Source organism: Gracilinanus agilis, chromosome 4 (genome assembly GCF_016433145.1).
Source record: "Gracilinanus agilis isolate LMUSP501 chromosome 4, AgileGrace, whole genome shotgun sequence".
NCBI lineage: Eukaryota > Metazoa > Chordata > Mammalia > Didelphimorphia > Didelphidae > Gracilinanus > Gracilinanus agilis.
Genome location: NC_058133.1, coordinates 413,201,737 through 413,328,062, shown reverse-complemented (window position 1 = coordinate 413,328,062; position 126,326 = coordinate 413,201,737). Strand labels below are relative to the sequence as shown.

At 36.5% G+C, this 126,326-nt stretch overlaps 2 protein-coding genes across 6 annotated transcripts; one reads left to right on the top strand and one right to left on the bottom strand.

Moving 5' to 3' along the window:
- Positions 1–46,815: 46,815 nt before the first annotated feature.
- On the bottom strand, positions 46,816–62,563 carry LOC123243663 (damage-control phosphatase ARMT1-like). Of its 2 annotated transcripts, XM_044671696.1 has the most exons (6): positions 62,522–62,563; positions 62,259–62,368; positions 55,884–55,989; positions 54,510–54,739; positions 50,797–50,962; positions 46,816–48,557 (listed from the first exon to the last, which is right to left on the bottom strand). In XM_044671696.1, the coding sequence occupies exons 2-6, from the start codon at positions 62,297–62,299 to the stop codon at positions 47,793–47,795; spliced, it is 1,308 nt and encodes a 435-aa protein (XP_044527631.1). In that variant the 5' UTR covers positions 62,300–62,368; positions 62,522–62,563; the 3' UTR covers positions 46,816–47,792. The 2 variants fall into 2 exon arrangements, with proteins under 2 accessions (XP_044527631.1, XP_044527630.1); XM_044671695.1 differs by lacking the exon at positions 62,522–62,563 and having other exon boundaries at positions 62,259–62,461.
- Positions 62,484–114,344, top strand: RMND1 (required for meiotic nuclear division 1 homolog). 4 transcript variants are annotated; one of them, XM_044671691.1, is made up of 13 exons: positions 62,690–63,071; positions 64,547–64,684; positions 73,562–74,076; positions 88,523–88,631; positions 90,413–90,488; positions 91,711–91,750; positions 92,727–92,827; positions 99,932–100,038; positions 103,356–103,420; positions 104,222–104,298; positions 106,044–106,164; positions 111,602–111,718; positions 114,126–114,344. In XM_044671691.1, the coding sequence occupies exons 3-13, from the start codon at positions 73,576–73,578 to the stop codon at positions 114,156–114,158; spliced, it is 1,347 nt and encodes a 448-aa protein (XP_044527626.1). In that variant the 5' UTR covers positions 62,690–63,071; positions 64,547–64,684; positions 73,562–73,575; the 3' UTR covers positions 114,159–114,344. The 4 variants fall into 4 exon arrangements, with proteins under 4 accessions (XP_044527627.1, XP_044527626.1, XP_044527625.1 ...); XM_044671692.1 differs by lacking the exons at positions 62,690–63,071; positions 64,547–64,684 and adding an exon at positions 62,484–62,529; XM_044671690.1 differs by lacking the exon at positions 64,547–64,684.
- The last annotated feature ends 11,982 nt before the right edge of the window (positions 114,345–126,326 follow it).

Here is a 126,326-nt window from a genome sequence, read left to right as displayed (position 1 = left end):
TACCCACTCTTTTTTAAAGACTCTCTTTGGGATATACAGATCTAGGAGTGGTATTTCTGGATCAAAGGATATGCACAGACCTTTGGGCATAGTTTCAAATTGCTCTTCTGAATGGCTAGAGCAGTTCTCAACTCCACCGACAGGTGCAACAGTTCCGAGTTTCCCCACATTCCTTCCAACATTTGTCATTTTCCTTTTCTGTCATATTAGCCAATCTCAGAGTTATTTTAATTTGTATTTCTCAAATTAATAGTTATTTGGAGTGTGTGAATTAAATATTTAGGGGACCCCCCCCCAACCCAATCCCAGAAGACTTAACATCAGGTATCTAAATTTGTCAGTGTGGTGGGTGAGATTTCTGACTAGCAGTAGTCAAGGTATCTGACATGTAGGGAGTGAAGTGAAACCCTGGCCAATTAGAACATCCAAGGGGAAGAGTTTAGACTGAGCTTAAAAAGCCAATGAATGAAGCCAGCTCTCCCATTTTCTGGCCTGTAAAAGGAGCTCTATCACAGGGGATCACTGCAGGAACTCTGTCTCTTGGATTCCTGTTCCTTCCTGAACTCAAGTCTGCTAGCCTTAATTTGTCTGGCCTGTCCATGAGGTTTTAAATTTTTCATTATATACTTACTAACCACCACCACCACCAAAAAACATTCAATTAAATTAATGCTTAAAAAAGATTATGTGCAAAACCACAAACTCTGCATTTTTTAAATTTGTTTAAAGATATGTAAATTACATATCTATACATATGTATTTTAAAACCATTCTCTTTTGATTTGTTTTACTTGGATACTTTTTTCTCTTGATTTTATTTTTTAAGGGTAATCATATTTATTATTCTTATTTGCTTTTTCTTTTTATCTCTTCACATATTCCCCTTATTTTCTTAATATTTTTAATATTTGTCATTTCTAATAATTGCATTATAATGCATTATAATCCATCATATTCAAATGTCAAAATCTATTCAGCCATTTCTCCCATTCACTGTATGTGTTATTTCCAATTAGTTTGTCATTATTCAGCTTCTATGAAGATTTTGATATATATACAGCTTTTTATCTTCTCAAGAATGCCATTAAGACCTAATCCTAGTAATGGGATCCCTAGGTCAATGAGTATGAGCAGTTTTACAACTCTTAATGTATATTTCCATCTTGTTTTCTAAATAAAAAATAATTCAGAGCTGCTCTAGCAATGTAATATTGGGCCTGTTTCTCCATGTTTCTATCAGCATTTAATTTGATCACTTTAACCCATCTGGTTCTCAGTTAACCAGGACAATATTTTGCTCAATTGGACCTTAGGCAGTGGACATAATCTGTTGCTAGGGCCATACTCTTTCCAAAACAAGTCTTTCCATCTTGGTCATACCCGATGGAACTTTTGTCCCAGTACCACAACCCCTTAGGCATGCAGGATTGCCTTCGTAGTATGATGGATGTTAATGTAAGACTTTTGCAGAATATTTGTGCTCTCTAAGCCATTGTTGTCACACTAGACACACACACACATTTGGATTGTGTATATGCTCAGGCTTAGAGCTACTACTAACCTCATGAAAATGTGCAAGGGTTCTCCAGATATCTATCTTATTTAACTTATCTAAAATTCTGTTCTGCACATTGGCTATGGAGGGGGAGGGAGGAAGGTCTGGGGTGAAGGGGAAAGTAAGAACATGAATCATGTAACCATGGAAAAATTTTTCTAAAAAATAAAATATTTAAAATTCTATCCATTTCCCTAATTTCTTTCTTATTTATTTTTTGGTTAGATTTATCTAGTTGTGAGAGGGAAAAAGTTAAATACACCACTATTATTATTTTATTTTCTATTTCCATCTGTATCTCATTTAGTTTTTTCTTTAAAAATCTAGGTGCTATAATACTTTTATACATATTCAATATTGATAATGACTCATTATCCATTGTAAATCCTCAAACCAACATAATATAATTACCCTGTTCATCCCAACCAGTTATATCCATTTTAGCCCCAACTCTGTCAGAGATCATGACTGTTGCCTTCTCTGGATCAGCTGTGCTCCAACCCCTCACCTTCTCCCAATGTTTGTCTTTTATTTTCAATGTATCTCTTGTAAACAGAACATTGCCTGGTCTTAGTTTTTTATCCTTTCTCCTATCCATTTTCTTCCCACATGTGAATTCATCCCATTACACTCAATGACATAGTTACTAGTTTTGTATTTCCATCTCCATTCCTCCTCACTATTTGTCCCCTTCTTTCTTTCTGTCATATCTCTCCTCAGATGTCCAATTTCCTTCAATCAATACCTCTCCATCCCTTCTCAAAGATTCTCCCTTATCCCCAGTTGTGGGCCAGCCAGATCTCCAGAGTTGGAGCTGAGGCAGCAGGGTTCTCTGCAGATTCAGATTCCAGCATTATCCTCAGGGATGAAATCTATCCTGGTTCATCAAACAAGAGAAGGTTGTTAATCCTGCTTTCATAGGGCTGCTTTGTAGAGTTCCTCTGTTTGCTCCCTAGTTATCCTTAACTATTCAGCTTCACTCCAGATTTCCATCAGTTTTTTCCATTTTTAATGTTGATTTTATAGTTATTATTTTTGTTGTTTGGGGGGATTAGGAAGGCAAGAAAGTTTTAAAACCTACTCTTCCATCTTCCTACAATCTATTAGAGATTTTCTTTAAATGCTGTACAGTAGAAATAAGAACTCACTTCTAACAAATAGAGCTGAAATAACTGGAAAATAATCTGGCAGAAAGTAGGTAAAGACCAACATCTGGCACCATATACCAGCAAATCTATGATATGTGTGCCAAAGATGCCACATAAAGTGTTCTCTGTGGGCATGTATGCTACCCTCTCCACCCATCCACCCCATTCATTACTAGAAATACAGAGGGACTCAGGTAGAGCTGCTCCCTTCCCCCTCTCCACTGCACAGGACAACATTTTTTTCATATCACCCGTCTCTCTGCCCAGCAGCCCAATGAGAACACACAAGGAGTAAGATGGTGTGTAAAGGGAACCCCTTTTTCTGTTTGTCCAAGTCAGTCCTAGGAGCATAACCCTGAGCATAGGGTTATAAGTCTGGGTCAAAGAGACTTTGATTGGTTCCTGAGATGTGCTAGACCAGCCCACAATGAAAGGAGTTGATGTGGAGGAGGACTATAAAAATGAGATTGTAGAGGAAGCTGGGTCTTTCCTCTGGAGATTTTTGGTTGGAAACTTGTCTGTCATCCAGTGTTGGTGGCTTGGGCTGAAGACACTCACGTGGGCTGGTAAGATTAGGGTGGCAGGCTAGGAAATATTTTTCTATTGCCTTCCCTCCTTATTTCTTTCTTATCTATTAAAACTAAATTGTTAAAAGCTACTATCATCCTCATGACTTGAGGGTTAATTATTTTGTAAATGGCAACCACACCAATTTTTTTTACTAATATTATATTTCCAAACCAATTTCTAAATATTACATTTAGCATATCACATTTGGTATATTATTACTTTTTAATACTACATTTGGGAGACCACAAAGGTTTTGACTATTACCTTCAATCTTCTCTAATTTTATTCACTTTTTACTCTCCTTAACTCAATTTGTTAACTAATTCTGGAGCTTGGTGTGTTTACTCTGAGACAAAAAGAAAGATTAGCTTCAAGGCCATAGCCACTGGTCTAATACTATGAAGTTTTAGGAGCCCACCCCCTCCTGCCACTTCCCACAACTTTTGCCATCTGAACTGCTTTTATCTGCTCCCTCCCACCCACTTAATTGCCTGCTTGAGAGCGCTTAGAGGGGTGAGATCTAAATCCCGTTTCCTCCTCTTAAACTGAAAACAGCTGGATAGCCATTGCTTGCTGTGGCCTGGTAAGCCAGGTATGTGTGTATGGTATCTTTTTTTAGCAACAATTAGCCTCCTAAGGGCTTTTACCCACCTGACTCCTTACACTTGGGGGAAGCAACTCTGTCCCCACAAGCTACCATCTTGCAGCCCAGAATCCCAGAGTGTTGGAGGAAGTTAAAAATTTCAGCTCAGTCTTTTTTGTTATTAGAAGGTGTTAATTATTGAGCTAAATGAAAAAAGTTTAGCCTTATCTTATGCTCCTATAAGTTTGCTCTTTCTTGAAGGCCTTTCCTGAACTCCCATGTGTCTCTAGCATTAGCTTAAATAGGAGATGGAACACTAGAGAGAGCACTGCTCCCTGAAGTTTTTACCCCTATGGGGAGGGGAAGGAAGAAAACTCTTTCAAACCTCTTAGCTAAACTCAATACATTGGCTGTACTCTGAGGGCTTTTTACCTTCAAGAAGGTGTGTTTTGTTGTGCCTAAAATAAAAAGTTTTGGCTTTTTCTTGCCTTCCCTCCAAAACTTAGCCCTTCATTCTAAAGCTAGGTAAGTAGGGCGTGTCTGAGTATGCTGTTGAAAGGCATGGCCCAAATTCTGAAAGAATAGTTTCCTGTCTATCTGAAACAGCTCCTGTTTCTGGAGAAATTTACTGAATTCAAACAGCTCACAGTTTTAGAATATCTTTGTTTAGCACTGTTACTCGGTGTACTTATACTAACAGGACACCTTGCAAGTTATCTATTTCTCCTCGAGAAAAAAAAAAAGAAAATTAGCTTGATTGGGGGCAATTGGATAGCTCAGTGGATTGAGAGTCAAGCCTAGAGATGGGAGGTCCTAAGTTCAAGTCTGGCCTCAGACACTTCCCAGCTGTGTGACCCTGAGCAAGTCACTTGACCCCCATTGCCCACCCTTACTACTCTTCCACCTAGGAGCCAATACACACAAGTTAAGGTTTTTAAAAAAAGTTAGCTTGATTGATCTCAAGACTCAGATAGAAAACCTTGAGAAAAGTTTGAATTATCTCAAGATTCAGAATGAAGATTCATCTCCCTACATCACATTACCATCTAAGTCTACTGAGCCTCTCCCTCACCCTGACCAACTTCTCTCTCCCCTTGCTCAACTTTTAACCAGTCACAGCCTGACTACCCTTTTCTTCCCTTGCTCCACTTTTCCCTCTGTCTCCCCTGCCCCCTCCCCTTTTCCTGCCACCCCTTCCTCTCCCTATTCTCCTTTCCATCTCTACTCCTAGTTGATCTCCCTTCCTCTGCCTCTTCTTCTTCCTCCCCTGCCAAATCCCCTCCCTCCCCTACCAAACCCACCCCACACACTCACTCCTACCTCTCATCCCTCCCCTTCCCTGCCCACCTCCCTCGCCCCAGCTCCCCACCCAAACCCCAACCCTGATCATCTCTGCCCTGCCCCCAACCCCAGACAAACCCCTCCCTCTCAGTTCATCTATTCCTCCTCCTCCCCTTACCTACTTCATCACAACCCAAACACTGAGCCAAGCAACAGAAATAAAAAATAATTCCTTTAAAGACCTATTTCCCTTAAGGGAAGTACTTACTTACAACAAAACTGGAGATTTAGGGGGCAGCTGGGTAGCTCAGTGGAGTGAGAGTTAGGCCTAGAGACAGGAGGTCCTAGGTTCAAACCTGGCCTCAGCCACTTCCCAGCTGTGTGACCCTGGGCAAGTCACTTGACCCCCATTGCCCACCCTTACCAATCTTCCACCTATGAGACAATACACCGATGTACAAGGGTTTAAAAAAAAAGTGAGTAAAAAAAAAAAAACCGGAGATTTAGTGACCCTTAGGCAACATACACCTTTCACTCCACAAGATAGTGAGAGATTCAAGGAAAATACTCCTTTCTTTGGAGATGATCCCATTGTGGTTATAAAAAAGCTAAAAAGTATTTATCGCACTTATGATACCATATGGATTGATGTGGAAATTTTGCTCCAAGCCTTTTTAATGGAAAGAGAAAAAAATAAAATTGTATCTCTTGTTAATCAGGCCCAGGGAAAGAGAGCATCATTGGCCCCATGGGGACCCACAATGGCACTCGAATAAAGAAGATTATTTAAAATTATGCTAGGCTAGAGAAGCAATGAGAGATTGGTCTGATAGGCCTGGTACATGGACAAAGATCAAAATTTTAAAGCAAAAAAATGAGGAAAATCCCTCCCAGTTTATGGATAGACTTATTGAGCCAGGAGGTAGATATATAGACCTGAATCTTTCCAGAGAAAGGGATGTTAGATAAATAAGGAGACAGTCTGTAAAAAACTGTTATAAAGTGATCAAAGACTATTTTAAGACTAAGTGTCCAAACTGAGTATTATCCAAATGATAAACCCAAATTGGGTTTATCATACACTATCTTGCTGAGTTCATTTACCCCAAGTCTATTCCACTGATCCTCCCTTCTGTCTCTTAACCAGTACCCTATTGTTTCGATGACCACTGCTTTATAATATAGTTTAATATCTGGTACTGCTAGGCCACTTTCCTTCACATTTTTTTTCATTATTTCCCTTGCTGTTCTTGATCTTTTGTTCTTCCAAATGAACTTTGTTATAGTTTTTTCTAATTCAGTAAAAAAAGTTTCTTGGTAGTTTGATAGGTATTGTAAAGGTGAAAATTAATGGTTGGACAATAATTTTATGATATTATGTGGTCACCAATATTTATTATATCTCAAGTCAGAAATTTATTTACAAAATAGAGAGGAAACAATAAAGTAGAGAAATGTGAAAGAGGTTAGAGAAAATACTTCTACTTGTCCTCAGCCAGGAGGGCTGGTGGTGAGTAACCACTGTGGTCTCCTCCAAGATAGAAACTAGTCTCTCCAGAAACTAGGAAAGCAGTCAGCCTTTTTCACTCACCCAACAAAGTACTCCAGCAGTCAGAGTCTAAGTTGAAGTCGAGCTCCAAGCCCAAGATCCAAGCCACAGTCTCTAGGGAAGCTCCCTCTAAGGCACTCGATCCAGTCAGGAGACTAACTGCACCAGACTGACTCAAGTTGCAGGATTCATGGCTTATTAAGGTGATCTCTCGTCTTTGCCCCTCTTCACAGAGACCAGTCAGTTTCCAAATTGTCTAGCATGGCCCAAGGGGAAATGTTTGAGGGATCCACTTCTAACCTTCTGAAGCTTAAAATTTCACCTTCTAAAAGTTAAATTCTCATCTAAGAATTCTCTAAAATTCACCTTCTGGAGAGTTGAATACTCATCCTGGCTAATTGAGTTTCTGAGGGTGTGAATTCACTAAGTGGTTTTTGAGCTCCTCCACCTAGTTCAAGCTCCTGTTGATTCAATCAAAAGGTAGACAAAAGAGAGTTAATCCTGTCTTCACAATCTAGTGAGGTACTTAAGTTAGTGTTAACTCAGGATAGATAACAGAGTAAAAAATTCTCTTTCATAATATGGCACTGACTAAGTAAATTAATTTGGGTAGGATTGTCATTTTTATTATGTTGGCTTATCCTATATAGAGCAATTAATGTTTTTCCAATTGTTTAGATCTAGTTTTAATTGTGTGGAAAGTGTTTTATAGTTATATTCATATACGTCCTGTGTTTCTCTTGGCAAATAGATTCCCAAGTATTTTATATTGTCTAAGGTGATTTTAAATGGAATTTCTCTTTCTAACTCTTGCTGCTAGAATGTGTTGGAAATATATAGAAATATATAGAAATGCTGATGATTTATGTAGGCTTATATTTTATCCTACAACTTTGCTAAAGTTGTTGATTATTTCTACTAGCTTTTTAGTTGAAATTCCCTAGGATTTTTTAAGTAGAAAATCATATCATCTGCAAAGAATGATAGCTTGGTCTCCTCATTGCCTATCTTAATAACTTCAATTTCTTTATCTTCTCTAATTGCTACTGCTAGTGTTTCTAGTACAATGTTAAATAATAGAGGTGATAATGGGCATCCTTGTTTCACTTCTGATCTTATTGGGAATGCTTCTAATTTATCCCTATTGCAATATGATGCTTGCTGATGGTTTTTAATATATACTGTTTATTATTTTTAGAAAAAGGCCTATTCCTTTACTTTCTAGTGTTTTCAATAGGAATAAGTATTGCATTTTGTCAAAGGCTTTTTCAGCATCTATTGAGATAATTATGTGGCTTTTGTTGGTTTCCTTGTTAATATGGTCAATTATATGGATGATTTTCCTAATGTTGAACCATCCTTGCATTCCTGGTATAAATTCCATCTGATCATGATGAATAACTTTCATGATCACTTGCTGGAGTCTTTTTGCTAGTATTCTGTTTAAGATTTTTGCATCTATGGTCATGAAAGAGATTGGTCTGTAGCAGGGGTTGACATTTATGGCCATGAGAGCCATAAATGCCACATTTTTTAAAATATAATTTTGTGAGAGCCATACAGTGCTCACAGTGCGTGCTCCTGTAACAGTGCACACTCCTGTAACAATGCCTGAAAAAAATTGACTTTATGGCTCCTGCAGAAAGAGCCATACGTTACCTACCCCTGATATAAGGGGAAACCAGAAGGCCCTGGCATTCAGGTCTGGAGGTCCATAGTGCTGGGTGCTTTCAAGCCTCCATGGCTACAGTAAAGATAGTCCCAGGGTGACTAGAGATGTTTTTCATTAAGTTTTATTGATATTTTATACCTCTTGTGTCCCCACATTTTGATTTCCTCTCCTAGTCCTGCCCTTTCTTCTTTCCCTAGTTCCTTCTACCCCAGTGGTTTGATTTTAATCAGTCCCCCTAATCCCCACATTTATTTTATTTCCCTTCCCACCCCCTCCCTTTTTATTCCCTTGTAAAAATTAAAATGAATGTATAGTAACTTCAAATATTATATTTTTATAAGATTTATTAATAATCACTAGAAATAAAGGAATAATAAGATAATAAATCTGTGGTGTTCTCAACTAGCTCCCAAGAACCTAGAGATTGCCCCACAATCACTCTGATTCTGGCAAGCTGACTCTGACTCTGGTGTCCAAGGTGGAGTTGGGGTTGGGGGGGGCCCAATCAGCTCTGCTTTGGTCAGAGTTATTTAACCCCCTTCTAGCATGGAAATTAATAGATCCTGCCTATCTTCAAGGCTATATCCTACTGTGGAGCCCCTTTGCTAATCTGATTTTGTTTTTTTGTCCTTTTGAGGCACTTTATATCAGTCAGTGGTGAGGAGAGGAAGATCCTTGGTTCTACACTGTAGAAATCTTAACCCGGAAGTCTAAATAATTGTTAAGAATGGCTTTTCATTGCATTAGAAAAATATGTGATCTATCACATAGTGTGAAAGGGATATGATTTCGGGTTTGATGTTAAAGGATCGCCCTACTGCGGATATGGATAACACAGAAACAGGTTTTGAACAATGATACATGTGTAACTCAGTGGAACTGATTGTCTGATTTGGGCTGGGGGGGGCGGGGTGGGTAGGGAAGAGGAAGAAAGAGGGGAGGATCATGAATCATGTAACCATGGAAAAATATTAAAAATTTTAAAAGGAGAAAAAAAGAATGGATTTTCATGAAATTGAGAAAAATAAAAGATCACATTTAAGAAAATTTTGTGAATGAAAAATAAACAATAGCTTTTTTATCACAGTTCCCCAAATTACTGAAATTTGGTATGCTATTTTGCAAAGGCTTCGTCTTTAATCAATACTACTCCCAAGAAAGAGGAGGGGCTCTCCATTTCAGAAATTTCTTGGATTTAGCTTTCAGGAGAACATACCTGAAAAAAGATAAGACTATTGCTGGGTATCATTTTAGTTGATTATTTCTAGCTTTTCCTTATTACATCTATTTTGACTGATGAATCGGGGAATACTGAAGGATAAGTATATGTAAATTTTAAAATTAATATTCAATGCCTCCAAAGTATGATATTTATAAGGATTTGTTAAAACGCAGGGAAAGAGTCCCAACTCACCCTACACCATGCCCCCTCTGGTGCAAAAGCCCTGTGACTATGCCAAAAACCCATTTCAATACAGCCGGTGAAAACCAACAACCAATAGGAAAAGGCTTAAGGAATTATGGGTATGGTGAAAGGGAGTTTGGGTAATGTAGTTTAAAGGGGGGTACAAGGTCTTTTCAACTTTACATATAGTAATACAAGGTAAATCCCAGTGCCACTTTAGATACCAGGATGAGTTCATAGACAGGCTATGAACTCTTAGCTATTTTAATTTTACTGATTCAGACCTATTGTAGGGACCAGAGGCAGCATCAAAAGTATCATCATCTGATTTGTGGTTGTGGATGTTTCTGGTCATCACAAATGTTTCATCTGTAGAAGACATCAGTCCCCTGACTTTTGAGAAGACTTAAAAAAAAAAAAACATATTTTCTGCTGCTCTAGTGCAGGGTTGTTTTAAGAATATTTTAGTAGTAGAAGTTCAACTTGGAAATTTTAGGGACCTTACCTTTTAGGGGTTAGGATAAGGTAAGAGCAACATCTGTTTGGGGTAGATGAAGGGAATCATCTCTTCCTGGGCTGTTCCTTTAAAGGGGTATTGATGCCGTTTTCCTTCCTTGCCCTCTGATATATGAGGCCCAGTGCATAAAAAGTTGAAGTCAGATGCTTCACCCTTCCTCTCTTGCTGCCCTTGAGGGAAATGCTTTCCAACAATTGTTTCCCACGTTGATTATTCAGAAGGGATAAAATAATGTCCACTTCTCTTATATCCTTCTTTAATTGTTAAGTTTTTATGTGTACCTTTTAAAAAAACTGGTTTTTATTGTGTTTTATGCTCCATAAATGTTTATTGCATTTTAAGCCTGGAACCTTATTGAGGCTTGACCTTCACTGTAAAGAACAGGTAGAATATAAAGTCTTAAGGGCAGAAACTGTTTTATTTTTGTTCTTGTATCCTCTGTTCCTAACACAGTTTCTGGTGCATAGTTGGTATTTAATAAACATTTGTTGCTTGATAATCAAACACTTAAAGTAACCAATTTGAGCTCATAGACAAATCTTTTGGATTCCACTTAAGTACTCTGTTATGTCTTCAAAATTTTACACATCTATAAAAAAGAACATTTCCTTTAGAGCTTTTTACACTGTATATGTCTTATATGTGCCTAGATACATTGTCTCCCATGCTAGAATGAATTTCTTAAGCCTATGAAGAGTGTAAATTTTTGTCTATTAATAAATGCTTGTGGATTATCTATTTTTTATGTTACACTCTAAAATTTCTTTTTACACTCTAAAATTTCTTTTATTTAGTTCTGAGTGCTGTGATGCAAATTAAATTGCTCTAAGATCTGACCAAATGTTCCTGCATTTTAGCTAAAATATGCCAGTACCAAAGTTTCCCTAGAGTTCTACATCCAGCACTAAAAAGCACTAAAGGAATTTGAAAAGACAACATGCACAACCCTAACAACAAATTGAAACTGGGTCTTAGGCTTTTTTGAAACAGCAGCCAGTGGTTTGAATAGTTCATTTCCTGGACACATCAACTGAAAAATGATAGCTGAAAGCAATAATATCTCATTGTCTTATTGGCTGGACTGTAAAATCAAGAGACTCATATATATCAAGGAACAAACAGCCATCTAGGGCTAACCTTTCTTTCCCTTTCATCTGTAAATGAGGTAAATTTCATGTTATTGCTGAATTCTCTGTCTAATAATAATTATGCATTCTAAACAGCAATGAATGTAACACAGTGTCTATACGCTAGTATTAGAGAATCAACAAATTAAACTGACTTAACTAGTTTTCATTGTTAAAACCTTTGACATGTGTAAAAGAAATCAAATACTAATATTTTAACTGTTCTTAATCATGCAGATAAAATGCAATATAAGTATACATTAAAAAATTTCTTAAATATTGGCCATGGTATACTTCAAGGCTTGAAACATACTGACAGAATCCTTAATTGATGGCCTTTAAAATGCTTTCAGTTCTTAACCTATAGTTCTTTAAGCCTTTGATCCTGGTGTCAGTGTATTCCGTGTCCCCAGAGATATAAAGGGCAGTGTTCAAAGAAATTCTGAAAGAACAAAGGAGAAATTAAGATAATTTATCTATTACATTGATAATATAATATTTTATATTTATGTATTCCTATTTAATATTTTGGAGATAAAATATTACAATAACACCAAAATATTATCATAAAACCCCTTTCTGATCAGGTAGAACATGAGGATTTCGTGTAACATGGTTTGGGAGAATGTTGTATTAAACTTGTCAATACATTATCCTTTTAAAGAGAATCCTGGCATTTATATAAAAAATGCAGTCTGCCAGTAAGCCTATAGAAACATCTTATCTGAATTTGGATTTCACTGTCAAAATGTGTATTTTGTATTTTAGCATTATCCATGCATATAGGTAATTTCTCCTGTATGTATCTATAGGAAGTAAGAGGGAAATCTGGCAGTACATAAGCTGGGAAAGTAATAGGTAGGCTTCTGCTATTCATTTCTTGAAATATAATATTCAGGTTTCTCATTTCATTATGTTTTTCTGGAAGGCCAATAAATGATTCTCAGATCGTCTCTAAGCTCTTTTTTCTAGAGCAGTTGATTTTTATTGCACATTTTTCATGTATTCTAATTTTGCTGGATTTTTTTAATTATTGGTTGTATCACTGAATTATTGAGCTTTCTTCCTTCATCTTTTTTTTTTCAGGGTATCTACTATTTGCTAAGGTTTTCCAAGTTCTTAATGCTCCTTTGGAATTTTTCATTTACTGATCTATTTTAATTTTTTATCTTTTCAATTTTTAGGCCTTCCAATCCTTGGGAGTTCCTAGAGCCATTCCATTTTTTTTTCTGGGGATCTAGTGATAGTTATTACTAAATTATTCTTTTTTTCTTCGTTTTACTCTGAGATAAGCAGCACAGAAACAAATTGTTGTTGTTTTGTTTTAATATCAGTGACTTATGTAATCAGAGGAAAAAATTATGCATAGTATTGCTTATGTGGAATTCTGTATTAATAACTTTAAATTGCATATTGATATATGGTTTAAAGACATTGTCCCATACATTTAATATCAGATTTTTATAGACTTGTGAGGTTGGTGGGACAGGGATTATCTTTATTTTATAGGTAAAAAAACAAAGGGAGGTTGTGACTTACTCAAGTCTGTTACATTTCAGATTTGCATCCTAGCCCATAGGACACATGATTAATGTTCCTTTATTACTCCACACTAATGGTTTAGAATTCTATATATAATGTTTCCCAACTTCCAGTCCACACTTTTTATTGGTCTGCAAAATTTTGACCAGTATTGATGTAAAATTTGGATGCCTCAGTTTACCCCTGCCTTTTGAGAAACCCCAGTACCAGGCACACCTGTTTTGGTTTGAACTAAAGACCTAAAACTGTTTGGGAACCCTATCCTAGGTTGGTTTTGTGGAAATAGTACCGACATTGAGTGTCTTTTATTTGTTTTAGAAGCTTCCCTTGTTATCTTAAAATCCCCTCTCTGGAAGCCTAGTTCTTAGTTTGACCCCTGCCTTTGATTTGTTATAGCTGACAGTTGGTTGATACCCCTGGGGCCCATTTGTAGTTTGTCTATGTACCTAATTCCCCAGAAGGCATAAAGGGAACCCCAGGTTCTGTTTCTCTAGGGAGCTGGCACTTAGCACAGTGTTTTCTCCCAGGGTGGAGTTGGCATCGGAGCTAGCATTTAGTGGGGTGCCTTCTCCCAGGGATACGGGTCCCAGAGTGCCAGGGTGCGGGCCCTGTGTGATATTTTGGTGCTGGGCTCTGTGTGGTGGCCAATATTGGACCTTATCCCTAGTCCTGATTAAAGACTAGATTTTTCTGACTACTTTAGTAGTTCTATTATTTTCAAGCTAACATAAGGAAATAAATAAAATAAGGAAAGTCTAGAGTTAAGAAGAGTTGGCAAAAGGATTCCTGTAAAAGATGAAATTATAGAGACTTAAAGGAAGCCAGGGAATCCATTAAGCAGAAAGGTTAGGAAGGAGAACATTCCAGGCATGGAAGATAGCCAGAAAAAATATCTGCAGTTCAGATATAGAATATTTGGTTTGTTAAGCAGCAAAGAGGCCAGCAATACACTGGACTGAAGAATACCTGGTAGTAAGTAAGGTATAAGAAGGCTTGGAAGGTAGGAGAGGTAGGTTCTCATGGGGTTTGAATACTAAATAGCGTTTTGAATTTGATCCACACACTTTAGAAAAATCACTTTGGTGGCTCTATGGCAGATGGATTAGAGTAGGAAAGCAGACTTGCTGATATGGGGATACAGAGTTCCCTGGGCACCTTGCATCCCCAGAAGAATCCCAGGTCAAAGAGTACATGAGGAATTCCCCATTCTTGCACCTCTGCAGTGCTGGCTAAAGAAAGCCAACCTTACAGAAGCAGAAACTTATGATAAAAGGATTCTCTGAGAGATTCATTTCCTTAGCCTTTCCCCTAGTTTTTTGATAAGCACAGCTGTGCACTTTCTGTTTGCAGTTTGCATCAATTCTACATTTCCTTAGCATCTCCCCCATTTTTTTTGATAAGCATCAACTATACATTTTCATAGCTGATAAACATAGACATGTACCTCAGATATCAATTCATTCCTTGAAATGTACAATTCACCCTCCTTTGTGATCAATCTATATCCCAGATATACCAAAGCACATCACAATTTTAGAACACATTCCCCTACCCCCATTTCTGGTCACGTAGCCTCTGTCCTCTGTAAGGTAGCAAACTCATGGACCCCATCTCTTCATGGAGACAGTCTTTTATCTGCACCTGCCTCTCAGCCATTCAACTCTATACATTTCTTTGTTTTTAAAAGATATTCATCAGAGCCTGTCAGTTCATTGAAAGAGCATCCTTCCTGGCCCAGGGTTCATCTCAAGCTCTCCCACAACACTGCCAGCTAGTTGTTGCATTAATTCAAGCATATGGTGATAAAGGCCTAGGCCAGGGTGGTACCAGTGTCGAGGGCTGGGGGGGGGGGGGAGGGAGGGAAGATGAGGATGTATTCAAGAGATATTGTGAATGTAAAGTGGACAGGCTTGGCAAAAGATTGGATGTGTGAGGGTAAGAGACAGTGAAGAATCAAGGAATGACTCCTAGATTGTGAGCCTGATGGACTGAGATGATTATGTTGCCTTTAGTAGTAATATGATGGGGAGAGAGTTTAAAGAGGAAGAAGAAGAAGAAGAAGAAGAAGAAGAAGAAGAAGGAGGAGGAGGAGGAGGAGGAGGAGGAGGAGGAGAAGAAACCATACAATCTTTCTATAAGATTTTGCTATTCTTTGCTATGGTAGCTTTTGTTTATATTGTATTATGTTATTGTGAAAGTGATCAGTCAATCAATAAAAATTGTAGCTATTATTTGCATAGCACTGTGCGGGGGAATTAAAAAAAAAAAAAAGACCCTGCTCTTGTATTTGTGAGGAGCTCATAAGTTAACAGGGGGAACAACATTTCAATAACTATATACAAACAAACCATATATAGGATCATTGAAAATAATCAATAGAAGGAGCACATTTGAATGAAGAGAAATTGAGGAAAACTTCCTGTTGAAAGTGGTATTTTAAGACTTCAAGGAAACCTGGAGGTGGAAAAGAAGAGGCATGGGCATTCTTTAAAAAGACTTTAAAAAGTTTTATCATCCTTTTTAACCTAAATCTCTAGCCTTTTCTCATTTCAGAATGCTATAAGATGCTAATAAAAATTGCAGTTTAATAAGTAGTAGAAGTCCAAATGAATTAAATGCTCACTTGAAAAATTTGAGTAATATATTGAGAAACTAAAGGAAAAATTCTGTTGATATTTTTATAATGTGGGAACAAAGTACATTCCATTCTATTTTCTCCAATGATAGAACACTACTTCCTAGAGTTCTATGTCTTCATTTAGGCAATGCTTCTATATAAAAAAATCTCGTGGGTTTGAAATATGCTATAAAGCTTTCCTTTTTCCATAGCTGTCTATCGCCACCTACTGGAATATGTTTTCTTTGGCCATAAAAACAAACAAAAGAAATGTATTTTCCTTTTTGCAGAAAATATTACTAATACATCTTGACTTATGCAATACCATTCCTTGATGGTTCATCACATCCATTTTGTAGCAAGATACTTATCCTTAAAAGTCATCCTTAAACCTAATCTCTGCATTCAGTTTTTAACAAAAATCAAACAATCTCCATTAAAAATTTCCAGTAAAAGTTTGCATAAAACCAGAGGTTTTATTTTTTATTTAAAAAATAGCATTTTTAAACCCTTGCCTTCTGGCTTAAAATCAATACTGTGTATCTGTTCCACGGCAGAGGAGTGGTAAGGACTATGGAATCTAGGTTAAGTGACTTGCCCAGAGTCATACCACCAAGAAGTGTCTGAGACCAGATTTGAACCCAGGACCTCTTGTCTCTAGGCCCAGCTCTCAATCCACTGGAGTCACCTAACTACCCCTGTGTAATTTAATAATTATGTATAGCATAAATTTAATGTTACAGAAAGAAAAGAAAGCTAAAAAATAAAGTCCCTACCAAAGTAGAACTAGATTTTTTAAATTATTTTTTTATTGACTAGAGATGTTTTTCATTAAGTTTTATTGATATTTTACACCTACATTTCCCAATCTATCCCTTTCTCTTCTCCCAGAGAGACATCCTTTAGACTAAAAAAGAAGGGGAGAAATTAGCAACACTAACCAATATTGAAAAATATGGCTAATATCTACAGTGTTCCATATCCACATCCACCACCCTACTCCAACACCTTCAAAAAGAGAAAAGAGGGAAGTGCCTTTTCATGAGATAAGATATTCTTAAACCTAATTTAATCATTATTATTTGAAAGAACTTATCTGGTAAGATAATAAAATCGCCATTGGAATAAATTTTCATATAAATAAAGCTGAGCTGGGAGTCAGTACTTCAAACATTCTTCACCTCTATATAATTTTTCCTTCAAAGTCAGGTAAGACCAGGGCCTTGTTGTGTACTTATTTCACACACACCTCTGTCAGTACTATCCCTGCTCCTTTTTCTTTAGATTGACAATCAAATAATTACCTTTTTTCAGACTGAGAGTGTTTAAGTCAGCAAGCATTTATATGTAGAACAGCTCAGTAGACCTTAAATTTGGTAGGCAGCCTAGTACCTCTTCTCTCCTATGCTTTCCTTTGGAGCCTCCCAAAACTGAGTTAGTTCTGGCAATGTGAGCATGAACCTTATCATCTATATGTACATCTCTAGAAAATATACTGCCAAGATAAGTGAACTTCCAAAATTTCTCCATTTGCTGCAATCAATGGTCCCACATATGGATTATGCATTGCTGACTGGCCCAGAACCTCTGTTTTCTTGGTGTTGTCAGGCCAAAATTAGCACTAGCAGTAGAGACTCAATCCATGCTCTGCTACATCTCAATCTCAGAGGCTGCACCGAGTGCACAATCATCTGCAAACAGAAAGCAGTGCATCAACTGGCCCTATACTTTAGTCTTGGCTTGTAGCCTTTTCAAGTTAAATTATTTACCATCCATTCAGTAACTGACCTTGATGCCATTTTTAGTTTTCATTTCATTTCATTTAATGCATCCAGTTAACATTGCTGAAAATATCAAGTCAAGAAATCATAGAAGCAAGAACACAGCCCTACTCCACTTCACTGGTGCCTGGCAAAGCAGAACCCCTGCAAGCATTGACTTAGAGCTGATGAAATTATCTACACCACCAATTTTGCCATGAACTTCTATAAGCCCTCATGACTAACAGTATCCTTTGATACTGTTCTGTGCTCTGATCAGATTGCAGAATATTTTGTACAGACCTCTATTCTGCTCCTGGCATTTCTCCTAGAATTGTTGGGAAGCAAATATCATATCAACTATTCCTCAGTCTTTTCTGAAGCCACACTGGCTCTTGAGTAGGTGACTGTAGGCTGCTCAGACTCCCAGGAGGCTGCCTAACCCCACTGCTGTGTTTCTAATGAAATGACCCTCTCCTCTGGGCTGCCTGTGTATAGGATTGTCACTACAGCTCCTTCTGTGTTTCCACACCCTGCTGCTTCCTCACTTGCTCATCACCTTAGGATTTTTGAGGTAGAAGTAAAATAATGGGACAGTAAAATGTACAATGATGTGGGTGATGTCTTTTCACTCAAACATAAACTGGATTTAAATAAGGCAGAGATGTGCAAAGTCATTGACATTACTGTCTCTTCTAGAGTCATTGAAGTCCAGTGGCAAGGCAAAAAAGACACCTGGTGATGGCTCAGGATGCAGTAGATGACTTTGGGTTCTTCAATGTCAAACAAGACCTAAGTGCTTTACAGAGCCTGCTTATACCACCTTCATGGCCATTGGAACAAATTGTTCTCATCCACCTTTCTGCTGGGGGAAGTCTACACATTCTTAGGATGGATACCTCCCAACTCAACAATGGGTTTGAGGTCCACTGGTAACCCTCAACTTCATTTAATCTGCCTGCCTATATGGTTTTACCATGGTGTGGACATTGTGCATGCTACAGTTTCTTGGAGCTGCAGTTGAGATTTGAGTGGCAAATGAACACCAAAGTAGGAAAACAGATGGGGGTGGGGGGGAAGGCTCAATAAGCCCTCACACTAGACATACTAGTCTTCTCTTAACACCTCTATTTTCCATATTAGTCATGTAATAAATACCCAAAAAGAATAAAAAGAAAAAGAAATAGTATGCTTTCTTTCTCTGGAGGTGGATAGCATTTTTCAACCTAAGTTCTTTGGAGTTGTCTTGGATCATTGTATTGCAGATAAGTCATTCATGGTTGATCATGACAAAATATTGCTATTACTGTGTACGATATTCTCCTGATTCTACTCACTTCACTTTGCATCAGTTTGTTTGATGCCAGGTTTTTCTGAAATCTTGCTTGTCATTTCTTATAGCACAATAATATTTCATTCTAATTATGGATCGCAACTTGTTCAGCTAATTCAGCCATTCCCTAGTTGATGGGCACCCCCTTTGTTTCCAATTCTTTGCCACTACAAAAAGAGCTTCTATAAATATTTTTGTACTAATAGGCACTTTTCCCTTTAAAAAACTCTTTAGGATACAGACCTAGTAAAGGTATTGCTGGATCAAAGGGTATAGACAATAATTCCAAATTGTTCTGTGGAATGGTTAGATCAGTTCACAACTCTACTAACAGTACATTATTGCCCTGGTTCCCAAATCCCCTCCAAAAATTGTCATTTTCTTTTTCTGTCATTTAGACAATCTGACAAGTGTGAAATGGTCCTTCACAGTTGTTTTAATTTGCATTTCTCTAACCAATAATGATTTGAAGCATTTTTATATGGCTTTAGATAGGTTTAATTTCTTCTTCCAAAAACTGCTTCTTCATATCCTTTGACCATTTATGAATTAACAAATACATTCTTATAAATTTGACTCAATTCTCTCTATATTTGAGAAATGAGGTCTTTATCATAAACATTTGCTATAAATTTTTTTATTAATACTATTTTATTTTTCTCCCAATTACACTGGGATTTAGCAATCAGGATGTCTGATTGCTAAAAATGACTATACTGCCAACTGGAGCCAGCATTCTGAAAGCAACCATGCTGTTAAAAGGGACTTAGCCTGGAAAGCCATGTAAGAAGCCATGAAACTACAAATAGAGTTGAAGGGTCCAGCAATAAATAGCAAGGAAACCACAGTGTGCAGCTGGCGAAGTCCAAGGAAACATTGCTCTTTCACCAAGATCCTTGAGATCCTATTCATGAAGTACTAGACTGTGAACTTGTAGAATGGTGCTGACAGTAGAATTCACCAAAAAGAGGATCTTTCTCTTGATTTTTCAATGCTTTTCTTTCTTTCATGCTAATGGAGAAGGCTGGGGGAAGGGGAGGAGCAGAGATGGAAGGTTAGGGCATAATTATTAAATTTGAGAGTTCTAGATCACAAAAGATGAATTGTTACAGGTGATGTGATAAAAGTATGTTCGTTCTTGAGTGACTGATCTGGGGACAATGTCAGGAACTTCAAACAAAGATAACAGCAGTATTCTTGTTCAGGTATCTAAGCCAGCAAATACCTCATTTTCTGATCTCCCAGACAAGGCTGAATTTACACTTGGTATAAGCCTGACACTTCACCCTGTCTGTTGGAGATGAACCATAATATTATTTAACTACAATTCTTAGAATGCTTTACTGTTAGGGGCAGCTAGGTAGCTCAATGGATAGAAAGCCAGGTCTAGCGGGGGGAGGTCCTGGGTGCAAATGTGACCCCAGACATTTCCTAGTTGTATGACCCTGAGCAAGTCACCTAACCTCTGTTGTCTAGCCCTTACCACTCTGTCTGCCTTGGAACCAATACTTAGTATTAATTCTAAGATGGAAGGTAAGGGTTTAAAAGAAAAAAGGAATGCTTTACTATTTATTTCAGCTATTTTATAAATGCATGATTTTTTTTTTAAACTCAGGTAATAATAATGATAGTAATGTTACCACTTTCCTCACCACAGATAATATGTCACAGTGAATAGTATACCAAACTTGAAATCCAAGAGACCAGAGAAGCCAAATCCTACCTCTGCCACTTTGTAGTTATGTGATCATGGACACTACCTTACGAGGGAAAAGGAGTAGCAAACAGGGTCTCCCATCTGACCATCTGACCCTGTGTCTTCCATCTCCTATTGAACTTGTCTCCAACACAATCTCCAGCCTGCTTTGGGAAGAGGAATGATTCCTTCTACTCAAGGACAGCCTCATATCCAGTCATACCCCATACATCCCAATGATTCTGAACTGATGTAGGTCACTATCCAAACCCTATTCCCTATCCTCTACCACCTGATTCCTTTAGCCTCTTCCCCCTTAATCTCCCACCTCAAAGTTTTAACCAAATTCCATCCTCCCATTCCACTGTGCCCCCTGGAATGCCTGTTCCATAGGCAATAAACTTACCTTAATACTAAATCTTTTCCTCTCCCAATACTTCCATCTTTTATCTATTGCAGGAACCTGACTCCCCACTGATGACACAACTTTTCTGACCATTCTTTCCAGTACTGGCTGTACCTTCACCCATTCCCCTCTGTTCACCAATCAAAGTCAAATTGGAATACTCTTTGTTCTCCATTGCTACTTGCTAGTTTGCCCCCTTCCTCTGTCATTCAGTAAACTCTCCTCCTTTGAGGTTCATACTATTTATCAATCAGAATCCTAGTAGCTATTGTCTATAGACCTCCAGGTCATTCTCCTTCCTTCCTCAATGAGTTCAGTACATGGTTTACATTCTCTCTCCTCCCAACTCCTACCCTCATAGTAGAGGACTTCAACATACACATTAATTCTCTCATGAACATTCTAACCACTTAGTTCCTCAACCTATTCACTTCTTACCTCAGTCACACACAAAGATGATCAAGATGGTCACATTCTTAATCTTGGCACAAGAAGTCTTTACCAAATCATCTTAATTCTGGTACCTCTCCTTTCTTAATTACTTCATGTTTATCCTGTATATGGCTTATTTGCACATATTAATTTACTTTTCTTACTTCGTACTATAAGATTATTGAGAGCAGGAGTTATCTTTTGTCTCTTTTTGTATCCCTAGCACTTAGCACAGTGCCTAGCACATAGTAGGCACAATGTTTATTGACAAGACTCAGTCTCTATGAATATCTATTTTCTTAGTCCTAAAATGAGTTTACAAATATTTATTGTACCCACCTCGAATGCTTAAGGGGCTTTGGGGAATGTGTGTGGACACATATTATTTATATATTTACACGCATATGTGTCTTTAGTTTTTGAAGAGGACCAATGACATCATGAGGAGATATCTTGATTTGTACATAAATTGGATTTAAGTGAGGCAGAGTTGCATAAAATAATCAGCTTCACTCTCTCTTCAGGAGTTAGTTCATTGGCAAAGCAAAAGTACAGAGAGAAAGAAACAGAGACAGAGATAGGATTCTGAAAATCTTAAAACATTATATAGATGTCAGCTGTTAATGTCAGCTACAACCTGGAATAATGGATGGAGTGTTATATCTGTGCATAGAAAGATATGAGTTCAAATCTTCCTTCTTATCCTTAGTATGTAAACAAATAATTTACCTGAGCCCATTTGTAAAATGGCAATGATATCTCTGGTACCCATTTCACAGGATTTTTGGGAAGTTCAAGTGGGATACTGCTTATTTGTTTCATAAACTTTAAAGTACTATATAAAAAAATTTAAACCAACTGTGAAATATAAAAGTTTGAATATAGTCCCCATTTTACTGGAGTTCAGAAGTTACCCAGTGTCATACAGAAAATATCAGATATAGTATCAGGGAACACCTCAAGAAGAATAGGTTTTCTTGGAAAGAAAAAACTTTTCTGAGCTCATAACTGGACTCGCTCTTAAAGGTTTATAAGGCCTTGCTTAAGGCTAGTAAGACTCCTTTTGGGGAATCAAAATCACTAGAATTATAATAACCACACTGATCTGAGGTTTCTTTGCCTGACTGAATGAGCTTCATTCCTTTCTAAGTTTCCTGTGGAGGTCCTACCATAATTCATCTGACATAATCATAACATTTTAGCATTAGACCTTAGAAGTCATCTAATCCAAACCTTCTTATGCATTCCAATGCATAAAATTGCCTCTAAAATGTAAGATTAAAATTAATATTCAATAACTCTAAGTATTATGTTTTATTTATTAATAATCATTTGTAGTAGAAAGAAAATAAACTAGAAGAAATAGAAGTTCAAACCTAATTATGTAACAAAAAGTAAACCCATATGTATAGATTCTCCTGCCTGGCATAAAGCCCACTTTCCCAGCTGCAATTAGGGGAAAAGAATGAGAGAGGGTGAAGCTACACAAAATGTATATCCTCCCTACATTAGCACGTAACATGAGAAGGAACATGGGAAACTGGGAAAGAGAGTCCTGGAATTCAAAATTTTAATTATACAGTAATTTTCCCAATGGGAAAGGGAAGAGCCAAGATGGCAGAGTGAGATGAGCATTTTTGCCAAGTTCTCCGAACACAACTTCTAAACAATTGTAAAAAGTATGTTAAGCCAAATTCTAAGCAAGAAAACCTATTTAGGTAAGGATCAGAGCCCAAACCAAAAGGGTAGTAACTTCACAGATCACATCATTTTGAAAACATAAAAAATTTAAAGTCTCCCAGACCTAACTATATAAGATGTAAGACATGAATGTCAAAAGATCAGGACAGACATCCTCTCTACCTCCAGAGATGAGCAGAGTCAAATTCTAACATAAAGTCATAACAACAAGTTGAAAACATCTACAAGCAAAGCTTCAAAGAAAAATGGAGAGTAGACACAACCACAACAAGAATTCAAAGAAGAGTTCATGAAAAAATACTTTTAAAAGAGCAAAAAAGGATTTTAAAAACCAGAATGTTACAGGAAAAGTTGAGGAAAGAAATGAAAGCAATGCAAAAAAAAGTATAGAAAGAGAATTACCAGGTTGGTTTTTCTTAAAAGGTACCAAAAAAATTGAAGTGGGAGCAGCTGGGTGGTTCAGTGGATTGACAGCCTAGAGAGATTGGAGGTCCTTGGTTCAAATCTGTCCTCAGACACTTCCCAGCTGTGTGACCCTGGGCAAGTCACTTGACCCCCATTGCCTACCCTTACCACTCTTCTGCCTTGGAGCCAAGTATTGGCTCCAAGATGGAAGGTAAGGGTTTAAAAAAAACATTGAAGAGAACAACTCCTTAAAAATCAAAATTGACCAAATAGTTTAAAAAAAAAGATACAAAACCTCAATGAAGAAAATAAATCTTTAAAAATTTGAATGTCAGTGGAAGCTAACAATTCCATGAGATATCAAAGTAAAAAAAACTGAGAAATAAAAAAAAAAACATGAAATATCTCATGGGAAAAACAACTAACCTGGAAAATAGAGTGAGTAGATTTAATTTAAGAATTACTGGGGTCATGTAGGTGGCTGAGTAGACTGAGAGGCAGGTCTACAGATAGGAGGTCCTGAGTCCAAATCTGGCCTCAACTACTTCTTAGCTGTGTGACCCTGGCAACCCATCACACAGCCCTTACTGCTCTTCTACCTTGGAACTAATACACAATAATGATTCTAAGACTGAAGGTTTTTAAAAAGAAGAAGAATTATTGGACTAACTGAAAGCCATTATTTTAAAAAGAGCCTCAATATCATATTTCAAGTAATTAGAAATAGAAAACCACCCAAATATCTTAAAATCACAAGGCAATGTAGAAATTGAAAAAATCTACTAGTTCTGGACATTGGCAATGTTCAGAAATGTATGTCTCATTCTGCATTTTGAATCATCACCTATCTGTCAGGAATTAGGTTCATCATCAGTCCTCTAGAATTATGATTGAGTATATGTTCATCAGAGTTCTTCAGTCTTTTAAAGTCATTTGTCTTTATAATAGTTTATCATATTAATGGTTCTTCTAGTTCTGCTCATTTGACTCGGTATCACTTCATACAAATCTTCTCAAGACTTTCTGAAACCATCTCTTTCATCATTTTTATAACGTAGTAGTGCTCTATTATAATCATGTACCATCATTTGTATAGCCATTCCCCAACTGATGAGCACACCCTTATTTTTAAGCTCTTTACTATTATAAGAGTTTCATTTTCTCTCTCAAAATATATGTTTGTATGTATGTATGTAGGTATACATAGGTCATTTTGATTGAAGATCTTCTTCCCTTATGGTCAAGTTCTTTACTGTCATACCTATTATCAAGCTTTCTGGAAAAACTCTTTAAGTTCTTCTTTTACATATAAATTGAAGAAAACCTTAAAACTGAGGAGAAAGCATCAATCAACATTCTTGAGAAAAGCATTGGAGAAGCTGTTTATTTTTATTTTTACCTTTGAATTACCCTGAACTTGTATTTATTTCTTTAACAAATCCAAAGAAAATGGCAGAAGGAAGAACCAGGAAAAATAAGGAAGTAAAGAATGGAACAGCCTAATTTCCCAGCAACCACAATCAAATTCAGATTTTATTTGAAAAACAGCTCTAAGAAATGAATACAGTTTCTAGGTTGTTTCATCAGTAATTGTATACCAGGTCTTGAAAGGCCAGTGCTGAAACTCCTCAAAAAACATAGGATAATTTGCCAAAACCTTTATTTGAAAAGCAAAATTTACTGTGAAGTTCAAAAAGCAATTTCTGTTTTTAAAATATGGAGGAAATCCATCCTATTTGAATACACGGACAATTTTTTTCTCAGTGTTGGGGGAGGGGAGGGCTGAGTGGAGAGTGTAGGATTTGCCTGACCCTCTTTTAAATATACTTTGGGATTCTTTTAAAAGCATGCCAACTTCCTTTCAAAAGGCAATAATAATTGTTAATAAAAAATTAAAAGAGGAGTTGAGGGCAAAGTCTTTGTTCTTCCTCTGCACTGCTCTGGCTTCTTAATATTGATTATAACATCCTGCTGAGGTTTTGTGGGGGAAAGCATTAGAACACTTTTGATGATTTTTCACATTTAGGCCAGACTAGATTTTATTACAAATTGAGGTGCATCCAACATTTTGTAAGGAATGATCTCTATCTAATTCTTCCAGCAAAATCAAAAAATAAATTAACCTATTAGTTTTTTGGAAAAGAGATGTTTAATCTTCTAGTGATTCATGAATTTAGCCTCAACAAAAATACACTATTTATAAGACTATATTAATGACCAGTTCAGTGAGTACTTCCTTCTTTCCCCTGTCTTTACAATTTTTTTTCAAATAAGGGAATAAAAAGAAGATAGAGTGACCAATAGCTCATTTTACCCTTGCCTCTCTGACGAAAACTGTGTTTCAGGATATCCTAACTGAATGTTTTGAAATGGTACAATGTATGAATAAATTAACTCCATTGATTGGTTTTATGGTTACTTGTTATGCCTAGTGCTGGTACAAAGAGAACACTAATAGGAGAATCAAAAGCTCTGAGTTCTGGTCCAAATCTTTTCACTAGCCAGTTGTATGATCTTCAACAAGTCCTTTCTCTGTGCTTCAGTTCCCTCAATTGTAAAGTGAGAAGATGAAGTACTAGATAACTTCTAAAAGTTTTTCTAAACACCATCATTCTATGAGTAAAAAGGATAGTAGGTACCACAATTCCAGAGATCTGATGAATAAATATACTATCCACCTCCTGATTAAGGAGTGATGCACTCAAAATACACAAAAAACCCACATTTTTGAACATGAAAAATTTGGGGAGAATTTTTTCTTCAAATTGTGCTTATTTGTTTAAAAAAAAAAAAGATGGTAGAAGACTTAGTCCTTGTCCTCAAGTGGCTTACAATTTATAAAAGAAAATCAGACAAATATAATTAAATATAGGAACCACAATATAAAATATACAAAATCATTTACAACAAAATTAAAATATGGCAAAAGATTACTAAGATGAACAGGATGATCAAATGGAATTAGTTACAGCAAATTTCTTAGAGGAGGTAAATCCTAAACAGAATTTTTAAGGACAGAACCTAGAGCAGTGATGGTGAACCTATGATATGCATGCCAAAAAGGGACATGCAGAGCCCTCTCTGTAGGCAGACCTGCAGCCTCCCACCAGAGTTACTAGAAAACCAGAGGAACTGGGGTGGAGCTGTTCCCCTCCATATACCTGAGGATATTTCTCACTTCATATGCCCCTCTACCCAGAAGCCCAATGGGAGCTCCTCTCTCTCCTGCCTGAGATAAGGGGGGCTTGGAGGGAGGGTTTCACATGCTATGTGAGAGTGTGGCACAAACAGCAGCCTGTTTAGTCTATGGTGAAGGTTATTCCCATGGTAGGGTTGGAGAGGAGTTAGGTTTGAAGGGAGCATAGCTCACTGTGTGATACATAGCTGGAGGGGAGCAGAGCTCACAGGCCACTCTCTTCCCCCTCTCCACACATGCCTCTCATCACCTGCCCCTCTGCCCAGCAGCCCAATGGGAGCACTTCCTCCCTCCCTGTCTGAGGTAAGGGGTGGGGGGAGTGAGGTCAGGGGCAGCACTTGATCTGGGGTGGGGGGGGTAGGCATGGCATTCAGTCTAGGGGGGGTTGAGGGCAGGGTCTGGCATTCTATCTCTAAAAGGTGCACGATCACTGACCTAGGCGATTAAAAAATAAAACTGCCATATTAGGTCAGACCTATAGTCAACCCATGCCAATATTCCGTCTTTGACAATAGAATTGAGTCATTTTATGGAAGGGCATAGCTATCCTTATTCATTCATCTATGCACTCCTCTTCATTCCTCTACATGTATGCATTCAAGACACATTTCAATGCCTAATGTCTTACTGGACAACAGTTTCAAAGTACTGGGAATATATTCCCAAACATCCTTAGTTCTCACTAATAATCTAGCATCCACAATTTGATTTAAACATATTTTCAGCTTTATTATCTTTTTGTTTCATGATTTCTAGTTTTTATCATCATCTCACTATATCTTTCCTTTTTTATTCCTACTATGACCATCCTAGGTCGAAGCTCTTATCAATTTTGTCTGAATTACTCGCTGTACTGTGAATATTTCTTGTATTTTCTCACCTCCATATCTTTGTATTTATTATTCCTTCTTCCTGCAAATGCCTTCTCCATCATGAAGTTATAGACAGGGAACATATTGACCATAAGGATTTTTGATAGGTAACTAAAGGATATACATTAAGCACTTGGAAAAAAGTAGTTAAGCAAATAATTTGTTGGATGAAATGTAATATTAGTCCTCCATTAGTACAGGAGGAAGTAATAGGAGAGAAAAAAGGAGAGCATTCCATTGGGAGTCCTGGTCTGGAAAAAAAAATTCAAATGTGAGCAGAAGTGTGCTATATCCAATTCAGGCTAGAGCCAGCTGCTAAATTCTCAATGGGAGCATTTACAACTCAGAAATCAGCAAACACTACATATTGGGGCTTAATTTAGTGTCTCATTGATTGTAAAGTCTTAAGAAAGATAAAAAAAATGTCAATCAAATGTTAATCACATCAATCAAATTTAAAAGTGTTTTGTGCATACATTTTTTTTCTTCCAGAGAGCTAGTTATTGGGCATTTATTAATCTTCTCCTAAAGACAAGGAAAAATCATTGTATTTGATAGGCCCCATTGCATTGTGCACAGAATGCAGGAGTTGGTGTTAGGAAGATCTGGGTTCAAATACCACTTCAGGCACTTACTATGTGAAGAGAGAGAGAGAGAGAGAAACAGAGAGAGAGAGAGAGAGAGAGAGAGATGGATGGGTATGTGGGTGGGTGGAAGATACACAGATAGATGGATAGATAGATGTATAGGCAGATGGACAGATGGAAGGATGGAAAGTCAGATGGATAGGTAGATGGATGGATGGAAAGTCAGAGAGAGAGAGAGAGAGAGAGAGAGAGAGAGAGAGAGAGAAGAGAGAGAGAGAACATGCACTTATTAAGCCTCGTGATGTACCACACATTGTGCTAAAAGCAAAAATAAGACAATTGCTACTCCCTAGGAACTTACATTCTAATAGGGAAAGACAAAATATAAAGAGTAGCTAGAAAGGTAGTCAAGGAGGAGGTAAGCAAGAAGGGACAGGGGGCAGCTGGGTAGCTCAGTAGATTGAGAGTCAGGCCTAGAGATAGGAGGTCCTAGGTTCAAATCTGGCCTCAGACACTGCCCAGCTGTGTGACCCTGGGCAAGTCACTTGACCCCCATTGCCTAACCCTTACCACTCTTCTGCCTTGGAGCCAATACACAGCATTGACTCCAAGATGGAAGGTAAGGGTTTAAAAAAAAAAAAAAAAAGGAAAGAAAGACAGAAAGAAAGAAGGGAACAGAGAGGGCAGGGTCAGCCAGAAGTGGAGAGTGAAAACAACATGCCTAGTGGAGGTTTCTGGAACCTATCTGTGAGGATCAAATGAGATAATGTATGTAGAGGGCTTTGTAAAACTTAAAGAGGTATATAAATGCTAGCTATTTTTTTTTTTTGGTGTTGTTTTGCAGTATTGCAAGAATAAGGGTTGTAGATTATCATGTTAGAGCTGAGATAGATCCCTAATATTAAGCTAGAGTCTACAGAGTCCCGTGGATCCCAGATAGTCCCTATATTTTGGATAGCAAAAATATTATGATAATTGAATTTCAATGTAATTGGTTTCCTTTGTAATCCTGCATATTTTATTTTATGTATTTAAAAACAGTACTCTAAGAAGGTTCATAGGCTCCAACAGACTGCCAAAGGGTCCATGACACAAAAATATAAAGAACCTTTCATTCAGTGTTGAAAAGTTTTAATGAAGGAATGCCAAGCAAACACATCAATTTCTAATAAACAAAGAAAATCCAGAAGCTTAATTATAAGGACATTTGTACAAGACAATGTACAGAAAATGTGGCATTTCAACTGCTCCAGAGATAGGAACAACACGTGGATTTTTCTCTTCATTTCAGAAAACACCTTTTGTCTGACTCCCTCCCCACAAAGCTGCCTCTTGTGGAAGTTCTTTCTTTTAAATAATATGGGGAAATCTGAAACATGGAAGTAGTGACAATTCATATCCTGACAGGGAAAAAAAAAAAAACAAATGTAAAAGTTTTCCTAATAAGAACAGTCATACTTGTGTCACTTGGAGACAGGAAGGAAGGCTCCAGCCCTCACACAGTTACTCTGTAATGGGACAGGAGGAAAAGGAGGAGGAAAGACATTGAGATTTGCTCCAAAGCACCTGATGAGTTTGCAGAAGCTGCATCCTGGCCACCGTAGAAAGTAAGGTGCAGCTTTGTACACTTTCTCATTTTTCAGAGGAGGAAACTGAAGTATGGCTAGTCTAAGACTTTCCCAAAGACATTACAAAAGCTGAACCAGAATTCTTTTCTCCTGACTTTGTTCTGTACCATATTAAATGCCTTTAGAGACAGCAAGGAGGTATCTTGATGGAAATCCTAAAAGACTATATATAAGTAGGAATCTTAATAGTACAATTTGTATTCTGCCTGAGAACTAATGATGATAGAAAACAAATGTAGGATTGATTTATCTTTTTAAATTAACAAAAAGACCAACTTTGATAGGTCAATATAACAACATTCTGCATCTAAAATGCTTTATTTCATGGCCTGACAAGCAAATTAACAGGAATACTATCAATATCCAAAATAAGATTTGAATTCTTTTGTTCCTGACAAGATTTAGGAGTTTGTCAAGACTAGACAAAAATCAGTACTACTCCCTTTGAAGCAGTACTTATGTTTCAAAGAGAATGAACTCTTCTCTTTGGAAGTCCACCAATTAATGCTCACTAAACCACTTCCCTTTTTCTCTTCCAAAGAAGTCTCTTCAAAATCCATCTGTTTCCCCAAATCATTATACTACAATGACTATCTACCTGTTGCTGCTCTGTGGCTTAGTTTTTGCTTAGTCCTATATACTAAATATTTTAGAGGATTTTTCACTTGGAACAAATGTTCAGTTACTTATAAAGATCATCCCAGGGAAAATATACCCCAAACTCCTAGGCCAACTTATGAGGACTCCAGGGTCTGATGTCTCAGTATTTAGACATGTCAAAGATGATGTGCTTTTCCCTAGATATATCTTCCCATGTGTTGATCCAGGATAGAAAGAATTTGACATTTTGGTCCCACATGAAAAACCCCAAGTAGTCTCTTGGTTCTCACCTGCCCCAATGGGGGAAGGATTATATTAGTTAAAAGGAAAGATGACTCTCTTCCTTCGGCATTCCAGGGTGGCATTATATAACCCTGTTATTTCAAATGAGGGGAAGGGAAGTACTGGCTCTTCTCCACCCTGGTATTATTTTGCCTGACTCAACTAATTCAGCAAGCTTGTACCTAGGGCCTTAGCTATCTTTTTTCTGCATTAGTATTTCTTCTTTCCTAATTTTGGATGAAAGAGTATCTATTCCGAGATAGATATGAACAGTTTGGAGTAAAATTTATGAGTTTAAAAGATCCAAAGCCAATTGCTTGCCTGCTCCAGGAGTGGGGAGGGAAGGGAAGGAGACAGTTTTTCTTAAAAATTTGGAACACTTGTGTGGAAACTTGTTATGTAATTGGTAAAATAAAATATATGTATAATAAAGAAAAAAAGTTTAAAGAAATATGGGGCCTCAAAACGTGGAATTTATCTTTGACTACACATAATTGGATAGCCTTGTAATGAAAATGAGTCAGTTTTCTAAATTTGTGTAAATGAAAATCATTTGTATAGGCTAGGTTTTTACCCTACTAGATTAATTAGTTTTCCTTGTAAACTCTATTTCATCTAATAAAATCATAAAGAATTTAATTCAAAAATAAAATAAAAGAACTGGAGGTCCTGGGTCTTTTGAAGGAACCTTTGGGCATCAAGGGAAATTTCTTCACTGGAGGTGAGCACCTAAAATTTAGACCACTTTATAAGGAAACACTGTTGAGAGATGTTTGGTGCTGAATGAAAGGGAATCCTATTAGCAATCCTTATCAGCAATCCTTAAACTCTTTTATGTTCAGTTGAGGTTTGAGTATCAGAATCTAAAAGTCTTGTTTTTTAATTTTACTTTGGTTTTGGACTTTTGTGAGTGTTCTGTATCTAGCATTCCTTTTTATGTAGGAATTAAATACTTGGTTCATATACATTAAATGCTTTTTAAATTCTCCTTTTAAGGGAAATCCTAGCCTTCAATCTAAACCTAAACTTTAAATCATTTCTCTCCAGGCTGCAGGGTTAAGTTTGAATAAGGTAGATGTCTTTATTATCCTCATTGTGCAAATGAGGAAAGAGGCAGACAAAGGTTAAATGATTCCTTCAGGGTCATACAGCTAGTATCTGAGACCATATTTGGACTCAAATTGATTCCTGATTCCAGTTCTAGTGTTCTATCCAGTGTCATCTGGGCAGAATTTTTACAAATAATTCTTATTTATCCCTCCATCAGAGGTATTTAGAGTTCTAACTCCAAGAGAAGAATTATGAGTATTTAAACCGTAAGTTCCTATGCAGCGAACCAAGAAAATTGTATCATACTGGTACTTCCTTCCTTCCTGAAATTCAAAATTCTACTAGTAGTAAGTACAACAGTGCCCCTTTTTCACTGCAGCTAATAACTTTATAACTTTAAACAACAATAACAACAACAAAACCATTTAGCTGTATTAAACCCAAGCAGGAGAGCAGAGTTTATTTGTTTGTTTTTAATGGAATAGGACCAAGAGATGAATAGGAGAAACACCAAAAAAAAAAAAAAGCAAGTTGGTTTACCTCATATTTTTGAGAGAAGTAGGTCCATTAGTCTGGAACAATAACTAGGCTTGTATCCCGAAGAGATTGAAAAAAAAAAAGCGGGGGGGGGGGGGTGAAGAACGTATATGTACAAAAATGTTTAAAGCAGATCTTTTTAGGGGGGCAATGATTTGGAAAGTGAGGTGATACCCATCAATTGGGGAATGGCTAAGTTATAGTATATAATTGTAATGGAATACTATCATGATATAAAAAATGACAAGTAGGAGGAGCTCAGAAAAACCTGGAAAGACTTACATAAACTGAAGCAGAGTGAAATAAGCAGAACCTGGAGAATATTGTACACAGTGACAGGATTGTTTTACAATGAATAACTGTGAATAGCAGCAAATCTTAGCAATACAATGATCCAAAACTATCCCAAAGAGCTCATGATGAAAAAAAAATGCCATCTTCTAGAGAAAAGAAACGAATCTGAATTCAGACCAAAGCAAACCTTTTTATTAATTTTTTTCAATTTTAGTTTCTTTCCACAAAAGGATGGAAATATGCACACATTTCCCTCATATCAACCAATTTTATCTTTGCTATTTCTATAAATTTATGAAAACGGGATGAAGAAACCCCTAATAAAACTGCCCCCTTTTCCCCCAAACATCAAAACCAAATAGAAAATCCAATGGGATTCTGGATGGCAATTTGGAACTATGCTCAAAGATGTTTAAAAGACTGTCTGCCTCTTGATGCAGCCATAACACTGCTTGGTTTATACCCCAAATAGATAATAAGGAAAAAGACTTGTACAAAAATATTTATAGTTGCACTCTTTGTAGTGGCCAAAAATTGGAAAATGAGGGGATGCCCTTTATTTGGGGAATGGCTGAACAAATTGTGGTATCTGTTGGTGATGGAATATTATTATGCTATAAGGAATAATGAACTGGAGGAATTCCATGTGAACTGAAATGATCTCCAGGAATTGATGCAGAGTGAAAGGAGCAGAACCAGGAGAACATTGTACACAGAGACTGATACACTGTGGTAAAATCAAAGTAATGGATTTCTCTACTAGCAGCAATGCAATGATCCGGGACAATTCTGAGGGACTTCTGAGAAAGAAAACTAGCCACATTCAGGGGAAGATCTGTGGAAGTAGAAACACAGAAGAAAAACAACTGCTTGATCACATGAGTCTATGGGGACATGATCAGGGATGTAGACACTACATGATCACCCTAATGCAAATATTAATAATATGGAAATAGGTCTTAATCAATGACACTTGTAAATCCCTGTGGAATTACTCATTGGCTACGGGGAGTTGTAGGAGAGGAGTGGAGAGAAAGAACATGAAACATGGAAAAATATTCTAAATCAATTAAATAAAATTTTTCAAAAAAAATACAATGGGTGATGGCCTACTTTCAGCTGAGCGTGAATGATAATCAGTAGCAATAAATTATATTTTCCTCAGAAATACATAGTAATCATAACTGTGGAAAAAATTTATAGGAAGGTTCTCTGATAAAAAACCTCATTGCTTAAGTATATAGAAAATTGAATCAAATGTATAAGAACACAAGTCATTCCCCAATTGATAAATGATCAAAGGATATGAATAGGCCATTTTCAGATGAAGTAATCGAAGGTATCTATAGTCATAAGAAAAAATGTCCCAAATCATTGTTGATTAGAGATGTATAAAGTAAATATCTAGGGGACTTCCATTTCAACTTTCATCCAATGTACCCCAGGGGATGAACATAGGAATCAGAGTCCCATGTCTGAGGCTGGTATCCCAGCACAGGCTTTGTATGATGGCATGAAGGCAGGATAGCATCATGGAAGCCAGACAGCAAGCTTCTGGCCAATGGAAGATGGGGAGAAGGAGGGAGCTTAGGTTTGAAAAGCCAGTGTGGGAAGCAAAGTTACACTCTTTGCTTCCCCTACCTGTTTCTCGGCTTGTTCTCTCTCTGAACACATCTCATCTTACAACCTCTGGCAAGTGGCAGTGTGGAGGGGGCTTGACCCTACTTAAATTAGAAAGGCTCTAAACCATATTTCTCTCTTACTCTCTCTTTACTAATACATGCTTATAAATCTAATTAATAATAAATGCTAATAAATCTAATTAATAAGCCTCCAATATTAATTTTATTTATAACAAAAATGCAAATTATGACAACTCTGAGGTACTACCTACATCTATCAGATTGGTTAATATGACAGAGAAAGAGAATGACAAATGTTGGAAGGGATGTAGGAAAATTGGAATGGTAATGCATCGATTGATGGAGTTGGGAACTGCTATTCTGGAGAGCAATTTGGAACTATGCCCATAGGACTATAAAATTGTGTATATTCTTTGATCCAGAAATACCACTACTATGTCTATATACCAAAGAGATTCTTTTAAAATGATCTATTAATCTATTAACTTAAACTCTTTTTGTTCTGGCAAGGAATTAGAAATTGAGGGGAATGCCCATCAATTAGGAAATAGCTGAACAAGCTGTGGTCTGTGGTTGGAATGGAATTTTATTGTACTATAAGAAAGGATGACCATGATGATTTTGGAATAACCCTGAAAGACTTATATGAACTGATGCAAAGTGAAGTGAGAAGAAGCAGAACATTAGACACAGTAACAGTAATACTGGACAATAATCAATTGTAAATGACTTAGCTATTCTCAACAATACAATGATCCAAGACAATTCTGAAGGATTTATGATTGGAAAATTGTGACAACCTTGTTTTATAGAACACCCAAATTTATCTTTGCCCTTTGGGAACTTGCCTTCAAGGAACTCTCAGACTGACCCTTGACTTAGACTGAACAATAAACCTTCAAGTATCCAATGATCTCATAGCTGGTATTAGTAGATATAATCAAATCTTAAGTATGCTTTTGTCTTAGGAGTTTCTCCCATTGTATTTAGGCCTCTCCCAAGTAGTCCAGCATCTGGCTAGAGTCATCCTTTCCTAACCCCTATGTAAGCCAATCAGTTGTCTTTCCTTTCCTTTATTCCCCAAAGGGTACATAAGACACCGGATTCTTCAGTTTAATGGAAATAGATAGCCATGATGAACATTCCCATTCCTGGTGCACTTTCCTGGGGACACTGTTCCCAGAGTCCCAGAGCTTGGTTCTGTGTGGTGTATGTTTATGACCCTATGTGGTGGCCATATACTATGTCTCCCTTATCCTGATCAAAGACTTGTTCTTTGTAACTGCTTTAGAGGTTCTGTGTTTATCCAGATTGTCAAATGCTATCCACCTCCAGAGAAATAACTGATAAAAATCTGAATAAAGATCAAAGAATACTTTAAAAATATTCTTTATTTTCCTTGTTTCTTTGTTTTGATCTGTTTTTCATTTACAACATAATTATATAGAATTATGTTTTGCAGGATTGCACATATATAACCTATATCAAATTGCTTGCTGTCTCAAGGAGAAGGAAGAAGAAAGGGACGATGAGAATATGGAATTCAAAATTTTTGAAAATAAATTTAAACTGTTTTTACATGTAATTGGGGAAAATAAAATATTAAAAATTTTAAAGGGTCATTCGGAAATGTTCTTTAAAATATATTACTCTCAGATCAAAGATAGCTTGAGTGTCCTAAGATATATCTCTATAAAGCATGATGTCTAAAACAATTTGGGATATAGACATTCCGCTACAAAATGGGGGACAAAATACCAGATCAAAAAGTCCTAAAAGGAGACTGAATCAATAGTGTCAGTCCTTCTCTGAGAATAGTTTCTCAACAGAACTTCAAGAAATGGTCTCGTATGAATCATTCTGATCTTGACAACCTTGTTTTATGTAACCCCAAATTTATCTTTGTTCCATGGGAACTTGCCTTCAAGAAACTCCCAGACTGACCCTTGTCTCAAAATTAATGGTAAGCCATCAAGCACCCATTGAGCAGCCTGGTTAGGAGAGGTGGATGTAGTCAAGCCTTAAGTACTTTTTGTCTTCAAAGTTTCTCTTGCACTTTGGCTTTAGCCTTGGACTACAAATTTTTCCTTAGCCCCTGTGTACCCTGTCAGTTGTTTCTCTTGGATTATACTACATAAGATATAAATATAACTCCAACTTCTTTATTTCTAAGGGAATTCCCATTCTTGATGTTTCCAGAGTCTCAGAGCTAAGTAGCTCTGTTTGGTGTGTGTTTGTATGATTCTATATGGTGGCCATAAGAGCATTGTCTATCTGGTCCTGATTAAAGATGTGTTCTTTTGTAACTGCTTTGGTGGTTCTGTGTTTTTCAGGTTAACAATTTCATGTGGCTCTTTTGAACATTTTTCTGGAAAAATATTTAGATTCAATCCAGACCAGATCAGTTTCCCTAAGCCTACTCACTTCAAATCCACATTTCTAGGGAGCCCTGTATAAATAGCTTAATATTTTCCCATCATTAAACAATTTGGAAAAATACTAGGATATTCTGATGTCTCAAAGGTAATACTGGAATGTTAAATGCTTTTCAGAACAAACCCAATTTCCTAAGAGTTTTTAAGATTAATACATGTATTTTTATTATACATTAATAAATGTAATTTTAAGATTAATCAATGTATTTCAAGTATATTAGAAATAACTTTCAGATTTCCAGGAAAATTGAAAGTGACTTACAGTCACATAGTTAATAAGAGAACTGGAATCAGAAGAAAAAAGGCAAGTGCATTAACCATGTTGCTATGCCAAATACATACATACATATGTATATATATATATATATATTTCAATAGGAATGGACTCTTGAAGGCTAGAATAATTCAGAATCCCCAAACTCAAGCTAATAAATTTTATTTATTCTCCTGCCACATTTGAAAGAGACAACCTAATATAATTGAAAATGTACTAGATTTAGAGTCAAAGAATTTGAGTACAAATGTGATTCTGCTACTTACTGTTTACTTCCTGTGTGACTGTTAACTTGTTTAGGCCTTAGTTTTCTCATTCATAAAATGAAGGTGATTAGATGACCTTGAACATCCTTTCGGGCTCTTAAACAATGAGCCTGTGTGAGATGGGACTAAGTGTGTAATTCTCAGGATAATGACATTTGGCTTATAACCCCAATATGGGGGGTGGGGGGGTTGATGGTAAAGAAGTACAGTTTAAAGGAAAGTTTTGTCTTGACTGGGAGGGGGAATGTGAAAGCTAGTTTACTAGTTTATCTAAGGGCTCCAGGAACAAGTCCAGGAAAGATGATTGATAACAAAGAACACAGAGGCAAGGACAGCTTAGCAACTTTTATCCCTGAGGATGTCAGAATGTCCTTTTGTATATTTTGTTTTATCTCACTGTTCTTCAAACCTAGCCACCTACAGGTACAGTCTGTATATTATGTGTGTGTGTGTGTGTGTGTGTGTGTGTGTGTGTGTGTGTGTGTGTGTGTGTAGTTCTTTCTCCAGCCCTACCTCACTGTCTCTCAAGACTGAGCCTGGAAGTCTGATAAGATGAATCCGACAGGATGAAGGGAGGGAAGTGAGAGATCTTTTGTGATGAAAACTCCTATAAATTGGCTCTTTGGATTCTATGAATTGGCATTCCTCAAGCATCCAAAACCGGAAAGCTGGGAAGGTCCCCTTTTCAGGAAAGGTACAATAAAGTCTGTCTGGGACTTTGACATTCTGTCTCCGGGATAATGTACTCATTTAAGTGGAGGGTCCACCATTCACGACCCCATCCCACTCCGTCGGGGCTGTCCAGGATCCTGGAATGGTAAGAAGCCCTGTTTTCCCCTTTGGGGGAGGTTTAAGACGCATTAACCGAGAATTTTCGCCTGCCTGCCAAAAAAGGGGGTTCACGAGTTTCTTGCTAGCTTTCAAACCTAGCCCGGAGTGCGGAGGCAAAACTAAGAAGACAGTGAGAAATTCAGAATTCAGCTGCAACAGGATTTGTAAGTATAAATGGGCCGATAAAGAGGGGGAGGAAAGTCCTGGCTTGAAAAGCTTCTTCGGATGTGTGTGTGAGAGACGCATTAGCACCAGCACGGAGTGAGAGAGGAGCTTCGGTATGCGTTTTCAGTGTCCCGCGAGGGGCCCGACCAGAAATGGGATTCAGCAAGTGCTGTGTGTTTTAAGAGATCCAGAGATGCAGGATGAAGCAGGAGAGCGCCTTTTTGATCAAAGAGCCCTAGGATATCTTAGATCTGTTGAAGGTTTGACAGAATTGAAAAACTCTGGCTAGATGCGAGGTCTCCCCAGACAAGGAAGCTTGGAGGGTACACATCTAGCATTCCTGGCTAGCAGGACAGCTAAGGCAGAGTAGCCAGGGCTGGACTAGGAATCCCATTCACACCAAGTGCTGGGGTTGTCAAATCCATAATAGGATCATGAGGTGGTTTGGGCTACAGCAGTGGCAACGGGTATCAGCAGAGCATTTCGGAGTTCTAGATATTCTGATACTAGAGATAGACAAAGATCAAATGTAGAGACTTGGAAGATGGGTCAGAAACACTGGTGGAAGAAATGCAGAAAGAAGGGAAAGAAGAGTTTATGTGAACTCACCCTAGTCAGTCCACTAGTGTGATCAAATTACAATCCTTGGATGGTTCCCTAAACTGAAGCAATTTGACAGGAGAATATTTGTAAAATATTATTTGTCTGAAGTGGACCGAGATGGTCCTAGATAAGGATGATGATATGTTTTGGCCTGGGTTCAGTTTCTCAGAGGAATGAATGTGCCACTTCTTAAACCTGTATGTGAATGCAAAACAACCTCGGAATGAGGAAGAGTGTACTTATGCTGCCCTCTTGTTGCCAGAGGTGGAAACATTTGTTTTAAAAAACAAACGAGAAAAAAGAGGAGTTAGAATCAGTACCTCCACCTGAGGAGAATTTGGCTTTTCCATTTGCTTTTATGAGCCCCTGTGTTGAGAACTTAGACAGTTAGTAGAAGACCAGAAGTGTCTGCCCCTGGGTGGAGTTGTGAAGCAATACCCACTGAGGAAAGTCTCACCAGATTCTTCCAAAAGCTTGCAACCTATTCCTTTTTTTTTTTTTTTTTTTTTTTTTTTTTTTTTGAGTTTTTGCATGTTTGTTTGTATTTCACCATCTCTTGTGGCTTCTGTTCTTTGCTCTTTTTCCAGTAGAAATTTTTGAAGGTCAAAAGGATTTTTTGCTGCTATTTACTCATTTTCCCAATAGTGGACTGGGAAATCTACATGTTGCTGGCCATTTCTGTCTTAGCTTCTGGTTCACAGGGTTTTACCCTGGGACTATCTTTACTGCAGCCACGGAGCCTTGAAAGCACCCAGCACTATGGACCTCCAGATCTGAATGCCAGGGCCTTCTGGTTTCCCCTTATACCAGGAATCGGCAACGTATGGCTCTTTCTGCAGGAGCCATAAAGTCAATTTTTTTTTTCAGGTGCTGTAACAGGAGCGCGCACTGTGAGCACTGTATGGCTCTCATGAAATTACATTTTTTAAAATGTGGAGTTTATGGCTCTCACGGCCAAAAAGGTTGCCGACCCCTGCCTTATATTATGGTAATCCCCTCTCTCTGCCTTTCTTTCACATTGTGTTCAGGGGGAGATTTCCCTCACTCATCCTGTTTTGATTCCTGTCCTTTTGAGGCTCCTTTTAAAGATCAGTTTGGAAGGATATTCAGAGTGATTTCAGGCTTTCACTGCTACTAAGTTGCCATCTTGATTCTGCCCCCAAGGAAGTTCCACTAGGACTGGGGATTGGATATATTAATGTTCCCCTGACTGGTTCTGAAGTGAGAACTTTCAAGACTGAGATGAAAAGTCTCCTAGGAGCAATAGAAGAACAAGGACAATCAGGCAAACTGCTATGAGAGCTTGGGATGATGAGCATCCCATAGCCCAAAGTAGACTGAAGGGTGAACAGAAATTCCCTCCTCAAGATCATAATAATCCAGCCCATTAGGAGAATATGAGAGATCTTAGAAGAATGATTATTCAGGGCATAAGAATTGCTGTGCCCCAGAATCAGGACCTGAATGAGGTATCTGAAGCCAAACAGGGGAAAAATGAAACCCCCACTGATTTTTTGATGAGCAGGTACCCTGGCCTATGTGAAGACAGAATTAATTCTCCCTTTGTCTATTTTTAGCTAATCAAATCAAGAACTTAAAGTGCCCCTACTTAGCACTGGTAGGTCACTAGGTAGGAGAGTTCACAAATCACTTACTAGCTCACATCTCCAAAGGCCACAACCACTGCCCTCCCCTGGGCAGTGCTAGGCAAATTAGGAGGCTGTGATTGGTTCCTGTGAAGAGGGGGAGAGACAGGAAGTGATGTTGAAAAAGCTGCTTTAAAAAAGCCAGTCCAGGCATTCAGGGTTGCTCTCTACATTGGTGAGTGGGGTTGGAGGAACCCTTTTTCCTGCCTTGGCTTTTGGAAAGACTCTTCCCTTAGATTCTGCATTGGAGAGGCTTGCTGGGTGAGTGACTGGAGATGAAGGGAGAGTCATTCTATGCTGGTGGAACTCTGGATAAAGATACCACCAGGACTTCTGGGTGAGGACTACCAGGAAATCTGCGTAGAGATCAGGACTTGGGGAGGCCCCTGCCAGAGCTGAGCCAGACTTCACTAGAGCAGCACTTAGGGCTGGTAGGCTAGACCAGGCTTTGTCTCCTTCCTATATTTCCCACTTTCAATATCTCTACCTTGTTGTAAATAAAAGCTGCTAACAGTCATTTTGACTTAGGGGTTAATATTTTATAATTGGCGACCACTTTTATAACTATCATATTGAGTCAAAACCTAAATTTAAATCTTATACCTAGATGTGACTCCTAATCCCTGACCAGATATTTGTAGAAAACTCCAGAAAGAAGAAGATTGGGTGAATGAGGCATTAGATGAGCTCTTAAAGAAAGCCCAAAAGGCATTTGTATAAGAGGAGCTACAGCAGGAAGGATAGACTAGAAATAGAACAATTCCCAGAAAGGATGGAACAATCAATTGGGATAACCTCTGGAGGCTACACGTGATTGTTGTGGAAAGGTAGACCACTTGGAAAAGGAGTATCCCAAACAACAGAGAGAGCAGAGGATTCGCTCTCACAGAGACTAAAGACTCAAGAGATCTGGGGCTCTTTGATGACTCCCACTCAGAGCCCTTGATAACACTGAAGGTGTTGGATTAGAAGAGGAGGTTACCTTCCTGATTGATAAGGGTGCTGCTGAGTCATTCTTTATTGTGCTGCCCCAAGGGGCTAAGCTTTGGAACAGAAAACTTGTGACTAGGGTCAAAGGAGAACATTTTCCTGTCCCCATCACCCAACCAATAGTAGTAAAATATGAGCAAGAGAAAATACCAAGGCAATTACAATTTGTAGAGAAGGAATCTCCATATACCATAAGGTGGGATTCAGAGGGAGAAGAGAAATTCTCAGAACTAAAGAGGGCTTTACAGTCCAACTGAAGGATACGAAGGTATGAAGTCTTGTTAGAAAAAGATGAACTAGTTCTGATATCAGATTCCATCTTGAACCCTGCAATGTTTTTGTGGGGAACTAGGAAGGGGGATTCTGAGGAAACAGAGCATGACCATATGGAAGTAATAGATTACCACACTAGAGTGATGGAGGATTTGCAAGTTTCCCCCACCTGGGGAAGTAAACCTATTTATAGATAGGTCCTCACAAGTCTTAGATGGAACAAGGAGAAACTGATATGTTGTAACTGAGGGAAACAAATCTGCTTTAGTGGATAAAGGCCACCCTCCAGAGAGTTGGTCAGCCCAAACCTGTGAATTATATGACTCAACCAGGCTTTGAAAATGCTAGAAGAGAGAGGCATGATTTCTAGCAAAGGGAAAGAATTAGCTCTTGTGGAGTTACTGAATCAAGCACTAACAAACTTGCTGAGGCCAGAACAGCTGTCAGGAGTCAGCCAAGTCACTACTAGAACAGTGACCAAAGTTTTACTTGAACACTTTGCACCTAGATATGGGCTTATCAAGAATATTGATTCTGATAATGGGACCCATTTTCTATCCAAGGTGTTGCAAAGATTAGCATGAGCTTTAGAAATTGATTGGGATTTTCATACCCTATGGCACCACCCTTCCTCAGGGCTTCCCTAGAAGAGAATGAATCAAGAATTTAAGAAGGCAGCTCACAAAGTTCTTCCTTGGGCCTTACTGAGGATAAAGATAAAGTTCTGGAAAGATACTAGGTTGTCCCTGAAGATGCAACTGTAAGAACTGCTGAACAAGGCTGGGCTTACTACACTTGAGTGAAAGGACCAATAGAACCTCCCATTTCCTAGCAACATTGATGAAACATGTTTCAAACTTTAACTGTTTGTTGTCTGTCTCTTGTAACTGTGTTGTGTGTACACAAGGAGGGTTGAGAAGAAACCTCTATGTGATTGATGAAGGAATTCTGTCTCTCCCCCTCCCTCCCCTCCCACATCATTCCAGAACATGGAGGGGATTTCAAAGACAGGAGAGTGAGTTAAGAGATTCAAAAAGGAGCTATGTGTGAATTTTGAGTTTCTTGAACTCTAATTTAGCTTAACTAAGTGAAAAGGGATTTTGCCCTCTGCTTTAGAAAAGACAGAGGCAGGTAAAAAGATCTGTCAGATGCTTCCCCTTTCTCCTCTGCTGGCCACAGAGAGGGAAAAGTGAAGGGACAGAAAGAGATGTTGGATCTCTCAATTGGATTTCTTAAATGGCATTTATTTCAAGGTTGGAATATATGTATGTATGGTTTTGGAAAATCACAAATGATTCTGAAATGTACTCATTAAACCTAGTGAAATGAATGTAAAGGTGATTCAGTATTGAAAACTGTCTTATCAATTTATTGAAATTATAGATGGCCTTTATTCTGTACTAATTTAATAGAGAAAGTTGTCTGTTCTCACTGAGATTTAAAGTGCAATGGTTAAATAATGTTAACTTTTGAATGTATCAAGAATGGTTGTCATATAATGTCTTTCTTAATCAATGTAATGGGTAGCCAGCCTGATTGGAAGAAGGGGCTTGCTTCAGGTAAACAGATGAGAAGCAAACTCATAATAACTGCTGGCTGCTTAATGAAGTACAATGGTTCAATAACTTATAGTACCAAAAATTTAGGATCAGATTTTTTTTTTTTAATTTGTGTTTTTTTTTAAACCCTTAATTTCGGTGTATTGTCTCATAGGTGGAAGAGTGGGCAATGGGGGTCAAGTGACTTGCCCAGGGTCACACAGCTGGGAAGTGGCTGAGGCCAGGTTTGAACCTAGGACCTCCTGTCTCTAGGCCTGACTCTCACTCCACTGAGCTACCTAGCTGCCCCTTCAGATTTTTTTTTAAAAAAACCTTTACCTTCCATCTTGGAGTCAATACCGTGTATTTGCTCCTAGGTGGAAGAGTGGTAAGGGTGGGCAATGGGGGTCAAATGACTTGCCCAGGGTCACACAGCTGGGAAGTGTCTGAAGCCAGATTTGAACCTAGGACCTCCCGTCTCTAGGCCTGGCTCTCAATCCACTGAGCTCCCCAGCTGCCCCCTAGTACCAGATTTTTAGAAGTGATGAAGTAGAAAGATTTTGTGCTCACAAATGAAAATGCAATGAACACTGGGAAAGAAGTTTTAAATCTGTAATTTGAAGTAGAAGATGTACCAATAGTTTATAATACTGTTAAATGATTGAACAATTTTCAGGGTAATGACATTTGGTTAATAACCTCAATATTCTCAGGGGGGAGGAGTAAAGAAGTACAATTTAAAGCATGGTTTTTGTCCTGACTAGGAGGGGGAACATGAAAGCTAGTTAATTTAAGGGCTCCAGGAACAAGTCCAAGAAAGATGATTGATAACAAAGAACACAGAGGCAAGGACAGCTTAGCAACTTTTATCTCTGAGGATGTCAGAATGTCCTTTTGCATATTTTGTTTTATCTCACTATTCTTCAAACCTAGCCACCTACAGGTACAGTCTGTATATCATGCATATGTATACATTTTTTCTCAAGTCCTACCTCACTGTCTTTCAAGCCAGAGACTGGAAGTCAAGAGTCTGATAAAATAAATTTGATGAAGGGAGGGGAAGAAGGCAGGAAGGGAGGGGAGTGGAAGGTCTTTTGTGATGAAAACTCCTATAAATTGGCTTTTGGGATTCTATGAATTGGCATTCCTCATTCAAAGTCAGGTATATACTATGTCAGATTGTCAAGGTATTACAAGTAGAAAGTCAAAGCTTAGTAGACCACACAGAGAGTCTGCTTTTTTAATTTGCTTGCTGCCTTTTTGTTTTCATGTTTATTTGTGCAACAGAACTGAGTGAATTTCATCCAACACACCACAGCAAAGGATTTTCTGTAGCATTCATGACTACAAGTTCACAATGGTTTTTGGGCAAATCACTAAATGCTGTATTACATTAGGAGTTTTGACAAAATAAGAGAGCATCTTTTAATAACTTGGGTTTTAATAAGAATATAGTAGAGTTGTAAATTAATATTATCACTTTAGGCCAGAGAAAACTTCTAGCAGCTTTTAACAATTAACAATTTAGGTTTATTAAAATAGAGATAGTAAAAGAGAGAAATATAGGAATGAGGTAGAGAAAGAAATTCCCTAATACCTAACTAGCTGCCCTATAACTGCCCTTAGGAGAAAGTCCAGCTAATCACCCTTCAGCTCAGCTCACCAGGCAGAATCAATATATATAATATATATATATATATATATATTTCTCACAACCAACAACCAACCAGCAACTAATCACCAACCCACACTAACCCTAACCCAATGACCAACTACCAACAACCAACCACATCTCAACCCAAAAAAGGTCAAAAAGCCCCTCTTGTCCTCGTGCTGGCCTTTTATATCCCCTTTTTACCTCACTTCCTGTCCCTCTGGTTTCTACTTCCTTTCACTGTGGGCTGGTATATCTTTTACATGTCTCCAGTTAAATTAAAGAAAGGGATTAAGAATTCCTTTTTACAATGCCATGCTTTTTTTTTCCATAGCAATACTTTTAAGATCATTAAAAATATAAAAATCCTGTGCCCACTGATTGGCTGGCTGGGAAAAAAAATCACTAGTGTTTAAATATCATTTTTAAGCTTATAAAGCAATTTACATACACGATTTTCTTTGATCCTGACAATAACTTTTGGTTTTTTTAAGTTTTTATTTTGAATATTTTCCCATAGTTACATGTTTCATGTTCTTTCCCTCTCCCCCAAACTCCCCCCTTAGCTGACATACAATTCCACTGGGTTTTACGTGTATCATTGATCAAGACCTAATTCCATATTATTGATAGTTGGACTAGAGTTATCATTTAATGTCTACATCCCCAATAATATCCCCAATCAGCCCATGTGTTCAAGCAGTTGTTTTTCTTCTGTTTCTCCTCCCACAGTTCTTCCTCTGAATGTGGCTAGTTTTCTTTCTCATAAGTCCCTCAGCCTTGCTCTGGATCCTTACATTGCTGCTAGTAGAGAAGTCCATTACATTCGATTGTACCACAGTGTATCAGTCTCTGTGTATAAGGTTCTCCTGGATCTGCTCCTTTCTCTCTGCTTCAATTCCTGGAGGTTGTTCCAGTTCACATGGCACTGTGTTAAGTGCATCATTAGAGAACTTACTAAAATCAGTCTGACATACTCCCTAGACTGATTCTTAGGGCATGTGTCTATACTTCTACTGAACTAGGTGGTGACAAATGAATTCACATCACAGGAGTCATCATGGGATCCAGGACCTTGCTCCAATAACTGTTGTACACTCTATTTGGTGAGATTCTCAGTCCTACTTCTTCAGAAGTTGCTGGTGGAGATGGTAAGCCATCCTCCAGCAGAAATCCTCGACCCATGGTAAAAGTGAGAAAACAGGGATGTAAGGAACACTTTCAAAAACTCAGCGGAGATGCCCTCCTCTTTTATACGACATATTTCTGAAGTTAGTTAACACTTGACAGTGTTTTAAAAAGAAACTTTCTGGGGGAGGCTTTTTTAAGGTATGATTGAACAATTCCAGATCCAGCTGGTTGCTTTCCTTCTATATAATCTTCAGACTGTAAGCTGGTTTTTTTCTCCAATGCCATGGGCATCTTAGGTCAGTTGTTACTACCTTGGGATGTCTGTGAATGAGGGCTAATCCAGTACAAAATCTGGGTGTTGCTCCATCCAGATGGATCTTTTCCACACTGCCATTATAGACTAAGTGAGAATATAGAAGGGGTATTGACATTGCCATTACTACTGATGGGCAACTCCGCCCAAGAACCTCAGGTTCTATGGTTCTCCTCAGGTGACAATGGTGGTCCAAGAGATTACTGTCTTAACAAGGTGTAAAGATTAACTAGGGCCACTTCTGCTGAGGCCGATTTGGATATATTTTTTGAGATCATTCAATTTAAGGAGTCCAAAAGGTGATGTGGAACTGGAGTGAAGCTCTGGAGAGACTACAGCTAGATATAGAGGTCTGGGAGTCCCATCCTCACAAAACAGTAGTTTCAATTGAATATTGGGACAAGAAAACAGATGTAAGAAGGTTTACAGGAGGAGAGGAAGTGAAAGCACTCTTAAGAAGGCCACCTCCTCATCTAAGAGAGGAGTGAATGATAAAGGAGGAAGAGTCTGAATGATGAGTTATACGACTACAATAATATGAAGGAAGATAACTTTAAAAAGACAAGAACTCAATAGAATTACAGATTGTAATTCTAGAAATATATATCTTCAAATATGGCCAAGATATGTATGTTTTTTTGTGTCGCATCATATAATGGCTGATTTTTTGTTACTAATGCATCACTCTGGGATGGAAAACAAAACCAATTAAACTTTAACACAGTTCACTTTATTAGCATTGCCCCAGAAAACATATTCCATTATTTTTTTCAAACCAAAGTAGTAAAGTAAAACAATTCTAAAATAATTTTTAAATTTTTCTAAATAATTCAGATTCAAAGGTTCATTGTGGAAAGACATTCTTCTAAATTTAAAGCATGAGAATAAATGGTTTTTTCAGTCAAGGGCATAGTCTATTATAAACCTCACATCTCGAAAGCAGTTAAAACATAAAAATTCCAAAAGGAATTTGTTCATTTCTAAAGACAAACTGATCAAAACATCTTTGAGTTCTATGGATATAATTCATAATAATGAAAAAGATATCACATTCTTTTGGTCTGTTTGTTTTTGGAGATTTTTATTTAAGTTAAACTTCTGTCAAAACAGTAAATGCATGAATAGGAATACAAAATACATATGAATTCCGGCAACTCTCATTAAGAAATTTAAATGCAAAAGGCAATTCCTCAGAACTACAAATAACATCAATTTTCTACTTCCTGGTGGCTCAAATATCACAGAAGAAATTTCTTCTCCTAAAGGTAAATCAAAATTTAAGCAACCATAAGACTTGTGTTGCAAATATTAAATCCATGTAGCCTATACTTTCAAATGGCAAAAATACAAATACAAATTTAATTAACCATAAAAGCAAAATGAACTTTTTGCATTTATCTCAGTAGTTTGTAGAAACCACTTGAAATACTGGACAGACATAAAATTTCAATGAATTAGAAATGAAATGTCTTAAGAAAATGTTTTTAAGCAACCGAACCTAAAGATGCTTAATCAGTAACCAGTACATTTGTACAATATACTGATACTGAAAGTGTAAAATCTCTATAAAATAACTAAAATTTAAAAAGTAAATCAAAAAAGAAATTAAACTAATTAAAATTTTTAAATATTTTTCCAGGGAGGAAATGTGCATGTGAAAAACTTAAAAAGGTCCCCAAGCCAAATTAAAGAGGCCCATCAAATTGAAATATACCATATTTTCCAATGATCATCCATGTAGGTTCAGAAACTGCAATACTTTCCCCTTGCCCAGGTGCCAGACCAACTTGAATTTCAGCTTTTATTGTTCTTATGCTGCAGAGAGGTGCAGGATGGAAGCCATTCAAAGCCTCATGAAATGGAACTGTAAACGTCCATTTTCTGTCTCCTAACAATTTCCTATAGTTCAAGTCACCTTTGAAAAGAATTAAATTTGACTTTTGTAGATCAGCATACAAGTCAGGAGCAACCTGAGACATAGCACTATACTCATGAGGTAGAGTCCAAAACATATGATCTCGATAATTCCATGTATGATTCTGAAAAAACTCTTCCCAGGCACTCCCACACTTGGACATGCAACTGGTGCGAGACTTTTTTAATTCATCAATTAACCAATTGAGGTCGTTTTTACCAGTATCTGAAACAAACCAGGGAATGCTTTTTCCATGAAAATAGATCTCAGAAGCCAGTTTAGCTTTTATCATGAAGTCTGCCATTACCAAATCTGTATAAAGTTCAAATCCCGAATTATCCAGGATAAAATCCACTCTAGTAGAAATTTTCTCCTGATTTTTCTTTCTCGTTATAAGTACTGACCAAACGGAATCCATATGATTCACTATAATGAAAGATTTCAATTTCTCCACAACTGACATTGGAGTAATGAACTGAGCGCTGCTACGACCACCTGAAAGTGACAGATCACACTTATTTCCCCACAAAGAAATCTGAAAGAAAGTACAAAATTACTATTCATTATCCATATACAACTGAAATACTTCAAAGACTATATTGTTAGTGGCAAAAGTAATGAGCAATTTCCATTTAAAACTGTCTGTTCTTACAATTCAAAGGTGATACTAATCTTTATATGAAAAATCATTTTCCTATACTAAAGGCAGTATTTCTGTTTGACTGATGGATTTTTTCCTTTTGAACCAGATAGAAAAACAACAGACTCAAAAGTGAAAAATTCAGCCAGTCAATGCACTGCAGTCTATGGAAAAGAAAAAATTTTACCATACTGTTAACTGAGCAGTTGTTAAGATACTGAATAGAAAGAAATCCCAGGCATGTTAAAAGACTTCAAATAGTACAACTTAACTTGAGTTAATAAAGAAAAAAGATGAACTCTATTTTCCTAATATTTGTTTAAAATGTTATTTTAAAAATATTTCTATTCATTGCTAACTGATTGACGGGTTATCTTAATTTCATAGATTCACTCACTCACATACCCAGAATTTAGTAGTTTACAAAACACAGTAACTAGAGTTTTATCATATCAAATATAGGATATGTATGAAAACAAAGGTCTGCAATATACAGAATCAAACTTTCTACCTCCAAAGCAAAACTCGCTTAGGCTACATAGGTGAAATTTTTTGTTGGAAAGAGGATTGGAAAATATACGAAGCTGAACTTCTAGTACATATATCTTTTTTTTTTTTAATTTTTTTTTTATTTTAAACCCTTAACTTCTGTGTATTGGCTCCTAGTTAGCAGAGTGGAAAGGGTAGGCAAAGGGGGTCAAGTGACTTGCCCAGGGTCACACAGCCAGAAAGTGTCTGAGGCCAGATTTGAACCTAGGACCTCCTGTCTCTAGGCCTGACTCTCAATCCATTGAGCTACCCAGCTGCCCCCTACATATATCTTTTCAAAAAACTACAACTCAAATACTACTGATTTTTATTAATAAAAGGTAAATGGCTTTTCTTCTTTTGATTATGATATAAAAACTTAAGCAAAAAGTGATAAGGATTTTAAGTTCATTAATAATGAAAGCCATGAGTGGGACAGCCAAGTAACATAGTTGAAAAGAGCTGCAGGCCTAGAGCCAGGAGGACCTGGGTGCAAATTTGGCCTTAAGACACTTTTTTTTTTTAAACTCTTATTTTCTGTCTTGGAATCAATACTGTGTATTGGTCCTGAGGCAGAAAAGTGGTAAGAGCTAGGCAATGGAGATTAAGTGACTTGCCCAGGGTCACACGGCTAGGAAGTATCTGAGGCCAGAGGACATCCCATCTGTGGGCCTGGCTCTCAATCCATTGAGCCACCCAGATGCCCCCAAGATTCATATTCTTAAATTACTATCTACATAATTCATTTAGCAATATTAGAAAGGAAGATGCTCAACAAATTTTGACTTGAAAAAAATCCTCTGCTTCATATTCATATCCTTAAGTTTTTGCCTCCTGTTGATCTGGTTCTTCTTCCAAATATTCTGTGCTTTCAATTTTTTTTGCTCCTTGGCCTCTGAAGTCCACATTCTACCCCAATGGACAAAAGCACTTCTTTCAAAAAGTTCTCAGAAGATAGTAAAAACATTAATAAGGTTTAAACGGGGCAACTAAGTGGCTCAGTGGATTGAGAGCCAGGTCTAGAGGCAAGAGGTCCTGGGTTCAAAACTGGCCTCAGACATTTCCTAGTTGTTTGACCCTAGACAAGCCATTTAACCTACATGCCTAGCCCTTACCACTCTTCTGCCTTGGAACCAATACACAGTATTGATTCTAAGGTAGAAAGTAAGGGTTGGTGGTTGTTTTTGTTTTTTAATTGTGTTTTAAGTGAGAAAAAGGTAAAAGAGGATGATAGGCAAAAAAAATTTTTTAAGGCATAGTGTTTTTCATAGGGTGAAGGAAGCATCTAATGAATTGACTGTTCAAACTTTATCTATATTTAGGAATAATTTTAAAGTATTAAAGCTATGCTATTAGCATGGATCTCTAGCTAAAAGAATAAATTTTATGTTGATCTTGAAATCTACTTCCAAGCTTTAAAATAAATTTTAATCTGTAAAAAACATTATTTTTAAGCCCATTGTAAATATATGTATGATTGGCCTTAAATGACCTGGCAAATGTGAATAAAAAATCCATGAAAGTTTTAGAAAATAATTAACCTTTTAATTTAAATTATACATACACACAAACATACATACAAACAGAAAAATACTGTAACATTTACCTGTAACAATCTTAAAAACTCCTGTTTCAGGTCATTTTCATTTAGGGTTTCAATCTTTCTTTTTAACTCTTGTAGGTAATTACATAAAATAATAACAGGTTCCTGAGATTCAAGGAAAGCTTGGCATTTTAAATCTTTAAATACATCAAAGTTACTGATTGGTGAACTAATAGGACAAAAGAAACAAGAAATTTTAAAAAATCATGATGCTATACTTTAAATAGTTGTTAATATTATCTTAGTAATTCAATAATCTATTTACAAATTATGGTAAAGGCTGAGAAGCATAAAGCTGCTACTCTAATATCAAAAACAAACACTTAAAATAGCACTTTGAGGTTTCCAAAGTACTTTAATTATATTCTCTCAATTATCCTCATGAAAACTGTGTGAAGTAGGTACTATTATTCTCATTTTGTACATGAGGAAACTGAGGCAGAAAGAGGTTAATTGCCTTGCTCAGTGTCAGAAAGCTAATAAGTCTTCTGGGGTGGGGTTCAAACTCAAGTCTTCCTGAGTCCAAATCCAGTACCTTATCTATTCAGCCACCTACCTGTCTTGACTTCATTATAAAGTCAAGTTTTGTTACCTATGTACAGATCTTTGGAAAATTTTAAATTCCAAACTGGTTTCTCCCATCTCCTCATCCCCATACTTGACATCAATTATTTTCATGGACCACCTCATTCTGTTGCCTGACCAACACATAGTAAGAGAATATGGAGAAATCAGAACGTTAACCAAAGAAAACATAGAAAGAAAACCAAAGAAAAATAGAAAGCTAAAAATGACTCATTTCTAAGTCAAATACAAAAGATTTCGGGGTTATGTTAAGTTTTGACAAGAAGTAACGATGTGATTTTTAAAAACACACCTGAATTTGTATAACCAAACGAGTGTTTTCCTCTTAAAAGTAATCAGATTAGGAGGAAATAGTCTTATTCCAGTGATGATAACATTGCTTGAAATATTTTTATACTTCCTCTTTTAGAAATGTCTTCAGGGTCTGCAGCATGATCTTTCAAATATTTTCAGAGATGGTGTATCTTCTTTTGATGGTGGATTTGACATTTGGAAATAGTCAAAATCCTTTGGAGCTAAATCTGGCAAATAAGGTGGGTTGGATCAAACTGGCAATACCAGCTTGATTCAAAAATGAGGTATGACCATAAGACAGTGAGACATTCTTTGTATGGTTCATAAGCTAGTTCTGAAAGTAATTCCAAAAGAGGAATTCCAAAATGTTTTTGGTGATGACAGTATGACTGGAATAAGCATATTAATTCCCAATGTGACTCTGAAGAAAAACATCTATTTACATGTTTAACTTTCATCCTATTTGTTTAAAAATAAGTATCATTAGTTTAGTCATACCTCATATTAAAAACAAGATGAGTTTCATTTAACAGTAATGAATAAATCAAAAAATCATTACTTCCTATGTAATTCTAAACGACATTGCTCTATTGTCACTTTGCATGGTTTGAAAAGTACACTTCTTACATTAAACTTCATAAATGACTAAAAAAAAGATCAATTCTTACCTCTGATTTACATATAAGTCACCTGTTATATAATTAATATTGGGCCATTAGGATCTGAGGAAATGTTAAAAGACAGCGAGGTCCTCCCCCCTGAATGGTAGGCCGGTGATGGGCAAACTATGGCCCTGCAGGCCAGATGAGGCCCCCTGAAATGTTCTATCCGGCAGTGACAAGATTCCTTATCTGACAAATACAATGGGTAGGGTACAATACAACGAAACTTCAAAAGAGCTGCCTTAGAAACAGACTGACAGATGAGCATTTCCTTTCCTTTGGCCTCCTCTTTAAAAAGTTTGCCCATCACTGGGGTCAAAATATAAAAAGCCTATTCTTAGACCACTGAACTCCTAACTCTTCACTAACTATTGACTCCAAAGAAATAGTCCCTTTGAAACTTAAACCCTAATCATTAGGGAAGGGTATCCTGTACCATAGGCTATGTTACAGTTTCTTTTACAGTGAATTAATAGCTTTGGTTTGATAACAGAAATGAAAGCAACTACCATGAATTCATATTCAGAATCCCTTATATTGTTCTTGTGCTCTTTCCTACAAAATTTCTGAGAATCCAAATGAGCTATTTGACTATTAATATAAAAGCTTCAATCCATTCTATCTAAGCTTTGAATCAATCACTCTAGGTTGCTTCATTTTTTTACACGTTCATCCAACATTTCATATTATCATGTCAATTATATTATGTATCTAACAAAACTAGCATTTATGTGGAAATTTGGAAAAATGTAATGTGGAAAGCTAAGGAACAAATTAATTACAGTCACAAAATTCAATAGTTAAGAAGCAAGGATAGACTTTATTCAATGTCCAAGATCTTTTAAATAGCACTCTACAACAGAAAAGCATTACATAAATGCTATATTTGTTTATTGTGGGTCTCCTATATGCTGTGGCTGTGCTATGGTTGGCAGTGGAGATACAACACAGAATTAATGTATAGTCCCTATTTTCAAAGAACTTGTATTTTAGTAAAAGGATAATACAACAGAGCTAAAACAAATGACATAACTACAGAGTTATGAACCAAGAAGTTATGTGAAGCATGAAGGTAAAGGAAATCAAAACCCAGAAGGATCAGACAGACTTTACTTGAGAAACTGGCACCTGAACTCTTCTTTACAACATGAAGAACAAGCACTGTTGAAGAAGGACATTCCAAACCATAGCAACAGCATGAGATAAAGGCCCAGAGGAGAGTACAGTGAGGTGTCCAGTTTGGCTACAGGCAGAGTACTTCTTAGAAAGTCCTTTGGGCTAAGGTTCCAAAGGAACAGGTGTTCTAGTTTACAGGAGAGCATATGGAAGCTAAGCAAAAGAATTTCATTCAGGAGGCAAAAGAAATGATCAGCCAGCCTGAAGATGAATTAGAAGGGTAAAGAGAAGAAGCAAGAGTAGGGTTTGAACCAGGATGTTAAGAATGGGGAAAATGAACAAATGTGAATGATGACATGACTTTTAATATTTCTTTTTTTGACTGGCTCAATTTTAAACAGTTCAATGAAAATGAGATGGTGATGTACTATTCTGATGTCTTCTTTTATGAAAAGAATGCTGTTATGTTATCTTTTATCTTTAGAAAGCTTACTGTTTTAAAGGTCAGATTATGTTTATACTCTTAAGTCTTACACAACATTTGGTCAAAAGCTATGAATTTGGACTTTGTGAGAAAATAAATCTGTAATATATGGCAAAACAATCAATTTAAAAAAAATTTTTAAATAGAATGCCAGGCAACTTTTTACAGAAGTATGTACACTTCAACAAAACCTAACACAACTAATAACATTTATAAAATAACTTTGAAGAAGTAAAAGTTTCTGAAATCACTTATTTTTACTGGTATAATCTAACTAGCTAGCTTTTATAACTCTTACATAATTTTAAAAGACCTGAATGAAATTCCTCTACCAGTATAGTTTCATACTTTCTCTACAACTTATAATTCTTAGAGATTTACCAAGAACACTGAGGAATTAAGTTGCCCAGGGATACACAAACAATATGTGTTAGACAGAAGATTTGAATCTGAGTCTTTCTGGCTTCAAGATCAGATCCCTTTATTCTACCCTGCTCTGACTTAGAATATAAAACAAAACGGTTTCTTAAAACACTTCTAAGCATATAAGTAATAGGATTTGACAAGATATTTACCTTAGCATTAATGCTTCATGAATTCTTCGGTACATATAACATTCTGCATATAACCAGGGAGCCCGAAACCAGCTTATATTTTCATTATTTTCATGATTTTCCAGGTATTGGTTCCATATATCAGTATCTACATAATTATCAGTCAAAGGCTTAAAGGGCTGATCACTATTTAGTTGCTCTAGTAAATCATTAAGAAGTGAGTAAGCTTTCTCTTTTGCTTTAGTGCCTTTCTGGGGAAAAAAAAGAATAAGAAATAGCTTTCACAAATTGTATTCATCATAAATTATATTTTTTAGGCATCAAAAGCTCAAAGAACAAAAATGCCTTTCAGGAGTCCTGGATTTTATAGCAACAAAAGCAGTTTGGAATGAATCATGTTCCAATCTAAAATCCTGAAGTTCCAAATTATTTCCTATGTAAGTAAATCTCATATAGGCATACATAAATATACTATACTTCAGTAAAACTCAGTACCAAATGGTAGTAATTAACATAGTGAATTCTGCCCAGTCCCCCTGCCCCATCTAAAAACAATGACATGTGACAAAATAATTAGAAAAAAATCACTAGAAGATTAACAGAAAAAATTTACAAGGAGAAAAGAGAACAAAATGCAATTAATAGAAACTATATAAAGCAATGTGAAATTATTTTAAGAAAATAAAACTACAATATTAGCAACTATAGTCTTAGAAGAATGAAATAAGGTAAAAATACCTAGGGAGATTTAGAATCACAATAACCTACATTTTATATAGGACCATAAATTCAAGAAATTAGAGGCCAAAATGCAATACTATAGTAAATAAAATTAATAGTCTTAGAGACTTTGTACTTTTTTATTTATTAGTAAAGAGAAAAAAAGAGAGAAGAAAGAAAGAGAAAGTTACCAGACTAACTACCCAAAGTCTCCAACTTTATCAGGTTCTACATTCCCATGGGCCCTAGCCCATTTCACAAGCAAGGCAAGGAGGTCTGGCTAACCACATGGTCAGGCCAGACAAATTAAAGCCAGACCAGGAGTGGGCTTAAGTTCAGAAAGGGATGGGAGCCAAAGAGCCTCTCCCAGATTCCTAGCCTGGTCCCACCAGCTTAATGCCACTTTGCCAGCTGAGGCCTAAGAAAATACTGAGAAAGGGAGGACATAAAAGAGATAGTAGGTCGTTCCCACTACTTAGAAGACAATACTAAGAGTTATAATATAGCTAAATTACAGATTAAATAGGCTTTTGTGTGGTACCATTGTGGAAACTATCATTTGTACTAACTGTTATTAAAATAGAAGAATGAAGTCAAAAGACTTATTTAGTAACATTTACTAGTTTCCCGTTTAGTGGCTAATCAAAAGATAATTATTAAACATATAACCTTTACCTCTCCATGCACCTTAGTGAATTCACTTTGATATTCATCCAGTGAAACCATAGCCTTTTTTATGATTCCTGGTATTCGCTCTTTCATTGATATATGTGAGAAAGATCTAAAACAAGAAAAGCAATACAAATTAGTATATTAGGGAAAATAAAAAATTACAGTAATAGATCTGGTATCCCTTCAGTTACAAAATATATTTCCTCTTCACAATTACTTTTCATATATATGCTATATTATTAGGATGTCAATGTATTGAAATATAGCAAAACATAAGACTTAAATGGTATGCTACTCAATTTATTCTAGCAAACATTCAAATGTACATTATGTAAAAGGTAACAGGGATAAAAGTATTTAAATTTTTAAAATTCTTTAAGAGTTTATAATCAATCTAGCCTCAGACACTTAACCGTGTGAGTCACTGAACCCTCACTGCCTAGCCCTTACTGCTATTCTGCCATAGTACCAATACACAGTATTGATTCTAAGATGGAAGGTAAGGGTCATTTGACTATTAATTGACTATTATTATAAATTTTTTATAATATTCCCTTCTTTATTTGAAATCCTCACTTTTCAGTTTAGTTCAAATAATAAAATAACCACTTCTATCTCCCAAAGACTAGTCTGGGTTTCTCTTCAACCTTACTCCTTATATGGAGATAATGAGCTAACAATAAATTTATCCTTCTATATACTGGCTCCCCCCCAAGTCCCAATCCTTACCTTTCTGTTTACCTAGCCCTAATGCCCTACCCCTAAAACCTACACATTCTTATTCCTTTTCTAGCTCTTTTCTATATGCCCTCTGGCCCACCCATTTATGCTCAATATCTTCTTATGTTCCTTGAATTAACTGAAACCTGGTTTTCTCAAAGATTCAGGATCTCTGGTACTCTAATGCTAGCTGCTCCATCTTCTACTTCTCCATCCCTTACCCCAGACAGAATTGGCACAATTCTTATTCCATATTGCAACTTCTAAAATCTTGGCTCTGCAACCCTCATTCAACATTTAAGATTCTATTAATATCTCCAGTAGAAATTTATATCTATGACTATCCTCCCTGACCTGCCACTCATCTACCCACTTTAGTGACACTTTTCTTGAAAACTCTACTTAGTCTTTTGTTTTATCCCATTTCCATTTCTTTTGACTCATTTAAAAGATTCAGGACTGTATTAATTATAAACATTTTTTTCCTCATTCTTTCATCCTGTTCTCTACTAATTCTGAACGTAGGTCTGATGAGTCAAAGATCTGACTGTACCCAGAGAGCTTACTAAAGAATAACTTTCACATTTTTTTTGGAGGAATGGGTCTGCTGAATAATATAAAAACTTTTGGCCTGTTTCATTCCTTCTTTTTTTAAACCCTTACCCTTCCATCTTAGAATCAATATTGTGTATTGGTTCCAAGGCAGAAGAATGGCAATGGGGATAAATGATTTGCCCAGGGTCACACAGTTAGGAAGTATCTGAGGTTACATTTGAACCCAGGACCTGGATCTCAATCCACTGAGCCACCTAGCTGCCCCCTCATTCCTTCTTCTTAAACCACACTTTCCCAAATATTTCACTCTAATTCAACTTTCTCTCTTTTGCATTAAAATCCCTAAGCATCAAAGCATATGCTAATTTGACTCATTTGAATATGTTACTTCAAGATCAAGAGGCTGACAAGGGATAGTGCTAAATGCTGGGGATATAAACAAAAATTAAAGTTACTGCCCTCAAAGGGCTTACCAGAAGCAAAACATACATATGAACAAAATAATTGATAGGTTGTGATAGTCTTTATCTTAAAGAATATAGAGGGCATGAGTGGTTCAGTGGATTGAGGGCCAAGTCTAGAGATAAGAGGTTCTGGGTTCCAATCTGACCTCAGACACTTCCTGAATGATCCTGGGTAAGTCACATAACTCCATTATGTAGTTTTTACCACTCTTCTGACTTGAAAACAATACAGTTTTGAGACTTACGATGGAAAGTATAGGCTTAAAAAAAGTCTAAATATGCTTCTTCCAATAGATAAAATGGAAATTTTGGACAGGGATTATTTTTGTCTTTGTAACCACAATGCCCTCTGAAAATTCCTGATCTAAAGCATGTATTTAATATTTGCTAATTGATACAAACTTTCAATAAAAGTAATTCATGACAAAATAAAGTGGGGGAAATGGAAAAAGATACAAAAATAATTTGAGTGGGTAGGGACAACAAACCACTTTTACCTCAACTATATCACCATGTCTAACTCTATTTGAATCAATTGACACCATTAAATTTGTCTAGATAAGAGTTCAGCAAATCACCAATGAACTGTAGTCAGTGACCTCTTGGTGACCAAAGACTTCATTTGAGTATCCCAGGCCCTGTCCCCTTAAATCCAGGTGTCTTTCTTCTTATAGTACATCACTGATACTTCCCCTGACAAGTGAAAGGCTATTGTGATTGGTGGACATTTATTGAGGTGGGCTATAGACTTCTCCCAAATATTTCATTGTCGGGAGAAGGAGAGTAGCTGGACAATGTGGCGTACTTATGAAATCCAAGCTGACTCCAAAACAATCTAGACTAGGAAAAAGTCAACCTAAACAGGACCTCCCTGGCTTAGATTCATTCCCCTTTGTAAAGCAAGTCATCCCCAACTTTGATTAGAAAGCAAGGGTACAAACATTACTTCCATTAGCATGTGTTAACTGGAAAAAAAAAGAGAGAGAACTATTAGTCAGAAAAACAACTCTTTAATTAAGGAAAGGGGTACAGTGCGAAATTAGACATGCCCACGCAAAGTCCAAGGATTGAACTCTGGTTGCTCTGGTCATTAACCCCTAGGAATGCCATCAGCTCTAGATTGGACAATTCCAAGGAGCCATTAAAGTTGGAAAGCTGAAATATCTTTCTAGGGGAACATGGAGACAAGGTCTATTGTTAGTCTGAGACTAGTGAAATTGGATTTTCCCTCAGGGAGAAAGAAACTCTCATGTGACAAGGTCAAACCTAGGGCTTCTAGATTCCACTTTGACACATGGAAGAATTCAGGTTGGTTTGAAAAAAACAAAATTGTATTTATTGCTTCTATACTCATTTATTATAAGTCATCTCAGAACTAACTAGGATGCTAGAAAAGTTAGTCCCAGTAGTTAACTTTGATAAGGTATGGAGGAAGTTAGCTTAAGAGCTCCTCTATCAATCCTAAAATGTTAAGTACATGGCTTGATTGAATCTTGATTGCTGATAAAGATAACAATCATAGAAAGTCAGTATTTGCTTTTATGTCAGTACCAGAATGCTCAGCTATCTTTAAGTCTCTTCCTAGAATCTTTGTCGGACACTATTAGTTACAGGATCAGTAAAATACATGGAATTTGTACTGCAATTTTGCAACTATTCACTAACCTGCCCTGAACTTCTGATTCTGTTAATCAGTCTATATCCACTGTAAAAATCCTATTAAAATAACAGTGAACATCCAAAAGATGTCTTTCATCACAGACTGAATATGATGAGGCCATTGACTGTATTACCACAAATAAATTCAGTTTCAGCTCAGAATTATGGCCTAGAGATTTATTTCTTGCAGGTTTCTGTTTAGAGGGTAAAGAGAGGCCCAGACCAGTCTTTGGAAGATAGTGGAAGTGGTTATTTTATTATTAGAGCTAATCTAAAAAGCGTGGATTTCAAATAAAGGAATATTATAAAATTAATATTAAGTCAAATTATACAACATTAAAATTAATTTTCCTCAAATATTTTGTTAGACTACGTGTATAGGGAAGACTAGATTTAAGGCTATGGTACAGCATAAAAAAGTTGAAATCTGAAATTGAAAAACCTAGGTTCAAATCTGAACTTTGTGACTAATATCTTCTCTGAGCCTGATTAAAAATGGAATAATTACTTACCCTACCTCACAGAATTTTTGTAAAGAAATTGCTCTGTTAACTTTAAAGAGCTTTGTAATTGTGAATCATTATTCTTAAATATCAAGGAATATTCATTATTGAAGAGTTTAGATCATAGACTTTTGTGTTTTGATGAGGGAGACAGAATACTTTCAGTGTTAGATCTCTGGTCTCTCATGAGATTTTTGACAGTAAGACCCACTCATCTAACCTCAAGCAAATCATTTTAACATCATGTCCTGAGACCAACTTCCAGATCTACATCTACAATATTATTAAATATAGAACTTCTTCATAGCTCTGAAAAGAATTTAAAGGAAAACTTTTATTTTAAAAGGTAAAGAGTTATTATACAAAAGCATATGACTGATCCAACTTTTCAGAGAAAACAGAATCAAATAATATACTTTTTTTATGCTTTGCAAAATCTGAAGACATATAAATGTTTACCATTATTTTTGCATTAACATAATTGAATAGCTATAAGGAACTTTAGAAATTATTTAACCTATTCCTCTCATCTTCAAACTGAGGTCCAGAGTTTGTCAGTCAAAAAATATTTATTAAGCACCATGTATATACCAAGCACTGTGCTAAGCAATGGGTATATAAAGAGGCAAAAGTTCATCCTTGCCCTCAAAATCACAATCTAAGGAGACAAGCAGCAAACAAACACATACAAACAAGATATATATATATATATATATATATATATATATATATACACACACATTAAATAGGAAATAATTAAAATAGGCAAGACACTAGAATTAAAGAGTTGAGAAAGGATTTCTGTGGAAGATGGGATTTTACTTGGGAAACCAAGTAAAACAGTAAGCAGAAGTGAGGAGGGAGAGCATTCCAGAAAGCATAAGAAGATGGTAGTGTCTAAAAGTCAGTCTATGTTTAGGACTGAAAAGTAAGGAGATTGGGAGTAGTGGGTTAAGAACTGCTTTGAACAAGGGCAGCTAGGTGGCTCAGAAGCTAGAGATCCAGGCCTGGAGATCAAGGACCTAGTTTCAAATATGACCTCAGACACTTCCTAGCTGTGTGACCCTGGACAAATCACTAAATCCCAATCTCTTCTGCCTTAGAACAGATACTTAGTATGCATTCTAAGACATGAGGTAAAGGTTTAAAAAAAAGTAGGGAGGAGGGCACCTTCAAAAAACCCCACAGTTTTTTATATTTGATCCCACAGGCATAGAGCCACTTTGGAGGTTTTCAGGAAGATGGACTGAGTAAAGCTTGAGGCAGGCAGACGTACCAGGAATCAAGACTGAGTTGATTAGTTTGTGATGTGTCTTAAGTCACATAACTGCACCCCACTCAAAACAGAAACCTAATCTCCTAAATTTTACTTTAATTTTCCTTCCCTTAATTTTCTTTCCCCTATTTCGCACCTTGTATGAACTTAGAAATTTCTACTAATGGAAAGGACTTCAGGAAAGTGTTCTCCTGAAAGAAAAAAAAACTGAATTCTCAAAATACTTACATAAAAAATATGGGAGGGTTCATACTAGCTACATTTTGTTAAGCAAGTTGGCAAAGGTACAAATCAGGATTCAGTTTGCTGTTTTGTTGATTATCTTTCTTAAGTGAAGGAGAAAATACTAATAATGCAGAATTTTAAAAACCTATCATAGGCACTTTTATCCTTCAATGAGCCGGTTATTAAACATTTACCAGGGTAGCACATTCTTTGAATGGCACAAATAGAATTAGATCCTAGAATTCCTAAATTTAGCTCATCACATTTAACAGCTGTTAAAAGTTCACCTTAGGTGAAGAAAAGTAGTCATCTCCTAAAAAGATAAAGAGTTCTTGAGCAATCTACACCAGGACATGAGAACGGGTGCGTGGGGTGGTCAGGCAGAGAAATGACATGAAAGAAAATGAAAACTTTTTCTAAAGACTCATTGAAAACAACTCAGGTTTCTTAATCCACATTTTACTGGTACATCAACATTTAGTTACTTCATAACGGGTCACTGGAAGTTAGAGTAAAGAGGGAAGGGAAGACAACGTTCAGGGCAACGGTCAATTTTAACCAAGCTTCCAGGGCATCTTGCGTTTGCATCGAGGGCCTCTTCCCTGGGAGGGAGAAGGAGAGGACTCCCGGTCTCATTCCCGGGAAAAAAATTAGCGGCCCACCCAAGTCCAGATAGAATCAAGAAGGGAAGCGCCCACCACACGCAGGCGACACAGTTGAGCATGGGGTGCAGTGACGGACTGGCGGCCAGACCAGCAGAGGAGGATCCCTTCCTTTACTCCTCTTCTCTTTCCCTTTCCGAGAGGGAGACCTCTAACTCCCCAGCGCCAGGCTCCGCTAGCACAGCACACCGTGCACCTCGCGCTTCATTACTTCCGTTATTGGACCAGCTCTGCATCGGGTCCAGGATCCTGAGACTATTTTCGGGCAAGGATGGGGAGTGGGAGACTGAAAAAAAAAAGAAAGCAAAACAAACCCTTCCTCCTGGGCCGTCATCCGAACAGGAAGCACATCCATCGTGGTTCATAAGGTTCAAGCCTCAGCTTCTCCAGCTTCTCCCCGGGCCACAGAAAGTAAAGGAATTCTCTTAAGGAAAGAGAAGGAAAGGCGATGAGTAGGTAATACGTCACCAAAGCCGGTTGGCCAAACCCCGCCTCCTCCCCGCCCACATCCATACTGCCTGCTTCTTTTTGAAAAAACAAACTTTATTCAACATCCCACTGTGAGACACTCAAAGACCTGCTATGGTAGGCTCAGGTCCCAATCAAAGCCCGCGGAGAGTGGGGCGGGAGGGGGAGAGGAAAGAAAAACGGGAGAGTTGTCATGTGAGCAGCACGCTCGGGGAGGGGGGGGGGGTAGAGACATACGTTTGCGCGTGCGCAAAAGTTAACGCTTGCGGGCCGAGCCAGGGGTGGAGGCGGAATGGGTCCGGTTCCTGGGGTTGGAAGTTTAGGAGGTCACCTTGGCTGTGCAACAAAAGAAGTTTGTAGCCGCTGGCATTGCATTCTTGTCTCCCTTTAGTGGAGGTTAATAACCTCCAATGTCCAGCCAGCTCCTCCTCTTCCTCCTGGGATTGGAGAAGTCTTTTCTCTCCTACTTCCAACTGGGGGTGTTTGGCCTCCTCTTCCCCGCCTCCCGGGTCACCTTGGTTTCCCTCTCCTCTGCTGACCTACTTGATCCCACCAGTCTTATACCTATACTTATGTCCCTGAAGCCCCAGGGGATAAAAAGATAAGCATACACTTTCCTTTGCCTGTGGAATTGACGGATCTGCTCCGAGAAATAAGAGGTAGGATCTTGGCGGCGGGGGTGGGGAACCCTATGGTCTTCTAGTCCAAACAAACTTTTATTCTGCAGATGAACTGAGGTCCTGGAAATTTAAGTGACTTGTCCAGGGTCATCCAGTAAGTGGAAGAGCTGCGATTCAGATTTGCACTGTAGAATCGTCCCCTTATACAGTGTTGTTATTGAATCGTTTCAGTCGTGTCCGACCCTTTGTGACCCCATTTGAATTTCTTGGCAAAGATTCTGCAGTAGTTTGACATTTCTTTATCCAGCTCCTTTTATAAATGAGATTGGAGATTATTAACCGCTAACATGTCATGGATCCCTTTGGCAGCCTTGTGAAGCCCTCAGACCTTTTCTCAGAACAGTGTTTTGGGTTTTTGTTTTTTTATTATTCTTAATAGAAGGCAGTGCTAAGTTTCATTTAAAGGTTAGCGAAAATAAAGTTGTATTTTTTTCAAGTTTTCCTCATTTACAGATAAGAAAACTTGAGACTCAGAGGTTAAGGGACTAGCCCAAATGCAGTTTAAGTAGGTAGCAGAACAAGGATTTGAACTTATAGGTCTTCAAGCCAAGTTTCTTGCTCTTTTCTTTTTATGATGCCAAATCCATCACTTATTCCACTGTGCAGAAATAGTTACATGAGAAAGTCTGGGTGCAAGTGATAACATCTTAAAGAATGAAACTCATAATACCTTGAATAAAACATACTGCCCTAGATTTCCTGTTCTTTTTTATGATACCAAATCCATTGCTCATTCCTTAGTGCACTAATTTTACACCTCTACAAACATTAAATTATTTTGAAAGGTAACATAGGAAGACAAAATCAAACAATCCCTGCTCTCAAGAAACATATTTTTCTACTGATGAATAAGTTATAGCATATACACAGAGAAGTAAATACCAGATAATTGGGGTTTGGTGGAGAGAAGAGATTAGTAAAGAATTGCAATATGATCTCCTTTTACTAGACTAGTATGTGGAACATACTAGACCCTTCTCATATTTTGAAAATTAAGCATAATACTGAACCCTGTTATTTAATAAATATTTCTTATGCAACATACCTTGGCACTTTACCATTTTTCTTAGGCTTACCAGAGTTACCAAGTTCACTACTCTTATACTTTGGGGCAATTATTAATAACTAAATGGCATTCAAGAAAGCACTGCTCTGATGTGGACATGACTTGTTACTCCAGACAAAGACTGATGCAGGAGCTAATGTTTGGGGCAAAGCAATATAATGATTCACATGCTTCTCAGAATGAAAATGAGCATAATTAAACTGCTAGGACATTTTACTGTGCTTGGGAAAATGGTGCAGTTGTAGCATGTAATTAAATTTTTTTGATTTTACCTATTTTTTCTGCCTTTTTTTCAATTGCCAATTGCATATACCTGAATTTGAGTGTGAGTTAAAATTTTCCTTATTTCTAAAATGAGGAGTTAGATGATACCTATGGTTTCTTTCAGCTTCAGATTCACTGATGCCAAGTAAGAGTCTACATTCATTGGAACGGTATTTCAAGAAAACAGTGATACATAAGACTGGAGCCATATTGTAAAGAATTTGAAATGTCAAGCAACAGGGTTTGTGTCTTCTTTATATAGGTAATGGAAAATTAGGTCTTTGTCACAGACACTTGCCATAAAATTTTGTTGTTTCCCTTCTAAGCTTGGTTGTATTGGTTTTGTTTGTACAGAACAATTTTAAGTTAATATAATCAAACTTAATCCTTTTCATTTTTCATAATGTTCTTTGTCTCAGATCATAAATTCTTTATCTGGAAGTCTGACAGGTAAACTTTTCCATGTTCCTCTAATTTGTTTAGGGTACCCCCCCTTTATTTCTAGATCAAATACCTATTTTGAGTTTATCTTGGTGTGTAATGTAATATGGAAATATTACAGGAATGTAATATAGTGGATTATGGTAGTAGGGTAATATGGAGATGTAATAAGGGACTGAGGCACTGGGGTGATATGAGACCAAAGGCTGGAAGTAATTAAAAGAATAGGCTAGAGGTAGTAGGGAAATTAAGTCAGAGATATGGTTGGAATAGAGGATAAGGCTGGGCAAGGGATTAAAGTTAGAGTGAATAGGGGATAAGGCACTGTGGGTAGGGTTTGTGAATCCCTAAGGCAGTAAAGTGATTAAGGAATAGTATAATGGTAAAGGTGGTGAATTGAGGTGGTAGGAGTAATAAGGGAATGAACTGAGTTTAGGGAATATAAACACGGAGGTATAAAGAGTTACAAGGGAGAGGATGGGATACTTTGGGCAAACAGCTACAGCCTGGGAGACCCAGACTGGGACACGGGCTTGAGACAGAGACACTTAAGGGAAATAGACTGAGCCCTTCAAGTAGGAAGGGCACTTCTACAGACAAAGGTTAAGGCCAGCCAAGAATGGCTTGAAACTGACTAGGGGCTGCTAGTCAGTTTCTCAGGTTTACAAAGGAAGAGTTCAGAAGAAGTATTAAGATTGCACTTCCTCCAAAATGGGCACCTTCAATCCCTCTGAACCTAGAGAGAATGTTATTCCTCTCCTTCTCCCTCTCTCATCAATCAACTAATGAACTTGCTAAGGTTTGATTACTTGACAAACTGGGTTTATTGATTTATAGGGTTGATTGGAAAGGATAGAGGATACAAGGTAGCCCTAACTGCAGCCTAGAGAAAGCTTCAGGTGAGGGAGGGAGACAGGAACGTGAAACTGAGAAAGGACCTGCCTTAACTCAGCTCTCAAGTGGTTTTGTAATCAATAGGGTTAGGAAAGTTGGATACAATGATTCAATAGGTAATTTGTAACAAGGATAAGTCCTATTTGACTATTTAAACTATAAAGTTTAAAACTAACACTCCGATCTACCCTCCTTTCAACACCTCACAGAAATCAGGCAGGGAAAATGAAGATGGGGAATAAGGGAAGTTAGGGAGATTCAAAGGAAATAGTTAAGCTAACAATTTTTAAGAGAAAAGCTGCAGAATACAGGCTAGGTTTCAATCCAAAGAAAGCTCAAATTGACCCTGCTCCTCTCCACAAGTCTCCAGGGTCAAATGAACTTCCTCAAGATTCTAAACCCTTATCAACTGTCAGAAATTCTCTGTGGTAAGGCTTTGCAGGGCTGACATGCACCCTATTTGCACTACAGTCTTGAGATGTTGGTCTATGTCTAGTTTCTGTCATATTGTTTTCCAGTTTTCCCAGTTGTTTTTTGTCAAATAATGAGTTCCTCCCCCAGTAGATTTGATCTTTGGGTTTATCAAACACTAGGTTATTATGGTTATTTACTACTATGTGTTGATTTCCTAATCAATTCCATTGATCCACTACTGTATTTCTTAGCCAGTACCAGATTGTTTTGATGATTACTTTATAGTATAGTTTGAGATCTGGTGCAGCTGGTATTTTTTTTTCCATCAATTCCCTTGATATTCTTGGCTTTTTTTTCCAGATTAATTTTATTTTTTTTCTAGTTCTAGGAAATATTTTTTGGGTAATTTGATTGGCCCAGCATAGGTAAATTAATTTAGGTAGGATTGACATTTTTATTATTTTGGTTCGGCCTATCCATGAATAATTAATATTTTCCAATTATTTGGCATTTCATCTTATTTGTGTGAAAAGTGTTTTATGATTATATTCATATACTTGATGAGTTTGTTTTGGTAAGTATACGCCTAGTTAAGTAAGAAAAATTAATTAAGTGAAGTGCCCGGAGACTTATCCCAATAAATGAGTCAGAACCAACAATGCAAAATGCAAAGGGACTTTATTACCTTAGCTTAAGCTAAGGGTCTCACATTGAAAGGCTCATGTGGGACCATGAGCTGTGCAGAGCTGGGTTTTTATAGAGTGGTAGGCAGCAGGGGGCAGGATAGGGGGATGTCTGTAGACAGGAGGGGACTGGATAGAGGGATGTCTTCAAGGTAGACATTCCTTCAGATAAGGGGGAGAGGTCTGGAAATCAAAGGTCTGTAAGTTAGGAATTCCCACAGACAAGCCCGTTTCACCACAATGCTATGCAGGGATCTGGATTTTCAATTATGACTCTCTCTAGGTTCCACACAGTTGCTTTTAATCACTAATAAGGACTCTTCTATAATAGTTTGATAAGCTGTAACTGTGTGGTTTAAATAAGATTTGGTATTAAAAGCCTCTGCAATAATGAAAGTGCCTGTACATTTCGCATTACCTTGTCAAACACTCTTAAAGTTGTGACTTGGGGAAACCATGCTCTCAGCCCTGTTGTTTCCAGATAGAGTTACCCCAGAGAGGGAAGGAGAATAGGGGGTGTGTGGAGTGAGAAATTAGTGTATTGTTCTCAAGTTATTGTTATTAATATCTCCAAAAGATTAGTAAAAACACCCTGTCCCCCTCCCCCATTCATTTCTTTTAAGGCTCCATTCAAGACAAGATTACTCTACCCTTTTCCCTGTAGGATAGTTTTTTGAGTTTGTTTGGGAATTTTCCTAGGGCTTGAGTTCTGGAACCTTGAAAGTACCTGAAGATCAAAACTTAAGTACCAATCTTAAGTACCCTTTTGTCATAGAGGTCTCTTCCATTATATCTGAGGCTTCTTCCAGATAGACCCCACCCAGATAATCCAGTACACCTCTCTGTATAATATTCCTGTCCTTTTTTTCTGGATTAAAACCTTTGTCTCCAACTTCCTGATCATTTCTTTAAAATATCTAAATGCTTCTTTGTCCCCACTGTAAAGCTGTTCTCCAATTTCTTGAAGATGTTAATTAGCTGAATGTGTCCATTGTAAAGCCATTGTAAAAATTCAGCATTCTGTCTCCAACCATTGTAAAAATGTTGGAATCCCCTTTGGGAGGCTTGATTGTATCAGGATTCTCCTTTAAATAAGAGCTTTTCTGTGAATTTTTGTTTTAGGTCAGTGACTTGAGATAGTGCTCCACCTCCATTTTTCTCTCTCAATAAAGTATTATATTTTAAGTGATGGTTTCCCGGGTCATATTTTTAATAATGGTTAAAGAGGGTGTACTTTGAAATTTTCAAGGTCCCCTCAAATTCCACTTCATACAGGAAAATACCATGGACATAACCCTATTACTAGAATCTATTCCTCAAATCTTATTTCATAATCCCTGTTTAGGACCCCTGTTCAGAACATACGGCTGAACTCCTAAATTCCTAGTACCCACTTATAATCTCTGCTGAGTCATTGCCTATGCTTATGAAATCCGGAGGAACTAAGAACTCGTGATCTCAGGCCAAACTGGATGTGACTGTAGACCCTGGTTTTTGTAACCAGCAGCACTTATAATAAAGCTACTAAAATCTTTACTGTTCCCACCCCCCCCAACAAGTGTTTTGCTGTTTAGTTATTTTTAATGTACTTTGTTTTCCTATCTCTTGCTATTCAACTTTATTGGTGGTAATTAGAAATGCTGATGATTTGTGTGGGTTTATTTTGTATACTGCAACTTTGCTAAAGTTGTTAACTGTTTCTCTTCGTTTTTTGATTGAATCTCTGGGGTTATCCATGGATACCATCATATCATCTGCCAAAAGTGATACTGTTTCCTCAATGCCTGTTCTAATTTCTTCAATTTCTTTTCTGCTCTTATTGCTATAGCTAGTGCTTTTAGTATAACATTAAATAGTGATGATAATGGACATCTTAGAAAGGGTTCTAGTTTAACTCAATTGCTGATAATGCTTGCTAATGGTTTTAGATAGATGCCCTTTATCACTTTAAGGAAAGCTTGTGTCTGTTGTTTTCCTAGTGTTTTTATGAGGAATAGGTGTTATATTTTGTCAAAGGCTTTTTCTACATCTATTGAGAAAATCATATGGTTATGTTCGTTTTATTATTGATATGGTCACTCATGCTGATAGTTTTCCTAATATTGGACCATCCCTGCATTCCTTTTATAAAACTCACTTGGTCATGGTCTGATTCTTATGATATAATGCTGTAATCTCCTTGCTAGTGTTTTATTTAAAATTTTTGCATCTATTTTCACTAAGGAGATTGATCTATAGTTTTCTTTCTCTGTTTTAGCTCTTACTCATTTAGGTATTAATACCATATTTATGTCTTAAAAGAAATTTGGAAAATTAAAAGCATTCCCCAACTGATAAATGGTCAGAGGATATAAACAGGCAGTTGTCAGATGAATAAATTAAAACTAGTCATATGAAAAAATGTTCCAAATCACTATTGATTAGCAAAATGCAAATTAAACAACTCTATGTGATACCACCTCACACCTATCAGAGTGGCTAATATGGTCCAAAAGGAAAATGTTAAATGTTGGATATGATGTGGGAAAATTGGGACACATATACTGTGGTGGAACTCAACTGATCCAACCATTCTGGAGAGCAATCTGGAACCACTCCCTAAGGACCATATGCATACCCTTAAATCCAGCAATACCACTTCTGGGTCTGTATCCTAATGAGATCAGAGATAGAGGAATAGAACCTACTTTTTATAAAAATATTTTTAGTAGCAGCAAAGAATTGGGAACTAAGGGGATATCCATTAATTGGGCAATGCTGAATAAACTGTGGTATATGGTTGAATTGGAAAACTATTGCAATGTAAGAAATGATGAACAGGATGAGTTCAGAAAAACCTGGAAAAACTTATGTGAATTGATGCAAAGTGAAGTAAGCAGAACCAGGAGAACAATGAATCCAGTAACAAAAATACATAATGATCAACCAAGGACCAAACTATTATCAGCAAAACAAGGTTCCAAGATAACCCCAAGCCACTCATGATAAAAAAAAAAAAAAAAAAAACTGCAATCCTCAGCCAAGAAGGAACTGTTGGAGTGTGATTGCAGATCAAAGCATGCCATCCTTTATTTACTTCATGAGTTTTTTGGATTTTTTTTGTATATATGATAGGTATCTTCCATCATTACATGGAGAATATGGAAGTACATATTGCATGAAAGCAGACTATTTACCCCCTCAGGGAAATGGGGAGGGAAAGAATCTGAATTAGGAAACAATTGTCAAAAATTATATTTAAATTGAAAAAATTTAATTTAATTAAAAAAATTTAATAGGTAATGAGAAGTCACTGAAGATTTTTAAGGAAAAGAGCCAAACCTGTGCTTCTAAAAACTGGACCTTTGTTTCGTACATTCCAAGAATTTTATTTAGAGGTGACAAAGAAGGTGGAAGAAAATTTCAAGCAACTAGTATAGTTGAAAATTTAGAGTTGGAGTTCTTACTTGGCCATTTGCTGTTTATGTATTTAAAATTGCATATTTGCTGAAAACATTCTACCTTCTAATAAAACCAAAGAAGATTTTTACATTTTTGGTAAGACATAGTCTTTAGATTATCAATAAGGGCCTTGCTCTCAAACTCTTATATATATAAATGCCTTCGTGAGAAACAAAGTAGTCTTAAGGATGTAGATCTAGAGAAGAGTTATAGAAACCTGATCAGTTGTTTGAGCAGAGTATCTGAGCATGATAGTAAATGATTAGATAATGTATGGTAGGCTTCACAAGCAGAAAATAGTTGTGATTTTCTTAAAATGGCTATATACCAGCATTGGTGAAATATTGGCACTTCTGCTGAGCCAGCACTGGGGCAGCTGCTCTGTTCCTCCTCTTCCCAGCATCTGAGGACATTTTTTGCATGCCCTGCCCCTCTGTCCAACTGCCCAAAGTGAGCACTTCTTCTCTCCACATTTTGGAGTATTGCAGGGGCTTACTGGCAGCTTGGGCAGGCAAACTTGAAAACCTTCGCCAACACTGCTATATACCTGTGGAATATGTGGAAAGTTAAGTCTTAGAGGCAAATTTGTAATCTTGCTTCTTGTCAAATCATTAAGTAATTCTTTAATAGTTACTTTTGAGTTTTTATGTTATAGAAAGAATAACAAAGAAATCAGAAGATTTTGTGGTTATAGATATGGCCATATATCTATACCCTACATGATCTTGCATAACATTAGACAACATCTTTTACAATAGTTTTTTAATATATTGCAACCAAAACTCCTTAAAAATTTTTTTAAACCTTCCCTTCTCTCCCCTCACCATAAAAAAAGCATAATCTGGCAAAATATGGAGATTATCTCTTTCATTTTATAGAGGTGAACATTCACAAGTCTTCTTCAAGTATTAAATCTGTAGCTGCATATAATAATCTCTTGGTTCTACTCTTTGCTTTTCATTATCTCATATAATTCTTTCAAAGCTATATTCTATCATAATCATATCACAATTTGTTCAGCCATTCCCTGGTTGATGGATAGCTCCTTGATTTTCCAGTTCTTTGCTACCACAAAGAGAGCTGCTATCAATATTTTAGAACATATAGGTTCTTTTCGTTTCCCCCTCATCTCCCTGGGAAATAGACCCAGCAGTAACTTAAGATATACACAGTGTTATAGTTCTCTGGGTTCACTCTAACATTTTAAAACCCAGTTAACTTCCAAATAGTCACCTGAGAGAAAGGTGTCAGATCAATGTATAACAAAAATATTCTCTTCATACCAGAGTTTGACATCGAAGGATCTATATGGTGTGGACCCTAAGGATTTTTACATACCTTTACTTCAGAAATTGATTTTATTGATTCTTTTTGCCCTTAGCAGAACAAGACTACAGTTGATACTTAAGAAATGGGCTTACTGCCATTTAGGTCTGTTATTGAGAAAACCAATCATGGCTTTTAAATAACCCATCTTTCTTCCCTTATGACAGCTAGGTGTGGCATTGGATAGAGCTCTGGATTCAGAGTCAGGAAGATGTTAAGTTCAAATCCAGCCTCAGACACTTACTAGCTATGTGACCCTAAGAAGAGCATTTAATAACTCTGTTTGCCTCAGTTTCCTCAACTGTTAAACGGAGATAATAAAAGCACTTTTCTTGCAAAGTTGTGATTTTCAGATGAGATATTTATAAAGTGTTTAGTATAATGCTAATACATAATAGGTGGGATATAAATGCTTATTGCCTCTTCATTTGTCAGCCCTCTTCTACCACTGCCTCTGCTCAGGATATCCATATTGTACTGTGAAGAAGGTCTAAGATTGAGCACATTGTCTTTACATTTTCTCAGTTTCTTATCTTCCATGCTGTCTCCAGGCAGATGGTATCATGCATGAAACAACCAAATTGCATCTAAAATAACAGCTTTTCATCACAGTTCTCCACACTGTTGAAGTTAGATGTAAGACATCTTGCAAAGGCTTTATCTTTAATAAATTAGTACCACTCCTAAGAAAGGGGAAGATCTTTCTATTCCAGAAGTTTCTTGGAGCTGGCTTTCAGAAGAATTTTCATGAACAAAATAAACTACTACTGCCTATCTTAGTTGATTTTTTTCTAGCTCTTCTCTATCATATCTATTTTAACTAATGGATCAGGGAACACTTGAAGTACAAGTATAGTAGTACAAGGCAAATTGTAGTGTCATCTTAGATCCCAGGATAAGTTGCAGGCAAGAGGCTATGAACTCTTAGCTGTTTTCATTCAGCTGATCCAGACCTATTGTAGGAACCAGAGACAGCATCAGAGATATCATCTGATCTGTCGTTGTGGATGTTTCTGGTCATCACAAATGTTTCATCTGTAGAAGTTCACCTTGGAAATTTTAGGGACCTTGCCACCAGGGGGTAAGATGAGGTAAGAGTAACACCTGTTTGGGGTAGGGGAAGAGAATCATCTCTTCCTGGCCTGTTCCTTTAAAGGGGTATTAATGCCATTTTCTTTCCTTGCCCTCTGATGTGTGAGGCCCAGCCCATAAAAATTGAAGTCAGGTGCTTGACCTTGCCTCTCTTGTGGTCCTTTAGGGAAATGCTTTCCAACAATTATTTGCCATGATGATTATTCTGAAGGGTTTAAGTAATGTCCTCTTTTATCCTTTTCAATTGGTATTTTTATGTGTTCTTTTTTAAAAGCTGGCTTTAATTGTGTCTTATGCTCCACAAATGTTTATTGTGCATTTTAAGCCTGGAACCTAATTGAGGTTTGACCTACAATTTTTTTTTAAACCCTTACCTTCCATCTTGGAGTCAATACTGTGTATTGGTTCCAAGGCAGAAGAGTGGTAAGGGTAAGCAATGGGGGTCAAGTGACTTGCCCAGGGTCACATAGCTAGGAAGTATCTGAGGTCAAATTTGAACCCAGGACCTCCCATCTCTGGTCCTGGCTCTCTTCCCAGCTGCCAGAGTTGTTTAATGTTTGTGGCTTGATTGATCAAATTCTGAAAGTAACTCGTTTGAGGTCACAGATGTATCTCTTGGATTCCACTTAAATGCTCTATTATGCTTTCAAGATTTTACACATCTATGAAAAAGAACATTTCCTTTGGAGTTTGTTACATTGTATTTATGTTGTACAGATCTAGATTAGTTGTCTCCACTCTAACATGAACTTCTTGATTGAAGGGAGAATGTTTTTGCCCTTCTTTATTAGTAAATGCTTATTGACTGACTATTTTAATGTTAAACTCTAAAATTTTGTTTTATTTAGTTCTCAATGCTGTGATGCAAGTTAAACTGCTCCAAGATCTGGCCAAACTTCCCTGCATTTTGGCAAAATTATGCCAGTACCAAAGTCTCCCTAGAGTTCTTCATCCAGCAGTAAAACCACTAAAGGAATTTGAAAAGATAACGTGCACAACCCTGACATTAAATCAAAACTTAGGTTTATGCTTTTCCGAAACAACAGCTGGTGGTTTGAAATGTTCATTCCCTGGACACATCAACTGGAAAATGTCAACTGCAAGCATAATGTCTCAATTGAAGACTGTGTTCTACAGAGTTGGAAAAATGAATGTTCCATCCGTGAAATCTTTTGGTACTTCCAGGAAAATGAATTACAAACAAACTCTGTTGTATAGAGAGTGGCCTATGAAAATACTAAAGACGTGTTATTCATCTATGCCACCTGGAAAACTAGAAGTTCAACAAATCAAGAGACCACTAAAAGCATCTAGGACCAAGCAGCCATCCAGGGCTAACCTTCCACTTTCACCTGTAAATGAGGTAAAGTTCATATTGTTACTGAATTCTCCATTTAATAATAATTATACAGTCTAAACAGTGACTATAACACAGTATCTGTATGCTGGTATTAGAGAATCAACAAGTTAAACTGACTTACCTGGTTTTCATTTTTAAGACTTTTGACATGCCTATAGGAAATCAATTACTAATGTTTTAACTGTTGTTAATAATGCATATAAAAATGCGATATAAGTATACATGGAAAATTTTCTTAAATATTGATCATGATATACTTCAAAGCTTAAAACATACTGATAGAATCCTTAATTGGTGGTTCTAAAGATACTTCCAGTTCTAAATCTAGAGGTCTTTACTTCTTTGATCCTGGTATAATCACCTCCAGAAATATTACATATTTTTATTTTAGTACCATTCATGCATACAGCTGATCACTTCCTTATCTTAAGAAAGGGGAAAATCTAGTAATATAAGTTGGGAAAATGATAGGTAGGCCTCTGCTATTCATTTCTTGAAATATAATATTCAGGTATTTTGTTTCATTGTGGTTTTTTCTGGGAGGTCAGTGAATGATTCTCAGATTCTTTCTAAGCTCTATTTTTTCACATCAGTTGATTTTTTTTTTTGCATATTTTTCAGGTATTCCAATTTTGCTGAATCTTTTTTAAATTATTGATTATAACTTTTAATTATCAAGCTCTTTCTTCCTCCGTCTTTTTTCCCCAGGGTATCCACTATTTGCTAAGGTTTCCCAAATGCTCCTTTGGAATTTTTCCTTTATGGCTCTTTTTAAATTCTTTATCTTTTCCATTTTTAGGCCTTTCAAATCCTTTCGGTGTTCCTGTAGCCATTCCATTTTCTTTTCTGGGGTCCTAGTAGTTAGTTATTACTAAATTATTCCTTTTTTTTCTGGGTTTTATTCTGAGATAAATAGCACAGAAATAAGTTGTTGCTGTTGTTGCTTTAACAGCAAATGATTTATGTAGCCAGAGAAAAATTTTATGCAATTACATGGAATTCTGTATTAATATCTTTAAATTACATATTGCTTTACAGTTTAAAGACATTGTCCCATACATTTAATATTTCATTTTCATAGATTTGTGAGGTTGGTGGGACAGGGTTTATCTTCATTTTATATGTTAAAAAAACAAGCTGAGGGGAGTTGTGACCTACTCAGGGCTGTTAAGTAAAACAGTCCAGATTTGCATCCCAGCCCATAGGGTCACATGACCAGTGTTCCTTTATTCATTCACACTAACAGAATAGAATTCCATATATAATTTTTCCCAACTTCCAATCCACAAATTATTATTGGTTTGCAAAAGTTTGTTCCCTACTATCCCTTCTTGATAGTAACTAACCTCTGCTCAATAAATTAAGTCAACATTAAGTACCTGCTATTTGCCACAGTACTAGTGATAGTCAGTAAATATTTATTAAGTACCTACTAAGTACCAGACTCAGTGCAAGGACTAGAAATACATAAAGAGACAGACCATCCTAGCCCTCAAGGAGTACACAATGAAGGGGAGAGAGAGAGAGACAAGAACTTATATACAGGATAAATAGGAAGTAATTAAGAGAAGGAAAGAAAGCATTCGACTTAAGAGGAGTTGACAAAGGCTTCTTATAAAAGATGGAATTTTAGATAAGACTTAAAGGAAGCCAGGGAAACCATTAGGCAGACATGAAAAAGAACATTCTAGGCTTGGGAGATAGCCAGAAAAAAATACCCAGAGCTGAACAATAGAATGTTTGTTTTGTAGCAGGGAAGCCAGTGACATACCAGACTGAAGAATACATGGTGGGGAGTAAGATATAAGAAGACTGGAAAGGTAGGTTCTGATGGGCTTTGCATGCCAAACAGAGCATTTTGAATTAGATCCTGGAAATTATAGGGAGCCACTAGAATTTATTGAGTGGGGGTAAGGGGAGTTGGGTGGCATGGTCATACCCACAATTTAGGAAAATCATTTTGGTGGCTGAATGGCAGATGGAGTGGGGAAAACTTGTGGCAGGCAGACACCCCCTCTTACTCCGCCCCCCCTCCCCCCCCCAGCAAATTATTGCATTAGTTCAAGTCTGAGGTGATGAAGGCCTGCACCTGGGTGTTGCCAGCATCAGGGGGAGATGAGGGTGTGTTCAAGAGATCCTGGAAAGGTGAAATGACAGGATTTGGCAACAATTTGGATATGGGACAATGTGAGGTAGTGAAGAATCAGAGATGATTCTTAGTTTGTGAGCCTGATAAGACTGGGAGGATGATGTTGCTCTCCACAGTTGTAAGCAGCAGGATGGGGAATAGATTTAGGGGTAAAGTTAAGTTTGGTTTTGGACATGTTGAGTTCAAGATATCTATTGGACATTTAGTTATAGCCCTCTAAAAGGCAATTGGAGATGTGAGTTTGAAGGTTGAAGAGAGTTTAGGGCAGGATTGGTAGGTTTGAGAATCATCAGCATAGAGATGGTAATTAAATCAATGGGAACTGACAAGATCACCCAATGAAGTATCTAGTAGTATGGAAGGAGAAAAGGAGGCCCAGGACGGAACTAAGTGAGAAGGCTTCTAAGCAGTGAGAATCCTGGAAAAGGAGAGGCCAGAGTCAAGAAAAGCACTTGAGAAATTATTTCAATAGTTCTGAGTCCTGAACTAGGAATGGGAATGGACAAATGCTAGAGATATTGTGGAGGTAGAATTAAAAGACTCTGAAGACATCGGATGGGATGGAGAGTAAGGAAGAGGAGAAAATCAAAGAAAAATTTTGAAGTTTTGAGCCTTGGTGAAGGGTATGGTGCTAATGCCATTAACAGTAATTGAAAATTTAGAAGTCAAATCAACAAGCATTTATTAAATACCTGCTATGTGCCAGGCATTGTGTTAAGAGTTGAGGATATAAAGAAAGGTTTTAAAAAAACCCTGCCTTCATGGAGCTCATAATCTAATAGAGACAGTATGCAAATAATTATGTGCAAACAAAATATATACAGAATAAATTGGAGATAGTTTTAGAAAGAGATTTGGGGCAGGGAAAAAACAAGGAAGAAGGATCAGATTTTAATTATAGATAGTTTGATGTACCAGTGATATCAAAATAGAAATTAGATATAAGATCAGATTCCTTTGCCTCCTTACATAGCAACCCTGACATTGCCAGGGCAGATTTACTTAAAGTAATTACTTTATGTTTACCTGAGACTAAGATCTCTTCAGAGATTTGGGGGGAAATAGGCGGCACAGTGATAGAAAGGGTTATGTGAAAAAAGTATAGAAGTTCTAGTAGTTCACAAGCTCATTAAGTGATAAACTCTCATGGACCTATGAATTGAACTACAAATGCCTACCATTATTAATTTGGTTCTTTGGAACACAGGGAATGTTATAGGATTTTTGGTGCTATGAGTCTAGAGTACTATATAAATCCCTGATTCAGAAAAGAGAGGGGAGTGAAGTATCAGTTGTTTATAAAATACTATAAATCCTTTATAAGCATTCTACATTTTACATAGGATGAAATACAGACTTTGTTATACATGAAGGGAAAAAAAAGGAAAAAAACCCACATCCTTAGGTGAAATACCATGGGGAATATTCATGCCATATGAAGTATTAAAAAGGGGTAATAGGCCAAGGAATCTTTCTACAAGATTTTCCTGTGCCATGAATAGCTTTTGTTTATATTGTATTAATAATGTTTTTGTGATGGTGCCATGTTGGCAAACTTATGGCATGCATGCCGAAGGGAGGGACTTCCCTTCCCCTCTCCATGAGCCTAAGGACATTTCTCATATCACCTGCCCCTCTATCCAGTAGCCCAATGGGAGTGCTTCCTCCCTCCCCTGTCTGGGATAAAGCAGGGTACTCACATGGGCACTCAGTCTCTAAAAGGTTCTCCAACTGTCTTAGTGCCATGCACTATGCTAGGAATTTTTTTTTTTTTCATAAAAAGGTAAAAGACAATTTTACTGTTATGATTGTGAGGCACTCACAATCTAATGAGGAAAACAACGTGTTAGTAACTATATACAAACAAAGTATATCCAGGATCTTTAGTAAAAGGAAAGCACTATATGGGGAATTGGGAAAGACTTCTGATTGAAAGTGGTATTTTAACTGAGACTTCAAGGAAACCAGGAGGTGGAGAATAAGCAGTGGTGTGCTGGATATGTCTTATCATCCTTTTTAACCTGTCACTGGCTTTCTCTGATTTCATAATACCATGAAATGCTAGTAAAAATTGGAGTTTAGTAAGTAGTAAAATTCCAAATAAAATAAATAACATTAAAGTACAACATTAAATAACATTAACTTTCCAGTCGTGTGACCCTGGGCAAGTCACTTGACCCCCATTGCCCACCCTTACCACTCTTCCACCTATGAGACAATACACCGAAGTACAAGGGCTAAAAAATAAATAAACAAACAAACAAACAAACAAACAAATAAATAAATAACATTAAAGTTGCAGAGAATAAAGGAGAAATTTTAGTGATACTTGTATAACGTCACAAAGTACATATTTTCTCCAATGATAGAACATTGTGTCTTCATTTATGTGTACATAAAAGTGTACTGTAATGCTTTCCTTTTTCCATAGCTGTTTAGCACCACCTACTGGAACATATTTTCTTTAATCTGAAAAACACACAGAATGCCTTTTACAGAGAATATTACTGAGAGACTTTGACTTATTCAGTCCCATTCTTAGATAGGTTTGGCACATCCACTTGGCAACAAGATAGTGAATAGTCATCCTCATACCTAAACTCTGCGTTCCATTTTTAACAAAAATCAATCACCATAAAAATTTATAGTAAAGATTTTCATGAAACTGTAGGAGTTTCATAAATTTAATGCTACAGAAAGAGAAGAGAGTTCAAAGATAAAGCCCATACTTCAGCAAAACTAGAGATTTTTAAAAATTACTTTTTATTGTGACTAGAGGTGGTTTTTAAAAATTTTTACAACTCCAACATTCCCCAATTTCTCTCCTTCTTCTCCTTCCAGTGAGACATATTTTATAATTAAAAAGAAAAAAAAGGGGCGGGGGGGGGAATTAGCAGAACTAGCCAATATTGAAAAATCTACTGTTACTTGGCTGTGTTCCTTTATCTACCACCCTATTCTCTCCCCCCCTCAAAAAAAAGCCTGGAGGGAAGTGCCTTTTCATGAGTTGAGACATTTTAAAGCCTAACTAAAGAATTACCTGGGAGAACTTATCTAGTGAGATAATACCCTCTCCATTGGAATAAGTCCTGAGGCAGAGCTGGCCTGACTCAAACATGCTTTACCTCTAGATAACTTCCCCTTGTCTGGAAGGATCCCAGACCATACATCTACCCTGTTGCTATCACTGCTAATCTTGCTTCACCACCACCCTGCTCCTCCCTCCCCTCTCCAACCTTCTTTCTTTGGATTGAAGATCAATCATCATTTTCCTCCTCTTTGGGAGTATGCAAGTCAAGTCAGCAAGCATTTATTTTATACCTGCTAAGTGCCAGGCACTGTGCTAAATACTGGAGCTATAGAGAAACCAGTAACTGCTCTCAAGGAACTCACAGAACAATTTTAATCTATCCTAATGAAATATTAAGTACGATCCCAAAAAGTGGTAAGTAGAAAATAGAGGTTATGTTTCAAAGAGAGTGTGTGCCATCACATTCTCTAGTAAACAAAAAGAAGAAATGTGTCCTTCTGACTCTAACATTCCATGACTATTAATTGTGTGCTCATATAATTTTAAAAGAAAACAAAAAAAACTGTTTTCTACTCCTTATGCAAAAATATTCCATTTTTACCAAAGGATCAAATTTAAGGACTAGAACTCATTGCTTCCCATTGATTGAAGTGACTATCAATACATATGCCTTCTCTTTTTCATCCCCACCAGCTAACATCTCCTTTTTCCTTTGTGGTTAAGAAGCTCAGTTGTTAGCACCCTCAGAACACTTCAGAACTCATAGTAACTACCTACACATTCTTCCTATGATAGGCCACTTTGGGTTTTTGAGCATAATCTAATAATCTCTTTATCTCCAACAGTTGTAGTTACTCTCCTGGTACCTTTTTTTTTTTGGCTTATGCTGATCACAAGCATTGCAGGGTGAGATGACCAAATATCCTGTGAAAAGAAATATTTCTTATTTCCTTTGGGCACATGACAAAGCCAACTCTTTTGTTTGGTGCTCAAAGGAGAATCTGTAAGGTATCCATCCATATATATGCAACTTTTTATGTCTTTTATCTTGTGTTTATAATGAGAACATTAATAGTGATACATATATATGTATATATATATATGGCAGTTATTCCATTGACTTGTGAACTTTTCAGTAGTTAGAAAAGGATCTCATATTGAGATTACCAATAGATAAATTAATCCTTACAGGCATTCTAAGAAAATCAAGGGAGTTTAACATCCTCTGGCTATCTATCTGCTTTTCTATCACTCACCCCTATGATTGTACAAGTTTCAAGAAAAAAAGCCTCACAAAAACTAGGGTCGTGTATTTTCTTTTTTTTTTTTTTTTTTTAGCTCTTTAGAACCCAAGAATTCATCACTTTGTGGTCAATGTACTGATGCTGCATCTCAGTACTTAGATAGACTGGTCCTCTGACAGGAAGCTATTCCCAGAACTATAGTTGGTGCATTTCCTGCCATTGCTTTTGCTTTGTTAACATATAGTAGAAAAACCATATCATGGAGTGAGAATTAGTGTTTTTCTTGCTTATAGGTGTTTGTAAAAGCAGGTATAAGTTAAGATGAAGTATTTGGACATTTTTGTGGAGATTTTAAGAGAAACTACTGGACACTTTAACTGCACATAAATATCCTAACATTATATCAGAACATTAACCCGTTTCAGCAATGACCAAAAAACAACATGAAATTAGTAGGTTATAAAGATGATTGCAGTTACAAAAGCTTCAATTTAACCTATTCAGACAAGCCATCAAAATGGAAAATGGAAAAAGACAGAAATTGACCTTCATTTTCATGGGTTCCTATAAAAAAATGTTGTGATATAAAGCAATTATCACTTGTTCATCTTTTGGAGGATGATTTTCAGATATATCAAGGGTATATTTGTTGAAAATGAGAAGGGAATAGTCAGTTTTCACAAATGTTTTGTGCAGCAGCACATCTTGAAAGTTTATGCAAGTGACTAGAAGGTATAATGAATACCTAACCCTTGTGTATTGGATTCTTGTTAATTAATCACAAAAAAGGTGGGGCATTTGTCTCAATAAAAAAGCAAACTAGGAACTGGTAGGTGGCAACAAATAGGTGGCTCAGTGGATAGAGAGCCAGGCCAGTAACCAAGAGGACCTGGCTTCAAATGTGCTGCGTCCTAGGGCAAGTCACTTAATCCCAGTTTCCTAGCCCTTTCCACCCTTCTGCCTTGGAACTAATACCTAGTATCAATTCTAAAATAGAAGGTAAAGGTTTCCCCAAAAAAGGCAAATTATAGCTCTCAAAGCTTTCCCTGAACAAGGAATCTCATGCATGTAGTAAAAGTATACACAATCCCTTGATAAATGACTGTTCATCGACCTTGTGATTGTCATGAAAGGCATAAAAATGTGGAAATGGTATTTGCCAGAAGTGTTTGCTACTCTCATTGAGAATTCCCTAGGCCAGGGGTTCTTGAGCTTAACCTTTTTTGTGTATATCATTGATCCATTTTGAGAACTATATTACTAAATATATAAGTATATAGAGATAGATATGAGAAAAAAATTATATTGGAAGTTATGGAAAAAATTTTTTTTTAAGTTCATGGACTCCAGGTTAAGGATCTATAGTATTAAAGTCCAAAAAAAGATTATCTACACATTTTAAGGTATTCCAAATGCTCATGTTGGCAAATAATACTGTGCTAGTTGCATCAAGCCCCAGAACATTCCTAAGTCCGCCAATAAGATCCATTCACTGGAAAGAAATTGCCCTTAAATTTCATACAGGAAAAAAAAAACCAAATAGGTAGAAGATGCCTATTCTACTGAAATGTAGTTGAAGGTACATTCCTTTGAGTGACTGTATCTGTACACATTTCTAGGATAGGTACTAGAAATAGTAAGTTTGACCCAGAGTGGAATAGGGAGAAGAAATTGGGCTAGTATTTTCAGTGATTCTAAAATGTTAACTCAATTACCTCCTCCCTCACTCCCCACACAAAAACAAAACAAAACAAAACAACAACAACAACAACAACAATCTTTGCAACACGAATATTTTCCCAGTGATGTTGGATGATTGCAAATTTTAGAGTACTGAAACTCTGAAGAATGAAACTTTTTGGTGATCCAGAGAGCAATAATGAAATACATGGGTAGGAGAATCAGGTTTCAAATAGTGGCAAAGGCTGCAGCAAGATTCCTGCCTAAGAAGGTAGATGAGGTAAAGTAGAAGCTCTCAGGCCACAGAACAGAAAAACACTGCTAGGCCTTGTTACAGGTAGACACCCTTGGTCCCAATGGCAATGGGCAACAACACAAGTCTCAGTGACAACAGATGACCCTGACTCATGAGAACCAGTGACTGACTAGGTATTATATTCACTATAGCCCTAATTGTTGTTGCTGCTGCTGCTTCTTAATGTCATTTCTTCATGTCACTGTGAAGTACTAATTTTCGGCATCACCCACATCACCAAAGTTGAGGCCTATGACTTCAGATCTTCAGTCTCCCACATTTGATCTCTCTGGAGAACATTGCACTGCTGCTGCTTGTTTTCTGTTTTGTTTTTACTGTCACTGAGGTTTATTTTTTCTCCCTCAGTATTTCTTTACAGTTCATTAATAACCCTAAATACATTTAAGTGGAGAAGGGTTCCCTAGAAGGTATTTAGGACATTACCACTAAGAGGTCTGATAAGAAAATTATTTACCAGTGTCCCCTGTGATGCAAGCTAGGTTAGTTCTTTTTCTAAAAGATACTGAAACTATCCTCAAGACTTAACTGATTCAGGGGCCCCAAGGTATTGACAAATAATTGACATTATTTCTTAGTCTTCTGGGTACAAAAAGCCACAAAGAGGTCTAGCTTCAACCTGTAGCACTTGGAATTTTAACCAATAAATAAATTTGAAGCCATTTCCTTTAAGAATAACATATTTGGGGGCAGGTGGGTAGCTCAGTGGATTGAGAGCCAGGCCTAGAGACGGGAGGTCCTAGGTTCAAATCCGGCCTCAGACACTTCCCAGCTGTGTGACCCTGGGCAAGTCACTTGACCCCCATTGCCTACCCTTACCACTCTTCCACCTATAAGTCAATACACAGAAGTTAAGGGTTTAAAATAAGAAAAAAAAAGAATAGCATTATTTATTAATAGGAGCCTGTGGTCTGTTAATAAAGCATTTCATCAATCATACCTAGCCTCTGCAGGTAAAGCTGAAGTGCTCCCTGACCCTCTTTTATAAGGAGGTATGCCTTCTTTCTTATTGGCATGCCAGTTCCATCTTCAGACTTCACCTCTCAGTCCCTGTTGGTGGTTATTTTGAAAGAGGAGATAAACCTAGAAATCTCAGGTCCTCCCTGATTACTTCAAGGGGAAGGAGGATGGGGTAAGGTAAGAGAAAGAGCTTTACTCTTCAGGTATCTGAACCTGTAGCTTCACCCAGCTAGGGAAAAGCGGCCAACCAGCCTTTCACTGCTAAGTTAAGAAATTAAATGTTAATGAGCTTTTGAAGCCCAGCTTCTTCTAGCAATCTTTGGCTAGAAAAATATAAATTGTCTCAATCATATTTTCATTGGCTCTTTTCCCTCTTGTGGGCCTTGTCACTCCAAATCTAGATGATAATGTTTAGGGAGGACCAAGAAAGCTTATGCTTTCAAATGCCTTTTGGAGAGTGTTTTTGCTTATAGATTAAAAAAAAAAAAAAAAAACAGTCTCTACCAGTCTTAAATACTGACTAGCCCCAGCTGAGTTAGATACCTTAAGGCTAATCACTTTAGTTCAGGACCTTCCTGACTTTCAGAAGTTAGGTGTTTGGGGAAAATGAATGGTTTCACCTAGAAACATTGCTAATAGATAATACGGTTGAACATTTTTTATTTTCCCTGATGCTTCATTGGTACCACTGTTAACTGGAAAAAAGCACAAAACTATTAAATAGTCAGAAAAACCACTCTTTAATTAAGGAAAGGGGTACAGTGCTAAATTAGGCCTCTACGAAGAGCTGTGCACCGCTCTCCTGAGGATTGAACTCTGGTTGCTCTGGTCACTGACCCCTGAGAGAGCCAAAAGTGCTAGATTGACAACTCCAAGGAGCCATTAAAGTGGAAAGGCTTAAATACCTTTCTAGGGGATCTCGGGGACTAAGGATGAGAGGATCAATTGACTTTACTGTGGTAACAAAGGAAAATCAGGGGTCCCAGGCAGGAATCCCAGTGAGGGGCTGATGCTTTATAATGGATGCAAAAGGGAAAGACCCAGCCAAAGGCCCAGGGCCACTTTGGTAAAGGACTTTGGCCTAAGGGAAGAAACCACAGGGATGAAAGACAAACACCTGATAAGGCATCTGCCACCCCCACTTAAACTACTTTAAGGTCTATTGTTAGTCTGAGACTAGTGAAGTTGGACTTTCCCTCAGGGAGAAACAAGGTCAACCTGGGGTCTTTCACCTTTAAGCTAACTAAACTGGGGGGGGGGTCATTAAATCTTTCTAGGCTACAAATTTAGGGTCTTCTAGATTCCAGGTCAACACCACTATGGTTATCTCAGGCACTCAGCTGAATCATCTGAGTGAGTGTCTTTCCTGAATATTCTAGATGTATCCTTCACCTGCTATGGTGAAGTAAATCTCCATTTGTTAACTATATTATACTTATCTGTATTAATTCTGTGTTATCTTATATTGAGGACAGACTAGTTGTATTAAGGTCCAGCTCTGGAATGACCCTTCAGGGCACTAGTCCATTACCAGTACAGAGTAAGTTAAACATGTTGGCTACAGTACTGGTTGCTGTACTCTCAAAAAGCCCTTTCCCTTCAGATTTTTTATTTGTTCTTTGTACATTCTTGTATTCTGTCTGTGATTTTGTATGTGTAATTCTTTAGAAGCTGAAATTCTGTCAGTGCTAAGTAACAGCTCTGTATTCACAATGTGCAGGTCAAAACAAAGAAGCAGCCTTGTCTGAGACAGAAATCCTAACTTTTGTCAAGAATCCATAGGGTGGAAGAATGGAAGATCATTTGGTGCTAAGGAATAGGTATGAGATTAATCCTAGGGAGAAACCTGTATTCTCTAAGTATAAAAACAGATCTTGTAATCTAACAAATAAAGATTTGGATCAGTGAACAAAATGAGCCTGTCTATGTGGAATCTAAGAGAACCCCAAGTTTAGTCAGTTTGAAAGATGGAGACCTCCAAGCTTGTTCTTTGTTCCCTAGAGAATCTACCCTAAAGGGAATCAGCAGTTTCAGACTGAATAATAGACCTTAAGATACATAATGGACTTAGCTAGGTGGAGTTAACAGATTTTAATCAAATGCTAAAAATATCCTTTTGTCCCAGTAGCTTCTCCCTTTGTATCTGAGACCCTTTCCCAAGAAGACCCAAACCTGTGCAGGGACCACCCTTTCCATTGTAAGTAGTCCATTCCCTTACACCCTATGTAAGGTCTGGCTCTGGTTTCTTTCCCAAGCTGTCTGTGTAATTTGAGCACTCCCATTTCCTTGTAGCTATGGTCAATCAGTCATATTTCCCTGTCCCTAGGTTCCCCAAATAGTATATAAATCCTCCAATTCTTTGGTCCTTCGGAATTGACCAGTCTCTCAGCACAGTTGGCCTTCCCAGGGGTCAGTGACCAGAGCAACCAGAGTCTTGGGGCTCTGTGTGGCTTTGTAGCACGCGGCTCTGCCTGGAGGCCTTGAGGAAAGCATTGAACCACTTTCCTCAATTAAATTTCTGACTATTTAATAGTTCTGTTTTTTCCAGTTTAACAAGACCCTTGTAGTATGTATGTGACTTCTGCCTGAGTTACTTTAGGGTCTAAGGCAAATTTCCAAACAAACTTGAAAGACTAGATTCAAAGCACTGTCCTACAGAGATAATCTTGTGGAGAAGGAGCTTGAAGAGAAATTGGGAGGGAGGAAGGGGGACTGGTTTTTACTAACATTTAAATACCATGAGATTTTAATAACTTGAGAATAACACACTAATTTCTCACTCCACACACTACCTAAAGGAGAGCTAACAGTCTGATTAATTGTGATGATTATTTTGGTCCAGAAAACTTGATGAGTAAACTTTTTTTTCCTAGTAGGGGAGCAGGGTATGAAGAGTGGGCACTTTAAATTCAGGATGTGGTAGGTTTTTTCTTAACTATTTCTCTTTGAGTTTGGGTTGAGGTGGGGCTGCGTGAAGTGGAAATTTAAGGGGACCTTGAAAATATCAAAGTATACCCTCTTTAACCACTATTTTTAAAATGGGAAAAATCATCTTTAAAATGGAATGTATTTATTGCATGAGAAATGTGGGGCACTGCCTCAAGTCAGCCCTCAGACAAATGCCCCCCAAAATTTAAAGAGAGAGCAATATGGCCATGTCTGCCTTGGATGTGCCAGAGAACCAACTCTGATACAATCAATGTTCCTGATACAAAATGTTTCCCTGGTTTACAGAGAAACTCCCAACTTTTAGGAAAATAAAATAGAATCAACATTTCTAGAAGTTGGGGAACTTTTGATAGCTTTACACAATGGACACATTCAAGCAAATTAGCACCTTCAAGAAATTGGAGAATAGCTTTACAGTGAATACATTCAAGAAAATTAACATTTTAAAGAAACGATGACTTTAGAGGGAGACACCTAGAGGAGGAGTTCAGACAAGTATGACAAGCTGTTGGAAGCCATTGAGAGAAGAAACCAAGTCTCTAATAGATATTTTTATCTGAACCCCATCAAAAGATCAATGCAGTCCATGAAGGCCATGCTTTGACCTTTCTATTCTGCAAGTCAGAACCAGACCTGATGGGTTATTTAAGATAAAAATCTTGATTCCTCTTTTGATTCCTTTTATGATCCTCACCTTTAAGTTTTTAGTAAACCATCAATTGAGGAGTTAACAACTTTTCCTCAGAGAAAAGAGCAGAAATCAGTAGAAGCTGGCCTGGCCCTGTAATCTCTTACTAGACAGTCAAGGTCAAAGTAGGCAGAGTTGGACATCTTCATATTCAGAGAGGTACTTTCCACCCCACACCCCACATAATCTCAAAGGCTCATTTTTAATGTATCTTTCAAAATATGGAATCTTTTTACTAAAATAACTTTTAGATAAAGTGAGGCTCATTTTTAACCTTGGGACTTTTTTTTCATCCAGCATACCCTTCATGAGAAAATCTTTTGTATAATATATGCCAAAAGTTAGGTAATTCTGTAACTATGATGTGTCTATGCAGCCAAAAACTCCTTTGTGCTTTGTGTGGATTGGGTTTTTTGAATACTGTATAAATAAACTCCATGCTCATTGCCAGCAGAGCAGCAGCCATGAGCTGACAGACAGAAGGTCTCCAGCATCTTTCTTTCTCACCTAAACCATCCCTTATCAGATTCCTGGAGCTACTGGATAGCTTTCAACAACAAACATTATACAGCATTTGGAGTTTTCTACAAGTATGATATAAATAAGGGTGGAAGGTGACCAGGGAGGTAATGGTTCTGAGATCATGAGGATCTATTTAAAGAACTTTGGATATTTATTTTGAAGAAGAAATAACTTAATGAGGGATCTATTGGAGCCCTCTTCAAGAACATTGTGTGGAAGAGGGATTCAGTCTCTTCCACTTGGTTCTAGAAAGCAGAACTCAGAGCAGCAGGTTGTAAGCTCAGTGCAAGGGAGCAGCTAGGCGGCACAATCGATAGAATGCCAGACCTGGAGTGCAGAGGATTTGGTTCAAATTTGGCCTGAGATGCTTCCTAACTGTGTAGCCCTGGACAAGTCATAACCTCATTTCACCTTTGCTTTTCTACTTTAGAGTTGTTACTAAGACAGAAAGTAGGGGTTAAAAAAAAAACTCAACAGAAAGAAAACTCAGTAGTTAGAATTGTCAAAAAGAGGAATGGACCAGAAGTCATCAGAATTTCAGAATATTTTAAAATGTTCAGATTTTTAAAATAACTTTTTCAATCATTTTATATAAAAATAGATTGTTGTTTAATATGTATTTCAAACTTGTACTAGGACCTGGTAGAAGACAGAACCTTATCAAAAGGGATGACACTTTCCAGGCCAAGGAATCTTGGGGCTGACTTCACTGCTCTAAAGTAGAATTAGCCTGTAATATATCTAGTTACAACTATAAAATATCTCCAAGAATAATATTACTTTGGATAAATCATTATTTATTTTTAAAAACTTGGTGTATCTGGAGTTCTAGTTCCACAAACTTAATAAAGTGATATATCATCATGACTTGAACCATTTAGTAACCTATCTTGTGTTGCTCTCATTGGAACAGGATCTGATGCACTGCATAGCCTTCGCAACAGCAGATGAATATCATCTTGGTAATCTGTCCCATGAATTGGGATTTCATGGATATATGGAAATAACCAATTTGCCTAGAGGTATATTTTCTAACATGGAAGCAAGATATGTTAATGTATTAGAAATAGAATTTGTTTTAGAGAAGGAGTTGTATATGACTTATTTAAAGAATTCTATCAACATTTAGTACCTTCAATCAATTAAAGTCAATTTATGCAAGTAACATTTATATGAAAAATAATGTATTTGGATATACATCAATGATCATAGACAAAACTAGCAATGTTTTTACATTATTATTAAGTACTTTTAAGGTGGGAAGTCCATTTCCTTTTATTATCAAAATTTAAAACTACATTGTTACAAAATTACTAGTCATAGGGATAGTGATTAATAAGGTCTTTTGAAGTAAATTGCCCATTGCTTATACATGCAAATACTTTAAAATTATAATCCATGCTGTTGTAACCAGATAGATTCTTTTAAAATACAAAATAAAAGGAGAGAGTCCCTTAAAAAGAAGTGGTAGTGGTGGTGGTCAAAGTAGTCACATTTTAGTAATGATTTGTAGAATGGTCTCAGCTAGGACTATTTTAGAGAACAATGTTTGAATAAAAATGTAATGATAGACTATAAGACTATAAAAGAGGAAGCTTAACAAAGTAGCCACGCCTCGTTGTTCCTTGACCCCAAAGAACATGGTCTACACCAGAAATTCCACTGTATTTTGATAGCCTCACGAATGAGAATACCTACTCTGTTGTTTGCTTGCTTGGACTGACATAGTTCACATGGAATGCTAAAGCTGTGTGTTCAGAACCCTTCCACTAGAGAGCTACAATGGCAACCACTATCATGACATTGTATTTCAGCAGCATTACTTTCTTCATGTCCAAACTGACCAGGGTCTACCTGGGCTTCTAGACAAACCATCATCTCTACTCTATGGGCAGCTTTATTGAAATCATTCTACCCTTACTTGGCATTTTTCTACATACTAATAAAAGTTGCCCACTTCCACGGGCATTTAAGTTGATTGTGGATCACAAAGAACCGATGTTTAGGATTTGATTTCTCCCAGGACTATCTGGGGGAAAGATAGAGGGGAGAATTTAAAAAATTAAAATATCATTCTACTTAATTTTAAAAAAATTATTAAATAGGGTAGTAGTTCTCATGGAGAACTTTTAAAGGTTATAATCATTCAAAATTTGTCATTATCCTTGTTTCCTTATCTTTATATATTTACCCTATAGACCTGATAGACTTATTTTAAAATATCAAGGCTAGGTGGTACAAGATCAAAGTTAACTTCAGATATCTACTATTGGCATGATTTGGAACAAGTCACTTAACCTCTGCTTGCCTCAGTTTCTTCATCTGAGAATCAAATAAGATAATAATTGTAAAGCCCTTAGCTTAGTACCTGGTACATAGTTAAGTGCTATATAAATGGCAGATATCATCATTATTGTTATTAAATTTATATTCTTAGCAAAATACATTAAGGAAAAAATATCTCTTTAAGATTTTTTCAGTACTGATTTTGAAATAATGCTAGAATTATAGGCACTAGTACAACTTCAATAGTTACTAAGTGGAGCGAACTATAGAATCAAAGTGACTATTAATTGGACAGTTTTATACAGTGTGAAGTATTGTTATTTAATCTTTTCTTATACGTTCCTCATTCCTGATGATGTCTTTCTTTGAGAAAACTTAGTAGACAATTATGTCATATAATGCATATTTTGGAGTACTGGTCTTAAGAATTTCAATGAAGTTGTTTTTCAGAACAACTAAATGAGGGGGGGACAAAATTGTGTTTGAAACATAGCTTTTTCATTTATTTTAAATATAGATGCAGCAAATATTTTGGTGATTGGTGTAGAAAATTCTGAAAAAGAGTATGATCCTGGAACAATCTTTTTCTTCAGGTAATACAAAACACCCAATCTATTAAAGCAATTAAGTCTAATTTCTAAAAATTACAACCCTCTAATTTTGTATAGTAAGTGGGACAGTGAGCCCTACTTGAGATGTGCTAAGAAACTTGCTATTTAAAAGAATCCTGTGATAATCCTTTTGCAAGGAATTCTTTAAAGAAGTGAATAATTATTCTCTCGTTTGTCTTTTTTTTTTTTTATCTTAAATTTTTCCTATATTGGACATACATAGTAGAACATGTCTATAAAAACCTTAGATTCTCATTATAACATATTGCTGGGCAAGTCCCCATATAAATGTTACTGTCACTATTGACTAATTTATCTTTTCCGCACTCTCACTATTTCTTGTGATTTCATGACCCATTTCCTCTGGTCTCCTGACATTACTTTCCAGCTCTTTAGAGGCCTGATGAGTTGGATTCCATCCAAGAAACTTTATCCAGCAATTTCCAGACTAATGTTGATTCCTTTCAATGGGCATCAAATTAGGCAAATTCACCCGTGGCTATATATATAGGCTTTACACTCTGATCAAGTCTTAAGCAACTTTGAACAGTTTAAGGCATCATCACAATTCTCTCTCAGGCATTTTCAGTGTGGCTCAATCTTATCCATCCCCCACTTACCTGGAGCTCTGCTTACTTCAGTCATTTTGCTATGTATATTTTCAGAGAATGTTCTCGAGGAGTTCCTTTGTCATTGCTTAGGAACTACAGAAAATCTATGGTTAATGCTGAAGAAGGATGCTAAAAAATATCTCTGCACTATCTAGGTTTTGATATAGCCTGATTATAGCTAGTCTGAATTGATCCAAATATACAAGAGTACTGGGAGTAGCAACTACCTGGGCATTAAGGAAGCACTATAAAAACTAGTGATCTTAGAAAAAAACAACCTTTATTTAAGCATAAAATTGTTGATTTAATTTTAATTTGACCTTTGTATGTTTTGTCATTTCAGTCTGTATTAGACAAAAATGTCCATTACTTTCCCCTGACAAAGTCAAGAACACTTTAATGAAAAACTGTTTTCATTTTAGCTAGTCTAGGTAGAAACCAAAGTTTCATATAAGGTTTTTTTAAGTTTATTCATTTTAATAATACTTAAATTGGAAATAGTCTTAAGATTTATATGAATATGATTTTTTATATTAAACAAAATAATGTAACATTTAAACTTAAGGGATGATCCTTTCATTTGTCTTATACAGGGAAGGAGCTGTTGTATTTTGGAATGTGGAGAATAAAACTGTAAGTATGAAAATAAATTGAAAACTCAGTAGCTTCTGGGAACACACTTTTAATTTTACCGAGCTATTAATTATTTGTCATAGTGGATGAGAGCAATGGGGCAAATGATCTAAAGCAGCAGATAAATCTAAACACCATTTCTATTTGCTCTTTATTACATATTTTCATATAGATTTGTCTTCCTAATTATGTTTTCTTTTGTCTTATGTGAAACCAAAGGTAGCATGGTATGGTTGGAGAGAGTTAAGACTTGAGTTCAGATTCCTATTCAAATACTTAGTAGTGGTGTGATCTTAAACAAGTCATTTAACTTCTCTGCAACTCAGTTTCTATAATTGTAAAATGAGGGAATTTGACTGGATGGCCCCTTCTAGCTTTAAATCTGTGTTTTTATGAGTTTTACAAAGTAGTTTGGTAGAGTGGGAAGACATGGACTTGAAGTTAGGAGAGACCTTGTGTTCTAATGTACTTCTGACATTTATTAGTGATTTAAATATCTAATTAATTTTTAGTTTAGGTCACAAACTTTTTGAACCCCAATTTCCTATGTTAACCTGAGAATTAAAAACTTGTTCCTATCACATATGGTTGTCATGAAATTCTGATGAGACAGCATATAGAGAGTTGTTATAATAACTGATGGGAGAGAAGGTTGCAAGCATAAGCCTGTCTGTGATTAAGATCTACAGCACCTAATCTACACATTGAAGTGCATTGTTCATTGAGAATAGTTTTGGTGTGGAGAAGGGGGATTGTTTTTGTTTTTGTTTTTCAATTTAAACTTTGTGGAAAATTATACCTTGCCAACATCAAGATCAGGATTAAGTTGTTATTAAAATAATTGAACTTTAAAAATAAATGTAAGTAGCCAAAAAAATTACCAAGTATTATGAAAAAAATGCTGATTGTTTTATCATACAATACTCATGTAATTTAATTCACTTCTTATTTTAAGTTGATATTTATTTTCCTCCAGATGAAACATGTGATGCAAATTTTGGAAAAACATGAAGTTCAGCCTTATGAAATGGCACTGGTTCACTGGGAGAATGAAGAGCTTAACTACATGAAAGCAGAGTAAGCAACTTGTTATTATCTACACTAACAGCATCTCCAGTACTCCAGTAGATCTCTGATCTCATTAATGTAATAATCCAGCAGAGCAGATTGCAACCCACCCATGTAGGCCTATCCTATCTTTTCTGCATCCTCAGTAAGTTCAACATAGGAAATCTACCCAGCAAGCCAAGGACCTTCCGTGAGTACATGTTGACATTTCAAGGATATCAATGGTGCAAATATAGGCTGGCCTTTGGTCATTCCTTTTTCTTGCCAACTAATCAGTCTATCTTCTTTAGTCATAAGCTACTTGGACATTCTCTTTACTACTTCTCCCATATACTTTCTTGTTTATAATGTCTTGCAACCTATTCATGTCTATTATAGACCCCTTCATTACTCTTTAGATTATCCTCATGTTGAATTATTCAGAAGCTGCAGTAATCCATGATAGACAAAATTATTATAAGATCACTGGAATAAAATGGAAGAACATTGGCATTAAAAAATGAGCCTTTTTTTTTTAAGGGGGAATCCAGAACTTTGCTAATTCCCAAATGTAATCCAGCACTCTTCCACCTGTTCAATTCTGGTTCTTATTCATTATCCATTTGCAGAACATTATCCTGCATTGTCAGAGATATCACACACATTCCCACAGACGCACACACACACACACGCACACCGCAGAGATGAGCTATAGGTTGCTTGTCTTACAGTATACTGTACATATACATTGAGCTCTATATGCCATCCATGTTATAGCATACTATAATTCCAGACAAAGGGAATTCTTTATCCACGTAGCTTTTCCTCTGTGAATAGTTAGGCCAAACTCTTGTGAATCTCCATTGGCAGCTTTACAGTGTTCCTGGGCTTGTAAGTGTGTACACAATGCCATCTACAAACAAAAGCATTTAAAGGACCTTAACATTTAAGGAATCATTCTTTAACTTGGACTCTATCTGAATTCTCTCCAAGAGAGTGGAGGATGCTTCTGGGGAACCCTGTCAGAGCCCAATCTTCCAGATGCCAAGGAGCCATGAGGCCTCTGACATCCTCCCATAGTACACATGTGTGCCCAGGCAAAGGATGGGGCTGCCCCTGACCAAAATAGGTTTTCTATAGGAATAATGGGTAAAATTTTATATTAAATTCACACAGAGTTCAGGGTCAAAAGCACAAAGAGAATTAGTCTTACTTTAATTACTGACATACCACACTATGATTATTTTTTTATTCTTCTTACTGATTATAATCTCTTATATACAGTTGTTCAATGAACTAACAACTGGGCTATCTCTTATTATAAATCACACAGTTACAAATTAACATGTTAATTTAAAAAATTATCATAAGCTAATTGATTAAATTTCTTCTTACCCTGGGTAGGGAAGAAGGATTTATTTAGAAATTAATACAGACATTAAAAAAAAAAGATGACCTTGAAATTTTTTTCTTATCAAACCTATGATTTCCTAAGGACTTCCTGGAGAGGAACTTCTTCCACCTATGCAGGTTGATACTGAAAGTTGTAGAGAATTGCCTGCCTAGGTTATCAAGATGTTAAAGTATATTGCCCAGGGTTCAGTATGAGAGAGGAGGGACTTGAGCCCAGGTCTTAATATCTCCCTCTTTATCTATTCTGCTGCACTGCTTCATCAATAAAAATTGGTTAGAATATTAAAATATGTGTAATCATTTTCATTTTGATGATGTTATTTGGGACTCATTGTGTCTGGCACCTACAGATTCTTTTCTTTAACAAAGTAGTTAAGAGGTATAGTGTAGTCTTCAAGTCTTGCCACTTTCATTTCTTACTCCCGAACCACATTTTCAAGCATATTTTTTGCTATTCTCACTTACGATCACTTGTACATTGGACTTGCCAACTTTCAAAGTATATATTGATTTAAAGAATTTTATCAAATTCTTTATGGAATTTCTCTTTAACTATTCATCCTCTGCAACAAATAGTGGACCATTAACTGCATTTATTTATTTTCTTGGTCTTATTGCAGATATTTATCTTAAGCACTGCTTTATTTTGCTGTAGCTTCCTAAAACACCTACTTTACAATAAACTTAACAGTGGTAATAAAGCAAAAATTATTATTAATTTAGTATTTTAAAGAAAAAAATGACATACTTATTGTCCATGAAATATAATACTAGGCAGATTTCTTGTGTTTTTTTTCAATAATTATATATGATTCATGTGGAATACATATTTTTTAAAAAGCTTAATTAATGCTTTTTGTTTTTGTATCATAACCATTTCTAGAAATACCTAACTTCCTATGCCACAAACTGAAACCTCCCTTGTAACTGAAAAATAATTAGGTAAAAAATACATGTTCAGTGAACATATCAGAAATGTATATAAATATTACATCCTAGGATTCCCTTTCCTCTTTGCCAAGAGGAAAAAGTAAATATGTATTCTCCAAAACTACTATTTTTTCATTTATGTAGTATTTCCCTTTCCTTAGTGATTTTTGCATTTGTAGTCATGTATATTGTCCCATTGGTACTGCATAAATTCATACAAATCTTCCCACATTTCCCTGTAGTCTTCATAATGACCATTTCTCATAGTTCTTTAATATTCCATTACAGTCATCATGCTTTTGTTCAGCCTTTTTTACAATTGATGGATACTTTCTTTCTTGATGTTTGTTATCACTAAAAAAGTGCCACTAAATATTTTTGGTTTATATTGTATCTTCATTTCTACCTTTGACCTCTTTGGGGGCTGTATTGTAAATTTGTATTTTTTGTTTAACATTTTTTTCCAATTGTATGTAAATACCATTTTCCACTTTTTTTTAAATTTTGAGTTCAAAATTGTCACCCTTCCTGAGAAGACAGTTTCATATAGATTATATGTGTGCACCAATGCAAAAATATTTCCGTAATAGCCATGATGTAAAAGAAAATACAAACAGAAAAAAGTATGCTTCAATCTGCATTCAGACTCCATCATATCTCTCTTTGAAGGTAAATAACATTTTTCATCATAAATTGGAATTGTCTTGGATCTTTGTATTTCTGAGAATAGCTATGTTATTCACAGTTGATCTTCATACACTATTACTGTTACTGCCTGGGTACATTGTTCTCCTGGTTGTGCTCAATTCATTTAAGTCTTTCCAATTTTCTCTGAAAGCATCCTGCCTATCATTTCTTACAGCACAAAAGTAATCATGTAACTCAGTTTATTCAGCTGTTCCCTAATTGATGGGCATCTCCAATTTCCATTTCTTAGCCACCACAAAAAAAAAGCTCCTATAAAAATTTTTGTATATATACATTCTTTTCTTTAAAAAAAAACAATCTCTCGGGATACAGACCTAGTAGTGGTATTTCTGGGTCAAAGGGTATGCACAGTTTGATAGACCATGGGTCATAGTTCCAAATTGCTCTCCAGAATACTTGAATCAGTTCACAACTCCACCAGCAGTGCATTAATGTCCCAGTTTTCCCTTATTCCCTCCAATATTTATCATTTTTCTTTTATCATATTCCGTATGTCTGAGGTAGTACCTCAGAGTTGTTTTCATTTGTATTTCTCTAATCAAGTAATTTAGAGTATTTTTTTCATATGACTATAGATAGCTTGGATTTCTTCATCTGAGAATTGCCCATTCATATGGCAAATGGCAAGAACTAGGCAATTGAAGTTAAGTGATTTCCTCAGTTACATAGCTAAGTAGTGTCTAAGGCTTTTCCTTTAAAAATCTGGATGTTTAGTATTAATGTTACTTCATTTTCCATGGTACCTGTTAGCAAGATGTGGATTCCTTGCTTATCTTTTTTAATTAGATCTTCTTTTACTTTTGTTAGTCTGAGATCATGATTGATGGCACTCATGCTTTTTTTTAGCCAAATACTAATAAATTCTTCTCTAGCCCCTTACCTTTCCTCTATGTGTGTTTCTTTGCTTCAAGTATGTTTCTTTCTTTCTTTTTTTTTTTTTTAAATTTTAAACCCTTAACTTCTGTGTATTGACTTATAGGTGGAAGAGTGGTAAGGGTAGGCAATGGGGGTCAAGTGACTTGCCCAGGATCACACAGCTGGGAAGTGTCTGAGGCCGGACCCGAACCTAGGACCTCCCGTCTCTAGGCATGGCTCTCAATCCACTGAGCTACCCAGCTGCCCCGTTTCAAGTATGTTTCTTAAAAACAACACATTGTAGGATTGTTTTTACTGTTCTCTCCACTTCCATTTATTCATGAGTCCAAAGAATAAACATTTTAGTCACTTTTTTAGAATAATTCTATATTGAAATCCAGAAACCATTAGATAAATTCATTGTTTTACTAAGAATATATTTTTTTTTTCTCCATATTTTATATTTCTTGGTCTCTCTTGGTCTTTTTTTTTAATTTCCAAAATTCTTTTAATTTAATTTATTTTTTTAGAAAAATTTTTTCCATGCTTTCATGATTCATGTTCTTACTCTCTCCCCACAAACCCCCTCATCCCATAGCCAATGCGAATTTCACGTGTCATCAATCAAGACCTATTTCCATATTATTGATAGTTGCATTGGTGTGGTCGTTTAGAGTTTACCCCCAGATCATGTCCGCATCAACCCATGTGTTCAAGCAATTGTTTTTCTTCTGTGTTTTCACTCCTGCAGTTCTTCCTCTGAATGTGGGTAGTGTTCTTTTCCATAAATCCCTCAGAATAGTCCTGGATCATTGCATTGCTGCTGGTACAGAAGTCCATTACATCAATTTCACCACAGTGTATTGGTCTCCGTGTACAATGTTCTTCTGGTTCTGCTCCTTTCACTCTGCATCAATTCCTGGAGGTCATTCCAGTTCACATGGAATTCCTCCAGTTTATTATTCCTTTGAGCACAATAGTATTCCATCACCAGCATATACCACATTTTGTTCAGCCTTTCCCCAATTGAAGGGCATACCCTCATTTTCCAGTTTTTTGCTACCACAAAAAGTGTGGCTGTAAATATTTTCGTGCAAGTCTGTTCATCTATGATCTCTTTGGGGTACAAACCCAACAATGGTATGGCTGGATCAAAGGGCAGGCATTCTTTTATAGCCCTTTGAGCATAGTTCCAAATTGCCATCCAGAATGGTTGGATCAGTTCACAAATCCACCAGCAATGCATTAATATTCCAATTTGGCCACATCCCCTCCAACATTCATTACTCTCCCCTTCTTTCATTTTAGCCAATCTGCTAGGTGTGAGGTGATACCTCAGAGTGGTTTTGATTGGCATTTCTCTAATTAGAGATTTAGAACACTTTCTCATGTGTTTATTGATAGTTTTGATTTATCTGAAAATTGTCTATTCATGTCTCTTGCCCATTTATCAATTGGGGAATGGCTTGATTTTTTATACAATTGATTTAGTTCCTTGTATATTTGAGTAATTAGACCCCTGTCAGAGTTTTTTGTTATAAAGATTTTTTTTCCCAATTTGTTTTTTCCCTTCTGATCTTGGCTACATTGTTTTGGTTTGTACAAAAGCTTATTAGTTTTATATAATCAAAATCATTTATTTTATATTTTGTAATTTTCTCTAACTCTTGATTGGTTTTAAATTCTTTCCTTTCCCAGAGATCTGACAGGTATACTATTCTGTGTTCACTTAACTTATTTATAGTTTCCCTCTTTATATTCAAGTCATTCACCCATTCTGAATTTATCTTGGTGTAGGGTGTGACATGTTGATCTAAACCTAATCTCTCCCATATTGTTTTCCAAATTTCCCAGCAGTTTTTGTCCCAAAAGTTGGGCTCTTTGGGTTTATCATACACTGTCTTGCTGACGTCACTTACCCCAAGTCTATTCCATTGATCCTCCCATCTGTCTCTTAGCCAGTACCATATTGTTTTAATTACTGCTGCTTTATAGTATACTTTAATATCTGGTACTGCTAGGCCCCCTTCCTTCACATTTTTTTCCATTATTTCCCTTGATATTCTTGATCTTTTGTTATTCCAAATGAACTTTGTTATAGTTTTTCCTAATTCAGTAAAAAAGTTTCTTGGTAGTTTGATAGGTATGGCACTAAATAAGTAAATTAATTTGGTTAGAATGGTCATTTTTATTGTGTTAGCTCATCCTACCCATGAGCAATGTTTTTCCAATTGTTCAGATCTAGTTTTAATTGTTTGGAAAGTGTTTTGTAGTTGTGTTCATATTATTCCTGTGTTTATTTTGGTAGATAGATTCCTAAGATTATATTGTGTAGGGTGATTTTAAATGGTGTTTCTCTTTCTAACTCTTGCTGTTGCGATATGTTGGAAATATACAGAAATGCTGATGATTTATGTGCATTCATTTTGTATCCTGCAATTTTGCTAAAGTTGTTGATTATGTCTACTAGCTTTTTAGTTGATTCTCTAGGATTTTTAAAGTAGACCATCATATCATTTGCAAAGAGTGGTAGCTTGGTCTCCTTATTGCCTATTTTAATGCCTTCAATTTCTTTTTCTTCTCTAATTGCTACTGCTAGTGTTTCTAGTACAATGTTAAATAATAGAGGAGATAATGGACATCCTTGTTTCACTCCTGATCTTATTGGGAAGGCTTCTGATTTATCCCCATTGCATATGATGATTGTTGATGGTTTTAGATATATACCGTTTATTATTTTTAGGAAAGGTCCTTCTATTCCTATATTTTATAGTGTTTTCAATAGGATTATATTTCGTCAAAGGCTTTTTCATCATCTATTGATAATTATGTGATTTTTGTTGGTTTCCTTGTTAATATGGTCAATTATGTTGATGGTTTTCCTAATGTTGAACCATCCTTGCATTCCTGGTATAAATCCCACCTGATCAGGAGGGATAACCCTCATGATCACTTGCTAGAGTCTTTTTACTAGTATTCTGTTTAAGATTTTTGCATCTATGTTTATAAAGGAGATTGGTCTGTAGTTTTCTTTCTCTGTTTTTGGTCTGCCCGGCTTCGGGATCAGTACTATATTAGTGTCATAAAAGGAATTTTATAGGACTCCTTCTTTGCTTATTATGTCAAATAATTTGTATAGTATATCCCTATATAAGGATAATAGTTTGTAATAAGAAAGATTTGTAAAAAAGATTGGATTTGTTCATCTTTTTATTTTATTTTTTATAGGGGCCAGTCAAAACTTCATAGGGGGGAAATCAAGTTAAATTCAGAGTTGGATCTAGATGAAATCATATTGGAGAAATTTGCCTTTTCAAATGCCCTTTGCCTTTCAGGTAAGTTGTTATTTCAGAGTTTGGAGTGTTTCACAGCTTGTAGTAGTTGTGGAGAATTTATAAAGTAATCAAAGAATTTGGCCCATTTTCACAGATAAATTTAACCAACTACAAAAACAAATAATCCATTTAACTTCTAGACCGAGGAGCAAAAATCTTACATAAAATTTTTAGCATTTTTCAAGATAGAATCAGATTAATTTTCATAATCAATAAAGGCTTTTGTTCTGACCTTAATTCTAAATCTATCTGTTGTGTTACTGATTTTGGATGTGTGTGATTCTAATTTTGATAGCCAAGATTTCATTACTTCCTATAAATCTTGCAGTATTTTCTTTTTTATTTCATATTTACTATTTTTTATAATACCATCATATTTTATTATATTAATATGCCATTAACAGGCATTCTGTAATTATTAGTCCCAGATGTTTTATAATTTTTTTGTTGCTATTAAAAAAAATATATATTGAATTTTTTTTTTTTTTGGTACAACTAGGTAAGGTTTTCATTAATAGGGGGAGAGAGGCAGGAAGAAGTCAGAAATTGCAGCATTTGTTGGAAAGATATGATCAGTTTTTTGGCTAGTATTATCATATTGCTTTCTAGAATGCCTATACCAGACTACTGACTTACCCAGAAATGTATTAGGATTCCTTTCCCCTTAAACTTTTTCAGCACTGAATTCCAAAACAATTCATATTAGTCTCGATTTGCATTCCTTTTATTATGAGTAACTTCTAGCATATTTTCATGTGTTTTCTTGTTTTTAAACCCTTACCTTCTATCTTAGAATCAATACTGTGTATTGGTTCCAAGGCAGAAGAGTGGTAAGGACTAGGCAAAGGGAGTTAAGTGACTTGTCCAGGGTCACACAGCTAGGAAGTATCTGAGGTCGGATTTGAACCCAGGACCTCCTGACTCTAGGACTGACTCAATCCACTGAGCCACCCAGCTACCCCCTTTGTGGTTTTTTTTAAAATATGCATTTCCTCCTTTAAAAAAATAAGTGTTGGGGGGTGCCAGATAGGTGGCACAGTGGATAGAGCACCAAGCCTCGAATTAGGAGGACCTGGATTCAGATCTAGCCTTAGATACTTCCTAGTTGTATGTGACCCTGGGCAAAATTAACTCTTGCTTGCTCAGCCCCTGCTCTTCAGTCTTAGAGTTGTTAGTAAAACAGAAAGTAGGAGTTTAAGGGGGAAAAATGAATTCCTGAAGAAAGGCCAGAAGGAATCACAGATAAGGAGGATAACTCTGAAAGTAACATGTTGAATTTGTGATGAAAAGCAAGCTAGACATAATAGATTTACATTTTCATATATAGTCATCTCATGTAGTGGTCATTTTTGTTGATATTTGTTAAGATCAGAGTTCTTAAAATGGAAAAATGGAAAAAACTGATTCCACATTATCAGTTGAACTGATCTTCTATTAGGGATTATGTATTATGTATTATTAGATCTGTGTCAGTTCTTTATAGATTCTGGGTGTTAGACCTTTAATATTTATTACAAATACTTTCTCCCAGTTTATTTCTCCTTTAACTTTAGCAAAACCATTTTTGTTATGTCAAACCTTTCATTGTGCCTAGTAAAACATGCTCATTTTTGGACTTCAGGAAATTCTTCGGTTTACTTGATCTGAGACAAGATTTGAACTCAAATCTCCGATTGCAGGTCTAGCACTCGTCACACTATTTTTCCTGGGCTTTTGATGGTGGTGAAGATGGGGTTGGTTTGTTTGTATATGTAGATCCATTTTATTGTAATATATGAGGTATACAAACCCATTTTCATCATACAACTTTCAAGAGAGCTAGATTTATTTACCAGATTGCATTCCCTAATTTAATGAGGAGTATTGTGAGGTAACTTTGGAGAAAGCAGTTTCATCTGAGTGATCAATTCAGAAGCCAGATTCAAAGAATTAAGAAGTGAATGAAAGGAGAGAAATGCAATGAATGAAGATAGCTTTTTCTAAGAGACTGGCTATGAAAGTTCCCTAAAGAGGTATCGGGGTGAGGTAATAGTGATGTCTTGCAGGGTTGTTTTTTTTTAAGTCTGGTGGAAATCCAGGCATGTTTATAGGTAAAAAGGGACGGGTTAGATAGAGATTAAAGATTAGTAAGAAGGGAATATCTATGTGAACAATCTATCAGAAGAGATCGGATAAAATCTAGGGTACAAGAAAAGTTGGTCTCGACAAGAGCCACAGTGGGTAATATGATAATCAGTTAGGAAGGGTTTTTGGATTGCCCTGAAGTTAGATAATATTTGTAGTGGACAAAATCAGCACAGTTTCCTCACTTTCTTCAGTAGCATGTGAATAAGAAAAGATGTAGATGGTGGGAGTAATCTAGGGTTAGGATTTAGCAAGGTATGAAAAACAGTAGGATAAGAGGTCAAGAGATTTGAAAGTTTAAGAGAATATAAAATTGAACTAGTCAAAAAGGGAAGGGAGGAAAATTAAGTCATAGTAGAGGATAAATGTACTAGAAGAATATGGAGGAATTGCGGGGGACTGCAGCTCAAGTTGAGGATAAATAGACTTAGAAGGAGTGAGACAGAGAAAGATGGAATAATAAAAGATTGCAATCATACCAGGGAATTTCAGAATTCTTAACTGTAGAAGTAGAACTGAGTGGTCGAAAGATCAAGGGTGTGACCACCCTCCCATGGCTCAGGTGGAGTGCAGAAGTAGGTCTTGGCAATGGAGGAGAAAGAGGAACTGGGAGACTAAGAGTATTTTAGGGAACATCATCTTTCACAAACCTTTACCATTTCAAGATTATTTCATACTATCCTCCTGCATATGTTATATGCTCCAGAAAAACTGTACTACTCATTGTACTCCATATATGCCCAGTGTTTTCTTGCCTGTGCCCCCTAGCTCACTTTGTAGTCTCTGCTTTGAAAGCCCTTCCCCTCTGTGCTTGTTAAATTCCTGGACATTCAGGAAACTTTAGTAATGATGTTTTCCCTTTTAAAAAGTGCCCTGCTTGTACCTCTCAGAAACTTAAATATCATTTTTATTATACAAAAAATTGTCATGTCTTCCTAGATGGTTGTAACTTTCATGGGTTTTATAAGGGCAATGATTGTAGCTCTCCTATTCTCCCTACCAGAGCTGTCTATTAGACTATACATTTCCTAATAGGAATTCTCTTCGGTTTATCCCAAGTACTTCAAAGAATTCTTTTAACATAGTAGACCCTCAAATGTTTGATTGTGTCTTATGTGCATAATAAGAATGTAATAAATGTTTTTTGAATTTGAAAGATATAAAAATCATTCTTTAAAAAATTTCTTCCTCAGTGAAACTGGCTATTTGGGAAGCATCACTGGATGATTTTGTTGAGTCTATTCAGTCAATTCCCGAGGTAAATATTTGTATTCACTTTATACTCATTTTTAAAGTGAAAAGGAATCAATCTTATTTGTGAGGATTCTTTTAAAAGTTTTAAATGACCAGTCAGTGTGGTTGTAAAACAAAGTGATGATAAATATCAGGAAAAGTATACACAGTAGAAAAATGATAACACACGAGAACCCTCCCTCTAATTTCAGGTGTAACAAAATGTAGGAATATAGAATAAGCACCAAAATATTTTTTGTTGTTTTTTTAGTTTGAGTTAAAAATGCATTCTTATTGAGATTTTGTTACTAAGATTGTAAAATCTGACCAAAAAAAGCCAGTCATGAAAAATCTCCTTTCTTAATCATTCTTATCCTCCAGCTGAAAATGTTGAACATTTATTTCACTGTTGTACATATATTTTACCAAATTATATTTAGAGTTAAATAGTAGCTATTATAGGAAGAGTCACAAAATATTTCAATTTCATTATCTCATTTTTTTAATTGACATCATTTTTAATGTAAAAGGATTTTTCAGTTATGCCTAAAAAGTGAGGTAAGAAGCCATAGTGTCTACAAGAGGAGAGGAGACTAATATTTCAGAGGAAATGATGAGGTGAAAATGATCCTAAAAGTGCTTTCATAAGATTTTAAGACCTTATGATATGATAATGACATGCAACTAAAGAGTGTCACTTGTGAAATATTTTAATGATATTAAATCAAAACTTGCTTCAACTTTTTCTTTTATGGTCTTATAGGGCTCAGTTTTACAAATAAAAGTCACAACCCAAGTCATAAATCAAATTGCTATTTTTCTCCAGGCTTTAAAAGCTGGAAAAAAGGTGAAACTTACTCATGAAGAGGTTATGCAGAAAATGGGAGAACTTTTCTCACTAAGGTAAAGATTTTTGTTTGAACAAAACATATCTTATGTTGACATATATGAAAAGGGTTTTTTAAAGTGCCATGTTTATGTTACTTGTAGCTATTTTCATAATAGCCATTAGCGTAAAAAAAAAACTTTCAAAGGTTAGAAACATATGCAGCATAACTAGGTCCTAATTTTGTAAAACATTGCTATTCAAATAGTTCTCTGATCTCATTGATAAGGAAGTTCCCTCCACCATTACATAGTGTAACTTAACTTTTTTTATGACTATTGTTGATGTGTTTCTATAAGTTTTCCACAGGAAATTCACCCTGTGTGCTAAATGTTTCCCATTACTTTCTCCTGACATCAGAAAGGTACCCACGGAGTTCCCTGGACATCAGTCTGTCATATCTCACCCCTGAAATGTACCAGACCATCTTCTCTTCCTCTCACACAATTCCTCATTGATGTCATTTGATCCTGTTCATCTTCAACATTTCTCACTGCTTATAATGTAGCAACTTATTCATACCTCCCCTGTGCATCTCTATTGCCCTCATTTTAATTCCTTGGAGACTCTTTGCCTTTCCTGTTGTCAAGATAGGTTAGGCAGGGCAACAAAGAAGGAGGGAAGTAGATAGATAAATGGATGGATGGATGGATGGATAAATAAATTGGGTATATAGATGTGTGTGTCTGTGTTTATGCATTCATGTGAAACAAGAAACCAGAGAGTATGAGGAACAGAGTTGGAATATTATCAAGGTCTTTTGTGTGAAGAAGAATACAGGGTGGGGACAAAAATTAATTTTATTATTGATGTATACCTCAGACCACCTGTACATACAGATGAAATACATGAATTCAGTAAATATCATAAGCCTAATACAGACATTACTTTTGGGATGGGGAACTTCAGATATCCAGATATCTTCTAGAGTTCTCTCTACAGTAGACCAGCTAATAATTTCTTGATTTAATTTAATGATTCCATCTTATAAAAGGTGGAAGAGTACTTTCTTCCACAGCACATATATCAAATGGCAGAGGAAACAATAGGGGAAGCTTTATTCTGAATTTTGTTTTCACTGAAATTGAGAGAAACTAGTTGATGAGATAGAAATAATGTTACCATTGTCTCTTAGAGTCGTGATAAAAGATGAAAGTTGAGAATTTGTCTTACATCTTAAATTTTGGGAGAGCAAATTTCAAAGGGTTCAGAGGGAGGGCAGACAAGGTCTCATGAACTAAAATTTTTGCAAAGCAAGTAAGTCCAGTAAGGATGAGGAAATTCTCAAGTTAAACACAAAAGAAAATAATTCTAGTGGGTTGGGAAACTTATTGTCAAACCAATCTGAGATGAACAGAAAACTCATCAATTGATTTAGTTTTTAAAGCTATGCATACCTTCCTCCCCCCCCCCCTTTTTTTTTTTGCAGAAGTAGGAGATTATGGATATAAAACAATACATACACTGTCACATTTGGTTGATATGTTCATTTTACTAAACTACTTTGGCTCTGGCTAGGGAAGGATGAAGGAACTATGTTTGGAGATAAAGAGGCTATAAAAATAAAAGACCTACAAAATAAAATTTTTAAATATAAACTATATTAGCATAATAGCATTAGCAGATATCTTTACATTGATTTTAATTGGACTACTAAATTTAATTCAATTAATTCAGCTAAAATACTTAAATCTTGTTATAATTTTAATAATTAAAAATTTAAGCTTAACCTATAGAAACATTTATACTTTCACTTTTTCAGGCACCGTATAAATTTAAGTTCAGACTTCCTAATGACCCCTGATTTCTACTGGGACAGAGAAAACTTGGAAGCACTTTATGATAAAACTTGTCAGTTCCTTAGCATTACTCGTAGAGTTAAGGTAAGTCTTCTTTCCAGGAAAAAAAAATAAGAGGTAATCTTATTATCATAATCATTTGTAAGACTATAAAAAGGGGATTTCCATTTGGAATGCTTATTTTTATTTCTCAGAGGCAGTTTGATGTAGTGGATAGAGATACCCTCAAAGCCAGAAAAACTTGTATTCTAGTCTCACCTCTGACACTAGCCCTCTCCTACCTTTCCAGGCTTCTTACACTGAACTCCCTACCATAGTCTTTGATTCAGGGACTGGCCTCCTGGCTGTTCCATGAATGAGACACTCCATCTCTTAGCTCTGAGCACTTTCTCTGGCTGATCCCAGTGTCTGGAACCTTCTCTGTGTGAAGGAAGTTATTTAGAGGAACTTGATCACGAGGACAGAATCTAAGCTCGGTTGTACTTTGGGGTCAGTGGGAAAGCCAGCAATTAAGGTGGGGGGGCAAGAAGGCAGAGCCACTGTCCTCGTGATCAAGCCAAGAGAATGTCGCCACACCAGTATGACATGTGAAAAAGCCAGTGGGCTAGGAAAGGCTTTTAAACGCAAGCAGGAACGCATTGTGCTCTGGACTTAGGCAACAGAGATGGCAGCCGTGCTGCTGCTACTGTAGCCGTAGCTGGCCAAATGAAGAATTGATTCTATTCCTTCTCTCTCATTTTATTAATAAATGCTCATAACTCTGGCCAGACCCCTTTTTATTCCTAACATCTAATCTCTGTTTATTGACTTCCTTGAAGTCCCAACTTTCATCTCATCTTCTACAAGACTTTCCCAGCTTTCTCCGATTCTTTTCTTTAATTTGAAAATTTTTATTTAATTGATTTAGAATATTTTTCCATGGTTACATGATTCATGTTCTTTCCCGTCCCTCCTCTCACCCCCCTCCTGTAGCCATCGTACAGTTCCACTGGGTTTTACATGTGTCACTGATCAAGACCTATTTCCATATTATTAGTATTCTCTTTGGTGTGTGATTGTTTAGAATCTACATCCCTAATCATACCCCCATTGACTCATGTGACCAGACAGTCGTTTCTTTTCTATGTTTCTGCTCCCACAGTTCTTCCCCTGAATTTGGGTAGCGTTCTTTTCCATAAATCCCTCAGAATTGTCCTGCTAGTACAGAAGTCCATCACGTTGGATTTTACCACTGTGTATCGGTCTCTGTGTACAATGTTCTTCTGGCTCTGCTCCTTTCGCTCTGCATCAATTCCTGGAAGTCATTCAAGTTCACATGGAATTCCTCTGATTCATTATTTATTTTATATTTTAAACCCTCACCTTCCATCTTAGAATTGATACTATGTATTGGCTCCAAGGCAGAAGAATGCAATGCGGGTTAAGTGACTTGCCCAGGGTCACACAGCTGGGAAGTGTTTGAGGCCAGGTTTGAACCTATGACCTCCCATCTCTGGGCCTGGCTCTTAATCCACTGAGCTACCCAGCTGGCCCCCCATTATTTCTTTGAGCACAATAGTATCCCATCACCACCATATACCACAATTTATTCAGCCATTCCCCGATCAATGGACATTTCCTCATTTTCTAATTTTTTGCCACCATAAAAAGTGCAGCTACAAATATTTTTGTACAAGTCTTTTTCCGTATTATCTCTGGAGTATAAATCCAACAGTCTTCCTCCAGATTCTAGAGATTTCTTTCAATTATTTCCTACTTATCCTATGTGTAGTTTATGCATATTTGTTTATTTGTCTCCCCCATTAGATTGTGACTTCCTTGAGAGAAGAGATCATCGTTTGTCTCTTTTTATATCTCAAGCTCTTAGCACAATGCCTGGCACAGAGTAGGCATTCAATGTTTATTGACATCTATTGACTGACTAATAGTTAACATTTATGTAGTGCTTTGTTTTGTGAAGCACTTGACACTTCATTTTTTCTCCCTCACAACAAGTCCTACAAGGTAGATGCTATTAGTTCCATGGCAAACAGAGATTAAATGACTTGCCCAGGGTCACTCATGGCTAATAAGCATCAGTCTAAATTCAAACTCAAGTATTCCTAACTCCAGGTCCAGTGTTCCACCCACTGCACCATCAATCTGGCAGTACTGTACAATGTAAATTGTAGGGCAGAAGCAAGGAGGCCAGGTAGGTGGCTGTTGTACTAAAACATACTCAGGTTAATGAGAGTCCAATTTAGCATGGTATGAGTAGGACACATTCTGGAGATGCTTCAAAGGAAGAATCAGCAGATTCATTCTATGTAGGAATTGGATAAAAAGACACAACAGTAGCATTCAGGTTTCAAGCCTTGGTTAATAAAGAGAATGGTGGTGCCTTTAACTGTAAGGAACAGGAAAATCAGGAGGGAGATTGCTTTCTGTTTATTATGCAGTTATAGCCTGTTTGTTTTTTTCTAAATCATTCTTTATTCTCTTTGAATTCACTACACCACACTTGCATCATCTCCATTTCTTTGAAACCCTTTTTCATGATATATGGAAGAAATAAGTTTCGTCTCTAGACATATTGGGATTGAGGTGGCTGTTGAATACTCAGGTAAAAATATCCAGTGGATCGTTACTGACACGAGACTGAAACTTGAAAGAAAACAGCTGGAAAAATAAACTTCTAGATTGTCTGTAAGGAATACTAGTGAAAACATTCACTGTGGTATGATTATTGTATGTAGAGAGGATCAAAGAAAGAACCTTGGACAATATCAGTGAAGGCACATTCAGCTGAGAAAATTCATTTTATTTGCAAACCCCTTTAATAGATTATTTACTCTTTAATATTTGCCTCTTCTCAAATAGGGAAAATATTTTCCTATTGTCATAAGAGGTAATTTAGGTTGATCAAGCTATATGTTTTAGGAATCTACTAATATAACAATAATAATAATAGCTAGTATTTATATAGCACTTTCAAGTTTGCAAAGATTTTATCATTGCAACAACCCTGGGAGATATAAGCTCTAGAAATATGAGTTCTTCAAAAATTGCTTTGATTTTTCTTAAGGACAGATACTCAAGATTCATTTGAACCATCCATTACAAATAAAAAAATCACCTGGGGCAGCTGGGGTGGCTCAGTGGATAGAGTGCCAAGCCTAGAGACCAGGAGGTCCCAGGTTCAAATTTGGCCTCAGACACTTCTACCTATGTGACCCTGGGCAGGTCATTTAACCCCCATTGCCTAGGTTCTAAAACAGATGGTAAGGGTTTTTAAAAAGTAAAATAAAATTAGTACATAGTAAGCATAAGGTAACTGTTTTCAAAAACAATGAGAGCAATAAGTATGCCAGAGGGAAGAAATAGCAGGTAAGGCCGACAGGCCTAGATGTTCAACTATGAGAAATAAAGACCCACCTTAGACATAATGACCACACGTGTGAATTTCATTTTTTTAATATGCATTTTTTTATGGAACTCATTTCATACAATAATATCACAAAGCAGTGGTTTCCATGATGTTTTGGTGTTTTGCCCAACACTTACTCAAAACCTCTCCTTTATGCCTAGTTTATCTTTCTAATATTTAAAAAAAAACTATTTAGCACCTGCCTATCCTTCATACTTCAGTATTATGATGAAACATTAATATAAAATCATGTGATCTAATAGGGGATTTTTTTTTTTTTACATTTTTAAACCCTTAACTTCTGTGTATTGGCTCCTAGGTGGAAGAGTGGTAAGGGTGGGCAATGGGGGTCAAGTGACTTGCCCAGGGTCACACAGCTGGGAAGTGTCTGGGGCCGGATTTGAACCTAGGTCCTCCTGTTTCTAGGCCCTGTTCTCAATATACTGAGCTACCCAGCTGCCCCCCTTAATAGGGAATTTTTAATACACTTTTAAGTTTAAATCTTTGTTTTTAAATACTGCCAACTATTTTTTTTATTATTTTGATTAATAAAGGGATGTACAACACTGATGATTTGAAAGAATTTAAGTGGAGGCAAGACAAAACAATGACATTTTATGTAGTATCTTGCAGAATACAAGTAACAATTTTTTTTTTTGTAATTTTTTTTTTAAACCCTTGTACCGATTCGGTGTATTGTCTCATAGGTGGAAGATTGGTAAGGGTGGGCAATGGGGGTCAAGTGACTTGCCCAGGGTCACACAGCTGGGAAGTGTCTGAGGCCGGATTTGAACCTAGGACCTCCTGTCTCTAGGCCTGACTCTCACTCCACTGAGCTACCCAGCTGCCCCCACAAGTAACAATTTAAATATGGCACTTCCTACTTGAAACTGAAAAAATATAGAATATTTATCCCTTTCGGATGAATTCACTAATTCGGTTTCATTTTTGGAAACCACCATTTTGGATTCAAAAGGGGCTCCTAATTTAAAATTTTAAGTAGTGCCATCTAGAGTTGGATTTATAGCAATTTAGATTTGGGGTTTTCTGTTTTGTTTTGTTTTCTGTTAACCCTTACTTCCTATCTTTGAATCCAAATGAAGTATCAGTTCTGAGGTAAAAGAGAGCAGTAAGAGCTAAGTAACTAAAAGTAAGTGACTTGCCCAGGGTCACACAGGTAGGGCATGCCTAAGGCCACATTTGGACCTAGAACCTTCCATCTCCAGGCCTTGGCACTCTTTCCACTAAGCCATCTAGCTCCCCTTTAGATTTTCTGTTAATTTATTTACAATCATGAGGCCAGAGGATTTCCTCTTTTATTCTCCAAGTTCCTTTTTATAATAAGAGGTGGCTAGAAGTATTTTTGTCATGTGTCCTACTTAAAGGGTTTATTAAAAAGGTAATTGATGAACATCAGAATTAACATAGGAAATACCTGAAAAGTAATCTAAACAATTTAGAAGGCTTGTAAAATGGGGATAATTATGCCACCCACTTTGAAAAGAGGAAAATACTTATTAATAACTGTATACATATGAACCTTTATTATTGATGGCTATTGAGTGACAGCAAGGTGTCCTGGATAGAGCTAACCTCAAAGCCAGGAAGACCTTTTATCTCTTGACACATCTTGACTGTGATCCTGGGTAATTGCTCTAGAGCAGTGATGGGCAAACTTTTTAAAGAGGGGCCAAAGGAAAGGAAATACTCGTCTGTCTGTTTCTAAGGCAACACTTTCGAAGTTTCAATGTATTGTATCCTACTCATTGTGTTCGTCAGATTAATAATGATATCGTGTGGCCTGATAGAACATTTCAGGGGGCTGCATCTGGCCCACCACAGGTCATAGTTTGCCCATCACTGCTCTAGACCAAGATTATAACCAAGATTATAAATTACCTCGAAAGTTATTAATCCTCATTGGTATACAGTTGGTTTTGTTTTGTTTTAACCTGGGAGTTTGTATATATTAGTAAATCAGCTTCACCCCCCCAAACTTCATCTTTATTTAGTCCTTTGATAGGGATTTCAAAAAGATAAGCACTTCATTATGATAATGACCTGTTTGTTTTTTCAAAATGAGCTCTAGGCAGATTTTTTTTTCTTCTTCTATAGGTGATGAATGAGAAGCTTCAACACTGCATGGAACTAACAGACTTGATGCGAAATCATCTGAATGAAAAACGGGCACTCCGTCTAGAATGGATGATTGTAATACTTATCACCATAGAGGTAAACAAGAAATTTTGATGCCACAGACATTTTTACCATCTTGCATTAATCTGAAGGAGCTATCATTTCCCATGCATTTGGGCACTTTTCTCCACTAGTACAGATTATAGCCCTTTCACAACATCTTCTCAAAGTGTTATTCTTACCCATATTTTTGCAGAAAATTGCCAGTCTTTTAAACCTTTCCTTCTATTTTAGAATCCATACTAAGTATCAGTTCCAAAGCAGATCAGTAAAGCCTAGGCAGTTGGGGTTAAGTGACTTGCCCAGGGTCACACAACTAAGAAGTGTCTGAAATGCCAGTCTCTTTTGAAACCAAAGGTATGGGACCTTTTATCTTCAGTCTTCACCACCAACTACCTTGAGGACATCTTGAACTACATAACTGATGGGCATCTTAAACACAAATTAGTAAATTCTTTTTCCCTCCAAAACCATCTCTTCTTTTGAATTTTCCCAGTCAACCAGATTCATAACCTGTCATCCTTCACCCACCTCACTCCCAGGTCCATTGTCAGATTTTTCTTCTTTCACAATACCTACAGAACCACTACCCTAGTTCAGGACTTCATCTGTTACCTGGGCTATTACAGCCTTCTAACTGGCCTCCCACATCTCTCTTAACTGCAAAACTTCATTTTCCTAAAGAACAAGTCTGACCATACGAAACTATTCACTTCCAATTCCCTGAAGGATCAAATAACTCCTCTGTTTGGCATTTAAAGGTCTTCAGAACTTGGCCCTTACCTGCCTTTCCAGACCTTTTATAGTTTACTTTCCATCATGCCCTCCACAATCCAGTTTTATTGTCCTATTCACTGTTCCTCCTTCCATCTCCCATCCCCATGCCTTTACACTGACTGTCACCTGTGCCTGGAACGTTTCCCTTCCTTCTTAGCAGTCTTCTTGTTTCAAGACTGCTTAAATTTCTTCTGTGGGAGGCCTTCCTGGAATCCCTTAACTGCTAGTGCCTTTCCTTGTGGTACTACCTTCCATCTACACTGGGTAGATCCCATGATCACTTACATGTTGTCTCCCACGTTAAAATGTGCTCCATAAAATCGAGACTGTTTTTACCCTTATTTCCAATGCTTTAAAAGAATTCTCAGGATACAGAAAACACTACTGCTTTCTGATTTATTCTTGTTGACAGGTTTACTTTTCTGATCATACAAACCTTTAATAATGTTCTCACTGTTTATGTGCAAGTTGACATTGATGTTTATTGCTTCCTATTGTTCCTCTACTGGTTATTTGTAATTTTATTCTGAGATGATTGTGTTTCTTAATTAAAGAGCTGAGTTTTCTTTTTTCTTTTATGTCAATGAGTAGCTTGAGATCGTTGAGGGACCAATACAGTTACATTCTGGTCTTCCCAGTTTTGTCCTTCATTTCAATTCTAGCTTCAGATCATTATCCATCTGTAGTCCTTTTTTAAAACACAATAATAGACTAGTTTTCATCCATTTTGTCATCTTCTGGTTAAGGACATTTATACCACTATCTTTCATGGTCCTCTGACCATGAACTAAATTATATTTAGGAGTCTTGGCAAAGCAGATATGACCAAAAACATAAAGACATTTTGATATAGAAATAAAATTTTTGTTTGAACTCTTTAGTGGTTTTTATAGAGCCATACTAATGGGTCCAAGCTCCCGCGGTATCATTTATAAAGTTCCTGATATTTGAAACGTCAGTGGAATAGTGCAAGTTTGATATAGTAAAATAGAAAATGCCTGTGCCTCCATTTCAAAACCTGCCAGGGATCCCCTTGGAATTCTGTCCATGTTTATAACAACACATAGCTAAGATATCAAGGATCTTGCTGACTTGTTATAGATAGGAATATATTATTCTTTGGTTATATAACTGGATTAAGTGTATTAATTTCCACATCATAGTTCTTTTGATGTTACATCCCTTTCTTTCCCCCTTCCCCCCCATTGAGATCTAGTTGTTTAATTAGGAATATTTTGTGGCTGAAGCTCCAGGATTAATAAAAGTCTGAGCCATAACTGTGATATATGATAATCAGTGTGTGTTCTCTGTAGCTATATATAAGAGATTGAGAGAATTCCTTTTAATTCCTAGAAAGGGAATAAGCTCTAGAAATTTGAAGACTGTTAATACTGCTGAATTGTTTCTGGTTTAGTGAATTGACTGGCAGCCATTAAATGGCTAACAAGTTTTATGCCTTCAATAACTCAGTGTGGAAACTGGAATTGATAATTCTACTTGAGATACTTGGAATAAAAGGTGATTAAGAAACAAGTCACCTTTAGGGATATATTCTATCTTATCAGTCTTGAAACAGCCTTTTCATTTAAAGAATTTTCTCTGAAAGAAATCTTCATAATCAATGGAATTTTAAAGTTTGTAATAATTTTCTTTATTATTTCTACAGGTAATGTTTGAACTTGGCAGACTATTGTTCTAATTATGTGCAAAAGATATGGATAACTCAAAAGTAATCAACAGATGTAAAATGTACTAAAAAGTCCCAATGACAGATGTGTAAATAATAGGAAGCAATCTTTTTGTCTCATTTTTTTTATAGTGCTTCTAATCTTTGTAATATATTTTTCTGGTTAAATAAAAATTATGGCTGCTATACTCCAAGTTATATATGTCTCTCTATCCACAGTTCTTTAGTTTTTAAAAATGACTAAAAAATTTTCAGATTAATTAGCATTTCTACATTCAGGATATAATGAAAATTATCCATTTTGTCTTGTATGATCCTTATCAGTTTAGTCATGAATTCTCTACCTCACCTCTTCTCAGGTCTGAAAGTATTATACATAGCTTGCCCTTTTCAGTGAACTTTTAACTAATCATTTTATCACCTTTTCTTCCTTAAACCCTTACATTCTTAGTAGCAACTCTAAGGGCAAAGGCTAGGCAAACGGGGTTAAGTGACTTGCCCAGGGTCACATAGTTGTGTTTCTACTTTTGAACCTAACTTCTCCAGACTTCATTCTATCTATTATGCCACCTAATCTGCCCCTCTTCTGTGACCATCTGCAGCCACAAATTAATATATTCATGGGTGGACACCTGAGAAGGAGAGTTAGAAACCAAGGGAAAATGGGCAAAGAGGATAGAGAGAGAAGGAACACAACAAAGGAAGAAAGACTCAAGAGACAAAGGCTTCAAGAACATGGGGTCCAGCATGTCTACTCTCATGGAGAGAGAGCTACATGTGTCCCCAATCTTTTATTGGAGAATCAAGGAATGGAGAGTGTGAGGTAGCTAATGAACATGTGACATGGCATATTATTCAACACTGGCTCAAATGACAACCACAAGATCAAAGAGGAGGTTAATCAAACATGTCACCTGGTAGGGAATCTGGTCTGTCAAGGTAGGAGTTAGGACCCTGTGGCAGCTAACGCCCTGCCCAGGAATTCCCCTGACCTTTGGACTGTAGGTTTGGAGAGTGGTCAGAATTAATATAGAGTACCAATTAAATACAATGATCAAGAAATAATATGATCATGAGTCTGATACATCAGTATAGGTTACAATATTAATACATTAATAATACTTAAAAGATTAAAATAAACCTGGGATGCCACACTATCACTTTTTTTTTCCCCAAAAAAAAATTTCTATTAAAAGTGTAATATACTCTCCAGCCTATTTAAGCTAGCACACTCTACTTCTAAGGAAGAACCCGTTTTATAGATATCTACATGAGTATTCAGTTAAAGTCCTCGGACATTTATAAAATTAAAGTATACTTTTTTAGGGTGTCTTTGGTGAGGAACATATTCAGTCCTTTTCTCTGTTGCATGGCTATTCAATATTTGCAATTTGGAAATTAAGTTTAGTACTTTTAAAAGAGATTTACAATTTATGGTAAAGAATGCTACCCACATTCAGAGGAAGGACTGCAGGAGAGGAAACATAAGAAAAACAACTACTTGAACACATGGATTGAAGCGGACATGATTGGGGATGTAGACTCAAAACTACCACACCAATGCAACTATCAACAATTTGGAAATGGGTCTTGATCAATGACACATGTTAAAACCAGTGGAAATGGGCATTGGCCATGGGTCGGGGGGAAGGGGGGGGGAGAGGGGGATGAAGGGGAAAGTAGGAGCATGAATCATGTAACCATGTTAAAAATGAATATTAATAAATGTTTAAAAAATAAAAAAAAAAAAAGATTTACAAAAGAGGGGAGAGGAGCACAGCTTGGTGGCTCAGTGAATTAAGAGCCAGGCCTAGAGAGGGAGGAGTCCTGGGTGACCGCAGACATTAACTAGCTGTATGACCCTGGACAAGTCACTTAATCCCCATTGCCTATCCCTTACCACTTTTATGCAAATATAGAATACAGATATACAATAAACAGTATTGATCCTAAGATATAAATTAAGAGGTTTTTAAGATTTACATGTATAAAAATAATTTTCTTCCAGATTTTATCAATAAAACTATATTCAAATTCTTAAAAAGACACTTTCATTTAAGATGCACTTATAGATTCTTATTTTATAAATAATGGCTCAAAGTGAGTTCTGACTAGTCCTTTTTAAAAATTTTTATACCTTTTAACCTAAGGATTCAAATTTTATATCTAAATTGTCAAAAATATTTCATTAAAATGTTCCAGAATGAGTTTCTCTTCTAAAATCATGTAAAATAATAATTGCCTCAAAAGTGTTTTAAGCTTTTGAATGATCATTTCTATATGGGGCAAATAAAGTTACACATTTCATTCACTGAATACTGGAAGAAAAACTTAATAATGAGGAATTTCATATTTCTTTTGGAAAGCTATTAGTTTATTTGAAGTTTTATACTTGTTTTCAAAAAGAAAACTGAAAATTTTTATCCTTCACTACTAATTGGATAATCAGCTACCAGTGTAATTCCTTTGTCCTAGCATTCTTCTCACAATTTCAGTATGTGATTGTAGCAAGAGCCTTATTTATATCCTTAAAAGTTCTAAATAATACTGAACACGGAACACTTGATAAAACTCACTGTCTTGACTTGATATGACAAAATACAAAATCAATTTCAAATGTGTTTAAAATTAAACATTAACACAAATGTTTACATTTAAATCCTTTAATGCCTAAAACAACTTTTCAGCAATACTTTTTAAGTTCTCATGATGATTCTTTGGTTTGTCCAATCATTTTTCATTCACTTTCCTACTTAACGTGGTCAATTATGTGCTCCACTCTCCTAGACTGTTTAATATTTTCACAAATCTATTAAAATTTCACCATACCAAGGAGCTGAAAAATAATCTCAAATACCCTAGCCTGCTTTGACTCTACCAAATAAATTGCATCTTCTGAAGAAGCTACAAATCACCACCCTAAAATGAGCTGATGAAGTTTGTTATGCTTCCTTTCTTCCCACACCTTTCCTGTTAAGAGTTCCTGCTGGACATAAACTACATTAGCAAGGAAGTATTGCCATAGTCTTTTTTGCTACTGATTTGTCTGAGATCCAGCAGTGTGACCTTCAATTTAAGAATATAGATGGTAATTTCATCTACTGTCCCTTAAATTCTGCAGCACAAATGAGCAAATTCAGATTTTTCTCAAAACTTGAAAAGCTGTAGCAACCAAATACATTCTAGAACAGTGGTTTCTAACCTTTAAGATACCAGGAATTATTGGAAGAGTTGGGAATCCATAAAGAAGCAACCATATCTTTTGTAGACTAGCTAAAATTTAGTCTAACATGTATTAGATATGTATATTATACATACATTATATGTAGTTACTATTGTGATTTATTAAAGTTCATCTAAATTTCAATGCTTCATCATACTTGTCAGTTATCAGGTGTGGGTCCAAGGAAGTTTTATAACTAGAACAGGTGTTCATACTCAAAAGATCAGAAACCAGTATTCTAAAATGTTTGTATTTCAAGTCCAATTCTACAGATAAACAGATTTGTAATGTATTATATACTAGTCCCCTTTCTAAAGGGATGTTATTAAAAATGTAAGATGGATAATTAAAGCTTCCATTCTTTAACTGGATTTTTTAAAACATAATCATTACTAAGGGGAAAACAGAAGAATGTATTAGAGACCAAAATTATGGGTTTCATTAAAATAAGCAAAGGAATAAAGATGTTGAATACTTCAAAATCTGCAATAAGCTAGTAAGGCAGAGTATAAAAATAACAAGGCTCTCAAGACCTTGTAGAAATGTAAATGTATACAGCATATGTCAACATAAAATTTTTTTTCTGATTATTTGTTTGGGAGGGAGGTAAAAAAGTTGGGTAAACTTACAGTTTCTAGAAAGGAAATGTTCATAGTTCCAGAGAAAAAGACCTATCCTACCAATTTACTCTAAAAAGGCATCTTATAGACATATAAACTGTACCTTTAATCAAAGTCAGTATTAAAAAACTTAAAGGGGAAAGAGACTTAAGACAACTGATAAAACAGTAATTAGTTTCATTAACTGATTTCTCTGCTACCGCATGGGCTTTTTCTATACCCAAAGTATTTACTGTCATCTCTTAATAAACTTGCTATAGTTCTGTACCTTGGAAGGAAAGTCCTTGAGTCATCAATGAATATATATATACATACACGTGTATGTATATATATATATATATTTTTTTTATATACATATATAGTGTAAGGGATGGACAATAGAGGAGCTACACATGGAAAAACTAGAATGCAATAATTATATTAGTACTTAACACACAGAGTGGCCTTGAAATATTTAAGACAGGAGGGGGTACTCTAGTTGTCAAGTCTGGATACCTAAACTGGATCTTGAAAAATGTCAGTAGTTAAGCTAGAGGCTTTGAGGGGCAGAATAGAAAGCCTCCTCCTAGGCAGAGGCCTAAAAGATAAACACCTCTACTTCAAGGTTATTGGGAGAACCATTCTAAGTTTTCTATCTAGAGGGAAAACATGGGTATTAGACTTCAACTTTGGGGAGTTAGCATTACAAAAGTTGCTCTAAACAAAAATTACCATTAAATAGTTTGGGGGGTTTTTTGTCCTTGTTAACCAGTGAAGATTAGGCATCAAGATAAAGAAAGTTTACCCAATGGCTCAAGTTAATAGAGCAAAGACTCATCATTTAACAACAAAAAAAATAAAAACTGTTGGGAAAACAGGAATGTTGGTGAAACTGAATTAGAAAGCAATTTAGAATTATGTCTAGGAAGTTATCAAATTGTGCATATACTGCTAAGCCTAGCCCCCCAAAAAAAGGAGGAAAAAAGACCTACATATACAAAAATATGTATAGCAACTATTTTCATGGTAGCCCCAAACTGTAAACTGAAGGTCTCTTCTGTTGAGGAACTGCTAAACAAATAGTGACATTCATATGAATGTAATCATATTATTGTGCCATAAGAAATTAGGAAATGGACAATTTCAGAGGGAACTGAGAAAACTGGTGAATAGAGCAGTGGGCAGATAAACACTTATAAATTGTTAACATTAAAGAAAACATAATTGGAACACTATATAACTCTGATAAACAAAATGGCAAACCACATCACCAAAAGAATCAAGATCAAATGTTTAAATTCAAAAAGACATATTTTTAAAATGGTTAGTGTGGAAGTTTATTTTGCCAAACTATGCAAACTGGGCAAAAATAAATACCTCAATGAACACTTATGTATTTGTTTTTTGAAGGCTTTTTAAAAAAATTGCTTAATGGGCATAGGAGATAAGTGGGATAGACAAAGTAATTTTAAAGATGCTTATCACTTAAAATCTTTAAAAATTATTTTTAAAATGAGGTTGGAGGCAGTTAGTTAAAAGGCTGTCATAGTCCTAGTGAAAGAAGACAGGAATGGAAAACAGGAGACTGATACAAGATTTCAAAAGGGCAAGTGGATAGATCTTGACTAGGTGTGGTAAATGACAGAAGAGAAAAAAATTTTAAGACCGAAAAATGATGGCACCAACAGAAATGAGGTTACAAGAGGCAGGTTTTGGAAGGGGGTGTGTTAATTCAGTTTGATCCATACTGAAATGTTGGCAGTTATATGTCCAGCAGCTGGTTTGAAATATAGTCTTGAAGCTCAAATAGAGAGGTTGGGCCTGGATATAATATTGTGTCTTTTACACTTAAGTCACCACTAAAATCATGAACTGTATTTGCTTGCACAAAGAAAATGTATAGAGCAGGGGTCGGCAACGTATGGCTCTTTCTGCAGGAGCCATAAAGTCAATTTTTTTTCAGGCGCTGTCACAGGAGCGCACACTGTGAGCACTGTACGGCTCTCACGAAATTACATTTTAAAAAATGTGGTGTTTATGGCTCTCACGGCCAAAAAGGTTGCCGACCCCTGGTATAGAGGAAGGTGAATAGGCAGTACAAATCCTTACTCTTAGGAGATTTCCACAGTGGTAAGAAGGAAATAAAAAAGGGGGAAAAAAAGACAGAAATAAGAGAACTAAAAGCAACGTTAACCATGTGAACTACTGCGGAAATATCAAGGTGGTGGACTTAAGGCCATTGGATTTGGAAACTAGTTCATTATACCTTAAAAGAAATATCTGGAGAGGGGTACATAAATCAAGTTGCAAGGGTGCTAAGGCATAGATGGTGAGAAAGCATAGGGTCCCAAAGCCAAGAGAACATTTTAGAAGCTGAGCAATTAAGACCATAACAGTGAGGATCAAAGTGAAGAGTTTTTTGCTTATTTGAAGGAAATAGAAAACCTGAGCAAATATAATGGTTCAAAGGACTTGGAACCAAGAAGAAATCACTTGAAGCAAACTGATTTTCCTGTTGTTTTCCTGTTGGTATCCAGTCTTTAAAAAAAAAGGGGGGGGGACCTCTTCTCACATGTAACCATATATTCACTTATGAGTGAACTTTTATCTTCTCAGTAGAATGTAGGCTTCAGGCATAGTTTGTATTTATTTCTACCATGTCTAAAATTTAGCAAGTACTTATATATTTGTTGGTTGATTTCCTGAATGAGGATTCAGTGCTAACAAGGAAAAATGACTTTGCCCAGGGTTACACAGGTAACTAAGTTGCAGAGATGGAAACTTTCTTTGTTGTATAAGTTACCAAGGAAGCCAGTGATGATCTTAAGCAAGAACTTTAACACAGAGGGAATGACCTGAGCAAAGACCTAGAGATGGATAGAAGATTAGTGGAAGAAATACACTTTGGCAAGAAGGCTTGTCATGTTACCATCTAAGACTAAAGAAAAGGCAAGAAAGATGAGTATAGACTGAAAAAATTGGTCTTGAATTATAAAGCTTCTAAACCTAGATTTATGAGTCAGACTAGGTCCAAATGTTGCTAGTAGTCACTTAATTTCTCAACATCAGTTTCCCTATTGGTAAAGTAGGGATATTAGTTCTTAATTCAGGTCTGCTGTGAAAATCAAATGAGGTACATAGATATACACACATATATAGAAAGCCCTTTTTGTAAATTCTAAAGAACGTTGTTATTTATCCTTATAGTTCTCAGAAAAATAAGTGAGCTTATCTGGAAGACACCCAGAAGTTTGAACAGGAACTGAGGTTAAGTGTGATATGAATTCAACTAGACATAAGTAAAAGAATTATTGTCAGCAGGGAGTGCCCAGTTAGGGTCAGTTAGCCTTAATCTTTTATGGACCCAGGAAAGAAACAAATGACACAAAGTCATGTGCAAAATAGTATGAATCTCCTCTAATACCCTCTCCTCCTTCAAAAAAAACCACCAACCATTCTCAGTTCACAAGAAGCTTATATTCTACTCTGGAAAGAATGCTTGACCTGGTGTTTGAGTTCAAATGTGATCCCAAACACTTATTAGCTGTGGGACTCTGAGCAAATCATTACCTCTGTCTATGCCCTATTTCTTATCTATAATGTGGGAATAATAGCAACTACCTCCCAGGGTTGTAAGGATAACATGAAATATTTATAAAGTGCTTTGCAAACCTTAAATATCTATATAAATGCTACTCTTATTACAGAAATAAACACAAAGAAATTTCAGGAGGAGAACACTAATTGGGAAAGTTGGAAAAGTATTTTTGGAAAAGCTAACATCTAAAAAATATTCTAAACATGTCAAACAGATCCAGCATGTTCGAAATGCATGTGGACAGAAGATATGTGTTGAATTTGGACTTCAGATGGTCATTCTATTGTAAATATTAAATAGAAATAGGTTTTGAACAATGATACATGTATAACCCAGTGGAATTGCTTATCAGTTCAGGGAAGGGGGAAGAAAGAGGGAAGGGAAAGAACATGAATCATGTAACCATGGAAAAACATTCTTAATTAATTTTTAAAAAGATATGTTGGATTTATAATAGCTCAGCTAAGCAGTTTGGCTGGAATATGGACTACAGGGAAAGGATTAACAGCAAGTGTAAGGAAAAAGAAGCTAGAAGCAGACTGCAAAGGTATATAAATGCCAAGGTGTTTGCATTTTGTCCTTGGGACAATAAAGAGACAGATTTTTAAACAAAGGAATGAAGTTCTCAGAGCAGAGTTTTAAGAATATTCATCTTAGCTTAGTGGACAATGGATTAGACCAGGAGAAAAGATTAGGAGGGGGCTGAATTTGGAAAGTGATCCTGATTGGACAGAAACGGATATTGCAGCTGTAAACTCAACAAAATTTCCTAACAGAATTAGCCATGTGGCTGAACAGTCAAGAATAATTATTTAAAATCTGTATAATAAAAGTGGAGTTCTCACATTTTAGATATGTTTGGATAAGTTGAGCTTGGGATGTATACATCCCTCCCCCACCTCTGCCCCTTAATTGCCCAAGTGCTTCCCTCCCAGATTAATTTCTATTCACACTTAATACAAAGTCATCTATACACATAATTTTTTGCAAAGTCTTCCCAATTATAATGTGGGATCCTTGAAAGCAGGGACTATTTTTGCTTTTGTACCCTTAGGGCTTTGCATAGTACCTGGCATATTATAGTAAATACTTAATACAATTTGTTAACTGACAGAATAGGCCCAAGAGATAAAAAAGGATGCATTTAAGAGAAAGTAGGTTTGGATATCTAGATTTAAGTCCATTCTTTGTTTTAAACCCTTACCATTTATTTTAGAATTGATAGAGATTCTAAGACAGAAGAGTGTCTCATACTTCTCACTAGGAAGAATGAGATCACATTTGAACCCAGGTCCTCTTGACTATAAGCCTGGTTAAGAAACCTAGCTGACCCTCGATTTGAGTCCTTTGTATAAAGGTAACTTTATACAAAGATGACTTAGGAACAAAGATTTGGGGGTGCAGCTGGGTGGCTCAGTGGATTGAGAACCAGGCCTAGGTTCAAATCTGGCCTTAGACACTTTCTAGCTGTATGACCCTGGGCAAGTCACTTAACCCCATTGCCTAGCTCTTACCAATCTTCTGCCTTGGAACCAATACAGAGTACTGATTCTAAGGTGGAAGGTAAAGTTTTTAAAATTAAAAAGAAAGGAAGGAAGGAAGGAAGGAAGAAAGAAAGAGAGAGAGAGAGAGAGAGAGAGAGAGAGAGAGAGAGAGAGAGAGAGAGAGAGAGAGAGAGAAAGAAACTGTAGCAATCCAGGTATACATTAATTGTGATATTATTTTAAGAAGTATTCAAAAACTTAACTCTTATACTGCTAATGATTGATCTCTGCAATCCTGAGTCAAATTGAATGTTGACCTTGCCAAATCCCTAGCCCTTCCCTAAGGCCACACCCCAGAAGAGAGTCAGTTATCTCAGTCTCCTTACTTTTCCTTCAATGATCAATTAACATAGGTATCAAACATCAGTAGATGCCTTAGACCATATCCACCCTGGATCCTGATCTTAACTCTACCTATTGTTTCAGGTTTTGGTAGTTTGCATTTTATGATGATTACCTCATAATGTTAATGTATCAGGCCACCAGCCTCTCCCCTTCGCCCATACTGTTGTAACCCCAATAAAAGTGACAAGACATCAGTTGGCAAGAGAGCTCTTGACCATCAGAGCTCCTAAACAATAAGCTCTTGACCATCAGAGCTTACTCGCTGTCTGTCTACCTTATGCCAAAACTCTCTGTGTCTGTGTCTTTATTCTCGCCTTATATTCTCTTTCCATTAATCCTTAACCCGTAACCCATTTTCACTCAGTCCTTGGTTCCCCTTTCTGAGTGTCCAACCCACTAGGAATCTTCGTGGAGTCGGACGGCGAAAGAAAGAAAGAAAAAAGAAAGAAAAGAAAAGAAAAGAAAAGAAAAGAAAAGAAAAGAAAAGAAAAGAAAGAAAGAAAGAAAGAAAGAAAGAAAGAACAAAGATTTGGGAGATAACACATTTAATGAGAAGGAAAGAAAGGTCAGACAAAGGAAGAAAATACAGAACAGAGACAGTATACAGAAAGACAGCCTAGTCAGCACTATCAAAATAGTCTGAGGTCAAGAATAGTTTCAGAAAAGGCCATGAGATAAGCAGTTTTATTTGATGGGATCTTTAAAAAAAGTAGTTTTCAGTGATGTTGTATAAGGAAGCCATCATATTCCAAGGGGGGCAGAAATCAACGGTCAAGAAAAGGAGATATTAAGTGATTCAGAGATAGTGTAGCTCATAAAGGAAATGGCATGCGTATCTCATTATTATTTTTTAAAGGATGGGAAATACCTTGGCATATTTTTAAGGAACAGAAACTGAAGCAAAGATAAGAGGAGATGGAAAGAAAAGATCAAAGGCATAAAATGGAGTAACCTTGTCAAGAAGGGCCACACCACTTTAGAAACTTTGAGCAAAGAAGAAAATGGGGAAAGGAAGTATTCAAGTATAGAGTGGAAGAAGAAGGCTTTAAAAGAGAGGGCCATAATTTTCTCTATTAAGTAAGAGGCAGTGGTACAAGGAGCTTGAGGCAGGAAAAATATTGCAATCACCTTTTCAGGAAGCATAATAGAAAATAAAAGAACTGCTATGTAGTTAAAGGCCCTGCTAAGAATTGGTAATAAATCTATAATAAACCTAGATAAAGAGTTACCACTTTCTTCACCAGCAAGAACCAAAAGTAGGACTAATCCCAGGCTTGGTGTTTGACAAAGTGAATAGCAATAGTGCAAGAGTCACAACAACAGAGAATAAGATATGGCTGAACAGGTAAGCCATAGTATAAAGGCTGGTGAATAAAGGTTAGGCTATTGGGAGATTTAGAAAAGAAAGAGAAAAATGCACGAATATATCTTGTTTAAAATACTTTTTTTTACAAAGGGCTCTTACAAGAGGGAAGATTTGGGGAGAGTGACTGGATACTGCTAATGATGTAAAAAAAAAAGCATCATTGAATAATTTTAAAAAATAAACAGCAGAGAGCAGAAAGCAGTTCAGAAAGGGATATTCAGGCAAGAATAGAAGTATTGGTATTAGCATGTTAAAACTTTTTAAATCTAGATGATGTATCAACAAAGTTTCATATATAATCTTTTGTTCTTTGTATATTTATATGTTCACATTTTCTAATGTTTAAAAAATAAAAATTGGCCCAAAATACATAAAAAGATAAGAAGCCAGAACATCCCATTGCTAAAACACTATCTGGAAAAGTGACCATACTGCCTGCTAGCCAAAAAGGATATGCAGCCAACCTTCTAAGAGCAACCATGCTGCTATGAGTGCATGGGGATGCAAGCAGGAAACTAGAAAACTACAGATAGTCAAAGTGTCCAATATAAACAGCATGGCAAGTGCAGCAGGTGAAGTCCAATGAAACACTTCTTTCACCAAGATCCTTAACTAGACCTTGTAGGATGATGCTGAACCTTGACAGCAGGACAACTCACCAAAAAGGGGATCTTTCTATTGCCTTCAGTGCTTTTTCCTTCTTTCATGTTATCAGGGAAGGTGAAGGTGAAGAGGAAGAACAGAAATGGAAAGATAGATTATAATTAGTAGAATTTCAGAGTTTCAATCACAAAAGATGAATACTTATAGGTGATGATGACAGATCTGGAGATGGGGTCAGGAACTTAAAAAAAAAAAAAGCAGCCAGCAGCACTTTTGTCCAGGTATCTGAGTCAATAAGTATCTCATGTTGGGGCAGCTGGGTAGCTCAGTGGATTGAGAGTCAGGCCTAGAGACAGGAGGTCCTAGGTTCAAATCAGGCCTCAGACACTTCCCAGCTGTGTGACCCTGGGCAAGTCACTTGACCCCCATTGCCCACCCTTACCACTCTTCCACCTATGAACCAATACACAGAAGTTAAGGGTTTTAAAAAAAACAAACAAGTATCTCATGTTCTGAGATATTTGGTACAAGTCTGATGGCTTTACCTAATCTGTTGGAGATAAAGCACATCTATGAGTCAACCCACTACTCAAACTCTGAATACCCAGAAACGGGCTTTCAAATATCGTTTACAGAATGGTGGCTCTGGATCTCCAAAAAAATCAAAAAATAAATCAACTTCAAAAAAAAAAATCCCTCTACAGTAGTCACCTTCCTCAAGATGTAAAGACTGAAACCCCAGCAGTGTGATTCTTGCGACTAGGGCTAGACTGAATTCATACTCGGCATCAACCTTGAAACCTCATCTTAGGAGCAAACTAGTGTATCTCATCTATCTTTGTCCCAAAAGCCAAGAGCCCCAAATCTGGTCAGTCCTCACTTTATCTGACTTTCTCTCTGCC

Bases quoted from the DNA above. Each gene is read 5' to 3' on its own strand.
- RMND1 (XM_044671692.1), top strand. From the start codon at position 73,576: ATGCAAGTTAAACTGCTCCAAGATCTGGCCAAACTTCCCTGCATTTTG. The intron at 103,421-104,221 runs GTAAATATTTGT...ATTTTTCTCCAG, and splicing joins CTATTCAGTCAATTCCCGAG to GCTTTAAAAGCTGGAAAAAA. The intron at 106,165-111,601 runs GTAAGTCTTCTT...CTTCTTCTATAG, and splicing joins GCATTACTCGTAGAGTTAAG to GTGATGAATGAGAAGCTTCA.
- LOC123243663 (XM_044671696.1), bottom strand. From the start codon at position 62,299: ATGGATGTGCTTCCTGTTCGGATGACGGCCCAGGAGGAAGG. The intron at 55,990-62,258 runs GTTTGTTTTGCT...TTCTTGTTTTAG, and splicing joins ATGACGGCCCAGGAGGAAGG to ATCTTTCTCACATATATCAA. The intron at 50,963-54,509 runs GTAAATATCTTG...TTGTCCTATTAG, and splicing joins CATGAAGCATTAATGCTAAG to TTCACCAATCAGTAACTTTG.